The 144179-nt window shown below is 43.5% G+C and overlaps 1 protein-coding gene across 1 annotated transcript; it reads left to right on the top strand.

Moving 5' to 3' along the window:
* Positions 1–37934: 37934 nt before the first annotated feature.
* Positions 37935–141150, top strand: IZUMO2 (IZUMO family member 2). The gene is made up of 6 exons (XM_075840825.1): positions 37935–38165; positions 57166–57240; positions 106489–106575; positions 123219–123239; positions 140999–141079; positions 141137–141150. Exons 1-6 carry the CDS (start codon positions 37937–37939, stop codon positions 141148–141150), a joined length of 507 nt encoding a protein of 168 aa, XP_075696940.1. The 5' UTR covers positions 37935–37936.
* The last annotated feature ends 3029 nt before the right edge of the window (positions 141151–144179 follow it).

The following is a 144179-nucleotide window of genomic DNA, read 5'->3' as shown; positions in this document are numbered from 1 at the left end:
AGACGAGGGTACACAGAAGCTAAGGGAAATGGGGCAGTTGCCCACGTCAACACCGTGAGCAACAAGAGTAGTGAACGAGCCGAGTCAAACCGGGAGTGTACGAGGTACCAAACGCAGAGCAGGAGAGTAGTCAGTAAAGCCAGGGTCAAATTGAAGCAGAGGTCAATAGTACTAGCAGGAGCAGCAGAGCCAGGAAACCAGACAGAATCACAGGCAAAGGAGAAGCAGGAAATTAAGGTATAAATAGACAGAGGGCGGGAGCTAGCTCCGTCTGGCCAGGCTGTGATAGGTTCTCCCACTCCTCAGCCTACCAGCCTGAGTGGTAGCAGATCGAGTCACTCTATCAGACCTAGGAGCAGATGCATACTGATTAATCACGGGCGTCGACACAGAAGCTGTGTCTGGTAAATCCTTTACACCGCCTGCTCCTACCTCTTCATCCTCCTGCATGGTGTCAGCTCGTGCGGAGTTTTCACCTGTTTCATCTAGAGGCTGCCTTTCTGATGTGTCTGGCCACGAGGAACGGGGTGAGCAAATTGACTCTCCTATATGTAAAACAGACATGCAATCTATGCTGAATTCTCTTCGAAACACTTTGCTATTGGACTTTAAAACTATGCTGGGATTTGGTAGAATTAGGAGACAGGATGGCCCGTATTGAGACTAAAATGTTGGACTAATGGAGGTTAAACAGCTTAGGAACAAAGTTTGTGATCGGGAAGACAGATCCAGGTGGTACAATGTGCGTATTAGGGGCATTAGGGCTGAAGATCTGATGCGCACATGGAATCTTATGGCCGTACAACATCAATGCTCACCCCAAGCTAGATCACTGCATGTTAGTAAATTGGATGAAGACTGGGCTACGGCCTGAAGAACTGTTTTCTTTTCATTTTGAGGATGGATCGACTCTAAATGTTCTTTGTTCTAGACATGCACTCGCGTAATTGCGGGTCATTGTGCCCCATTACACTAATATATATTAGTGTTTTTCACTGTTATTTGGCTATATGGTTTGCCAGTATGTTTATGTTTGTACTCAGTTACACATATACTTTTTGATAGCAGATATGGAGCTTTTATGTATGTGACAAGTGTGCCTATTTTTCTGATCGATGGGCATTAAGATATTATCGCTTAATGTTAGGGGCTTAAATTCTCCTTTTAAGAGGAGCTTTATGTGGAAAGAAATTGTGCAATCCAAAGCTGATATAGCATGTATTCAAGAATCGTATCTGTTATCGAAGGATTGCTGTAGAGTGATACACCATCAGTAAACGTATATAGTGCATTCAACATCTAGTGTTAAACAAGCTGGGGTTTGTATCATAGTAAAAAAAAACACTGTGGCTTTGGTAGTTGACCACAAGTTTATTGATGAGAAAGGAAGATTCATAATTTTGATTTGCACTATAAATGGTCAGCAATTTACTATTGTTGCTCCATATGCTCCAAATAAGGCTCAGATTAGATTTTTGAGAAGAGTGTTTAAGAAGGTTGAAGAACAAAGAGTAGGGTACCTAATAATTTGTGGAGATTTCAATGCCCCTGTAAATAGAGATATAGACACTTCGTCGTCACCTCGGCAGGAAAGAGGCAAGATACATTTTTTACTTAGAGAAGAAAATTGACATGACGTAGCATCATGCCAATGTAGTAGACAATACCTATTTTTCCTCTAGACATGCGTCCTATTCTAGGATAGATTATTTCATAGTGAGCTCCTCTTGCTTACATATTTGCACAGAGATGTCCATAGGTACTATTACTTGGGCGGATCACACCCCGATCACTTTAGTGGTGCAGGAACAATTCCAGACTGTACCTCCAAACCTGTGGAAATTAAACAGCCCTCTCCTTAGACCGCCTGCTCTCAGGTATTTGAAGCCGCTGGTGCCTCTGGAGTCCCGCGAACCTCAAGGTGTAGGATCCTCCAGAGGTTTGCAAGTGTGGAAACCAACAAAATAGAAAAAGAGATGCCTCCAGCTCACCTTATGGACGGACCTGTGTTGAATTGTCCTCTGCGCACGGGTCCTCGTGACAGCACACGATTAACTGACTTCTTGTAGAAGAAGAGGGGGGTGGATCCAGCGCTGTGGTTATTAAAAATAAACTATTAATAAGTTTTAATTGTATCCATTAAAATTAGGATCGGTTGCAAAGTTATGATGATATCCTGGAATGCTGGGAGTGTAAAAATGAAGGTAAATATCCTACGCGTTTCGAACGCTGCCTGCGTTCTTATTCATGGCTTGAGATATATCATATATCATTCCAGAGGACGGGTGCAGCACGAGAGAAATCTTGGAGACGGGAGTGGGAGTTTCGGATTATGGAGGATTTAAATCTAAGGTCGTTGGCAGAACGTAGAGCCCGAGTAGGGTGGTAGACAGAGATGAGGGAGGAGATGTAAGGAGGTGCAGTACTGCGGAGAGCTTTGTGGGTGAGAGTAATAAGTTTGAATTTTATTCGGAAGGGGATGGGCAACCAGTGCAATGACTGGCACAGATTAGAGGCGTTGGTGTAGCGGTTGGTCATAAAGATGAGCCTGGCTGCTGCATTGAGGATAGATTGGAGAGGGGAGAGTTTGGTGAGGGGAAGACTGACTAGTAATGAGTTACAGTAGTCAAGACGAGAGTGAATCAGAGCAACAATGAGAGTTTTGGTGGTTTCCTCCGTAAGAAAATAGCGGATTCTGGAGTTGTTTTTGAGGTGAAAATGACAGGAGCGTGAAAGTGATTGTATGTGAGGAGTAAAGGAAAGATCTGAGTCAAAAATAACTCAGAGACAGCGGGCGTGCTGCTTAGGAGATATGATAGTGCCGCACACAGAGATGGAGACATCAGATTTAGGGAGGTTAGTAGATGGTGGGAACACAAAGAGCTCAGTTTTAGAAAGATTCAGTTTCAGACAGAGAGAGGACATGATGTTAGAGACAGCGGACAGACAATCACTAGTGTTCTGTATTAGAGCAGGGGTGATGTCACGGGAAGAGGTATATAATTGGGTGTCATCAGCGTAGAGATGGTACTGGAAGCCAAATCTGCTGATGGTTTGTCCAATAGGAGCTGTGTAGAGAGAAAAGAGAAGCGGACCTAGGACTGATCCCTGAGGAACCCTGATAGCAATGGGAAGAGGAGAAGAAGTGGAACCAGCAAATGACACACTCAATGAGCGGTCAGAGAGATAGGAGGAAAACCAAGAGAGAGCCGCGTCCTTGAGGCCAATAGAGTGGAGCATGTTAAGTAGGAGTTTGTGGTCTACAGTGTCAAAAGCTGCAGAGAGATCCAGAAGAATCAGGAGAGAGGATTTACCGTCCGATTTAGCCGCCAAGAGATCATTTGAGACTTTAGTAAGGGCAGTTTCTGTGGAGTGTAGAGTGCGGAAACCAGATTGTAAGGGGTGAAGAATGGAGTTAGCAGAGAGATAGCGGATAAGGCGAGAGTAGACCAAGCGTTCCAGGAGTTTGGAGATGAAGGTCAGATTAGAGACTGGTTGGTAGTTAGCAGCGCTGGATGGGTCAAGAGTTGGTTTTTTTCAGTAATGGGTTTATAATGGCATGTTTAAAAGCGGAGGGAAAGATACCAGAGGAAAGAGAGAGGTTAAATATTTTAGTCAGGTGACTAGTGACAGCTGGGGAGAGGGACTGGAGGAGGTGTGAGGGGACAGGATCACTAGGGCAGGTAGTAGGATGAGAAGAGAGAGCCTAGAGACTTCTTCTTCAGTTATTGTGTCAAATGCTGAGAGTGAAGAAGAGGGAGTGCGGGAGGGAAGGAGATCGATGTTACTAGGGGACTGGGAGATAATATCATGCCGGATGTTGTCAATTTTAACTTTAAAATAATTGGCCAGGTCTTCAGCACAGAGATCTGTGATTGGCGTCTGCACTTTAGGACTAAGGAGGGAGTGAAAAGTATCAAAGTGGAGTTTTGTATTATTAGATAAAGTGGAGATGAGAGAAGTGAAATAGACTTGTTTGGCTCGGTGAAGGGCAGAGTTGTAAGTTCTCAGCATAAATTTGTAATGGAGGAAATCTGCATCCAAATGCGATTTTCTCCACATTCGTTCGGCACATCTCAAGCACCGCTGAAGAATGCGGGATTGAGGTGTGTGCCAGGGTTATCGTCGTCTTTGTCGGGTGGTTCGGAGTGTAGGGGGGGCTGCTTCATCCAATGCATTTTTGAGAGTGTTATTGTAAAGTTTGGCAGCCAGATTGGGACAGGAGAGGGAAGAGATAGGGGACAATGAGGACTGTAGACTGTCTATGAGTTTCACAGTGTTAATAGCATGTAGATTTCTGTATGTCTGATACGTAGGGATGACCTGAGAATGCAGAGAATATTTGATAGTAAAGGAGAGAAGATTGTGGTCAGAGAGCGGGAGAGGAGAGTTAGTAAAGTCAGAAACTGAGCAGAGACGGAAGAAGACCAGGTCAAGCGAATGCCCGTCTTCATGTGTAGGAGAGTTAGTAAGTTGTGACAAACCTAGGGACGAGGTTAAAGATAGAAACTGAGAGGCAGATGGGGAGATTGGGTTATCAATGGGGATGTTGAAGTCACCCATGAGGAGAGTGGGTGCTTCAGAGGATAGAAATTGTGGAAGCCAGGCAGCAAAATGATCCAGGAATTGGCGGGGTGAGCCCAGGGGGGGCGGTAGACAACTGCCACTCGGAGGGAAAAAGGGTGAAAGAGTCTGAGGGTGTGGACTTCAAAAGAGTGAAATGTGAGTGAGCGGACCGGGGGAATGACCTGGAAAGTGCAGTGTGGGGAAAGAAGTATACCTACTCCTCCACCCTGCCTGTTCTCAGGTCTGGGGGCATGAGAGAACTGGAGACCACCATAAGATAGAGCAGCAGGGGAAGCAGTGTCAGACAGGTGTAGCCATGTTTCTGTAAGAGCCAGAAGGTTGAGAGAGTTAGAAAGGAATAAGTCATGAATAAAGGTGAGTTTGTTGCACACGGACCGAGAATTCCAGAGAGCACAGTTAAAAGAGACAGGAGAAGACATACAAGGAATGGTAAGAAGATTTGCAGGGTTTCTATGTGTGGCAGGTAAGTGGTTGAGCTTGGCAGAAGAAAAGGGAGGACCAGGGTTGGGAGAGATGTCCCCTGCAGCTAGTAGCAGGAGAAAGGAGAGAGACAGCAAATGGTTCTGTGATTTATGAGAGAGTTTTTGATGTTGGGCAGTGGGATGGGATGGGTTAAGTTGACTGAGGAAAGTGAATAGTGCATGGGAGCTGTACATGGGCGAGGCAAGGAGAGAGGGACTGATGTGGACTGATTTTTGCCAAGGCCTAAATGGGCGATAGGATTGTAAACCAAGAGCAGCTATAATGATGAGCGCGGTAGCAAACATGTTTGTTTGTAAACAGATAGAGTTTGGAATCTAATAATTAGAGCGTGTGATAGTTTGTTTGTTTTGCTAATGCTGTTTACCTGTCACTGACCCTGTCCAACTGCCATGTATAACTGCCAGGACATTTTGACAGTATGATACTTAGGCAGAGATGACTTCTGCCTTCGTGTCCCCCTGCACGTGATATCAAAGAAGGGGTCCTATGTTAACATGTAACTTGGCCTGCTAAGTTTTTTGTGATTGAAAGAGCTTTTGATTTCTGTAAATATGACCTCCTGATGCTGCAAATTCAACAAATTACCATTTTAGTTCTCTTTACAGCATTTTGAGTTTTTACTTCAAAAAAAAAAAACCTGTTATCATTAGGAGATTTGTTCAATAAAATTTGCATTATATTCCAAAAGTTGATGGCTTGAAGATTATACTGACTGTCATTTGCATCGACTATTTAGGAAGATCAGCGAAAAATAACATTTGCATAATAATTTGGAATGCGGTGTACTGAGATGTCTTCCCTATAAGTTCTCTAATACCCATATTAATAAATTAAAGGCACTAGTTGGGAAGTTCATATGGGCTAATGGATATCCCAGGGTATCACGTAAGGTATTATACTTACCTATCAAACTAGGAGGCATGGGTGTTCCTAATCTCGCATTGTACCATAGAGCATCTTTAATTGATGCATTGCGGGAGTCGTGGAATCCTGTTTCTGACCATAAATGTATTCAGATAGAAAGAACCTTTACTAAGTTTCAATCTACAAGACTTCTTTTAGAGGTGGGATGTTTACAACAGTCTGTTGTGTAAACTCCTTTGTCATCTATGCAGGCCACTTTGGGTGTCTGGAGATATTTGTTAAAACACAAATCGTATATACAGATCCCATTTAAATATATCTCTTTAAAATGTCTGGAATATCATATACCCCACTTGAATTTCCAGTTGTGGAACAGGTCAGGGATAGATACTATAGATACATTTTATTGTAATTCTATTTTTAGGTCTTTTAACCCCTTAATGACCAGGCCTGAAAAGACCTTAATGACCAGCTCAATTTTTCGGTTTTTGCCTCTCTGCGTTTCAGCAGCCATAACTTTTTTATTTTTTCATTGACGTGGCTGTATGAGGCCTTGTTTTATGCGAGAGAAATAGTATTTTTTTTTCCCCACAGCGATTCTCGGAATATTTTTTTTTGTTTATTTTTTATCCCGTTCACGTTTCACACTAAATAACCCATTAGATTAATTCTTCAGGTTATTACGGTCGTGTAGATACCTAATATGTCTAGGTTTTTTGTTTTTATTTAGTGTAGGGGCAATAAAATGTATTTAATGCAAAATAAAGACTCTTTTTGGGACTTTTTTTTTATTTATTTATTTGTTTTGTTATTTTTTTTTTTTAATCCCATCAAGGGATAACTTTATTTGTAACTTTATTTTATACTTGTAATGTATTAGCATACTTCTGTACGCTAATACATTACACTGTGTCCAGTGGCGGATTAAGTAAACCATGGGCCCTGGGCTGTTCCACAAGCTTGGGCCCCCTTCTCCACCACCGCCCTGCCACGTCATGTCTATATTAAACACCACCTTTCTGTGTGAGCATTGACAAATGAGTGCTACGATTCCCCTTGTCAAAGGGCTGTGTCCCTACATACTGACAGTCTCCAACCATCGCTGACAGTATCACACTGTGTAGGGACACATGCTCCTGACAAGGGGAATGGTAACACGCATTTGTCTATTAGTCCTGGGTACACAAAGACTTTATGTGGAATACAAGGATTTCCGATAACTGACATGTCAGGAGAGGTGACAGATCTATAAATGCAATGACTCACAGGCGATGTCTTCACTGATGGGTCGTTCTCTTTTCTTCTCCATCTGACACAGACCGTTATGGCGACTTCTCCTGATGACTGCAGAGTTTCCTGATGAGAAATCTTTTCCCCTTGATTCTGTAGCCATTTTCAGCGTCTATAGCAACATAAAAATTCAGAAATAAACACCATAAATTGTCTTATACCCCAGACCCCTAAGCAAATTAAGACCCAGGCCCATACATTAACTCAAACCAATAAATTCAGTCCCCAAGAGTGATATGTCAGAAGTTTTGATCGATGGGGGTCCCAGCATTGAGACCACCACCGATCACTAAAACAAAGCAGCGGGAGTGCCCGGGTGAGCGCTGTTCCACTTAATTTCTGATTGTCTTTCCTCGGCGCGGAGTACGGACTCATAGACTTTCTGTTGTGCCCATACACCGCATGCTCGGCTATCAGAGGAAAGATGATCAGAAACAAAGTGGCACAGCACTCACCTGAGCGCTTCTGCCACTTTGTTTCAGCGATTGGTGGGGTCTCAGTGCCCGGACCCCCACCGATTAGAACATTTGACATGTCACTATGACATGTCATTTTTTTAAAAAAGTTTAGTTAGTTACCCTTTAAGCAGTCAGACATCCCCCCCCCCCCCCAGTGCATCTGACTGAGTGCTGAGTGCCCTATGGGAGGGTCTAAGCGTCTGACACTAAGGGCGGATTTACACGAGCTGTGCGTTTTGCGCATGCAAAAAATGCGACGTTTTGCGCACGCAAAAGGCACTTAACAGCTCCGTGTGTCATCACCATATGATGCGCGGCTGCATGCCTTTCGCGCAGCCGCCATCATTATGACACTCTGTATGTTTGTAAACAGAAAAGCACGTGGTGCTTTTCTGTTTGCAATCATAGTTTTACTGCTGTTGAGCAAATCACACACGTCCCACGAAGGTGCCTCCGTGTGGCATGCGTGATTTTCACGCACCCATTGACTTCAATGGGTGCGTGATGCGCAAAAAACGCAGAAATATAGGACATGTCGTGAGTTTTACGCAGCGGACTCACGCTGCGCAAAAATCACTGACAGTCTGAACTGCCCCATATACTTGCATAGGTCTGTGCAACGCGCGTGAAAAGCCCTTATGGCTCTGGGGGGGGAGGAGTTATTCCCCTATAGAACCCTCAATAGTCAATCAAATGCTCTGACCCCCTTCCCCCTGCAGTATAATAACTACTGAGGGCTCTATGGGGGAGATTATACTGCAGGGGGGTTCTGAGCATCTGACTTACTGCAGAGGGCTTTATGGGTCGGAAATTAGTTTGCACACAAAAAATGTGAGATTAAACACCCTATATACAATTCACATTAACACCACACACTATATATTCAAACCACACACACTACACGCACACACTATATAGACTTACATTATAGACACTATAAACACAGTACACACTATATAGACCATATACACAGCACACACTATATAGACTTACATTATAGACACTATAAACACAGTACACACTATATAGACCATATACACAGCACACACTATATACACAGCACACACTATATAGACTTACATTATAGACACTATAAACACAGCACACACTATATACACAGCACACACTATATAGACTATATACACAGCACACACACTATATACACAGCACACACTATATAGACTTACATTATAGACACTATATACACAGCACACACTATATAGACTATATACACAGCACACACACTATATACACAGCACACACGATATAGACTATATACACAACACACACTATATACACAGCACACACTATATAGACTTACATTATAGACACTATAAACACAGCACACACTATATACACAGCACACACTACATAGACTATATACACAGCACACACTATATACACAGCACACACTATATAGACTATATACACAGCACACACTATATACACAGCACACACGATATAGACTAACATTATGACACACACACACACACACACACACACACACACACACACACACGCACACACACTTACCACAGTCTCTTCCTCTGCGGTGCTTTTCTCTGGCAGCCTTCAGGACCTTAATCATGTGACTGTGACGTCACCACAGGTCCTTCACCCTCTAGTTTCAGTTTTGCCGTTATCAGGCAGCTGCTGGAGATTTAAACAGGAGGGACAGTGCACAGCAGCACAGAGGAGCAGACTGTCAGGGAAACTCCAGCACCTGCCAATCACAATCTCTGACAGTCTGCTCTCTACAGCTGATGTGCTGTGCCCCTGTTCCCTGGCCGCAATTCACTCCCCCTGCACATCCCCCCTCCTCTTCATCAGCACGGGACCGATGACCGCTAGAATGCGGCCGGCTGCAGCCCTGGAGAGTTTTTTTTCACTTGTGTGCAGTTTGGGCAGCTATGGGCCCCCGGGAGCCTTGGGCCCCGGGCGGCCGCCCGAAACGCCCATATGAGGATCCGCCACTGACTGTGTCACTATGACACAGGCTGCTGATCGAGCAGCACGTAGTGTGCCCGAACAGCAGGCAAATGGAACAGACAGCCCTGGGGTCCTTTGTAGATCCCCAGTGCTGACTGCAGAGGGATTCCCCATTGTTTGATCGCATCACTGGAATCCCGGTGATGCGATCAAAGAGGGGAATTCCCTTTGATCTTGCCGCGGTCACGAATGTTTGCCGACCCCAGCTGTGTTCAGGAGGCTGCTCTAAGATCAGGAGCTGTTAGTTACAGCTCCTGCTTAGAGGACGAGCACTCTCACGAGCGCTCATCAGCCTGATCTACAGCGACGCCAAAAGACGTCAAAAGACAGTGGGCGGTCGGGAAGGAGTTAAAGACCTAAGCTGTGAAGCCACTTTACCAAAGGTGGTATTGTATCAATATTTGCAGATTTGTCGCTCTCTTCAAAAGTGTCCTCAGCCACAGGCACTATGCACATAGTCTCTGATTCAAAGGTTAATATTGGACTATAAAAAACATATGAGGAGGATGTCCACTGCATATAAAGCATTGTTAAGGTTGGGGAATGTGGATGAGAAATTGCCATATATGCACAAATGGGATCATGATTTGAATATTCTGACAACTGTGACTCAGTGGAGCAGAGCTTGCGATTGGCTGATGCGTTCTTCTCGTTGTGTAAACCACTTGGAACAAGTAAAAAAAAAAATACATTTACGTTGGTACCTCTATCCTTCTCGACTAGTTCATGTTATTCCGGGATACCCAAATCTCTGTTGGAGAAAATGTGGGCAAGTAGGAACATTGGAGCATATGTGGTGATCCTGTCCAATAGTTAATGTGTTCGGGGAGGCTACTTTCCAGATTATCTCCTTGGTGGCTGGTTATGATGTTCCTCCAGCCCCAGATATGGCCTTATTGAATATCAGGGTAGCAGAGATGTCTCCAGGCCACCGATGGCTTGCGGTGCATATTGTAACCTCAGCACGAAAATGTGTGGCTTTACAATGGAAGTCTTCTACTACCCCAACAATTACAGACCTATGCGCTAAGGTGAACACTCATAAGCATTACGAGTTTGCAATAGCTTCTTATTTATCAGAATTGATTGCACTTAAACGTTATTGGCACGCTTAGCTAAAAAGCTTACTGGCTATTCTCCTCAGAGAATATAACAGCATATGATAAAGACATGGTGCTTCATTTTGGAAAATATGATGGCTCTAGTAGGATTATTTGATTATTACTATCTGCCGCTTTAAAAGGTTATTACAGATGTATGTGATGACTGACATGTTATGTTTGTATGTATGTCAGTGTGTTTACTGACACTCTGTGTGTTAAATGTTCTGTGCTTGTTATTTTGAAAAATAATATTTTTTTTTTACTCTAACACCACGATACTGTGAATGAATAACACCACCATACAATGTCAAAATGTCTGATACGAAAACATTGAAATTGATGCTCATGTTATCCTAATGCCAAAATTACCTCCCCCACACAAGCAAGCTATAACTAAGCCCCGCTCCGCCACACATTTTATTTAGGATGTATTCACACATTGCGTTCATATTTTGCTGCAATTTTCACAAAATTAAATGCAGCAAAAACTGCAATATGGCTTCAACACGTGAATATACTCTTAGAGTCAGTTCACATGGATTTTGTTGCGGAAAATCCACAGCAAATACAGTAGCAACAAAGTGGATGAGATAAAACAAAACTCATCCAGACACTGCGTAAATACTGAGCGGAAAATACGCTCAGAAATTGACCTGCGGTGTAGAATTTTATTCTGCAGCATGTCAATTGTAATTATTTAAACACTGCTTATTTGTTGCGGGTTTTTCCCATTGAATTCAATAGGGAGGTAAAACCCCAATAAACAGCAGTTGTTGAGTTTTTTGCGGTGGGTTCGCAGCAATTCCGCCGCAAAAATGTAACAGACAAAAAAATTAAAATCTTATACTTACCCAGGAGTCTTTGTTTCTTCCTCCAGGCCAGTCTCCTAGGATGACGTTTCACCCCATGTGACCGCTGCAGCCAATCACAGGCCAATCACAGGCTGTATGGGCAGTGCTGCAGCTTTCCGAAGCGGACGGTCTGGGCGAAAAACGGCACCACAGCTTTTACGCAGAATATCCGACCCATGTGAAATAAACACAGCATAAAATCCGCCACATAATACAGTAGCAGCATAGAGGATTATATGTGAACATATCTCATCCCTACACAGAAACCGTTCATAACTTGACCTGCAGTGCGCTTTTTTATTTTTTTTAAATCTGCAGCGTGTCAATTTATGCTGTGGAATCGCTGCTCTTGTATTGTGGGTTTTACCCATTGAATTTAATGGGAGGTAAAACCCGCAACACATAGCTATGTGTTGCAGCAGAAATGCGATTATGCCACAAAAATATCAAATGAGAAAAAGAAAAAGCTTATACTTACTACCGGCCATAGTCATAGTGACGCATAATCTGTACTGAGCGCAGTCTGGCCTCCTGGGATGATGATACCATCCCATGTGATTGCTGCAGCCAATCAAAGGTTGCAGCGGTCACATGTACTACAGCATCATTCCAGGAGGCCAGGCTGCGCTCAGAACAGAATACGCATCGCTATGACTATGGCCGGGATTAAGTATAAGTTTTTTTTTAAATTACTTCTGCAGTCTTTCCACAGGAGATATACCGCCCGAAAAACTGCACTAAAATTTGGTGCGGTTTTGCAGGTGGAATACCCTGTTGTTTCCAGGGCGGATACTCCTAATGGTTATTTTACTGTGAGTGGGGGGCTGATGTTCTTCAAGTGGTTTCCACCTCTGAGCTCCAGTTGAAATTAATAGGAGGCAGAAAATACCTGGTTTGGTGCTTTTTTGCCTGCGTCTTTTGCATTAGCTTCAACAGCTTAAACCCCAACCCCCCCCCCCCCTCCGAAAAAAAGGTCAAACAACGCTGTAAATCCAAAATCTGCTTCAAAATTCCTTCAGGAATTTTGAGGCAGATTTTTTTGTCTTACAAAAAACGCTGTGTGAACAGTGTAGTGCTTGTTTTTAGCAATTTTTTGTCTTTCTCCCAAAAATTTTGGTAGGGGTACCCTGAGGAAATTGTACTTTTCTAGTGGTGCCTCAAGTCTGAAAAGTTTGGGAGACTCTGTACTAGGCTACAGTATCATGCTGGTCTACGCAAGGATCCCGACGTGGAGCAGCTCAGTTCGTCGTGCGAACAGGGCTTAGATAAAAATGTTTTGTTTGGGGGCACTGTCTACAAGGGGGAGGTGGGGAGCTGTATGGCAGCATATCTATAGTACTACGACCCTATAGCTATGGACAGGAATAGATACAGTGGCTCAGCAGACAGTGTCACACATGATAGGATTAGATACAGTGGCTCAGCAAACTGTATCACACATGATAGGATTAGATGCAGTAGACTGATTTTTTTGTAAAAGGAAGAGCTTATAAGAAGAACTTTGGACGCTTCGATATAAATCATAGTCCAGGGGGTGGTGCTAGTCTGTGGAAACTTTCTCACACAGGGGGCAAAGGGCAAAGGGAGGGGGAGGCAAGGGGGGCAAAGGAGAGAGGGAGCGTGGAGGGAGGGCAAAGGGAATGAAAAGGGAGGGCGGAGGGGAGCGCAAAGAGAGAGAGAGAGAGGGCAAAGCAGGGGAGGGCAAAGGTAGGGGAGGGGAGAGTTGGAGCACAACTCACCAGCCTATGGCTGGTGCTGCACGAATGAGCGGCAAGTGTGTGCGCGGTCAGCATAAGGTGATGCGGCCGTCGCTGCACTAATGAGTGGCGGCGCTGGCACTGGAGACAGAACATGGGTGCATTTTGCAGTGCGCCCGCAATGTTCTGTCTTCAGTGCCGGAAATCATTAGTGCTGGGCTGGTCGTTTCACATCATGCTGACCGTGCGCGCGCACTTGTCAGAACTCAGGAGCGGGGCAATGGCTGTATCATGAAACCACAGCTCCGCTCTAAAAACATTCATGTGTTACTACTATACTAAGCTGTGCGGCCACACAGCTTAGTATCGAAATACATGAATTAACGGTATTGAACCGTTTGAGGGTGCACAGTATCGAAACTGTATCGAAGTTTCGATGCATCGTGCAACCCAAGTCACTGTATGATGGTATTATTCAGTTTCTCTATTGTGATATCATTCAGACACTGAATGCTGTTATTATTTACTCACTGTATGGTGGTACTATTTAGTCATATTCCATATTCTGGTACAGCATAGTGTGCCCCTTATTTCCCAGTAGAACACATGAGTTTTGGCGAACACAGTCCACACCACCTGACACCAGTACCGGGTTGTGTGCTAGGCAGCAATGCCAAGTGTTAATTTCACTATGAGCGGCATTCACATTTATCAATCATGTCACTGATAACAATTATTTTTACATCACAATTGCAGATAAATGACAGACAAAGGTTTTATCGTTGTTCTTCTTTGTTAACACTGACCAAATATCATTATAATTGGTCAGAAATTAGCAAATTATGATGATAATTGGCTAAAGTAAATAGGCGTTTAATGGGAGCGTATTCAGGCTTAGTGCCTAGGGCAGCATGAGCTGCATATACGGCCCTTTTAGAGTTATCATTGTGTGTTATCTGTGGTATTAAATAGGACTACAGGTAACATCTACTACAGGCGTGGGGGCGCCGATGAGCTGTCGGAGGGGGCCGGCCCCCTCTTTTCAACGGTTCAGATGCTGCAGTCACGATTGACCGCAGCATTTGAGGGGTTAAACGGCCAGGAACAGCACGATCACTGTTCCGGACATTAGTCTGGGCTGCCAGCTATAAAACAGTCCGTGAGCGCCCTCCATACATCCCTATGCCGCTTATCACGTGCATGAACTTGATAATGCGTCAAGCGGTTAGTAGTGCCCCCATTCAGTAATAATGCTCCCTTTGTGCCACAAAAAAGTAATGCCCCCTTTTTGTCCCCATATAGTAACAACGCCTCCTTTAGTGCCCCCTGTCGTGGAAATCCATCGCTCAAAATATATTAGACTGAAATTTATACGAGTCCCAACAGACTCTCAAGGCCAGACTCCATTAGTCAGAATCCTAATTAGGATATTTCACAGATATATATCGAGAGAGGAGAAGAAAACAGACGCTGCTGATAATGTTCAAAATGCTCCTCTGAAGGATTTATTACCAAACTCAAACTGTTAAACTGAAATTCAGAAGGGGTGTAGGCTTGAGGTAAACCAATCAGAGACAATGTAACAATATTTGTTATTCAGTAAAAAGCATACAATAAAATACATCATTATAATTCTTCACACATTATGTTTACAGGTTTCTTATCTCTCTTTTGGACAGAATGTCCTCGTGGAGATGGGGGGAGACCTTTCTTCACGCATACTTGCCATCCTCCCATCTCACTCCCATCTCACTCCCTTCCCAACTTCGCATGGGAACCAAGGTCAAAGATAAAACATACGAAATCAACATTACTTGTATTAAAGGAACAATGACTTTCCTATTCACTACAAAAGAACCAAGATGGGAACTCCAGACAAGATGGCTGCTGCATGAAACTAAATCATTTAAACATTATCATCACTTTCACATAATACATATCTTAGTAATTCGGCATCCTGCTTGATAATTCACAATGTAATTTCATACAGAGAATATAAGCAAATAAATCATCCTTCACAAACCTCCCTTTTTCTCATATTAAATTACAGAAATTATATATTATGATTATGAAACTCAAACAATATATCAATAGGGCCACAACTAATATGATGCCATCACCAATGTCCGGTTAGGGTATGGGGTCCCACCAGTGTATTGACAAGTCATGTACATCATCGTCCTCTTCTTCTCCTGTCTTCTGCACTTGATACTGCTGATGGATTCACTCAGGTCTTTGGTCCTTACTTTGATCTTTGCTGATGTCATCAGGACTTGGTTTGGTCCTTTTCATCTGTCAGACACTGTCTCTTTTAGTTTACGTCACCGGGCTATACACAACACCTCATGCTGTGAGCCTGGTGTGAGATCCCACGTAGGCGGATTAGTGGGGTGTTATTATGACTCCACAAACCCTCCGCTAATCTGTCTTCTTTCTCCGGTAAGTTACTTGTCTGGGCGGCTGCTTGGAATTGTGACACTGCCGTCAGTTCATGACAAACGCGTTGTACTGGCTCCGGCTGCGCCTGCCGCACCTCAGTAATGGAGTTCATTGTATTAAAAATCTTTTAGTTCATGTTTAACGGCACTTGCTGGGGAACCCCAACCCTTGTCAATTGTTACTAATCTGGTGATAACATCTACGTACTATAAAAGTTGTTCTAAGTACATACAATAACAATGTCAGGCCCTTAAACTAAATCAAACAAACAAACACCTTTTATATAAGAAAAACTTCTCTGTTCCAATGGACAGGGCACCTAGAAGATGTGTAATTATTGGGTACATTTCATTTGCACTTGGTGTCACGCTTTCCAGCAGGATTTGTACCTTGATCTGAGCTGATTGCCTGGAACATCTCCAGCTCACAAAAATATACACAGATTCCACATGTTTATCTGACAAATGTCACAAACCAATTTTTCTTACTCTAATTTGTATTGCATGGGGAGGCCTCTCAAGGTCTGTTCTCTCTGTGGGAGGCGGGTATGATAAGGTTGGCACCGGTCTGCCAGGACTTTTCTGTAGGCAAATCAAACAGCTCTAACAGAATTTAGCAGCAACAGCTGTAAAGCCTGGGACATACCAATTAGATCTTACCAAATCAATCCTTGCAGTCTTGGGGCATATGTGAGGTCATACACCATCAATGCAAGAGCCATCAAGAGTGCCTTGGGTCTTACCGGTTCACGTTCCCTTATCCGTCCACATTCTGTTAGAATCTGGTTCTCACGCCTTCCGCTCCCAGTTGGACTCTTCCTGTGGAGAACAAGCTTTTTCATTGTATAAACATTAATTGATCTTAATCAAATAATTAATTTGAAGAAAATCATTAACAAATAACATCTTTACATCAAACGTTCACATTGAGCAATACCTAGAAATAATACATGCAAACTCATTTTTCTTCTTTATATATATATATATATATATACACACACACACAAACACTGCACAGAATTTTCCTTTCACAATAACAACGACAAAAAACAATTAACTAAAAATATTTTCAAATGGGAATATTCCACTTCTGTACCTTTTATCTGACGCATGACTCTAATAGTCCAATGCTAAGGCTGATCCAGAACTTTACATAAAACTTAACTTCAGTATTTAATATTCCCACAACACTTCTTAAATACAATTATTAAACAAACTAACTTTGGAATAACATCTGGAGAACTGCTGATATCTTATTGTACAAACATCAGGTCAATACTTGGGATAACATTGTTCCCCTGTCACTTGCACACGTCTGCAGTGGGGAAAATACAGGCCGGGCTTCAGGCCCCCCTGAGAACAGGTCTACACACACAAACGCTTGTCATACACTTCTACCTCGGGTAGTTATATGTTCTGCAGTCGCTGGGACTGTTAATCTGGCCGGGCTGCACTTTTCACAGGTACCTTTGCTGTTTTACCTATGTTATGCCGTGCGCACATCATGCCGGCTGCTACAAACCTAGTGGTGGCATTATTGTATCCAGGGACAAGCCAATTTACTGACACCTGGCTGCATATACCCTTGTTGTCAGTTCTGTCTTCTCTCACTCTCTCAATTGGCTTACCCGATGATCCAACAAAGTTCCTACTACCAATGGGCCCATATTTGTGGGCGATGCCAAAAGCGTACCTAGAGTCAGTGTAAATGTCGGCCGTCTTACCTTCTGCCAGGTTACAAGCCTCAGCGAGCACCTCCAAATCCGCTCCTTGAGATAAACAAGAAGGTGAGAGTGGTTTCTGGGTAATTTACCTTGTGCCTCGTATCCTGTTCTACACATACTGTATGAAGTATTTCTACATTACAAATTTACATTGGAAACCCATGTCACATATAGATAGAACATTTCAAAAGGGTGGAGTTTTATTGTTCCACATTCATCTGATGATCCAGAACACTTGTAAATCCCACCCACCAGGTCCTGTAAATACCTGATTAATACAAAAACAAACAAATTATGTTACTGAAATCTGGCATAAAATAAACAATATTCAAACAATTTTTTTTTTGTTTTGCCTTCTCCCCATCTAAATCTGTAAAGACTCATCTGTGAGTGACGTCACCTCTGCCTCCTGTGTAAATTGACTGGAGGGGGATGGTCTCTTACACAATAACTCATATTGGGTGGAGACTACAGCACAGCTTCACCGTTCTGGAAGGATCTGGAACCATCTATACAGAAAAACCTCAAAATGTAGGTTACTGTCATACACATTTAATCTGGGTTACTCCTTGAAACTCATACACATTTTGTAGATCTCCTAGAACCAAATTCATTAATTCAAAACAAAATAAAACACAAAACAAAACTACCTGATCAGTCCCTTCAACAATCCCTCCTATTTGGACTCTGCGAAAGTAACGTAGCAGGGTTCAAAACTACATATTAACATAATGAGATTAGGCACTCTATCGGGGGGGGGGGGGCATTAGTTTAACCCCTTGTAATACACAACAGCCTGGAACAAAAAAAGATTACTTTCTCCTGACAAAAATACATTTTATCTTTAAAATGACCTGCAACCATTTACCTGTAAAACATCTCACATTTTCAAAAATAACATTTAGGCAGCACCATAGCACGTGCCTCATGTGTGAAAACAAAAACAAGACAAATGTAATTAGTTATTCAATAACACAGAAAATAATATATCTGGTAATATTAATTACTGCAAACCAATAAGCTGTACATAAGAATAGGGAACAGAGGGGGCACATAAATTTTCAAGACCCCGTGTCTCACAATATCTGTATTTTAATTCATTTGAATCAACATCAAAACATTCCAACATTAAATCTTATCACATCATAACACATTAATCTGCAGTATAGCTTTTATCTTTTTACAAACAGATCCAGCCGGCTGTAATATTTTTCTCGCTTGGTGTAGTTACAGACGACTGCGCTGCGTGAAAATAAAACACGTTGCATAAAAAAAAATGAAAAAAAAAGTGGAACTGATTTTAACCCCATACAGAAAACACTAACATTTTTAGACATTACTGCTGTTAAAACTAGGAAACATACAATATAGTTCTGCTTTTATTGTGGCCATTAGTTTCAAACTTCACACATGTTACATTACACACATCACACAGATGTCTCATCACATCACACATGTTACATTGCACACATCACACAGATGTCTCATCACATCACACATGTTACATTGCACACATCACACATCACACAGATGTCTCATCACATCACACATGTTACATTGCACACATCACACATCACACAGATGTCACATCACATTACACATTACACTCCCCCCGTTCTGACCCACGTTAGTCACTGCAATGTACCCGGCTGCTCCGTTTTCTTCACTCTTCCAATGAAAATTTACACCTGTATTTAAATTGTTCTTTCTCACATCATGTTACTTGTAACTACCTGTAATCACCTGATCACATGCAAACATCCATCTTACGGCTGCCAGCCTCTTCAACAATTTTTTACAGTGTGTTATTTTGCCTTCACATACTTTATAATTAAAGCCCCAGATCCTTTTGCTCATTCTAATGTTGGCCGGGACCAGTGCCCCAAAGCATCGTTGTCCAACTTCCTCCTGACCCCATGGTCGGAGAGCAGTAGGGTGATTTCCGGTAAATCCCCCACCTCCAGGCAAACAGGCTACGCCACGTTTGCCGACAGATATCTCAGACCACTCTATCTCCTAGACTGTCTTACCAATACGATATCAAAAGTCGTTCCTCCAGACATTCTAGCAGTAGGATCCTCTGATCCCTCACTGGATTGAACATCAAGAACAGACAAAATGCTGCCAATCAACAATTACAAGAGCAAATTCTTCAACACAATCGACATTCATGAACCTCCATTGATTCAAGCAGGAGTTGGTAACACTTCACTTATGCAGAACACTTGCTGCCGGGGTGTGTCTTTCAGTTCATAGAGCCCATGATGTAGCATATATCCCAAACTCTTTCCTCTAGCACTTTGCAATAGTTTCACATACAAATTATATTTAGTAACATATATATATTATCCTCCCCTCTCAGTCGTTCACTTTGTGGGTTGTAGTTTAGGGGGTTGTTATCTATGTTGGTGATGATTTCTTTACGGGCTATGGGTCTGATCCAATATCAATGTTCTTCACTGTAATTACTACTACGACACAGGTGGCACCTGGGATAAGTGTCAGGGTCATTCATTGAATACAGGATGTTATATTACAACGGTATTCAATCAAGCGGTCTGATGTTATACTACTACAGACTTAATTACTTGGATGTTATTTTACATCAAAGTGTATATGCCGGATTATCATGTGCTAGAAATCAGTCTGTACTGATTCCCACCTTATGCCAGTCTGGCAATGCATACAACTGGTTTATGGACCCTTACTCACAATATCACTGTCTGGCAATGAGCCAGGAAAATATAAATGATTTTCTAATACAGTATTCAAAGTTTTCCCTGTTGCACTGGGTAATGGTATTGAGTGCAAATTCAATATAGACACAATTGCTTCTCCTTGCACTGGATTCTACATTATCAGGACTTAACCATTGAAGCCCCTGTGGTACTACATGATATTACTCACAACTATCTCACCTACAAACAGTCAATACCTCCCAACTATAATCCCAGACAAACGGGTAACAGATCAACTATTAATCCTCAACAATTTTACACAACTAACAAATTACGCTAGAACAAAGCAGCAAGCAGAAGTTTTGTTTTTTCCTCACAGTCTAGACTACAATCTTTGCATTTCAAATACTTCACATGTGAGTTACGACTTCTCACTGCCATGCGCTACGTCACTGCATTCCAAAGGCAGAAGTCTTGCACTTCTCACAATTTTTCCTTGTTAACTATGTAATTGCTGGCAAAAATTCTCTCATGTCTTTCATATCAACAGTTTAAGATCACGTACACACCTGCAATCCTTCATCACACAAAAAGCTTCAACATACCTTTTTGGATCCATCTTTCAACCCGTTCTGACTAAGGAGTCTCGTCCAAAGAAGTGACGTTCTGACAGCTGGATTCCAAGGCTTACGCAATACATGTGTGAATGGTGTAAGAATAAGCTCCTTACCTACCGCGGTTTTTTTGTAATTCACAGATGCAAAGCCAGACCTCTCCAGTGACAGCTTATCAGACGTGCAATCTTCCCGGGTTTTATCGGCACCATTACTGTCGTGGAAATCCATCGCTCAAAATATATTAGACTGAAATTTATACGAGTCCCAACAGACTCTCAAGGCCAGACTCCATTAGTCAGAATCCTAATTAGGATATTTCACCGATATATATCGAGAGAGGAGAAGAAAACACACAGACGCTGCTGATAATGTTCAAAATGCTCCTCTGAAGGATTTATTACCAAACTCAAACTGTTAAACTGAAATTCAGAAGGGGTGTAGTCTTGAGGTAAACCAATCAGAGACAATGTAACAATATTTGTTATTCAGTAAAAAGCATACAATAAAATACATCATTATAATTCTTCACACATTATGTTTACAGGTTTCTTATCTCTCTTTTGGACAGAATGTCCTCGTGGAGATGGGGGGAGACCTTTCTTCACGCATACTTGCCATCCTCCCATCTCACTCCCATCTCACTCCCTTCCCAACTTCGCATGGGAACCAAGGTCAAAGATAAAACATACGAAATCAACATTACTTGTATTAAAGGAACAATGACTTTCCTATTCACTACAAAAGAACCAAGATGGGAACTCCAGACAAGATGGCTGCTGCATGAAACTAAATCATTTAAACATTATCATCACTTTCACATAATACATATCTTAGTAATTCGGCATCCTGCTTGATAATTCACAATGTAATTTCATACAGAGAATATAAGCAAATAAATAATCCTTCACACCCCTTTTCATCCACATAGAGAAATGCCTCCTTTATTGCCTCCACACAGTAATAATAGTTATCTATTAGTTAGGTTTTCTTCCTCAGGGATCATCAGGTTTATTATGAGTGATCCACTAGGCTGTACGATATACATCCACATTACCGGTGGGATTTAGGTTTGGAGTTTGGCGCTAGTGTCCCAATTTAAAGCACACAATTATTCGATTAAGTTGCTGAACCAGAGATTATTTGCGGCACAGTGTCACCTGCACCCATAACAACTGACAAAATCCCCCCCACACACACAACTTTCTCCAACTGAGAATCACTGCTCTACAAAAATATACTGTAAATATGCTGTGTGAGCAAGGCTAGGTCACGACATTCTCATTCACTGACAACAAGCAGAGATATTGTAACAAAGTCAATTAGAAAGCGGTAGAAAATGATACAATGATGAAGCTCTATTTACATAGGACTGCACAAGTTCTATACGTAGGATACATATTTTGCATTCCGGTTAACATGGATGAAGTCACCTAATCCGACCGGCAATGTCACATTGCGGCTGCAGACACTACACTGCGTTCCAAATTATTATGCAAATGTTATTATTCGCTGATTCTCCTAAATAGTCGATGCAAATGACAGTCAGTATAATCTTCAAGCCATCAACCGTTGGAGTATAATGCAAATTTGATTGAACAAATCTCCTATTGATAACAGATTTTTTTTAGAAGTAAAAAAACTCAAAATGCACTGTTTCAAATTATTATGCACAACATAGATCAAAACATTTTAAAGGTTGTAAAGAGAACTAAAAAGGTCAATTGTTGAATTTGCAGCATCAGGAGGCCATATTTACAGAAATCAAACACTCTTTCAATCAAAAAAAACTTAACAGGCCAAGTTACATGTCAACATAGGACCCCTTCTTTGATATCACCTTCACAAGTCTTGCATCCATTGAATTTGTGAGTATTTGGACAGTTTCTGCTTGAATATCTTTGCAGGATGTCAGAATAGCCTCCCAGAGCTTCTGTTTTGATGTGTACTGCCTCCCACCCTCATAGATAGGTTCTCAATAGGGTTGAGGTCAGGGGAACATGGTGGCCACACCATGAGTTTCTCTCCTTTTATGCCCATAGCAGCTAATGACACAGAGGTGTTCCTTGCAGCATGAGATGGTGCATTGTCATGCATGAAGATAATTTTGCAACGGAAGGCACGGTTCTTCTTTTTGTACCACGGAAGGAAGTGGTCAGTCATAAAATCTACGTACTTTGCAGAGGTCATTTTCAGACCGTCAGGGACCCTAAAGGGGCCTACCAGCTCTCTCCCCATGATTCCAGCCCAAAACATGACTCCGCCACCTTCTTGCTAACGTCGCAGCCTTGTTGGGACATGCTGGCCATTCACCAACCATCCACTACTCCATCCATCTGGACCATCCAGGGTTGCACGGCACTCATTAGTAAACAACACTGTTTGAAAATTAGTCTTCATGTATTTCAGAGCCCACTGCAACCGTTTCTGCTTGTGAGCATTGTTTAGGGGTGGCCGAATAATAGCTTTATGCACACTTGCAAACCTCTGAAGGATCCTACACCTTGAGGTTCGCGGGACTCCAGAAGCACCAGCGGCTTCAAATATCTGTTTGCTGCTTTGCAATGGCATTTTAGCAGCTGCCTCATTATTCCTTTATCTGAATGAACCCATCTGTGCTCTGAATCAGCCACAAATCTTTTCACAGTACGATGATCACGCTTAAGTTTTCTTGAAATATCCAATGTTTTCATACCTTGTCCATGATATTGCACTATTTCACGCTTTTCGGCAGAAGAGAGATCCTTTTTCTTTCCCATATTGCTTCAAACCTGTGGCCTGCTTAATAATGTGGAACGTCCTTCTTAAGTAGTTTTCTTTTGATTGGGCACACCTGGAAAACTAATTATCACAGGTGTCTGAGATTGATTTCAATGATCCAAAGAGCCCTAAGATACAATACCACCCCTGAGTTTAATTGAAAAACTAATAATTAAATGTTTATGACACTTAAATCCAATGTGCATAATAATTTGGAACACGGTGTATGTGTAAGTTATCCGATCCAGTCATCTATCTATCTCACATCTATCTATCTATCTCACATCTATCTATCTCACATCTATCTATCTATCTATCTATCTATCTATCTATCTATCTATCTATCTATCTATCTATCTATCTATCTATCTATCTATCTATCTATCTATCTATCTATCTATCTCACATATATCTATCTATCCATCCATCCATCCATCCATCCATCTATCCATCTAATATCTATCATAACATTGCCAGTTTTACTTGAGAGCAAGAAGCAGAGGAGAGGAAAGGAATGGTAGCGATAATATTGAGGCTTTTATAGACATAATATTCTGCTTAATGTAGATAACACTTTATTATCTCTACTATTTATAACGTAAATGTAAGACCCAAGTTCATACGGAGATGTTTTTTTCCTCCAAGCATTAAAAAAAATCAAAAGTTTAAAATACTAAGGCTGAGCAGAGGACACATGTATGTTTAGAATATGCAGTTATCAGGGCCGCCATCAGGGCAGTACTAGTAGTACTCCCATCAGGGGCCTGGCCACATGGCTTAAGAAAAGTTTCCCGCCGGGCTGTTGTCACCCCCCCCCCCCGACTGTCGCCCCCCCTTGCAACCCTCGCGGGCTCCCCCTCGCGATGCCCGCGGGCCCCCCTCGCACTCTTGCGCCCCCCCTCACAGCACACGCCTCGCAACGGTCGCGGCCCCCCTGCAGACCTGTTGCTTCATGAACTGGACAGGGAAATGCAGCACGTAAGCAGAAGCCCTGTGAGGAGATCTGCCCCCCAGCCAGCTCCTTCTCTACACCGCGGACTGGACCTGCAGGCTGGTGAGTGTTTCCCCCTCTGTATCCTGCTTCCATTTCTTTCCGACCTCACTTGTAGAATATAATTAATAAGTATGTTAAAATGTTTTTTCAGTTTTTTTTGTTTTTCTAGCGTTTTTTTTACTTGATTATCGCAATCGCGTTAAAAATGGCGCAGTTTTGCTGGGATTATATATAGTATAGTCTGGATGTATAGTCTCAAAACCGCGTGATTTGTGCCGCGATTAAGAAAATTGCATAAAAAAAAGGATACAGTGTGGTCACAGTGTGATCAAATTACGTTTTTGCCATGATTTTCTCAAAAATTGTGGCAAAAAAATGGGATTTGACCGCACTGTGTAACTAGACTAAGGCCTTTTTCAGACAGCCGTGTTTGGTCCGTAATATACGGAGCGTGTATCAGCCGTATTTCCAAGGTCGACCACAATTCACGGAGCCGGATTCCTAGCATCACAGTTATTAATGCTGTTAAGAGTCCTTGCCTCCCCGCGGGAATACTGTCCCATACTGTAATGATGCTTTCAGTATGGGACCGGGGACAGTGTTCCCACGGGAAGGGAGGGACTCCTATGGTCATAGATAACTGTGATGCTAGAAACCCGGCTTCCTGAACTGTGGTCGGTCCGGGAAATATGGTCGATACACGGTCCGTATATCACAGACCGAACATGGACGTCTGAATAAGGCCGCTTACTTGTCTCCTATTTTTGGTGCGGATTGCGCACTGAAAATTCACTACACATGACAATATAAGGCTTATTCAGACGAACGTGTGTGAAATCAACCGTGAGTAACGGAAGTTTTTGACGGCCGATTTGAACCCGTGCGGGACCCGTTTTCACAGATCCCTCATAGACTTGAGTCTATTGAGGGATCCGTGAAAATGCACAAAAACAGGACATGCATGTCATATTTTTTTACAGGCCCTTCACACGGTCAGTTAAAGCAACGACCATGTGAATAACCCCCTTGAAAAACATGCAGCCGTGTGACTGCCATTAAAAAAACGTCCTTCACACGGACAATTAACACGTTAGTCTGAATAAGCCCTAACTCATGTGGATGAGTTTGTCAAAACCCCATGCATGTGCAGCAGAAAAAAACCTGCATGGAATTTAGGACGTGCTGCTGATTTATAACCCCTTAACGCAATATCACATAACTGTACGTGATAAGGGTTAGATATGTATGGGAAGTATAGAGCGAGCTCAGGGACTGAGCTCACTCCGTACACAGCGGGTGACGACTGTGTTATGCAGCCGACACCTCACTGCAACGGGCGGAATCAACGATCACTTTGATTCCGCCCGTTTAACACCTTAAATGCCGCGGTCAATCGCGACGGCGGCATTTAAAGTGTTAGACTCAGGGGGGCGCCCCCTGAAACACGCCATCGCGCCCCATCCCCCCGCGTGCGGTACGATCGGTTGTTAACAACGGTTGTTATAGCAGCCTACCAGCCTGGTGGCCTAATAAAAGCCCCCAGGTCTGCCATTCTTGTACTCCTTTGAAGCTCTGCCTCCGGCAGGGCTTCAATGGAGACTGCCAGAATCACGATATACTACAATACATTAGTATTGCAGGATATCATGCAGTGAACGATCGTTGCAGTGGATCACTGCTTCAAGTCCCCTAGGGGGACTAATAAAAAAAAGTAAAAGTAATAAACAGTTAAATAAAGGGTTTTTTATGTTCCAAAAATAAAAATAAAATAAAGTAATAAAATAATAAAGTATTCAAAGTTCAAAAACCCTCCTTTTCAAATTTTTTCCCTTTCCGGCTGTGTACTCAGGCTTTGCAAAGCTTCGGAAGTCACTTTACGTATATGGACATCGGGAACAGCGTCATAGTCCCTAGACAGAGCGCTAGTAGAAGGCTCAAGCCCTGTTCATGGACAGCGACTTCAGTAGTCTCCCCTGGGCCATTCCCCAGGCGACGTATCCCACTGTATGCCATACAGTCGGATACATTTTGGCTAAAAAGATCGAAATCCAGAGCATTAACCGGTCACTGCCTGCTCCATGGTTTCCTTCACTGTAATTGACATCAGCACCAAAATCAGTTAATGTGTATAACGTACAAACGTGAGTGCCACACTTTCTGTTGCCCACCCCCGGTAATGGAGGGGGGAGCCAGATATCTTGGCTGTATGAGGCCCAGAAATTCATAATGGCGGCCCTGGCAGTTATGATCCGGTAGAGCTGGTTGTCACACTGTCTGCTTCATTCGACTATATAGCTTTGGACTTCTCAAGTATGTCCTGGACATCCTACAAAAAATAAAAAAAATGATTTTGTGTTACTGCATTACAAAGACTTTGTGCAAATTAGAAAAGAAAAAAACACTAGTAAAGTCAGTAAACTGTCCTTGTTCTGTAAGGTTGTTAACCCCTTCGCCCTCAGCGACGTACTATTCCGTCGCGCTCAGTGACGGAATAGTACGTTGCGGGAGAAACTGCCATTTCGGCCATCCTCCCCACACATACAGCAGTTTCCGCAGCTCCTTCAGCGGGGACCGATCACTGTGTCCCCGCTGATTAAACCTTTAGAAGCCGCGTTCAAAAGCGATCGCGGCTTCTTAGGGGTTAAACTATTATCGACTGCCCGCTACACGATAGCGGGCAGTGATGGTTGCTATGGCAACCGGACGCCTAATAATGGCGTCTGGCAATGCCATCTACGGAAGCCAAGTGGGTACTGACTAAGTCAGGACCCACTATGCTTGCTGCCAGCGAGTAGCTGACAGCTCTAATACACTGCACTACGCATGCAGTGTATTAGAGTTGCGATCAAGGCCTCCTGCCCTCAATTCCACTAGTGGGACAAAGAAATAAAGTAAAAATAAAAAAACAAAAGTTTTAAAAGTAATAAAAGTAAGGCCTCATGCACACGACCGTGTTTTTGCGTCCGCAATTCAACCGCAAATCCACGGGTTAATTGCGGACCCATTCATTTCTATGTGGCTATACCCACTATCCGTGTTTTCACGGCTCTCCGCATGTCCGCACATCCGTGCCGCAGAAACTCTGGACATGTCTTATTATGGGCCGCAAATGCGGTGCGGACATGCCAATAGAAGTCAATGGGCCCGTGGAAATTGCGGATACACCGCCGTGTGTCATCCGCAGTTTGCGGATTTGCGGATCATGTGACCTTCTAAAGGGGGTTTGACCAAGCTTTTGGCATCCTGTTTAAAAGTCCTTTTTTTTTTTTTTTTTTTTCATCCGCATTTTTGCGGATTACATACGGATGAACTGCGGATTACATACGGATGAACTGCGGATGACATTCCACGGAACACGGTCCTGGAATTTGCGGACCAGAAAAACACCACGGTCGTGTGCATGAGGCCTAAAAATTCCCTTTTTTCCCTTATCAGTCCTTTATTATTAATTTAAATAAACAAATAAACTATACATAATTGGTATCCCCGCATCCGTAACGGCCTGAACTACAAAATTATTTTGTTAGTTATCCCGTGCGGTAAACGCTATAAAAGAAAATAATAATAAACCATACAAGAATCACAAGTGTTTGGTCACTTCACCTCCCAAAAAATGGAATAAAAAGAGATCAAAAAGTTACATGTACCTTAAAAATGGTACTACAGTTCGATACGCAAAAAATAAGTCCTCGCACGGCTTTCTTGATGGAAAAATAAAAAAGTTATGGCTCTCAGAATATGGCAACACAAAAAGTAAATGATTTTTTACAAAAAGTATACATGAAAAAAATATAAACATATGAAATCGTCGTAATCGTATCGACCCGCAAAATAAAGTGAATATGTCATTTATAGCGCACGGTGAACGCTGTAAAAAAAAAATAGAATAAAAAACAATAGTAGAATTGCTGTTTTTTAGTCACCACACTCCTTAAAAATAGAATAAAAACTGATCAAAATGTCGCATGCACCCCATAAAAACGACAATAAATTCCTCAAGGGGTCTAGTTTCCAAAATAGGGTCACTTTTGGGGGGTTTCCACTGTTTTGGCACCACAAGACCTCTTCAAACCGGACATGGTGCCTAATAAAAAGGAGGCTTCAAAATCCACTAGGTGCTTGTGAGGCCGGTGCTTCAGTCCATTAGCATGCTAGGGCCACATGTGGGACGAGGGTTAACACCTCTACCTGGATAATTTTTATACCAGTGTCCCACTCTTCAAGTGCCTCACTTCCAGAAGTACTGCGGCATGCGGCACTGCTAGAAGAAATCTGAGAGGCCTTCCTAAGACTCTGCTTGGGCAAGCACTGAGAAGGGGTGAGAGCAGGGCACATTCTAGCAGCAACATATTGTGTGTCAAGTACAAGGACAAAAGAGATGTCCTTGTATTGACAACAATACATGGCCACACCAGTACTAATGTACCTGTACGAGGTACCAGTACAGAGACCCCCAAACCAGACTGCATCCTGGACTACAATAGGTACATGGGAGTGGTGGACTTGTCAGATCAAGTCCTGAAGCCCTACAGCGCCATGCGGAAATCGAGGGTGTGGTATAAGAAGCTGGCCGTGCACATCATACAGATGGCATTGTACAATGTGTACATGCTATGTCGATGTGCAGGCCTTAGGTGAACTTTTCTGGAATTTCAAGAGGTGGTTATCAAGAACCTAATCTTTAGTGACCAAGAAGGGGGGCTTCTGGAAGCGAGGCCACACGCATCGTACCAGCGCAACACTTTCCAGGAGAAGTTCCCCAAACTGGCAGGAACGGAAAAAGTCAAAAGAGGTGCAAAGGCTGCTATAGGAGGGGGATAAGTAAGAACACAATATATCAATGTGACACGTGTCCCGAAAAACCAGGGCTCTGTATCAAAGTGTTTTAAAATTCATCATACATCCCTTTATTTTTGATCCACCCCAGTTTTACTTACCCTGATGCACTCCGCACAGCTTATCCCCCTCATCTTTCCCTTCTGAGCCCTGCTGTGTGCCCTGGCAGCTGTTAACAGCCACATGTAGGGTATTGCTATACCCGGGAGAACCCACATTACAGTTTATGGGGTGTATGTCTCCGGTGGCACATGCTGGGCACAATATATCGGACAGTGAATTGGCATATATGTATAGAAAATTGCAAATCTCACTCTGCACCATCTGCTGCGCATTATCTTTTACACAATACCTGTGGGGACAAAATGCTCACTACACCTCTAGATGAATGATTTAACCCCTTAAGGACACAGCCTGTTTTGGCCTTGTGGACACAGCCGATTTTTGCAAATCTGACTTGTGTCACTTTATGTGGTAATAACTCCAGAATGCTTTTGCCTATCCAAGTGATTCTGAGATTGTGTTCTCGTGACATGTTGTACTTTATGATACTGAAAAAATGTTGTCGTTAAATTCAATATTTATTTGTCAAAAACACTAAAATGTAGAGAAAATTTGCAAAAATCTGCATTTTTCTAAATTGTAATGTATCTGCTTGTAAAACAGATCGTAATACCACACAAAATGTTTACTAGTTAACATTTCCTATATGTCTACTTTATGTTTGCATCGTTTTTTGAACGTGCTTTTATTTTTCTAGGACATTACAAGGCTTAGAACTTTAGCTGCAATTTCTTGCATTTTCAAGAAAATTTCAAAAGGCCATTTTATCAGGGACCAGTTCAGGTGTGAAGTGGCTTTGAGGGCCTTATATATTAGAAACCCCCTATAAAACACCCCATTTTAAAAACTGCACCCCTCAAAGTATTCAAAACAGCATTCAGAAATTATTTTAACCCTTTAGGCATTTCACAGGAAATAAAGCAAAGTAGAGGTGACATTTACAAATTTCTATTTTTTTTTAATGAAATTTACATAGTTACATAGTTACATAGTTAGTACGGCTGAAAAAAGACACATGTCCATCAAGTTCAACCAAGGGAAGGGAAAAGGGAAGGAAAAATTTCTACACATAGGAGCTAATATTTTTTTATCTAACCCTTTTTTAAAGCCATCTACTGTCCCTGCTGTGACCAGCTCCTGCGGTAGACTATTCCATAGATTCACAGTTCTCACTGTAAAGAAGCCTTGTCGCCTCTGCAGCTTGAACCTTTTTTTCTCCAGACGGAGGGAGTGCCCCCTTGTTTTTTGAGGGGGTTTTACAAGGAACAGGATTTCACCATATTTTTTGTATGTGTCATTAATATATTTATATAAGTTAATCATGTCCCCCCTTAGTCGTCTTTTTTCAAGGCTAAATAGGTTTAATTCTTTCAATCTTTCCTCATAACTTAAATTCTCCATGCCCCTAATTAGCTTCGTTGCTCTTCTTTGTATTTTTTCCAACTCCAGGGCATCCTTTCTATGAACTGGAGCCCAGAACTGGACTGCATATTCTAGATGAGGCCTCACTAATGCTTTGTAAAGTGGTAATATTACATCCCTGTCCCGCGAGTCCATGCCTCTTTTAATACACGACAATATCCTGCTGGCCTTTGAAGCAGCTGATTGACACTGCATGCTGTTATTGAGTTTATGATTTACAAGTACACCCAGATCCTTCTCAACAAGTGAATCTGCCAGTGTAGCTCCCCCTAGGACATATGATGCATGCAGGTTGTTGGTACCCAGATGCATAACTTTACATTTATCTACATTAAACTTCATCTGCCAAGTGGACGCCCAAACACTTAGTTTGTTTAAATCTGCCTGTAATTCATGAACATCTTCCATAGTCTGAACTATATTACATAGCTTGGTGTCATCTGCAAAAATAGAAATAGTGCTATTAATCCCATCCTCTATATCATTAATAAATAAGTTGAATAATAGTGGTCCCAGCACTGAACCCTGGGGTACACCACTTATAACCGGTGACCATTCAGAGAAGGAATCATTGACCACAACTCTCTGGATACGGTCCTTGAGCCAATTCTCAATCCAATTACAAACTATATTTTCTAAACCTATAGTCCTTAATTTACCCATTAGGCGTCTATGGGGGACAGTGTCAAATGCCTTTGCAAAGTCCAAAAACACTAAATCCACAGCGGCCCCTCTGTCTAGACTTCTGCTCACCTCTTCATAAAAACAGATTAGGTTAGTTTGACAACTTCTGTCCTTAGTAAAACCGTGCTGGCTGTCACTTATAATGCTATTTATTGTCACATAATCCTGTATATAGTCCCTCAATAGCCCCTCAAACATTTTCCCCACGATGGATGTTAAGCTTACTGGTCTATAATTACCTGGGGAAGACCTAGAGCCCTTTTTGAAAATAGGCACCACATTTGCCCTGCGCCAGTCCCTTGGCACTATACCAGTCACTAGAGATTCTCTGAATATTATGAAAAGGGGGACAGAAATAACTGAACTAAGCTCTTTAAGAATTCTAGGGTGTAACCCATCTGGTCCCGGGGCCTTGTGCACATTTATTTTATTTAATATAGCTTGGACCATCTCTACATTCATCCAATTCAGTATATCAACTGATATATTAACAGCACTGGCACGGCTACATCAGCTGCTCCTTCTTCAGTTGTATATACAGAGCTAAAGAACCCATTTAGTAACTCTGCCTTCTCTTGATCCCCTGTGATCAACTCCCCATTACCATTATCTAGGGGTCCTACATGTTCAGACCTGGGCTTTTTTGCATTTATATGCTTGAAGAATTGTTTTACTATCCTTGGCCACCTGCCTTTCATTTTGTATTTTTGCTAATTTTATTACATTTTTACAGATTTTATTAAGCTCTTTATATTTTACAAAGGCTACAGCTGTACCCTCAGGTTTGTATTTTTTAAATGCCCTTTTTTTGTCATGTATTGCCCCTTTCACAGAAGGTGTAAGCCATGTGGGGTTTAATTTGAGTCGTTTATACTTGTTACCTATAGGAATACATTTTGCACTATAATAACTCAAAGTAGATTTGAAAATCTCCCATTTATCATTTGTTCCATTATTTGACATTAGTTCTTCCCAGTCTATATCCTTTACATTTACATTTTACATTTTTTCCTGTAACACAGAAGGTATTACCAGAGAAACGCAACTCAATATTTATTGCCCAGATTCTGCAGTTTTTAGAAATATCCCACATGTGGCCCTAGTGCGGTAATGGACTGAAGCACCGGCCTCAGAAGCAAAGAAGCACCTGGTGGATTTTGGGGCCTCCTTTTTTTAGGAATATATTTTAGGAACAATGTCAGGTTTCAGGAGGTCTTGTGGTGACAAAACAGTGGAAACCCCCCAAAAGTGAACCCATTTTGGAAACTACACCCCTCAAGGAATTTTTCAAGAGGTATAGTTATCATTTTTAGCCCACAGGTTTTTTGCTAAATTTATTGGAACTGGTCTGTGAAAATTAAAATCTACTTTTTTTCTGAAAAAACATACGATGTTTTAATTTTTACAAGGAATAAAGGAGAAAAAGCACCCCAACATTTGTAAAGCAATGTCTCCCGATTACGGCAATACCCCATATGTGGTAATAAACTGCTGTTTGGACCCATGGCAGGGCTCAGAAGGGAAACTGCGACATTTGGATTTTGGAGCGCAGATTTTGCTGGAATGGTTTTCGGTGCCATTTCGTGTTTGCAAAGCCCTGGAGGGACCAAAACAGTGGAAACCCCCCAAAAGTGACCCCATTTTGGAAACTACACCCCTCAAGGAATTTTTCTAGGGGTATAGTTAGCATTTTAACCCTACACGGTTTTTGCTGAATTTATGGGAATTATGCCGTGAAATTGAAAATCTAAATTTTTTTCTAATAAAATGTAGTTTTAGCTCAGATTTTTTCATTTTTACAACAGATAAAGGAGAAAAAACACCCCAATATTTGTAAAGCAAACTCTTCTGAGCACAGCAATACCCCATATGTGGTAATAAACTGCTGTTTGGACACATGGCAAAAGTTAGAAAGGACGGAGCGCCTTTTGACTTTTGGAGCTCAAGTTTTGCTGGAATGGTTTGCGGCCCCATGTCACATTTGCAAAGCCACTGAGGGGCCAAAATAGTGCAAACCCGGCAAAAGTGACCCCATTTGGGAAACTATACCCCTCGTGGAATTTATCTAGCGGTATAGTGAGCATTATGACCCCACAGTTTTTTTTGCTGAATTATTGTGATTATGCAATGAAAATGAAAATCTACATTCTTTCCACTAAAATGTTGCATTTTTTCATTTTCACAAGGAATAAAGGAGAAAAAGCGCCCCAACAATTGTAAAGCAATTTCTCCCGAGTCCGTTAATACCCCACATGTGGTCATAAACTGCTGCTTAGATACACCGCAGCGCTCAGAATGGCAGGAGTGCTACTTGGCATGTAGATTTTGGTTGATTGTTTTTTGTCGCCATGTCGCATTTGCAGAGCCCCTGAAGTACCCGTACAGTAGAAATCCCTGAGAAGTGACTCCATTTTGGAAACTTTACCCCTCAGGGTAATCATCTAGGGGTGTACTGAGCATTTTGATCCCACAGGTGTTTCATAGATTGTATTATAATGAGGCAGTGAAAATGAAAAAAAAAAATTTTTCCCAAAAATATGTAGTTTTGCACCCATTTTTTTTCCCCACAAGGGGAAATAGGAGAAAAAACAACACATAATTTGTCACCCAATTTCTCCCGAGTATGGCAATACCCCATGTCTGGCCCAAAACTGCTGTTTGGGCACATCGCAGAGCTCAAAATGGAAGGAGTGCCATGTGGCTTTTAGAGCACAGATTTTGCTGGACTGGTGTATGGGTGCCATGTCGCATTCGCAGAGCTCCCTTGGGTACCAGAGTAGAGTGTAAAACCCTGAGAAGTGACCCCATTTTTTAAACGACACCCCTCAAGGCATTTATCATTTGCCTGGACATATGACAGGGCTTAGGAGTGAAAGGCGCATGTGAGGCCTATTTTCGTGATTTTAGCAGCATTAGCCCACAATGGCAGGGCTCTGGGGTCAAATAGTAAAACAAACCCCCAAGTAGAGACCCCCATTTTGGAAACTGCACCCCTCAAGTCATTTTGACCACACAGGTTTTTTTTTCTATTAGAAATGAATGCTCAGTGGATGGTGCAAAGTGAAAATTGCAAATTTCCACAGGTATATGCCATTTTAGTGCACAATACTTTGTGCCCAGTTCATGCCACTGAAGACAAATACATCAAACTGTTAAGCGGGTTCTCCCGGGTATGGCGATGCCATATATGAGGACGTACACTGCTGCTTGGGCTTGCTGCAGGGCTCAGAAGGCGCCATTTGGCTTTTGAAGCGTGGATTTTGCTCGCTAGTTGTTCTGTTTGGGGTATTACTGGTATTTCAGTTTATTATGTGGGGGCATATGTAATCTGTGCGGAGAACATCAGGGTATAATAAGAGGGTATAATAATTGGGTAAATAAATAATTATCCACAGATGTGTGGCCGGTGTCGCACTGATAAATGGTGCCCGATCTTATCCGCTTTTGGACACTCTGTACATTTTGCATTGCCATATTCTGAGAGCCAGAACTTCTTTATTTTTTCTCTACCGGAGCCGTGTGAGGGCTTATTTGTTGCAGGACAATCTGTAGATTTCATTGGTACCATTTTGGGGTACATGCAATTTTTTTATCACTTTGTATTTCATTTTTTTGGCAAGCAAGGTGACCAAAAACCTGCAATTCTGATGTTTTTCATTATTTTATTTTTTTACGGCGTTCGCCATGCGCTATTAATGACAATTTTACTTTATTCTGCGGGTCGGTACGATAACGGTGATACCATATGTATATAGTTTTTCTTATGTTTTGCAGCGTCTACACGATAAAATCACTTTTGTTTCATAGTTACATAGTTACATAGTTTGTACGGTTGAAAAAAGACACATGTCCATCAAGGTTTCAAATAATTTATTTTTGGTGTCACCATATTCTGAGCGATAACGTTTTTATTTTTCCGTCAAAAAAGCGGTGGGAGGGCTTGTTTTTTGCAGGATGGGCTGCAGTTTTTAATGGTATAATTTTGGGGTACATGCAACTTTTAGATCCTTTTTTTTTATTCTGTTTTGCGAGGGGTAGCGACTAACAAACAGCGATTCTGGAATAGTTTATTATTTAATTTTTTTTACGGTGTTCACCCTACGGATAAAATAGCATGATATTTTTATAGTTTGGGTCGTTACAGATGCGGGGATACCACATATGTGTACTTTTTTTATGTTTTTTGGATTTTCCTATAATAAAAGACTTATTATAGGAAAAAAGGCTGTTATAGTGTTTAACATGAAATATTTTTTTTTTTACTTTTTTACAACATTTTTATTAACTTGTTTTAACTTTTTTTCTTGTCCCACTAGGGAACTTGAAGGCATGAAGCCCTGATCGCTATTCTAATACATTGCACTACCTACATAGTGCTGTGTATTAGAGCTGTCAGCTATTCACTGACAGCAAGCCTATTAAGCTTTGCCTCCCGTCGGGGCCTAATAGGCTTCCATACTAGGAAGCGATTGTTAGGCTACGGTTGCCATAGCAACCATCGGAACACCTGAGGGTGCCGATGGTTGTCATTAGCAACCATAGGGTACTATCTAATCACTTAGATGCAGCCAAAGCTGCATCTAAGGGGTTAATCGGCCGGATCAGAGCCTAGCTCCGGTCCTGGCCGTTAGGGCACGATGTCAGCTGTGACAAACAGCTGACACCCGCGCCCGTGGAAACCATCGTGGGTGCCGACAGGCTACATGTCACTTTGATGCATCGATCGCGTTGATCGATGCATCGAAGGGGTTAATCGGCCGGATCGGAGCCTAGCTCCGGTCCTGGCCGTTACAGCAGGTTGTTGCACAGCCGATACCCAGCGGTGATAGCGCTGGCTCAGCTTCTGAGCCAGCGCCATCACATACACTACGTCATGGAGCTGTGATTGGTCAGTCTTCTTCGACTGACCAATCACAGCGATCGACGGCAGGGGACCGCTGTGAATGGTCCCCTGCCGTCTTACTGTGCCGGTCAACTGTCATAAACAGTTGACGGCACAGTTCTGTCACCTTGTCCTTTGACAGGGTGACAGTTTTTAGCAAGGACGCACCGGTACGTCCCGGTGCCTTAAAGCACTTCAATGCAGGACGTACCGGTGCGTCCTGGTGCGTTAAGGGGTTAAGGGGTGTCGTTTTTAAAACGGGGTCACTTCTCTGGGGTTTTAACTTTACTGGTACCTCAGTGGCTTCTGCATACATGACTTAGCACCAGAAAATCCCCAGTATTGCCACACTCAGGACAAATTGGGCAACAAAATGGGGTATTTTAGTCCCTGTGAAAATAAGACATTTTGATCAAAAATTACATCTTATTGGAAAACATGAATTTTTTTTAATTTCACAGGCCAATTCAAATACTTGCTGTGAATAAACTGTGGTGTCAAAATGGTAACAACAACCATAAATGAATTCCCTGAGGGTGTAGTTTCCAAAATGGGGTCACTTTTGGGGGATTCCTACTGTTTTGGCACCTCAACACCTCTTTAAGCCTGGCATGCTGCCTAAAATATATTCTAATAAAAAAGAGGCACAAAAATGCACTAGGTGCTCCTTTGCTCTGGGGCTCGTGTTTTAGTCCACGAGCATACTAGAGCCACATGTGGGACATTTCTAAAAACTGCAGAATCTGTACAATAAATATTTAGTAGTTTCTCTGGTAAAACCTTCTGTGTTACAGAAATTTTTTTTTAATAAAATTGAAATTCAGCAAGAAAAATTACATTTGCAAATTTCACCTCCACTTTGCTTTAATTCCTGTGAAATGCCTAAAGGGTTAAAAAAAACTTTCTAAATGCTGTTTTGAATACTTTGAGGGGTCTAGTTTTTAAAATGGGGTGTTTTATGGGGGTTTCTAATACATAGGCCCCTCAAACCCTCAAATTGCTGTTTATGTTCTAAGCCTTGTAACGTCCAAGAAAAATAAAAGAATGTTCAAAAAACGATGCCAATCTAAAGTAGACATATGGGAAATGTGAACTAGTATCTATTTTTGGTGGTATAACCATCTGTTTTACAGATTGCTATTTTTTCTAAATTTTCTCAAAAGTTTGCAATTTTTCACAAATAAACACTGAATATATCGACCAAATTTTACCACTAACATAAAGCCCAATGTCTCACGAGAAAACAATCTCAGAATCACTTGGATAGGTATAAACATTCCGAAGTTATTGCCACATAAAGTGAAATATGTCAGATTTCAAAAATGGTCTCTGAGCCTTAAGGCCAAAACAAGGTTGCGTCCTTAAGGGGTTAAAAACCTATTTATCCACTATATAGTCTCCAGGCTGTGGTCAAGTGACAATTCTAGTGGAACATCATGATGTCATAAAGGGTGATGTGTTGTTTCATTAGTGTCGTGAAATAAATATATTGCAAACAAACAACCTTAGTGTATCTACAATGGCTGTGTGCTTTAAGCTTTTTATTTTAGCCAGTTTCATCCCAATGGCTTCCAGCTGCCTTCAATGTAATTCAAACCTACTGGAAATATTTGGAAAGATAAGAACAGAAGCTATACCTATTCAAATAAGAGTCAGCAAACTTCGCAACCATTGTTACAGAATTCTGAAGGGTATAGCCAGCAATTTCTTTAAAGACTATGCTGTAAATCACTTCACAGGCATAATGGGTATGTATCATTGCATTGTTATTTTATTGCTTTCTGCATTAGATACAATGCAACTGGACTATACAAAGCTACAGTTCTAATTGTAGTAATTTAGATGCTTTAAAGATTCTGTATAGTACTGACTGATCCTTTAATATATCATATGTAAATGAGCTAAATGTTATGTTTGAAATAAGCTTCACATTAATATGTTGAGTACTCTACCTGCCTATTTCCCATATCCCCAAAAAAGGTTTCACAACCATTGAGTCCATCAGCACATTTGCTCCATTCTCCCCAGTGTAAATGAGACGTTACATAGTTGATACGGTTGAAATAAAGACACAGGTCCCTCAAGTCCAACCTATAATCCTTCCGTGTTGATCCAGAGGAAGGCAAAGACTCCCATGAGGTTGATGCCAATTGACTTATTAGGGGAAAAAATTCTTCCCTGACTCCAAATATGGCAATCACAATAAATCCCTGGATCAACGTCCCATCTCCAGAATCCAGTACTCATAACCTGTAATCAGGGGCGTAACTAGGAAAGACTGGGCCCCATAGCAAACTTTTGACTGGGGCCCACCTCCCCTTGTAGATAGTGCCTTTTTTACAGCCCCCCCTGTAGATAACGCCATACAGCCCCCACTGTAGAGAACGCCATACATCCCCCTGTAGATAACGCCATACATCCCCCTGTAGATAACGCCATACAGCCCCCCTGTAGATAACGCCATACAGTCCCCCCTGTAGATAACGCCATACAGCCCCCCTGTAGGTAATGCTATACAGCCCCCCCTGTAGGTAACGCCATACAGCCCCCCCTGTAGGTAACGCCATACAGCCCCCCCTGTAGGTAACGCCATACAGCCCCCCCTGTAGGTAACGCTATACAGCCCCCCCTGTAGGTAACGCCATACAGCCCCCCCTGTAGGTAACGCCATACAGCCCCCCTGTTGGTAATGCCATACAGCCCCCCCCTGTAGGTAACGCCATGCAGCCCCCGCCTGTAGGTAACGCCATACAGCCCCCCCTGTAGGTAACGCCATACAGCCCCCACCCCCAAAAAAAAAAATCCGACCTATAGTGGTGTGTCCTACAAAAGACATGTATCCCCTATCCACAGGATAGGGGATACATGTGTGATCGCTGGCAGCGATAGAGAGAACGGGGGACCGAAAGTCCCCCAATGTTCTCCATGACTAACCTCCGGAGTCTGCGCAGCTCAATAAAAATGAAAGGAGCGCTGGTCACACATACGCACAAGCGCGACCGGCGCTGCATTCATTTCTACGGAGCTGCCGACACAGACGGAAAAATAAAAAAGTTATGGCTTTCCGAATATGGCAACACAAAAAGTAAATGATTTTTTTACCAAAAGTATTTTATTGTGCAAACGCCATAAGAAATGAAAAAACTATAAACATATGAAATCGCCGTAATCGTATCGACCCGCAAAATAAAGTGAATATGTCATTTATAGCCCATGGTGAACGCTGTAAAAAAAAAACAAAAAAAAAACATAGTAGAATTGCTGTTTTTTAGTCACCAAAAATAGAATAAAAACTGATCAAAAAGTCGCATGCACCCCAAGAAAACTGCAATGAATTCCTCAAGGGGTCTAGTTTCTAAAATAGGGTCACTTTTGGGGTGTTTCCACTGTTTTGGCACCACAAGACCTCTTCAAACCGGACATGGTACCCAATAAAAAGGAGGCCTCATAATCCCCTAAGGTGGTCCTTTGTTTCTGAGGCCGGTGCTTCAGTCCATTACCGCACTAGGGCCACATGTGGGGTATTTATCAAAACTGCAGAATCTGGGCAATAAGTATGGAGTTGCGTTTCTCTGGTAAAACCTTCTGTTTTATAGGAAAAAAAATGGAATAAAAAGCTTTTTCTGACAAAAAAAAGAAATATGTCAATTTCACCTCTACTTCGCTCTAAATTCCTGTGAAACACCTAAAGGGTTAATAAACTTTCTAAATGCTGTTGTGAATACTTTGAGGGGTCTAGTTTCTAAAATGGGGTGTTTAATGGGGGTGTCTAATATATAGGCCCCTCAAAGCAACTTCAGAACTGAACTGGAACCTAAAAAAAATAAATTAGGCAATACTTGGCTTCTTACATTATACTGATAATAAGCAGTGCTCACCCCGAGATGACCCCAGTTTTGTCCGTTTGTATAAACAGAGACCCCTATTAGACCGTTTCAGTGCCCGGTTTTCCCAAGCATACACCCCCGAGAAGTGTATTTCTATTGATGAGTCCTTGGTAGATTTTAAAGGGAGGCTTCAATGCCGTCAGTACCTGCCGGGAAAGAGGGCAAGGTATGGCGTGAAGATGTATGAGCTGTGCGAGAGTACATCAGGGTATACCTACAAATTTAGGATATATGAAGGGAAGGTTACCATTATTCAGCCCCCATAATGTCGCACCCCCCCTCCCTTACTGGGAGTTAATGCAAAAATTTGGTGGGATTTTGTGCACCCACTACTGGACCAGGGTTACCACCTCTACCTGGATAATTTTTATACCAGCGTCCCACTCTTCAAGTGCCTCGGTTCCAGAAGTACTGTGGCATGCGGCGCTAGAAACAAATCTGAGAGGCCTCCCTAAGACTCTGCTTGGGCAAACACTCAGAAGGGGTGAGAGCAGGGCACAATCTAGAAGCAACATATTGTGTGTCAAGTACAAGACAAGAGAGATGTCACACCAGTATCCATGTACCTGTACGAGGTACCAGTACAGAGACCCCCAAACCAGACTGCATCCTGGACTACAATAGGTACATGGGAGGGGTGGACTTGTCAGATCAAGTCCTGAAGCCCTACAGTGCCATGCGGTATGGTATAAGAAGCTGGCCATGCACATCATTATCAAGAACCTAATCTTTAGGGACCAATAAGGGGGCACCCAGTACTTCTGGAATCGAGGCCACACGCATCGTACCAGGGCAACACTTTCCAGAAGAAGTTCCCCAAACTGGCAAGAAAGGAAAAAGTCAAAAGAGGTGCAAAGCCTGCTATAAGAGGGGGATAAGGGAGGACACAATATATCAATGTGACACGTGTCCCGAAAAACCAGGGCTCTGTATGAAAGTGTTTTAAAATGTATCCCTTCGATTTTTAATCTACCCTGATGCACTCCGCACAGCTTATCCCTCTCACCTTTCCCTTCTGAGCGCTGCTGTGTGCCCAGGCAGGTGATAATAGCAACTTGTAGGGTATTGCCATACCCAGGAGAACCCACATTACAATTTATGGGGTGTATATCTCCGGTGGCGCATGCTGGGCACAATATATCGGACACTGACATGGCATATATATATATATATATATATATATATATATATATATATATATATATATATAAAATTGCCACTGGTTTATGTCTTTAGGGATATATACTGTAATGTGACGATATCACTGTATGTTATTCAAAATGCAACCTGCTTCTGTTTGATACACAGTGCAGACTGCAGTAATGTCATTGCTTAGTACAAGTGTGAATGCACTAACATTGCCACTATTAGCTCTATGACCTGCTGGAGATCTGAGGTATATATATATAGATTAACTTTGTTACAAACGGATGTGGAGCTGGTTTCCAATAGTTTATTGCTATTAATGATTTTTCGATTTTTCGTTACTTGGATCTTGTTATTTTTATATATATTTTTATATTTTTATATATTTTTATTTATAATATTTTTATTGATATTTTATAATTTTATTTATCCAAATAGTGCTACCATAATCCGGTTAGATACCTTGGGGTTTCCCCGTTGGTATATTAAATTAGCCCACTAGATGCCGATAGAGAGCTCTCTGTTTATTGCATCTATGTATTATTCTAAGGCTAAGTAGCTATGCTGTGTAAACCCAGTAGATGCCGATAGAGAGCTTTCTGTTAGCTGCATCTATATATTATTATTCTACGGCTAAATGGCTGTGCTGTGTAAGCCCAGTAGATGCCGTTAGAGAGCTCTCTGTTTGCTGCATCTATGTATTATTCTAAGGCTAAATAGCTGTGCTGTATAAGGATGCAAGCCAGTCTGTGCTCGTCGTTTCAGCTGCTGGCTGCTAAGCCCTTATAAGGGCTGGTGACAAATACCAGTCGGTCATAGAGCTTGCCCTACGCGTTTCCTTGCTGTCAGTGTTATCTGCCGCAATTCATCAGGGGCCTGCAGATGGTAAGGGTATGTGCACACACACTAATTACGTCCGTAATTGACGGACGTATTTCGACCGCAAGTACCGGACCGAACACAGTGCAGGGAGCCGGGCTCCTAGCATCATACTTATGTACGATGCTAGGAGTCCCTGCCTCTCCGTGGAACTGCTGTCCCGTACTGAAAACATGATTACAGTACGGGACAGTTGTCCGGCAGCGAGGCAGGGACTCCTAGCATCGTACATAAGTATGATACTAGGAGCCCGGCTCCCTGCACTGTGTTCGCTCCGGGACTTGCGGCCGAAATACGTCCATCCATTACGGACGTAATTAGTGTGTGTGCACATACCCTAAGTGTTGTTGTTCATTTATTCATTATTAGCGTGCAATGCAATGAGTAGAATGGCATTCAATTATGCCTGACGTCAGGTCAGTTTGCTAGCCGCAGTTGGCGGCAGAATACTCCACAATTTAAAGAGGCTCTGTCACCAGATTTTCAAACCCCTATCTCCTATTGCAGCTGATCGGTGCTGCAATGTAGATAATAGTAACATTTTTCTTTTTCAAAAACGAGCATTTTTGGCCAAGTTATGAGCATTTTTATATTTAATTAAATGAGCCTTTCTTATGTACAACTGGGCGTGTTTAACCCCTTAATGACCGGGCATGTTTGTACCTTAATGACCAAGCCAGATTTGTCAAATCTGGTATGTCTGACTTTAACAGAGAATAACTCTGTGAAAGTTTTGAATATCCAAGTAATTCTGACATTGTTTTTTCGTCACATGTTGTACTTTATTTTAGTGGTAAAAGTAGACTGATACGATTTACGGAAATTAATTAAAAAATAGAAAAATGGAAGAAATTTTGTAAAAATTACCATTTTCCCCTATTTTTAACTGCAATATGTCACATATGTGCACACATACTGTACAATTTTTTTAATTAAATATATATTTCCATCTCTTTACTCTATTTTGGCAGCACTTTTGAAAAAATAAAATAAATTTTCAGCAATTTAGAGGACTTACAAATTGAATAATAATTTTATAAATTTTGAAGTACATTTTGTTTTCCTGCACCAAGCCAGGTTTTCAGAGGCTCATAGGTCTCAGAATGATGGAAACACCCACAAATGACCCCATTTAGAAAACTAGACCCCTTAAGCTATTTACCTAAGCGATAGTAAGTATTTTTACCCCACAGTTTTTTGCTAAATTTAATACATAGCAGGTGAAAAAAAAAATATATATTTTTTTCATAAAAGTATCAGTTTGAAGACCAATTTCTTTGTAAAGCGACCATGAGAATGAAGAAACACACCACAAAATCTATCACCCTGTTTCTCCTGTTTTCAAAAATACCCACATTGTGGCCCTAATGCGCTGCCTGGACACACGGCAGGACCCAAAAGGAAGGGAGCAACCGGAGGCTTTCAGGACTCATATTTTGCTTGAAAATGTTTAGACCCCACTGTACATTTGGAGAGGCTTTGAGCTGCCAGAACGATAGAAACTCCCCATAAACGACCCCATTTAGAAAACTAGACCCCATAACGTAATTATTTAGTGGTATAGTAAGTATTTTGACCCCACAGTTCTTTGCTAAATTTAATGCATATCAGGTGGAAAAAAAAAAATTTCACTTTTTTCATAAAAGTATTAGTTTGAAGACCGATTTCTTTGTAAAGCGAACATGAAAATGAAGAAACACACCACAAAATCTATCACCCTCTTTCTCCTGTTTTCAAAAATACCCACATTGTGGCCCTAATGCGCTGCCTGGACACACGGCAGGGCCCCAAAGGAAGGGAGCACCCGGAGGCTTTCAGGACTCATATTTTGCTTGAAAATGTTTTAGGCCCCACTGTACATTTGGAGAGGCTTTGAGCTGCCAGAACGATAGAAACTCCCCATAAACGACCCCATTTAGAAAACTAGACCCCTTAAGGTATTTATCTAGGGGTATAGTTAGCATTTTGACCACACAGGTTTTTCGCTAAATATATTGGAATTAGTCTGTAAAAATTAAAATGTACTTTTTTCTGAAACAACATAGAAATTTTTATTATTTACAAGGAATAACGAAGAAAATGCACCCCAACATTTGTAAAGCAATGTCTCCCGATTACTACAATACCCCATATGTGGTAATAAACTGCTGTTTGGACCCACAGCAGGGCTCAGAAGGGAAGGAGCGCCATTTGGATTTATGATTTTGCTGGAATGGTTTTCGGTGCCATGTCGCATTTGCAATGCACTGGAGGGACCAAAACAGTGGAAAGCCACCAAAAGTGACCCCATTTTGGAAAAACCTTCAAGGAATTTTTCTAGGGGTATAGTGAGCATTTACACCCCACGGGTCTTTTGCAGAGTTTATTGGAATTAGGGCGCGAAAATTGATATCAAATTTATTCTTACAGGCTTCTGTAACAGAGCGATCGCTGTACCTGTCCGTTAGTCCCGGGTATCAGCTGTAATACACAGCTGACACCCGCAGCGTATGGAGCAGGCTCAACACGTGAGCCGGCTCCATACATCAACCGCCGCACCATGATGGGCAATTAAGTCATAGTGCTCAAAGGGGTTAATGCACAGCGGATGGTTCAAAGTGAAAATTGCAATTTTCCACTGATACGCCATTTTAGTGCATAATATGTTGTGCCCAGTTTGTGCCACAGAAGACAAATACCTCATAAAACGTTAAGCGGGTTCTCTCGGGTATGGCGACGCCATATGTGTGGGCGCAAACTGCTGCTTGGGCACGCTGCAGGACTCAGAAGGGAGAGAGCGCCATTTTGCTTTTGGAGCGCAGATTTTGCTTGGTAGGTTTCTGTTTTGGGTTTCGCTGGTATTTCAGTTTATAATTTGGGGGTATATGTTATCTGTGCGGAGAACATCAGGGCATAATAAGAGGTTATAATAATGGGGTAAATAAATAATTATCCACAGATGTGTGGCCAGTGTCGCACTGATAAATGGTGCCCGATCTTATCCACTTTTGGACACTCTGCACATTTTGCATCGCCATATTCTGAGAGACAGAACTTTTTTATTTTTTCACCACCGGAGCCGTGCGAGGGCTTATTTGTTGCGGGACAATCTGTCGTTTTCATTGGTACCATTTTGGGGTACATGTGATATTTTTTGATCACTTTTTATTCAATTTTTTTGCAATCCTGAGCAAAAAAACAGGAATTCTGACACCGTTTTTTAGGTTTTCTTTTTGCGGCGCTCACCGTACGCTATAAATTAAATTTTTACTTTATTCTGCGGGTCGGTACGATTACGGCGATACCAGATGTATATAGGTTTGGTCCTTTTTTTTAGCGTTTGCGTTAGCGCTTAGCGTTTAGCGTTTGACTTATTTATAAAAAAAAAAAATTCTGTGTCACCATATTCTGAGAGCCATAATTTTTACATTTCTTAGTCAAAAAAGCTGTGTAAGGGCTTGTTTTTTGCGGGACGGATAGAAGTTTTTATTGGTACTATTTTTGGGTACATGCGACTTTTTGATCACTTTATTCTTTATTTAGGGAGCGGTGGTGACCAAAAAAATTGCGATTCTGTCGTCGTTTTTCATTTATTTTTTTTGCGGTGTTCACCGTGCGGAAAAAATAACATTATAGTTTTATAGTTGGGGTTGTTACGAACGCGGTGATACCAAATATGTGTACTTTTTTAACGTGTTAATTTTTTTTCTATAATAAAAGTCTTATAGGAAAAAAAAGCATTTAGTGTTTATAGAACTTATAACTTTTAGTTTTACACTTTTTTTAAAACATTTTTATTACTTTTTTTTTACTTTTTTCACTTGTCCCACTAGGGGACACTTAGTCTTGCAGCTTTGATCGCTGCTAGAGTACATTACACTACACACGTAGTGTAATGTACTCTAACTGTCATTGTGACGTGACTGTCACACTGACAGGAAGCAGAGGAGGAACGGCCGGAGGGTGTTCCTCCGAGGCTTCCGTACATGGCAACCCGGAGGTCATTATCTGACCTCCGATTGCCGTGACAAGCATCGGTAGCCCCCACGATCACTTCGTGGGGGCTGCCGATGTGCTTCAAACCACTTAAATGCGGCGACGGCAATCCGTCGCCGCACTTATGGGGTTAACTGCCGAAAGCAGCGGCGATGGTCCGCTGTCCGGCGAGACTGATGTCTCAGCTGTCTAGGACAGCTGTCAGCGCGCGTCTGTCACTCTGTGTTTACACAGAGTGACAGTTTGAAATGCGGACGAAAATGAACGTCATGGTGCGGGAACTAGCAGCCGACCATGACGTTCATTTTCGTCCTTGGTCGTGAAAGGGTTAAAGTTATGTCCAACTGGGCGTGTATTGTGTTCGTTACATCTGGGTGTGTTTACTTGTTTTACTAGCTGGGCGTTGTGAATGGAAGTGTATGATGCTGACGAATCAGCATCATCCACTTCTCTTCGTTACCACCCAGCTTCTGGCAGTGCACAGACACACAGCGTGTCCTCGTGAGATCACGCTGTGACGTCACTCACTTCCTCCCACAGGAACTTCATCATGTCGGACGAGCGAGGACACGCTGTGTGTCTGTGAACTGCCAGAAGCTGGGTGGTAACGAAGAGAAGTGGATGATGCTGATTCGTCAGCATCATACACTTCCATTCACAACGCCCAGCTAGTAAAACAAGTAAACACACCCAGATGTAACGAACACAATACACGCCCAGTTGGACATAACTTTAAACACGCCCAGTTGTACATAAGAAAGGCTCATTTAATTAAATATAAAAATGCTCATAACTTGGCCAAAAATGCTCGTTTTTGAAAAAGTAAAACATTACTCTTATCTACATTGCAGCGCCGATCAGCTGCAATAGGAGATAGGGGTTTGAAAATCTGGTGACAGAGCCTCTTTAAAGGAACAGTGTCATCGCAAATAATTTTTTTATATGTTAAAGATGTTAGTGCTTTAATAAAAACGTTTATATTCATTTGTGTGTTTGTGTTTTACTGTTTCTTATTTTTACACTTTTTCTTCCCTATGGGGGCTGCCATTTTTTGTTCCATTTCTGTGTGTGTCGATTAACGACACACACAGACATGGAATACAGCAGCCACAGTCCCATAGGGACTGCGAACGGCTCCCGTCCCATTGACTGCCGTGTACGGCGTCTGTGTGGGAACTGCGCATGCGCCGCTCCCACACAGTCCTATTCGAAATTGGCGCCGTCCGGCGCCATTTTCCTGTGGACCGGAAGTCGCAGCCGGACAGTAATATTACTACTTCCGGTCGCGGCTTCCGGACTTGTGCACATGGAACAGCGGCAGCAAACGGAGCGGACGGGCCGGAGGGAGCCGCGGCGGCAGGAGCAGGTAAGAGATTTCAATGTATGTTAGTGTTTGTGTGTGTTTACTACTGTATGTAAACCTACTACACTGTGGGTTACCTCAAAAAATGGCGACACACAGTGTAGGAGGTTAAACCTTTCAAACCCCTCGTTTATCCCGGCACTAGTCGGGATAAAGGAGGGGTGGATGCTGAGAGCTCACTAGAGCGAGGGCTTTTAACCCAATGTTGCAATGCTGCAATTTGGGAACAGCCCCATCTAGTGGCCAAAAATGGGTAGTATTATAAATTAGAAATAATTTATAATATTTCCTGGCTCGTGCCAAAAAAAAAAAAAAAATTTGAACAATGTTTAATCACCCACACACTAAATGTTTAAATTTTAAAAAAAAAACATGTTTTTCTGGCAACACATTCCCTTTAAGGTGGAGAGTCCACCCCCATTGTAATGTGACAGTCTATCGTGCCGGTCGGCACGTTCAGCAAATCACTCCCCCTATCAGGGGCTCATCCGTATCAAGCCAATCACAGCGGTCGGGAGACCTGCCGCCCCAGTGTAGCATGAATGGGGATCATTGGCTAGACGGGATGCACTACATGTAGTGCACAGGTCCCTGCCATGCTCCCTGACGTAAGAGCCATGGGAGGTTCCTGGAATGACTCACTCTACGTATCTGATTTCAAAGTGCCGAACTGTCACTCAAGGCTTTTCTGCACATACATGGTAAGGTGCAAAGTATTAAATATGTAATTCAAATGACATTGATTGTGTGAGCAGGTTTAAGTGCTATTATTATCCTAAGCTTCTGGCTACACTTGACGTTTTTATTTGTGTAATGGACACTCCGACTTTGTATACGGAAGGGTATATGTACCTGGATATAAGTTAACCTTTGCTTTGGGGCTTGGACGGGAATGCAAATGCATTATTATGCGTGGTATGTGTACTTATCCATTCTATTGTTGTAGATATTGCATATTTTATATGGTATATAGACTCTGTATACGGGAGGGTATATATAGGTAGGTATGAATTAACCTTTACTTTGAAAATTGGACGCAGGTACAAATGCATTATTATGCAAGGTTCGTTGTTTATTTATTTATTCATGCATTCTATTGCTGTAAATATGATAAATAGACACTGAAGGGGGGGTTTAATTCGATGTTCTTATATGAAGCTGGTGAATGACATGTAGTCATTATTGCCTTGTGGGCTGAGGGTCTGTAGCCTATAGATCCATTGGCATTCTTTCTGTAGGAGGAGTTTGTCCAAATTTCCTCCACGACTGGATGATTTGATGACCTCTATTATTTGAAAGGAGATCTCCACTACTCTGTTTCCATGTCTTTCTCTCATATGCCTCGCGAGGCATGTGTCCTCTTCACGTATAATGTTTCCTATATGGTCCAGCACCCTTCTTCTAAACTCCCGGATGGTTTTTCCCACATAATTAAGTGGGCACGTGCATGTAGCCATATAGACTACACCTTTTGATTTGCAGTTTCTGAATTCCCTATTGTAGAAGACTTGCCCCGTAGACGCACTCCGGAAATTATTGCTTTTGGTAACGTGCTGGCAGGCACTGCATGATCCACATCTAAACGTCCCAATTGGAGGGTCTGGCAACCAGTCAGTTTGTGGGGAATCTTCCGTAAAGTGACTATGGACGAGGCGGTCCTGGAGGTTTCTTCCTCGTCTAAAAGTAATGAGTGGGTAGGGTGCCACTGCCTGATTGAGGTCACTGACCGCTCTCAGGATTTCACAGTATTTCTTAAAAATTCTTCTAATCTCCAGATGCCGAACATCGTAGGTGCCTATCACCCTAACTTTATTCTCGTTGTTCTCTTCCTTATTGATGGTCTGTGGGACCAATAAATTCATTCTGTTGTGTGACAACGCATGTTGGTAAGCCTGTCTCAAGGTTTTGCCTGGGTATCCCCTCGTCTGGAATCTCTTCCGTAGGTGCCTAGATTTGCTCATAAAATCACCAAATTCTGAGCAATTTCTCCTTAGTCTAAGGTATTGTCCCTTAGGGATACCTTGTTTTAAAGGAATGGGATGGTGGCTATCCCAAGCTAAGAGGCTGTTGGTTGCTGTGCTCTTTCGGTAGAGTGTGGTGGTGATTTTGCCTAATCCAGTTTTGAAGATGGTAATATCTAGAAAGTTGATCGATGCTTCATGTATCTCTGAAGTAAAAAAAACAGCCCTAGTCCATTTATGTTCAGGATATTAACCAATTTATTGAAATTCTCCACTGTGTCATTCCAAATGATGAAGATATCATCTATAAATCTCGCCCACATCAAAATGGGCGAGGTAGATGAAGCGAGATTCTCCGCAAACACCACCTGATCCTCCCACCAACCCAGATACAGGTTGGCGTAGCTTGGTGCACAGGGACTGCCCATCACAGTCCCTCTTAGTTGGTGAAACTATTTGCCCCCAAACAGGAATATATTTTTGGTCAGAATGAAGTTGAGCATGTTTAAAATGAGCTCATTGTGGGCCTTGAATTGAATACCTCGAGTTTCCAGAAAGCAGCGTATAGCCTCACATCCCTCTTCATGAGGGATGGAGCTGTACAGGGCCTCTACATCTAGACTTGCCAACATAGCTCCTGGGGGAATTTCCAAGCCTTCTAATCTTTTTAGTATATCTGTTGTATCTCTCAGATACGAAGGTAGGGTATGGACAAAGTCCCGGAGTACACTGTCTACATACGTACTTACATTCTGCAAGAGGCCATTTATACCCGATACTATTGGTCGGCCTTTGAGGGGATTGGTACCTTTGTGTATCTTGGGTACACTGTAGAAAGTCGGAATTTGTGGGTTGTTTGGACGCATAAATTCAAGCTCCTGTTAACTGATCAATTTCTCTCTACAGGGCTTTTGCAGCATGTTGAGTAATTCCTCAGCATGACTGTCTATTGGATTATTGGTCAAGGTACAGTAGTTATTTTGTACAGATAGTATGCGTTGGTACATTTTTTTATATACCTCTACCTCCATAACTACAAGGTTACCCCCTTTGTCTGCGGGTTTGATTATAATTGATTTATCCCCCTCTAAATTACGTAGTGCAGTGATCTCTTCTGTGGTCAGATTACTGTGATACTGTTGTCTTTCCATATTTCTGCCCAGTTGTTCTATTTCATTGTTCCATGTTCACAAATAAATCGATATTGTTTGTTTCATTCGTTGGTGCTGCTTTAGTGCTTTTATTTTTGAGATTAGTAAAGGGTCCCTGTCCTTCCGGTTTTTCATTCTCTTGAATAAGATCCATAAGGTTTAAAAAATCAGGGTAGTCGGTTTCCTCAATACCCAGTTCCCTACATTTCTGCTGGTCATGATGTTTGTAAAACTTAACCCATTTTAATTTTCGGGCAAAGAGGTTAAGATCTTTTACCCATTCAAAGGTGTTAAAGCGGGTGGTGGGGACATAGGATAGCCCTTTTTTTAATAAATCGATATCCTGTGTTGTTAGGATTTTTTGAGAGATGTTAATAATTTGCATTGTGTCCATCTTGTTCTCATGCAATTCTAAATCCATGTGTTGTGGGTTCTCATCTACTACACTTATTGGTCCCTCTCCTGTTGTATGGGTCTGGTTCGTAATGTCTATTTGGTGGCCGGATAATTGACCCCTAAAAAATATCTATTTCCTTGATGAGCCCTCCTAGAGCGTCTACCTCTTCCTCTCTGTGAAGTCCCAAATCCCGGACCCTTTCTGGAATTGCTGTAGCTAGTGCCCGTATTCTGCTTGAGTCCCCCTTCCGAATCAGACTGTTCAAAATCTGAGGATGATCTCTCTAAATAAACATCTATTCCTGGAGTTATGCCCTCGAAATTGTATGCCCGATGTTCCTTGAAGGCTTGTAGGTCTCGCGTAAACTGCAGGTGTTTCCTCTCCTTTATGGCTGTTTGGAGCTTTTCAATCGTCTGCTGCAATTGTGCCTCCTGTTGCTCAAAAGTGCCATCATTCTTATATGTTTTGATTTTGTCAATCTGATCCTTTAGGGCTAGATTTTTATTTTACTGTTCTAGTAGTATTCGCATGAATCGTACCGAGCTAGCAGTAGCTTCCGTAATCCATTTTTCTAAAAGTTCCGATGTCCTAGCTCTTCTAGCTGGCGTAATGTTAATTCTTAACCCTTTAGGGACTATATTCTGCTGTATATAGTTCTCTAAACTCCTAACCTCCCACCACGACCTGATGTTTTCTTTGTACGTATTGGCCAAAGTGTTGAATGCCGATTTCAATGTTGGTGTACTGGTTAAATTGAGTTTGTCCGGGAACACCTCCTTCGCGTCAGTAAGCCATTGCTGTGTATTAATGTCCTTAGATAGGAAACCTGCCATAATTTATCAATGCACACCTGCAAATCTCACTCTGTACTAATGGTACCTCAGGGGCTTCTGCATACATGACTTAGCACCAGAAAAGCTCAAGTAGGCCAAATAGTGGTCCTTACCTTCTGAGTCCTCCCATGGGCCCAAACGGCAGTTTAACACCACAAATGGGATAATGCCGTACTCAGGACAAATTGGGCAACAAAATGTGGTATTTTTTTCCCTGTGAAAATAAGAAATTTTGATAAAAAATTAGATCTTATTGGAAAAAATTTAATTTTTTTAAATTTTACAGCCCAATTCAAATACGTGCTGTGAAAAAACTGTGTGGTCAAAATGGTAATAACAACCATAAATAAATTTCTCGAGGGGTGTAGTTTCCAAAATGGGGTCACTTCTGGTGGGTTGCCGTTGCTTTGTTAGCTCTGGGGCTCTGCATATGCGACATGGCACCCGAAAGCCAATCCAGCAAAATCTGGACTCCAACAAACACATAGCACTCCTTTGATTCTGAGCCCTCCCATGGGCCTAAACGGCAGTTTATCACCACAAATGGGGTATTACCGCACTCAGGACAAATTGGGCAACAAAATGGGGTATTTTATTTCTTGTGAAAATAAGAAATTTTATTAAAAAAATGACATCTTATTGGAAAATATGTAATTTTTTAAATTTCACAGCCCAATTCAAATACGTGCTGTGAAAAAACTGTGGTGTCAAAATGGTAACAACAACCATACATGAATTCCTTGAGGGGTGTAGTTTCCAAAATGGGGTCACTTTTGGGGGATTCCTACTGTTTTGGCACCTCAACACCTCTTCAAACCTGGCATGCTGCCTAAAATATATTCTAATAAAAAAAGAGGCCCCAAAATGCACTAGGTGCTTCTTTAAATCTGGGGCTTGTGTTTTAGTCCACGAGCACACTAGAGCTACATGTGGGACATTTCTAAAAACTGCAAAATCTGGACAATACATATTTAGTAGTGTTTCTCTGGTAAAACCTTCTGTGTTGCAGAAAAAAAATGGAATAAAATTGAAATTTTGCAAGAAAAATGAAATTTTCAAATTTCACCTCCACTTTGCTTTAATTCCTGTGAAATGCCTAAAGGGTTAAAAAAAACCTTTCTAAATGCTGTTTTGAATACTTTGAGGGGTCTAGTTTTTAAAATGGGGTGTTTTATGGGGGTTTCTTATACATAGGCCCCTCAAAGCCACTTCAGAACTGAACAGGTACCTTAAAAAAAGGCTTTTGAAATTTTTAAAAAACTATGAGAAACTGATGTTTATGTTCTATGTCTTGTAACGTCCAAGAAAAATAAAAAAATGTTCAACAAAACGATGCCAATCTAAAGTAGACATATGGGAAATGTGAACTAGTAACTATTTTGGTGGGTATAACAATCTGTTTTACAAGCAGATGCATTTAAATTCCGAAAAATTTTATTTTTTCAAAATTTTCTCTAAGTTTTTCAATTTTTCACAAATATACACTGAATATATCTAACAAATTTTACCACTACCATAAAGCCCAATGTGTCACGAGAAAACAATCTCAGAATTGCTTGGATAGGTTTAAGCATTCCGAAGTTATTACCACATAAAGTGAAATATGTCAGATTTCAATAAAGCGCTCTGAGCCTTAAAGAGGCTCTGTCACCAGATTTTGCAACCCCTATCTCCTATTGCAGCAGATCGGCGCTGCAATGTAGATAAGAGTAACTTTTTTTTTTTTTTTTTTAAACGAGCATTTTTGGCCAAGTTATGACCATTTTTATATTTATGTAAATGAGGCTTTCTAAAGTACAACTGGGCGTGTTTAAAGTTAAAGTACAACTGGGCGTGTATTGTGTTCGTTACATCTGGGCGTTTTTACTTCTTTTACTAGCTGGGCGTTGTGAATAGAAGTATCATCCACTTCTCTTCACAACGCCCAGCTTCTGGCAGTGCAGACACACAGCGTGTTCTCGAGAGATCACGCTGTGACGTCACTCACTACCTGTTGTCACTCAACTACAGTTGATTCTGCAGCAGCATCAGCGTTTGCAGGTAAGTAGCTACATCGACTTACCTGCAAACGCTGATGCTGCTGCAGAATCAACTGTAGCCTCTGGTGCCGATGTGTCCTCGCTCGTCCGACACGATGCAGGACCTGGGGCAGGAAGTGACGTCACAGCGCGATCTCTCGAGAACACGCTGTGTCTGTGCACTGCCAGAAGCTGGGCGTTGTGAAGAGAAGTGGATGATACTTCTATTCACAACGCCCAGCTAGTAAAAGAAGTAAAAACGCCCAGATGTACATACACAATACACGCCCAGTTGTACTTTAACTTTAAACACGCCCAGTTGTACTTTAGAAAGCCTCATTTACATAAATATAAAAATGGTCATAACTTGGCCAAAAATGCTCGTTTTTAAAAAAAAACAAAACGTTACTCTTATCTACATTTCCTTGCCGATCTGCTGCAATAGGAGATAGGGGTTGCAAAATCTGGTGACAGAGCCTCTTTAAGGCCAAAACAAGGCTGCGTCGCATAAAGGGTTATGTGACTTGTTAGGACAGGTGGAAAGCTATTTACCTAACCAATCCTTTATAAGGACCTTCCATAATACGTAACTCTCGCTCAGGCTACACGGCGACTTTGGCCGCCATTCACAGGTCGCACGGCCTAAGATCGCTTTGTCACCTTGCTTGCATTGCAGGTAATAAAAGTCAACGTTGTTGCTTTTCAACCTACAAGTTGCTGCTAAATCACAGTCGCAAGGAATCCAAACCTGCTGGACTTCTTGAGGCTGGAGTGTCGCGGTCATATCTACCTGCTGGTCGCAAAGGGATCATATTCACTAACATTACTGTGATGTAAGCAGCGCAACATGGAGATCTTTGGATGCACAACCTGTCACAACCAAAGTCGCCGTGCAGCCCTAGCTAGCCTAAAGAGAAAAAAATGCCAAATTCACATTGCAAAAAATAAAACCTTAATTGGTGGGAAATATTGTGCAGCTTGGACTACAAGAAAGAATAATAACATGCAGATTGCACAGTTTGGACAACAGGAAAGTGGTATAACATCAGTAAATTCAGTATTTCTTCAGTGTCCTGCGCAACAGCACAGTAACAAAAGGGATATAACAAGATCCATCAATCAGCAAAGCTGCTTTCTTTTGAAGCTCCAATTGTGTTTCTGATTTTCTCAAAGGTTATTCAAAACTTTTAACCGCTTCTCACCCACCCAACTTAAATTAAAATGCGAATGGATCGCTCTCTGTACTATTAGCCTGCCTATTTACATTGCTTGATAATGGCAGTGTACCTTGTGGGGAAAAAAGCAGTAAAAAATTATATTTTTGAAAAAAAAAGAAATCTTTATTTGTCCTGCAAAAAACATTTATTTTTGGGGAGTAGAGAAAGAAATAAAAAATAAATGGTTCCTTTAAAATACAACATTCCAAAGTTTTGTTCTGGGCATCACAGACCAAACACTGTGGAAATGAAAGGATTAACCAGAGGTTTTCTGGTACAGTCACAGCCACAGTCAAAGCTGAAATTGCAGAATTTTCTCAAAGTCACTCTGGAGATAATTTCCTGTCTGTACACCATTTCACAAATGCTCAGCAAACGGGACCAGTTTGTAGCAGGCCCTCTGGACTGAATCGGTAAAATCCTCCATAGTTAATAGATTGAAGAACTCTATGTACTGTCACCACTTGTTGTTGTATTGCGATACCGGGTCCATCAGGTTGATAAGGGAGTCCCCAGAATGTACTTTCACTATGGAAAATGTGTGACATTTATACAGACCTAGACTTATATAAGTAAATACAATTTCTGAATAATCTTGTATGTAGCTTAACTGGATCACATAACCATCCCATAAGATGAATGGACACTGGTGTTTGGAAGGAATGCAGGAGGTGACCCTATGGGTGGAGTGCAGTTTATATTATGAAATAACAGAGGAAACCAGGCACCTTTATGGAACAAAAGAGATATTGACAATCACTAAGGTTCCTTGGTCTTCATCAGGACACTGGTTATTAATGCTACAGAGGAAAAATATATGCAAGGCTAAAGTTTCAACCTATTAAAATGCTGCTTAGAGCATCGAGCCGCTCATGGTGAAAAAGTGAACATAATAACTCAGTCTTCCTAACATTCCTGGTCTCCATATGGTCTATAACTGTGCCTCCCCATCAGCTCAGTTGTAGTGTTCTTATGTGCCATCTGGCCCAATGCATTGCTTCTACCGCTAAAATCATCTGGCCAGCATGCTTATATCCTGACTAATTTAAATTGGACCTATTCTTAACAGATGCTTGGCTCATTGTGAGCATCAAAAGCCCTTCCTCTGAGAGCTTTACCAACTCTGTATCCAGGATAACCACAGAAAACCAGCATTCTCTGCATGGCTCCAGGTTTGGTTTGTATACAATACAATCCAGGACAGGAGCTGTAAAATCTCCTTCGTTTATATTTTAACTGTTTGGACCACCAATCTTCCAAGAATGGAATAATTATGATTCTCCTTAATCTGAGAGTCACTGCCACTGCAGAAATTATCTTATTGAATAAGTGAGGCAGTGATGACAGCAAGAGCAGCAGGATAAAGTGCATCGGTCATTTCTCAAATTCTTCCCTGAGAGCAGTGTAGCGTGGAAGAGGCTAGATGGGGGGACATATAGTTTTGTATTATTTGATAGGGTATTTTCTTGTAAAAAGCCATATAAATGCTGCAAGAACTCATAGAGTGAGCCTCTATGCCTATATTTCACCCTCTAATATTTTGCCCTTCTACAACCAACTGTCTGTTTCAGTGATAATCTAGGTGTGTCACAATAATAAAGGGGAAAAGTTATGTATTCAACCATTTTGTCTTAATAATTATAATGAATGTAAAATCTTGGTCTTCACTTGACATTAAATATTCCTTTTCTGCTGATCACTGTCAAAAAGCCAAATTTAAATGAGTGCCACTTACAGCTACGTAATAAAATATGAACAATTCAATAGAGCAAATATTTTTTATAGGCGCTAACAGTAAAGTTGTGATGCCTAGATGTCTACATATATTTGACCATGTTGTGAATAAACATGTAATGATATAAAAAATATATACTGATCTGGTTCTTGACCTCGACCTGAATTTATGCTTTACTACCTGCAGAAATTCATCATTACAACACTTTGGTTAATTACATTGAGAAGGAAGCACAAAGATTTCTTCATTCAAAGGAAATAGGTATGCGTATTGTTTGCTAATCCCAATATTGATAGCTCTTTTCATTTTGAATGATTATTATATCATGCCTCACAATTGGCTACTTATTTCAAGAATTCATCCAAAAAATCTCATAAACCTACACTTCGAATTTCTTTATTAACCTAATCCTAACCGCAATAACACTTTTGAATATAGAATATAAGCACTTATAATTAGATCATTTGTATGTGACTTGCTTTTTTAATGTTTACATCTACTGTAGTACTGTTCCTTCCGCTAACATTAGTTGGATTTATATGAACTGGAATTTTGCTATACTTAATATAGGATAACGTTATGAAATGTGTTCCTTACCATATGTAATGTTAACAAGTTACCAGGGTACGTTTATTCTAGCTGGCGAAAAGCTTAGAAAATGAGGTCCAGGACATCCTCAAGAGGCTCAATGTATTCTATAAATGTTAATGTCAAGATTTCTGTAAAACTACTTTAATTTACAGGTGTTATCTGCTTTAGACCAATACTTCTCAAACTGTGATGTGGGACTCGCTGTTGAGGCAACTCCAGTTGTTGGTGAGGCATAGCTTGGGTTAAAGTTGTACAGTTTTGATCAAAAACTGCACAGGCCTTTGTTCAACTACAGCAAATTCTGATTTAGTAATATATTTGACTCATTTTGTGGTTATTTTAATGTTATACCCGGTTCAGGAGACAAAGTAAAGATTAATTAGGGAACATTTTAATTCTATTTAAACTACGACCACTGGTATTGAGGCCCAGGCATCACCATGTATTATTGGTTGATGAGGTCACAGAAGAAATAGGTTGAGAATACATGCTTTCTCTTGCTGAGCAATTTTGGGGAACTTCCTACATGCATCTAAATCTATGGATCCTGTGCATGTTGTAGTATGACACTTATGAAGACTTGTAATCTTGATGTATTGAAGTGTTGTAGTGATGGTTTCACTGGTTACTAAGGTTGCAAAGTTGTTAGTTCTACCCAATGGTAATACAGATTTATAGAGAACCCATCACGTCTAACATGCAGTCCAAACAGTGGGCCTCATGTAATCAAGCAGGATGGAGCCGAGCAGTTTGATAAATAATTTTGTGTGAAAAGGTACAAGATAACCTGTTATTTATTTATTTAACCTCTAAAGGACACTGCCAATTTTGGCCTTGAGGACCGTACAATATTTTTATATTTCCCTCTTTGCATCTCCGCACTCATAACGTTTTAATTTTTTGCCCAACATAGCTGTGTGAGACTTTGCTTTTTGTGGGATGAGGTATAATTTATGTAGGTACCATTTTTGGTACATTTACATTATCTTTTAATTTATATACATTTTTATTTTGCCAAAAATTTTGAAAAGAAAAAAAAGCAGTTCCGCTGCAGTTTTTTTTTATTACACCATACACCAATTATCATAAATAACATTATACATTTATTGTACAGGTTGTTACGAACGTGGCAATACCTTATATGCATATATTTTTTCATATTTTGGGACTTATGTTTTGAAAAGTTTATTGTAAAATGTGTATTTCTGTGTATTTTTTTTACAATTATTTTTATTTTTATTTAACATTACTTTTCTTTTCATAAATGTAACTTTTTTTTTTTATCCCATAGAGGGTTTTTTCATTTTGATTTTTGAACTTTAATTTATTGGCATATATCTATATGCCAGTACATTAGCCTGTACATTAGCCTGTATACAGGCAGTTGTTAGGACATACCTCAGTATGCCCTAACAGCAGGGAATATGGTCAGACAGCCCTGGGGTCCTTCAATACCCATACCAGGTATAGCCATTGATTGCATCACAGGGATTTCCTGTGACGCGATCAAAGGGGAAACCCCTTCCCACTATAGCTTTGAATGCCGCAATCAGCTTTGATCTCGGCATTCAAGGGGTTAGCGGTGGAGAGAAGAGGTTTATCTTCTCTCTGCCGTTAGAGCAGGACTGCGGATGTGTGTAACAGCTGTTACAGCCGTTGCCCCGCCCATCGTGGCTCGTGGACACTGGCTGTCACACAGTACAAGAATACTCGTCCTGATGCGCCAAGTACCCTCTGCTCAGGACAAGTATTCTCTTCCTGTGTTGGCAACCAGTTAAATTCCGGTGGACTTTGGGTTTAAAGGGGTTTTCCCATAATTAAAATGTATCACCTATCCACAGGTTAGTTAATAAATATGTGATCAGTGGGGGTCCGACCATTGGGAGCCTCGTCGATCACAACAACAGGCTTAGCGCTCCATTAATTTATATGGGGGTGGCCGAGCATGCGCAGTACCGCTCCATTCTTTTAGGGCTTCCAGCAATGGCAAAGTAAGCCCGTTCTCGTGATTGGTAGGGGTCCCAGTGGTTGGACCCCCACTGATCGCATATTTCCCACCTATCCTGTAAGTTAGGAGATAAATTACAGGGAAGACCCCTTTAATAGTCCAGTGGGCTACTTAGTGTATTGACAATTACAAAGGGAATCAATGGTTGAGACTGGCCACTGTGATCAGGAATTTAAATCATGTTATCCTGAATCTTTTTGTCCTTTGAAATAAATAAGTGACCATCTTACTTCTTCCCTTTTCCCTTCAACTGCTCCCTCCCCCCCCCCCCCCCCAGTCCAGGCACTAGCATACCCTTGTAGGAACCTTAAATGTCTTGATATTCGCACACTCTATCATGCATTATTTCTACAATACCATCACAATAACTTCAGCTCTCAACTCAGTTGCCTATCTCACACACAACTAAACTCGACAAATTAATAAACAGCCCTAGCAATCTGACAAAAAAAATCCCTGACTGGTATATAAATGGGGTTCACTGAGAAAGTGTCACTCACTATTACTAACTCCTTTTACTAGGGTGGCTAGGGTTATACCAAGCTCCCCTACCTTTTTCCTTGTATTAACGCTATCTGTTTTGCCACTAAGTGTGCGTGTGTACGCAGTAATTCATGACACATTTGTATAGTAAATTAAATAAATATTTATTAATACAAATCACACTTAGATATTAAGCACAAAATACACAACACAATAATTAAATTCACGGTATAGTATCTGTAATGATGGGGGTAGGGAAACAGACAAGTGAGCCCTAATCTACCCGCCACTCAGTCCCTGCCTACATGCAACGACCTGCCCTAGGCGACAGGGTACAACTGGGCGACGGTCCCTACGCTCAATAAGTGCACGACAGACAAACAGACAAGGGTACAAAGAAGCTAAGGGAAATGGGGCAGTTGCCCACGGCAACACCATGAGCAACAAGAGTGGTGAACGAGCCGAGTCAAACCAGGAGTGTACGAGGTACCAAACGCAGAGCAGGAGTGTAGTGAGCAAGCCGAGTCAAACCAGGAGTGTACGAGGTACCAAACGCAGAGCAGGAGAGTAGTTAGTAAGCCAGGGTCAGTATGAAGCAGGGACAAATAGTTCAAGAAGCTGCAGCAGGGCCAGGAAACCAAACGAGAAGAATCACAAGCAAGGAGGAACAGGAAAGGCAGGTATAAATAGACAGAGGGCGGGGGTTAGCTCCGTCTGGCCAGGCTGTGATAGGCTCTCCCACTCCTAAGCCTGCCATCCTGAGTGGTGGAAGATAGAGTCAGTCTCACAGACATAGAAGCAGGTGCAGACTGATTACCTATGGGCGTTGACACAGAAGCTGTGCCTGGCAGATCCTTTACAGTACCCCCCCCTTTTATGAGGGGCCACCGTACCCTTTCTAGGTGGACCTGGTTTATTGGGGAAACGAAGGTGGAACCTCCTGACCAATACCCCAGCGTGAACATCCCGGGCGGGTATCCAAGTCCTCTCCTCAGGCCCGTATCCTCTCCAATGGACCAGGTACTGGAGGGAGCCTTGGACCATCTTGCTGTCCACAATCTTGGCCACCTCAAATTCTACCCCCTCAGGGGTGAGAACGGGGACAGGAGGTTTCCTCGAGGGAGCCAAGGACGGGGAGCAGCGTTTAAGGAGGGAGGCATGAAACACGTCGTGTACTCGAAAAGATGGGGGCAACTCCAGTCGGAAGGAGACAGGATTGAGGACTTCAATGACCTTGTACGGCCCTATAAACCGGGGAGCAAACTTCTTAAGGCGCAAGTTCTTTGACGATAGCCACACCAGATCCCCGACCATAAACAAGGGGTTAGCAGAACGTCTTCTATCTGCCTGAGTTTTTTGTATGCTCTGGGAGGCCACTAGGTTCTTCTGAACCTGGGCCCAGACTGTGCACAGTTCCCGATGAACGACCTCTACCTCGGGATTGTTGGAACTACCAGGTGAAACGGAGGAGAGCCGTGGATTAAACCCAAAATTACAGAAAAAGGGGGAGACCCCTGACGAGTTACTGACCCGGTTATTAAGGGAAAATTCGGCGAGGGGAATAAAGGAGACCCAATCATATTGACAGTCAGAGATAAAACACCTTAAATATTGTTCTAGAGACTGATTAGTCCTCTCAGTTTGGCCATTAGTTTCAGGATGGAAGGCAGAGGAGAAGGATAGATCAATCTCCAACTTTTTACAGAAGGCTCTCCAAAACAATGAAACAAATTGTACCCCTCTGTCAGAAACAATATTGACAGGGACCCCATGGAGACGCAGGATGTGTTTGACAAACAAGGTAGCTAACGTCTTAGCATTGGGTAGTTTCTTGAGGGGCTCAAAGTGGCACATCTTACTGAAGTGGTCTACTACAACCCACACCACCGACTTGCCTTGAGATGGAGGCAAATCGGTGATAAAATCCATGGAGTTATGGGTCCAAGGTCTCTGGGGAATGGGCAAAGAACGTAGTAAGCCCGCTGGTCGGGACCTGGGAGTCTTGGACCTAGCACAAACTTCACAAGCGGCGACGTAGGCCTTAACGTCTTTAGGCAACCCAGGCCACCAATAGTTTCTGCCAATGAGGTGCTTGGTACCCAGGATGCCTGGATGACCAGATAGTGCGGAGTCATGATTTTCCCTAAGTACCCTTAGCCGGAATTGCAGGGGAACAAACAGCTTGTTCTCAGGAAGGTTCCCGGGAGCTGAACCTTGATCAGCCGCAATTTCAGAGACTAAATAAGAATCAATAGAGGAAATGATTATACCTGGAGGCAAAATACAAGCAGGATCTTCCTCCGAAGGAGGGCTGGCCATGAAGCTACGCGACAGTGCATCAGCCTTAATATTTTTAGACCCAGCCCTATAGGTAACCAAAAAGTTGAATCTGGTAAAAAAATAACGCCCATCGAGCTTGTCTCGGGTTTAACCTCCGGGCAGATTCTAGGAAAACCAGATTCTTGTGGTCGGTAAGGACCGTTACCTGGTGCCTAGCCCCCTCCAGGAAGTGGCGCCACTCTTCAAATGCCCATTTAATGGCTAAGAGTTCGCGGTAGCCAATATCATAGTTACTCTCAGTGGGCGAAAACTTCCTGGAGAAGTAGGCACAGGGACGGAGATGGGTGAGGGACCTGGTACCCTGGGACAAGACAGCCCCCACTCCCACCTCGGACGCGTCAACCTCCACAATAAATGGCTCCATTTGGTTGGGCTGAACCAGCACCGGGGCCGAAATAAAGCACTTTTTAAGGATCTCAAATGCCTGGACAGCCTCAGGAGGCCAGTGGAGGAGATCAGCAGCTTTGCGAGTGAGATCCGTAAGAGGCTTAGCGATGACCGAGAAGTTAGCGATAAATCTCCTGTAATAATTAGCGAACCCCAGGAAGCACTGTAACGCCTTCAGGGAGGCAGGTTGGACCCATTCCGCCACTGCCTGAATCCTTGGCGGAATTCATGAGGAGTGAGGATTTGACCCAAAAATGGTATTTCCTGCACCCCAAACACACATTTTTCGGTCTTCGTAAACAGTTTGTTTTCCCGAAGGACCTGGAGCACCTTCCTGACATGCTCAATGTGGGAGGACCAGTCCTTGGAAAACACAAGTATGTCGTCAAGGTACACTACAAGAAATATCCCCAGGTAATCTCTTAAAATCTCATTTATGAAATTCTGGAAGACCGCGGTAGCATTACACAACCCAAAGGCCATGACGAGGTATTCGAAATGACCTTCTGGCATGTTAAACACAGTCTTCCACTCATCCCCCTCTTTGATGCGGATAAGGTTATACGACCCCCGTAGATCAAACTTAGAGAACCATTGGGCCCCTTGAACCTGATTAAAGAGATCAGAAATCAAAGGAAGGGGATACTGGTTCCTTACAGTGACCTTATTCAAGTTACGGTAGTCAATGCATGGCCTAAGACCACCATCCTTCTTCCCTACGAAGAAGAAGCCATCACCTACCGGAGAAGTAGAGGGGCGAATGTAACCCTTGGCCAGGCATTCCTGGATATACTCTCTCATGGCTTCACGCTCGGGACAAGAGAGATTAAATATCCTACCCTTAGGGAGCTTAGCTCCTGGTACCAAATCGATAGCGCAATCGTATTCTCTATGAGGAGGTAACACTTCGGAGGCCTCCTTAGAGAAAACATCAGCGAAGTCCTGAACAAACTCAGGTAGCGTGTTCACTTCCTCAGGGGGAGAAATAGAATTAACAGAAAAACATGACGTCAAGCATTCATTACCCCATTTGGTAAGATCCCCAGTATTCCAGTCAAACGTGGGATTATGCAACTGCAACCAGGGAAGACCTAAAACCAAATCGGACGATAATCCCTGCATCAACAGTACAGAGCACTGCTCCAAATGCATGGAGCCAACAAGGAGTTTAAAAACGGGTATGCTGTGTAAAATAACCATTAGCAAGAGGAGTGAAGTCGATACCCACTACCGGGACAGGTTTAGGCAAATCAATCAAAGGCATAGCTAGAGACATAGCAAATTCCACAGACATGATATTAGCAGAAGACCCTGAATCCACGAAGGCACTGCCGGTAGCAGACCTACCACCAAAAGAGACCTGAAAGGGAAGCAAGATTTTATTACGTTTCAGATTTACGGGAAATACCTGTGCACCCAATTGACCTCCACGATGATCACTTAGGCGCAGAAGTTTTCTGGCTGCTTATTCCTACGCCTAGGACAGTTGTTCACTTGATGCTTGCCATCCCCACAATAGAAGCAGAGACCATTCTTCCTGCGGAACTCTCTACGCTGTTGGGGGGACACGGAGGCCCCGAGTTGCATAGGTACCTCCGAGTCTTCCGTGGAAGAACGAAGCAACGGAACCTCGGGAGGCATCATGGGGGGGGGGAGTCAGAGGAGAAAGCACAAAAACGTTCAAGTTGTCATTCCCTGAGACATCGGTCCAGACGTACCTCTAAAGTCATAACCTGATCTAGAGAGTCAGAAGAGGGATAGCTAACTAACAGGTCTTTCAGGGCGTTCGACAGACCCAATCTAAACTGGCACCTCAAGGCAGGGTCATTCCACCGAGAAGCTACACACCACTTCCTAAAGTCAGAACAGTACTCCTCAACGGGTCTCTTACCCTGACGTAAGGTCACCAGCTGACTCTCGGCAAAGGCAGTCTTGTCAGTCTCATTATAGATGAGCCCGAGAGCAGAAAAAAAAGGTCAAAAGAGGAAAGTTCAAGGGCGTCAGGAGCCAAAGAGAAGGCCCATAGAAGCAGGTGCAGACTGATTACCTATGGACGTTGACACAGAAGCTGTGCCTAGCAGATCCTTTACAGTATCAGTATACCTCAATACACATAATAACTTAATATGTATTGAATACACTGACACTACATGTGGCACAGTATTATTAGTAAGGTATACTATACTAACACCCGCCCACGTACCTAAACATAAATATATATCCGCGATATAGTATCAGCATTCCTCATTACATATATTAACTTAACCCCTTCCCGACATTTGACGTATCCATACGCCAAAGAAGGGTAGGGGAAGTATGGAGCGGGCTTACGGAGTGAACCCGCTCCATTCGATGCCGGTGTACGCTGTTTGTTACAGCCGACACTTCAGAGTAACGAGCGGCATCGCGCTAGAGCGCGATCCCGCTCATTTAACTCGTCAAATGCCGCGGTCTAAGAGACCGCAGCTTTTAAATCGTTAGGGGGGGGCAACACCCTCTAACAGCTCATCGCGCCCCCCGCAACGCAATTGTGGGGGGGGCGATGGTTGCTACATCTGCCTGGGGGCCTAATGAAAGCCCCTAGGTCCACCATCTTTGTACACCTATCAAGCCGTGCCTCTGGCAGGGCTTAATAGTTGCCTGTCAGAATCACGATATACTGCAATACATTAGTATTGCAGTATATCGTGCAAGCGATCTAACGATCGCTTGTTGAAGTCCCCTAGGGGGACTAATAAAAAAAGTAAAAATGAGTTAAATAAAGTTGTTTTTTTTGTGTAAATAAAAAAATATATATATTAAAAGTAAAAAAAAAAAAAGCTTTTCCCATTTTCCCCCTAGAGCATAGTAAAAAAAATAAAAATAAACATAATTGGTATCGCCGCGTCCGTAAAAGTCTGAACTATTACAATATATCATTATTAAACCTGCACGGAGAACGCCGTAAAAAAAAGAAATTGTAAATGACAGAATCTCTATTTTTTGGTCACTTAATCTCCCACAAAAAAATGAAATAAAAAGTGATCAAACCGTCGCATTTAAACCAAAATGGTATTATTAAAAACCACAGCTTATCCCACAAAAAATAAGCCCTCATACCACTTAAACGACAGAAAAATAAAAAAGTTGTGGCTCTCGGAATTTGGCCACACAAAATAAATTTTCTTTTTTATACTTAGGTTTTTACTTGTAAAAGTAGTAAAATATAAAAAAAACTATATATATTTGGTATCGCTGTAGTCGTATTGACCCAGAGAATAAGGTTAACATGTTGTTTTAATTGTACAGTGAATTCCGTAAAAACGGCGAGCAAAAAAACATGGAGGAATCGCTGTTTTTTTTCATTTTCTACCCCACAAATATTTTTTTTCCCGTGTCCTAGTACATTATATGCAAAATAAATGGTGCCACGAAAAACTACAACTCGTCCCGCAAAAATCAAGCCCTCATAGTACTATATCGATGGAAAAATAAAGACGTTATGGGCTTTTGGAAGGTGGGGAGAAATAACGAAAATTAAAATCTGAAAAAGGGCTGCGGCGGGAAGGGGTTAATATGTACTAAATACACTAATACTACACGTGGCACAGTACGAGTACAATACGTTACAATACCATACAAAACACCCACGTACTTATACATAAATATACAATACAATGCACTCATGCTTCTATGTCCCACCCCCACCTGCCTCTAACTGTCCCTGTTATTAGAAAAAAATGGGAGGATTCCTCCAGCTCACCTTATCACGGGTATGGTGTAATTGGCGCACGGGTCCTCGTGTCGGTACACGGTTTAGCAAAGACAAAGAGATAGAGAAAGGATCCAGCACTGAAACTTGTGCATCTGTTAAAAACGGAAACTTCTCCCAAGTTTTAATTTCACAAAAAGCTAAAACAGTGAAAAATAAGTGTACAGGTGAATCCAGAATACAATAGAGGGTTAGTAGTATGTGCGGTGCCTACGCGTTTCAGACGCTGTCTGCGTCCTTAGTCATGGCTTATTAGTTGGTTAAATACCAGGACAAAGTAAAGCACATGGAGAGGGGAGGATACTTGGTGGCACATGGGGTCCTTCCTTGTAGGGGTGCTGGGAGACAGGAGGTCTGTTGGTCTGTGGTGGGGCAGGAACAAGAGAGGGAGAGAGATCCTTCTGTTCTGTGAGCAAGGAAGCAAGAGAGAGCTCAGCAGGCCTGTTTATCTTTTTAAACCCTCTCCGTGCACCTCTGTAGGACATCACATACTCATGTACATGCAGGGGGGGGGGGGGCAGGCCGTGGAAACTATCTGTGTCGTAAGATACAATACCGGTTGAGTCCATTGTTTATGGCTTCTCTCCTGGAGTGCAAGAGGCAAGGGAAACAAAGGAAATATTTTGCCCCCCCCCAGATTGTAAACAAGACAACGCATCTGGAGTCGACAGTCTGATCTCATTAACTGGCGAATATTCCGATGGGCATATGTGTGAATACACACCTATGTCTGGAGGAACATATATATATATATATATATATATATATATATAGATATATACATATACATACACACACACACACACACACACATGTACATAGATATAAATATATAGAACACTTCCCATTACAACCACTATAAAGAAATAAACTGTTATTAAAAAAAAAAAATTGTAATGCCGGGGTAGGGAGACAGACTGGTGAGCCCTAATCTACCCGCCACTCAGTCCCTGCCTACTTGCAACGGCCCGTCCTAGGCGACGGCGTACAACTGGGCGATGGTCCCTACGCTCAATAAGTGCATAACAGACAAACAGACAAGGGTACACAGAAGCTAGGGAAATGGGGCAGTTGCCCATGGCAGCACCGTGAGCAAGGAGAGTAGTCAACGAGCCGAGTCAAACCAGGAGTGTACGAGGTACCAAACGCAGAGCAGGAGAGTAGTCAGTAAGCCAGGGTCAAAATGAAACAGAGGACAAATAGTTCAAGCAGCAGCAGCAGAGCCATGAAACAGGCAGAATCACAGGCACTGGAGGAGCAGGAAGTGAAGGTATAAATAGACAGAGGGCGGGAGCTAGCTCCGTCTGGCCAGGCTGTGATAGGCTCTCCCACTCCTAAGCCTCCCAGCCTGACTGGTAGAAGATGGAGTCACTCTCTCAGACTTAGGAGCAGGTGCAGACTGATTACCCACGGGCGTCGACACAGAAGCTGTGTCTGGCAGATCCTTTACAATAATTGGTTTGTTTTGCCATTTTCTGATAGCCATAACTGTTTCATTTTTCTGTCAAATTAGCAGTGTGATGACTTATTATTTGCGGGGAGAGCTGTAGTTTTTATTGATACCATTTCAGGGTACCAAGAATCCTGACACTTCTGAATCTTTTCTGTGAGATTCCAGCAAGGCAAGCGTAATCTCGTTTGAAATGACAGGTTACATCGTAATCTCGCGAGATTACGTTTGCCTTGCTGTAAATCTCACAGAGACGTTACAGACATGTCAGGATTCTGAATAAACATCACGTCCAGGCTGGTAGTGATGTATATTCATTATCAGGACACTGCAGTAATGTTAGTGTTTGTGTATGTAGCTGCACACAACGATATAACTATATCGCTAGTGCAGTGTAAATGAATGGAGATAAGTGTATGACGCTGATTGGTCAGCGTCATATACTCCTCTGTACAACGCCCACTTGGTCTAAAGAAAAAACTTGCCCACTTGGGCATTAAGAAACTCATTAGTATAAAGCTAAAAATCGCTCATAAAGTGGTTTAAAATAGATCGTTTTTCTAAATAAAAAGCATTACTGTCACCTACATTACAGCGCCGATCTTCTTATATAGAAGATAGGGCAATTATAATGTGGTGGACAGAGCCTCTTTAAGTTTGGTTATAGGGTGCCAAAGTTGTGTTGTCAGAGCAGGTTCTATGAACACACTTTCCGCACTTAAAGAGGCTCTGTCACCAGATTTTGCAACCCCTATCTGCTATAGCAGCAGATAGGCGCTGCAATGTAGATTACAGTAACGTTTTTATTTTTAAAAAACGAGCATTTTTGGCCAAGTTATGACCATTTTTGTAGTTATGCAAATGAGGCTTGCAAAAGTCCAAGTGGGTGTGTTTAAAAGTAAAAGTCCAAGTGGGCGTGTATTAGGTGCGTACATCGGGGCGTTTTTAATACTTTCACTAGCTGGGCGCTCTGAAGAGAAGTAACATCCTCTTCTCTTCAGAACGCCCAGCTTCTGACAGCAGCATCAGCGTTTGCAGGTAAGATATACTTACCTGCAAACGCTGATGCTGCAGCAGAATCAACTGTAGCCTCTGGTGCCGATGTGGCCGTCACGATGCAGGACCTGTGAGTCAGAAGCTGGGCGTTCTGAAGAGAAGAGGATGTTACTTCTCTTCAGAGCGCCCAGCTAGTAAATGTATTAAAAACGCCCCGATGTACGCACATAATACACGCCCAGTTGGACTTTTACTTTAAACACGCCCACTTGGACTTTTGCAAGCCTCATTTGCATAACTACAAAAATGGTCATAACTTGGCCAAAAATGCTCGTTTTTTAAAAATAAAAACGTTACTTTAATCTACATTGCAGCGCCTATCTGCTGCAATAGCAGATAGGGGTTGCAAAATCTGGTGACAGAGCCTCTTTAAGCTCGGGAAAGAGTCTTGTAATCTGTTTATGTTTATACATCTGGATAAATGAATAGCTTCGTAGTATAGCTGCATATTGGGAAGGCCCAGCCCTCCGGCAGAGTACGTGGGAATTAAAAGTCTATGAGGCTGCCTCGGTCGTTTAGATGCCATGATGTAATTGGAGAAGCTTTGTCTGATGGCATCAAAAAATTAATTTGGAAGGCGGATAGGTGCAGTTTGTGGGATGTATAATATTTGAGGGAGGATGTATGACTTAACTTAATTTTTACATTCCATCCATGACACAAATGGGATATTAAGTGAATTAAGGTGAGTTCTAAATGTAGTGGCTAGGGGAGTACTTCAGTGTACTTCAGTGTGCAAAGCATGCATGTGTCTTTAGGTAGTAGTATCCCTATGTATTTAATGTGGGTAGAGGGCGATCAAAATGGGGCTAGTTCTTTAAGTTCTTTAAGTTCAACAACTTCCTGGTCGTTAGCAGTGATGTTAAGTACTTCCGGTTTGCTATAATTGATTTTATAGTTGGAGACCCAACCAACGTTGAATATATATAAAATGGCCCGGCCCGGATTGGTGAAAGACACTAATAGATTGTCAGCAAAAGTGGCCGTAGAGTGTGTGAGTCCACCTAGTTTGAACCCCTGAATAGAGTCAGTTTGGAAAATCTTCTGAATTCATGTTTCCATAGTGAATATGAATAAGGCCCGAGAGAGGGGGCATCACTGTTTCGTCCAGTTTGTTATATTAAAGAAAGGGGAAAGTGTGTTATTTAGCCACAACCTTGCTCTGGGAGACGAGTATAAAGAAAGGATTGCATAAATGAATGGGGGAATCCAAATTTAAGAAGAGTTGCGTGCATATAAGACTACTGGACCCGAACAAACGCCTTTTGTGCATCGGTGCTTAATAACAATAACGGGGTATTTTTTAATTTAGCGTAATGTATAATATTGATGAGCCTGGTGGTGTTATGTTTACCTTCCCTAGAGGGAACAAACCCCACTTGTTTAGGAGTTTCGCCCACCATTTAATATCTGAATTAAGGATGGATATTGGACGGTAGCTATCACATTGTGTTTTATCTTTACGCTCTTTAGGTATAAGTGTGATGTGTGTTTCCAGTGCCTGAGGTAGGAAATGAGCGCCTTTAACCCCTTAATGACCGCCGATACGTGTTTTTACGGCGGTCATTAGTGGGCTTTATTCTAGAGCGCCGCTATTCTACGTCGCTGCTGTAGAATAAAGTAAACAGAGCAGGGAGCCGTGAAATCTCCCTGCTCTCAGCTGCCAGAGGCAGCTGAGGGCTGGGGGCGTCCCTGCTCTGCCGGGTGAGATCGATATTAGTATCGATCTCACCCGTTTAACCCTTCAGATGCGGTGCACAATAGCGAGCACCGCATCTGAATGGTTTTGGAGAGAGGGAGGGAGCTCCCTCTCATCCCACCGACACCCGGAGATAAAATCGCCGAGTGTCTGTGTCTTCTATGGCAGCCGGGGGTCTAATAAAGACCCCCAGGTCTGCCTGGAGCGAATGCATGCTAGATCATGCCGCAGGCATGACCTAGCAGATGCCTGTCCGTTTTAAACGGACAGGCAGTAATACACTGCAATACAAAAGTATTGCAGTGTATTATAATAGCGATCGGAGGATAGTGAAGTCCCCTAGTGGGACTAGTAAAAAAGTAAAAAAAGTTTAATAAAGTTAATTTAAAAAAAAAGTGAAAAAAAAAAAATTAAAAACCCAGCTTTTCCCCTTACAAAATGCTTTACTATTAAAAAAAACTACAATAAAGCAAAAAAGTTACACATATTTGGTATCGCCACGTCCGTAATGACCCCGACTATAAAGCTGTTACATTATTTAACCCGCACTGTGAACGTCGTAAAAAATAAAATAAAAAACAATGGAAAAATTGCTGTTTTCTGTTAATCCTGACTTTAAAAAAATGTGATAAAAAGTGATCAAAAAGTCGCATCTACTCTCAAATGGTACCAATAAAAACTACAAGTCGTCCCACAAAAAACAAGACCTTATACAGCTATGCCGAAGCAAAAATAAAAAAGTTACAGCTCTTTGAATGTGACAATGTAAAAATGTAAAAAATGGCTTGGACATTAGGGCCCAGAATGCAAGCAGGGGGAAGGGGTTAAGGAGATAGTTACAAACAACCAGAAACTTTGGTAAAAAGGAATTGGTTAAATTTTTTTATAATAACTTATAGGGAAGCCGTCAGGACCTGGACTTTTGCCGTTGGGGATGGTTTTAAGTACCTGTATTACTTCCTTTTGAGTGAAGGGTTCGAGGAGGGATTGCTTTTCTACAGTGGTTAGCGATGAAAGTGAAATGGAATCTAGAAAGTTAATGGTAAGCTGTTCCGCATCTGGATGATCTGTCAGGCCATACGGAGCCGAGTAAAAGCTCAGAAATCCCATTAATATCAGAGGTCAAGGAACCAGAGCTTTTTCTAACGTTGTGAATGAAAGAGAGGTCTTTACGTCTCCTGAGTAGTGCAGACATAACTTTAGAGCCTCTGTCCCCGTGAGCGTAAAATTTAAAAGTACTCCTCTGGTATGACCTGGTGGATGTTATATTAAGAAGGTTCTTCAGTTTATTCCTAAGCTCAGTAAGGGATTGTGGTGCAGAGGCAGCTGTAACGTCCGTGGTCGCTGACAACCTGACAATACGCTTACACCATGGACCCCACTGGTCCATCCAAGACCAAGATAGCGTCACAAGAGATGCAGGTCTATATGCTGGACCTCCGGTCTCGACGGGGCCAACTTCTCCAGGCCGTGAACATTTTTGCACGTCGGCAGGAGGCACAAGCTGCCGTTCCTCCTACTACACCTCCTGTCAGTGTTGATCCTCAGACTACACCTCCTGGCAGTGTTGATCCACGTTTTTCTTTGCCACTTCCTGACCGCTATGTGGAGACGCAGGTACCTGTCGTGGATTTTTGAACCAGTGCCATATCCACTTCAGCCTGTATGCAAGGGCATTTTCGTCTGATAGCGCAAGGGTCGCTTTCATCTTCTCTCTCCTCACTGGCAAGGCTCTTGACTGGTAGAAGATGGAGTCACTCTCTCAGACTTAGGAGCAGGTGCAGACTGATTACCCACGGGCGTCGACACAGAAGCTGTGTCTGGCAGATCCTTTACAATAATTGGTTTGTTTTGCCATTTTCTGATAGCCATAACTGTTTCATTTTTCTGTCAAATTAGCAGTGTGATGACTTATTATTTGCGGGGAGAGCTGTAGTTTTTATTTATACCATTTCAGGGTACCAAGAATCCTGACACTTCTGAATCTTTTCTGTGAGATTCCAGCAAGGCAAGCGTAATCTCGTTTGAAATGACAGGTTACATCGTAATCTCGCGAGATTACGTTTGCCTTGCTGTAAATCTCACAGAGACGTTACAGACATGTCAGGATTCTGAATAAACATCACGTCCAGGCTGGTAGTGATGTATATTCATTATCAGGACACTGCAGTAATGTTAGTGTTTGTGTATGTAGCTGCACACAACGATATAACTATATCGCTAGTGCAGTGTAAATGAATGGAGATAAGTGTATGACGCTGATTGGTCAGCGTCATATACTCCTCTGTACAACGCCCACTTGGTCTAAAGAAAAAACTTGCCCACTTGGGCATTAAGAAACTCATTAGTATAAAGCTAAAAATCGCTCATAAAGTGGTTTAAAATAGATCGTTTTTCTAAATAAAAAGCATTACTGTCACCTATATTACAGCGCCGATCTTCTTATATAGAAGATAGGGCAATTATAATGTGGTGGACAGAGCCTCTTTAAGTTTGGTTATAGGGTGCCAAAGTTGTGTTGTCAGAGCAGGTTCTATGAACACACTTTCCGCACTTAAGCTCGGGAAAGAGTCTTGTAATCTGTTTATGTTTATACATCTGAATAAATGAATAGCTTCGTAGTATAGCTGCATATTGGGAAGGCCCATCCCTCCGGCAGAGTACGTGGGAATTAAAAGTCTATGAGGCTGCCTCGGTCGTTTAGATGCCATGATGTAATTGGAGAAGCTTTGTCTGATGGCATAAAAAAAATTATTTGGAAGGCGGATAGGTGCAGTTTGTGGGATGTATAATATTTGAGGGAGGATGTATGACTTAACGTAATTTTTACATTCCATCCATGACACAAATGGGATATTAAGTGAATTAAGGTGAGTTCTAAATGTAGTGGCTAGGGGAGTACTTCAGTGAACTTCAGTGTGCAAAGCATGCATGTGTCTTTAGGTAGTAGTATCCCTATGTATTTAATGTGGGTAGAGGGCGATCAAAATGGGGCTAGTTCTTTAAGTTCTTTAAGTTCAACAACTTCCTGGTCGTTAGCAGTGATGTTAAGTACTTCCGGTTTGCTATAATTGATTTTATAGTTGGAGACCCAACCAAGGTTGAATATATATAAAATGGCCCGGCCCGGATTGGTGAAAGACACTAATAGATTGTCAGCAAAAGTGGCCGTAGAGTGTGTGAGTCCACCTAGTTTGAACCCCTGAATAGAGTCAGTTTGGAAAATCTTCTGAATTCATGTTTCCATAGTGAATATGAATAAGGCCCGAGAGAGGGGGCATCACTGTTTCGTCCAGTTTGTTATATTAAAGAAAGGGGAAAGTGTGTTATTTAGCCACAACCTTGCTCTGGGAGACGAGTATAAAGAAAGGATTGCATAAATGAATGGGGGAATCCAAATTTAAGAAGAGTTGCGTGCATATAAGACTACTGGACCCGAACAAACGCCTTTTGTGCATCGGTGCTTAATAACAATAACGGGGTATTTTTTAATTTAGCGTAATGATTGATGAGCCTGGTGGTGTTATGTTTACCTTCCCTAGAGGGAACAAACCCCACTTGTTTAGGAGTTTCGCCCACCATTTAATATCTGAATTAAGGATGGATATTGGACGGTAGCTATCACATTGTGTTTTATCTTTACGCTCTTTAGGTATAAGTGTGATGTGTGTTTCCAGTGCCTGAGGTAGGAAATGAGCGCCTTTAAGGAGATAGTTACAAACAACCAGAAACTTTGGTAAAAAGGAATTGGTTACATTTTTTTATAATAACTTATAGGGAAGCCGTCAGGACCTGGACTTTTGCCGTTGGGGATGGTTTTAAGTACCTGTATTACTTCCTTTTGAGTGAAGGGTTCGAGGAGGGATTGCTTTTCTACAGTGGTTAGCGATGAAAGTGGAATGGAATCTAGAAAGTTAATGGTAAGCTGTTCCGCATCTGGATGATCTGTCAGGCCATACGGAGCCGAGTAAAATCTCAGAAATCCCATTAATATCAGAGGTCAAGGAACCAGAGCTTTTTCTAACGTTGTGAATGAAAGAGAGGTCTTTACGTCTCCTGAGTAGTGCAGACATAACTTTAGAGCCTCTGTCCCCGTGAGCGTAAAATTTTGAAAGTACTCCTCTGGTATGACCTGGTGGATGTTATATTAAGAAGGTTCTTGAGTTTATTCCTAAGCTCAGTAAGGGATTGTGGTGCAGAGGCAGCTGTAACGTCGTGGTCGCTGACAACCTGACAATACGCTTACACCATGGACCCCACTGGTCCATCCAAGACCAAGATGGCGTCACAAGAGATGCAGGTGTATATGCTGGACCTCCAGTCTCGACAGGGCAAACTTCTCCAGGCTGTGAACATTTTTGCACGTCGGCAGGAGGCACAAGCTGCCGTTCCTCCTACTACACCTCCTGTCAGTGTTGATCCTCAGACTACACCTCCTGGCAGTGTTGATCCACGTTTTTCTTTGCCACTTCCTGACCGCTATGTGGAGACGCAGGTACCTGTCGTGGATTTTCGAACCAGTGCCATATCCACTTCAGCCTGTATGCAAGGGCATTTTCGTCTGATGGCGCAAGGGTCGCTTTCATCTTCTCTCTCCTCACTGGCAAGGCTCTTGCATGGGTGAATCCTATCTGGGAGAGACAAGGACCAGAGACCCGTGACTTCCAGGGCTTCCTCCGGATTTTTCACATGGTGTTTGAGGAGCCTGGACGAGACTCATTTGCATCGGCTTCCTTGCTAATCCTACGCCAAGGAGACACCCCCATGGGTGAGTATGCCATCCACTTCCGCACACTGGCGGGAGAACTGTTGTGGAACAATGAGGCTCTGGTGACTACATTCTGGCAGGGACTGTCTCCTAAGATTAAGGACGAACTTGCCGCTCGAGAACTACCGTCTACCCTGGGTGACCTCGTCCTTCTGTCCGCCCGGATTGATATGAGGATCCGTGAATGGCTTCAAGAAGCTCGTCAGAAGGGAGGCCTTCCTAGTCCGGTCCCATCGTTGCAGCAACCTCTGCTGTCCTCAGGTGCCGATCCTCTTAAGGAGTCTGTGAGGGTGGACCAGTGTAAGCTATCCACCCAGGAGAAACAACGCAGATGCACTTCAGGACTCTTTCTATATTGCGGCCTTGGAGGCCATCTTGTGTGTCTGTGTCCCCAAAAGTCCCAAAGCCTAGGGTTGCTAGGAGAGACAACCTTGGGTAAAAAAAGACTTCCGTATAAATTGTCCATACTAGTGACCATAGTGTCCGGCGAGAAAACGCATCGAGTCTCTGCGTATCTGGACTCTAGATCCGCTGCTTATTTCATTTGTAGAGACCTGGTGGATCTTCATTTACCCACTACCCCTCTGGAGAGGCCGTTGACGGTTGCATCGGTAAATGGATTACCTCTGCCAGACCCAGTTAGGGCATGACCACACGTGGCGGATTTCCTCCGCAACTGTCCGCATCAATGCCACACAGAATCTGCGTTGCAGATTCTGCTGCGGATCTGCACAAAATGTGCAGAAAATTGATGCGGACTGGCCGCTGCGGACTGCAGGAAAAGTGCTTCCCTTCTCCCTATTCAGTGCAGGATAGAGAGAAGGGACAGCACTTTCCCTAGTGAAAGTCAAAGAAATTCATACTTACCGCCCGTTGTCTTGGTGACGCGTCCCTCTTTCGGCATCCAGCCCGACCTCCCTGGATGACGCTCCAGTCCATGTGACCGCTGCAGCCTGTGCTTGGCCTGTGATTGGCTGCAGCCGTCACTTACACTGAAACGTCATCCTGGGAGGCCGGACTGGAGACAGACGCAGGGAGTTCTCGGTAAGTATGAACTTATATTTTTTTTTACACATACATGTATATTGAGATCGGTAGTCACTGTCCCGGGTGCAGAAACAGTTACTGCCGATCGCGTAACTCTTTCAGCACCCTGGACAGTGACTATTTACAGACGTCTCCTAGCAACGCTCCCGTCATTACGGGAGCCCCATTGACTTCCTCAGTCTGGCTGTAGACCTAGAAATACATAGGTCCAGCCAGAATGAAGAAATGTCATGGTAGTAAAAACAATACGCTCCGCAGCACACATAAGATCTGCGGACTTCATTGCGGAATTTTGACTCTCCATTGAAGTCAATGGAGAAATTCCGCCATGAGTCCGCAACCAGTCCGCCACTGCTCCGCAACAGACAGAGCATGCTGCGGACACCAAATTCCGCTCCGCAGCCTATGCTCCGCAGCGGAATTTTACGCCTAGTCTAAACGAACACTGCTAAATTAAAGTGTAAGTCAATGGACAAATGGCACCGCTGCGGATTAACGCTGCGGAATGTCCGCAGCGGAATTTCAGTGAAATTCCGCCACGTGTGAACCCGCCCTTATAGCTGTGACCAAGCCACTGAGGCTCCAAGTGGGAGCTCTCCACTCCGAGCTGTTATCGTTCTTTGTCTTGTCCAAGGCCATTAACCCCATGCTGCTGGGCCTGCCTTGGCTCCGATTACATGCCCCAGTCCTGGACTGGAACTCTGGAGAGGTTCTCCAGAGGGGCCCCAATTGTCACAACCGTTGCCTGGGACAGATTCATTCAGCTCAGCCTCCTCTGCCTCAGGCATTGGCAGGATTGCCTTGCCATTATTCTGCATTTTCAGACGTCTTCAGCAAGAGGGAGGCGGAGACACTGCCCCCACACCGGGCGTATGACTGTCCTATCGAGCTGATTCCTGGTGCATCCCTTCCCTGTGGTAGGGTATATCCTCTCTCCTTGCCAGAGACTCTGTCCATGTCTGTCTATCTTAAGGAGCACTTGGAGCAGGGGTTCATATGGAAATCTTCCTCCCCAGCAGGAGCCGGGTTCTTCTTCGTCAAGAAAAAGGATGGTTCTCTGCGTCCCTGTTTCAACTACCGGGGTCTCAAGCACATCACGGTGAAAAATAAGTATCCGTTGCCATTGATCTCATAACTTGATCGTATACGTGGTGCCAAGATTTTTTCCAAACTAGACCTGCATGGGGCTAACAACCTAATCCGGATTCGCTGGGGTGACGAATGAAAGACTGCATTTAACACCCGTGATGGACACTATGAATATCTAGTAATGCCATTCATCCTGTGTAATGCTCCCGCGGTATTCCATGCGATCGTTAATGACATCTTCTGTGACCTCCTCTATGTTTGTGTAGTAGTCTATCTTGATGCCATTTTGATTTTTTTTCTCAAAATCCTATGACCCATCAGAGACATGTCTGTCATGTTTTGCTGTGGTTAAGGGAGAATCGTCTGTACGCTAAGTTGGAGAAGTGCGTGTTTTTTTGAGAGATGCTCTACCCTTCCTGGGCTACATCGTCTTGAATCAAGGTCTTGAGATGGATCCTGAAAAAGTAAAGTTCGGCCTGGAATGGCCACGCCATACAGCGCTTTCTGGGATTCGCCAATTTTTACAGACAGTTCCTCCCAAACTTCTCCTCACTGACATCTCCTATCTCTAACCTCAAAACCAGAAAAAGATGGAAGCACCAGCGAAACGCGCGTCGGGTTAAGCAGAGGTCCCCTCTCCCGGTTCTGGTCTCCTATTTTCATCTCCTGCTACGTAGGTGTAGGTATACTATATTGCCTTGCATGTTATGTATACTTAGGACTGCACTTTATATATACTTTTTTATATTGCACTTATGTGTCCATCTGTGCAGGGCGTACCACGCCTAGCACCTGCTCAGTAATATATATGTATGCACTTTAGCCATTTATAGGAGGTATTGGACCATTTGTACATCTGGGGGGCCACTCTGCTTTCATGTTCGGATTCCGTTTCTGTTCGAGGGTCTATGGTATTTTATTATGTATAACTGTTATATGTTGTTTTTTTCTGTGTGTCTAATTTACTTTAATAAAGATTGTTTGTATTTTTTCAATTACCTGGTCGTGACTTGTTCTTTTTTCTGGTTTTGTTAAAATTAGTCACTAGGACCACTAGTACCAATTGGGGTATTGTTCGGTTTGTTACCTCTAACCTCACCAAAAAGGGCATGAACGCCAAGGTGTGGACTCCTGAGGCAGAGTCCGCATTCAATAGCCTGAATGGTGCCTTCATGTCAGCCTCTATCCTCCATCATCCAGATGTTTCTCTATAGTTTTCGTTGAAGGTGGACGCCTCCTCTGTCGGTGCTAGTGTATTCCTGTTCCAGAGAGGTTCCAAATGCAAGTCAATGGTATGTGGATATTTCTGTAAGCTCTTCTCTTCCGCAGAACGCAACACCTCCTTTGGGGATTGGGAGTTACTGGCCATTAAATTGGCTCTGGAGGTGTGGAGACATCTACTAGAGGGCGCAGCTCATCCCATTCTAATATTTACGGACCACAAGAATCTCACCTATCTCCAGAAGGCCCAGCGGCTGAATCCTCGTCAGGCCAGGTGGTCGCTGGTTCCAGTTTGAGCTCCATTATCGCCCGGCTGACAAAAATGTGAGGGCCGATGCCTTGTCCAGGTCTTTCGAGACGGAAGACAGCATGTAAATTCCACAGAACATTATTGATCCGTCTTGCATTGTCTCTGTCAACCCCCTGCAAGTTGGGGACATTACTCCAGGGAGGACTTTTGTGTGCCTGGCTGACAGAGGGAGAATCCTCCGCTGGGAACACTCCTCTAGACTGGCAGGTCACGCGGGGACCGGTAAGACCCAAGATCTGATAGCCCGTAATTTCTGGTGGCCCACGCTGCCCAAGGACATTATGGACTTTGTTTCTTCCTGCTCAGTGTGTGCAGCTAACAAGGTCGCTCACTCCAGACCTATTGGCCTGCTCTAGCCATTGCCTGTACCCGATGCTCCCTGGCAGCATATAGCTATGGACTTTATCACTGACCTGCCTCTCTCTGCTGGATGCAGTACTGTCTGGGTTGTGGTGGATCGATTTTCGAAGATGGCCCACTTCGTTCCTTTGACCGGTTTTTCTTCTACTCCTCAACTGGCCAAGCTTTTCATCCAACACATCTTCCGCCTGCACGGCTTGCTGCAGCATATTGTGTCTGATCGGGGGTTCACCTCAGTTCACCTCGAAGTTCTGGAGATCCCTCTGCAAACTCCTAGGTGTAAAGTTGGACTTTTCCTCTGCCGACCATCCTCAGTTCAATGGTTAGGTCGAGAGGATCAATCAGACCTTTCGAGAACTTCCTACGCCACTTCATCTCCAAGCAGCATGATGACTGGGTGCAGTTGCTCCCGTGGGCTGAATACTCATACAATAATCACACCACCGAGTCCACAAGGAATACACTGTTCTTTATTGTCTATGGCCAACTCCCACAAATTCCTCTCCCGGTGCCTGGTAAGTCCGAGGTACCAGCAGCTGACACTGCTTTTAGGGACTTTCTGCAGATCTGGCAACAGACTCGATCCTCCATCCTGCTGGCGGTCGAACGCATGAAACGGAAGGCGGACACAAGGAGAAGAGAACCTCATCAGTTTCTCCCTGGCACGAAGGTCTGGCTGTCCTCCAGGAATATTCGGCTGAGGGTGCCATCATACAAATTTGCTCCCAGGTTCCTCTGACCCTTTGAGATTCTACAGCAGATCAACCCTGTCGCCTACAAGCTTTGGCTGCCTCCTGCCCTCGAAGATCACCAACTCCTTCCATGTCTCCCTCCTGAAGCCGGTGGTTCTGAACCGCTTTACCAAGACTAATAGCCCTGCGGTTGCCTCCAGCGGTCCTTCAGACACTTTCGAGGTTAAAAAGATCCTGGACATTAAAAAAGTAAGAGGAAGAACCTTTTATTTAGTAGATTGAAGGGGTTTGGTCCAGAAGAGAGGTCCTGGGAAAATTTTACTTTCCGCAACCATTTATACAGGCCATCTTTTCGTTATATGCCCAACCGTCAGCCAGAATCAGAGTAAATGGATTGTTGTCTGACCCCTTCTCTATAAAAAAATGGCACTCGCCAGGGCTGCCCGCTCTCCCCAGATCTTTTCATACTAACGTTGGAACCTCTATTGTTGACTATTAGACAAAATGATGAAGTAAGAGGATTAAAAGTAGGAGATGTAGAACATAAAATCGCGGCTTTCGCTGATGACCTCCTTTTGCTAATTTCTAACCCACTATCAGCAATGCCACATATAGTTGCTCTATTTGACAAATTTGGTTTTATCTCAAATTTTAAAATTAACCTTAGTAAATCAGAAGCGCTTAACATTGATGTCCCGTCGCAGACTATCTCACAACTGCAAAGTTGCACTCCTTTCAAGTGGCCTCGCAAAGCCATAAAATTTTTGGGGATAATGATCCCAGCTGACCTTGGGGAATTGTTCTCCATTAATTACAAACCCCTCTTTATCAAAATTCGTTCACAAATAGGGTCTCTGAAGTTGCCATTCCTCTCGTGGTTTGGTAGGAAAAACCTATTGACTACGTATATACTTCCACAGATCATGTACCTGCTGACTGCCTTGCCCATTGTGGTCCCGAGAAGCTACTTTCGAAACTTTAAATCCCTGTTTACATCCTTCTTATGCTGGGTGAGCTGGAAAGGAGTCTCCGAGGGCGCTGCTGCACTTAAAAAGGACCGAAAGGACACGAACTTCGGAGTGATGATAATAAATAGAATTTATTGGTAATATGACTACGCGTTTCAATGCCGTATTGGCATCTTCATCAGGTCATGAAGGAAAACACACAAATCACTGTTTAAATAGAAATGTAAAAGTTGAAAAAACCCGCCAATGTGAACAAGGTCAGGGCGTTCCAATGACGTCAGAGTTCAAAGGTTAAAAAAATGGATAATAACATCGATAATAAAGATTATAACATATAGTATAAACAGTTGCAATAATAAAAAGGAAAGGTAAAAGATATAAAAGGAGATAAAAGCGATATGAGAACATTGGAAGTAATAGCAAGGAGTGTATCCAAAAGGATGCTGAAACACGATAAATGGCTGCCCGGGAATAACCGGATAATCACAGATGCTAGTGCAAATAATACATATATATATATAATACTACATCCTTCTTATGGCATCCTAAATGCCCCAGACTAGCCTATTTCGCTTCCTGACTTGGAACTGTATTTCTTTGCTAATCATCTCTCTCGATGGACGCAGTTAGCGGATGGGGGTAATAACACGTTGTCTGTAGTTATGGAAAGAACACTTATGGGGTCAGACACGTTTCAATTGCTCTGGGTGCGAGATGATCTGATATCTAAAAGGGGGGATTTGAGTCCTATCACTAAGGGGACGATCCGGGTGTGTCACACTGCAGGAGCTCTGAACATGACGGGGAAACTCTTCTCCCCACTGGCGCCGCTGAGTGTTCTACCGTCCTTCCTGGGTAGAAAGTCTGATAGAACGGCAGACTTTTGGAGGAGGCTGAGCTCCGTCAAGATATCGGTTCTCTTGGACCCGTTGGGTCCTCCAAGCCTTGCACAGCTATTTGAGGAACAGGGGTTGAGGCGTCCGAATGCATTGCAAGTGGCGGATTATGTAGCTACCACAGATATGTTTAAGGCTGTCTCCAGGACGCCTCAGGCTGATCCGACATGATTAGAAAATTACATCCTATTACCAACTACCCCTGCAAAGATTCTGTCCAAATTATATAGAGGTCTTCTAATGGGAAAGTCTGAACAGAAACCCCATTATTTGGGGGCTTGGGAGAGGGAATTGGGAAAATCCTTTCCAAACTTGAAATGGAATATGTATTGAAACATACTCATGGTTTCTCCAGATGTGTGTGTATACAGGAGAATTCTTATAAACTTGTTATGAGATGGTACCGGACGCCTGAATTCCTTGCCTCTATAGGTCTAGTGAATGTTAATACCTGCTGGAGATGTCACGAGGGGCCAGGTTCTTACCTACATATATGGTGGCGCTGCCCTAGAATACTCAGTTTCTGGAAGGGGATTGAGAGTGCTATCAACACTGTTTGCTCTACGCAGATTAAGTTAACGGCAGAGTTAGTGTTCTTGTGACTGCCTCAGCCTGGCTTTACACCCTCCATATACAACTTGCCGACACAGATGATCTCGGCAGCTAAATTGCTCATTCCCACATTTTGGAGACAAACTAACCCACCTACAGTAGAACTATGGTCAGATAAAATGCAGCATATCTGCCGTATGGAGGAGTTGGCAGCTTGGGTAACTCAATCAAGGGACCGTTTTCTAAAAGTGTGGAGCCCATGGCTGTCCCAGTGCAGAGGCAAAACGGGTTCTACGTAATGTTTAGATAACTCTCCACATTTCTTTACATCTCATGTCCATCCCTTCCGTAGTCCTTTGCTGGGCCGCTATGCTGAACCATGGGGTAGCATGAAGTGAGTTTTCCTTTATACAGAATTGATTAAAGGTGTTGTAGTACCGGAATTGTTATTCATTGGTTATTGAATTGTATGTGCTGTCCCTCACAGTTATTAGATTATTAATTTTCGCAAAGTGCAAGATTTATCAGATTTCATGAGGGTAGTCTTGTTTGTCTAGATTCTATTGCCTTCGCGTCACCGGCTGGTGATTTATTATGTTTATGTCTATACCCACATTCTAACTGCTGTAAAGTATGCAATCTTTGTTTATCTGCTTTTGGTCATGCACAATAATAACTGTTTGTTATGTATTATTTACTGTTTAATAAAAAGAGATTTTTAAAAAAACAAAACATAGTACTGTATATCTGTTTGGAGCGTATAGGTTCGCTAAGGTGAAAGGATAACCCGCCAGTGTGCTTTTGAGAAAGAGGAATCTGCCATCAGGGTCAGAACGGGTGAGTATATGAACAAGTGGTACGTTTTTGGGGTAAGCGATACTCAGTCCTTTTGATGATGATGAGAGGTGTGTGCTATGGTACCAGGTGGAGTACTGACGGTGTGAAAGGGAGGGGATTCTAAGTGCTTTAAAGTGTGTATCTTGTAACATTAAGGATGTTAGATCCTGCTTTATTTAGAAGAGAGAATATCTGACACCATTTTCTAGGTTTGTTGAAACCCTTAACATTGAGTGAAATAATGCATGGGTCACTATCATTTAATGCCATAGTGCATCATTACATTGGAGAGAATTCCAAAAGTGGTAGAGACCTCCCTAGGTATGAAATGGAAAAGGCAAAAGACGTGGCTCAGAAAGTATGTGGCAACAAAGGTAGCAGCTCCAGGACATGTGGAAAACATAATATTCCCGAGGGAATAGTGAGAACTATGAAACTGGAACAATGAGAGTTAGAGGGTGGTATCATGTATACCTATACAATAAAAAATAGGTGCACTGGGACAACAAATCAAACCTTAATAACGCGTTTCCTTTGACCCGACAGAAATCAGCACATTTGCCCATATAAAGATAGATAGTATTTACAACTCAACCCTGATAAATGTGAGTGTTCAAGGTAGCAGGGTTGAATATTGGTAGCCAATGTCTGTCAGGGAGCAGGAACAGCACAGCCTGTATATGGGCATTTTACGGGACCACAGTAGTTAATGATAACGAAATAGAAAGCTCTCTCCGAAAGAGCTATCTCGGACAATTACAAACCCCAGGATTAAAAACCCTGGTTACCTAGGGAGGCTGTTCGAGGAATGTTAAGTAAAATACAGCAGAACAAAAAGGGAGGGCAGATGTATCTTGTATATATTTAAGCTCAGGGCCCAAAAGGTTCAACTACTCGAGGTACTTTTCTAATAAGTGGCAGGTGAGTTGCAACTGCGAGCAAACTATAGAAAAACAGTGTAGCAACTTATCAGCAAACATAAACAGTTTACAATCCCTTGTGGCTAAAGGGTTAGATGACTTTCACTTCTTAGACCTAAAAACAAAGAGATATACTCATCGACATATCAAGTAGAGTTCATGGGGATCTTCCGAGGAGTGAATTTCTCCGACCGTTTGCGGGTTTTGTTGGCTTTGCCAGAAATGACAATCTCCCACGGGGTGTCGGAAATGTCGGTATGGAAGCGACATCAAGGACAGCTGACCAGTCAGCGATCCAAAGGTCAGGTTCGTCAAGTACCGCCAGTACTTCAGTTAGGTCTTCATATTTCTGAATTGTCAGTCTTTGACCTTCAACAACGAAGGATATCCCGAAGGGAAAGAGCCATCTATAGATAATGTTCTTTCCTCTGAGCACATCAGTAAGGGGCTTAAGCATACGTCTCTTGGAGAGGGTGACGTTAGCTAGATCTTGATAAAGTGAGACCCCTATATAAGGGGTTCAACGTCGCGGGATCTTCTCAGGATGTTATATCTAGTTTTAGAATGGAGTAATCTGCAAATAACATCCCTGGGTGGCTTAGGCCTAGCTCTCAGCGTCCTGTGAAAATGTTCTATCATAATTTCAGTAGAATATGAATCTCCAAGTATCTTGATTAAGAGTTGTTTAATTGAGGAGGAAAGGGCTTCCGTCAGAATAGATTCAGGGACCCCTTTTAGGCGCAAGTTGTTACATCTCTCCTGTTTCTCTTGATCTTCTAGCCAATCAAAAATTTTATTGAAGTAGTTTTGGCAGGTTGAAAAGGAGGAAGAAGGTTCTGTGTATGCAACAAGCTGAGTTTGAGTAGCTTACAATTGCTCCACCCTTTGGCGTATCTGTCTGACCTCTTGCTTAATGTCATGCAGTTCCTTTACCACAGGTTCTAAGGCCCTAGTCAAAGTTCTGCTGATAAAGGAGCGAGAGACAAGTAAGTTGTAAAGGATCTGCCAGGCACAACTTCTGAGTATACGCCCATAGGTAATCAGTCTGCACCTGAGTCTATGTCTCTGAGACTGACTCCAGCTTCCACCACTCAGGATGGCAGGCTTAGGAGTGGGAGAGTCTATCGCAGCCTGGCCAGACGGAGCTAGCTCCCGCCCACTGTCTATTTATACCTGCCTTTCCTGTTGCTCCTTTGCTTGTGAATCTTCTCGTGTGGTTTCCTGGCCCAGCTACAGCTTCTGACTATTTGATCCTGCTCCATACTGACCCTGGCTTTCTGACCACTCTCCTGCTCTGCGTTTGGTACCTCGTGCGCTCCTGGTTTGACTCGGCTCGTTCACCACTCTTGTTGCTCACGGTGTTGCCGTGGGCAACTGCCCCATTTCCCTTTGCTTTGTGTTCCCTTGTTTGTTTGTCTCTTGCACTTACTGAGCGTAGGGACCGCCGCCCAGTTGTACCCCGTCGCCTAGGGCGGGTCGTTGCAAGTAGGCAGGGACAGAGTGGCGGGTAGATTAGGGCTCACTTGTCCGTTTCCCTACCCCCATCATTACATAATCACAAGCCCATATACCTAGTCTACCCTGGTCCCTGACACTACTATGGACCCCCTTGAGACCCTGGCCCAGCAAATGCAGGTCCCTGCCCTGGCTCAGAGGGTCAACCAGCCTGATGCTACCATGGTAGTGCCCCTCACCTCACCTCTTGAACCCCACCTCAAGTTGCTTGACCGGTTCTCAGGGGACCGGAGGACTTTTCTCTCCTTTCGGGAGAGTTGTAGGCTCTACTTTCGTTTAAAGCCTCACTCCTCAGGTTCTGAGAGCCAGCGGGTGGGTATTATTATGTCCCGGCTCCAGGAAGGGCCCCAAGAGTGGGCCTTCTCCTTGGCTCCTGACGCCCCCGAACTTTGATCGTTTCTTTTCTGCTCTCGGACTCATTTATGACGAGACTGACAGGACTGCCTTTGCTGAGAGTCTGCTGGTGACCTTACGTCAGGGTAAGAGACCTCTTGAGGAGTATTGTTCTGACTTTAGGAAGTGGTGCGTAGCTTCTCGGTGGAATGACCCTGCCTGAAGGTGCCAGTTTAGGTTGGGTCTGTTGAACGCCCTGAAAGACCTGCTATTTAGCTATCCCTCTTCTGACTCCCTTGACCAGGTTATGGCTTTAGCGGTACGACTTGACCGACGACAACTTGAACGTTTTTGTGTTTTCCCCTCTGACTCCCCCATGATGCCTCCCGAGGTCCCGTTGCTTCGCTCTTCCACGGAAGACTCGGAGGTACCTATGTAACTCGGGGCCTCCGTGTCCCCCCGACAACGTAGAGAGTTCTGCAGGAAGAATGGTCTCTGCTTGTATTGTGAGGATGACAAGCATCAAGTGAACACCTGCCCTAGGCGTAAGAATAAGCAGCCGGAAAACTTCCGCGCCTAAGTGATCATCGGGGAGGTCACTTGGGCGCACAGGTATTTCCCGTGAATATGAAATGTAATAAAATCTTGCTTCCCTTTCAGGTCTCTTTTGGGGGTAGGTCTGCTACCGGCAGTGCCTTCGTGGATTCAGTGTCTTCTACTAATATCATGTCTGTGGAATTTGCCATGTCTCTAGCTATGCCTTTAATTGATTTGCCTAAAACTGTCCCGGTAGTGGGTATCGACTCCACTCATCTTGCTAATGGTTATTTTACACAGCATACCCCTGTTTTTGAACTCCTTGTTGGCTCCATGCATTTGGAGCAGTGCTCTGTACTGTTGATGCAGGGATTATCGTCCGATTTGGTTTTAGGCCTTCCCTGGTTGCAGTTGCATAATCCCACGTTTGACTGGAATACTGGGGAGCTTACCAAATGGGGTAATGAATGCTTGACATCATGTTTTTCTGTTAATTCTATTTCTCCCCCTGAGGAGGTGAACACGCTACCTGAGTTTGTTCAGGACTTCGCTGATGTTTTCTCTAAGGAGGCCTCCGAAGTGTTACCTCCTCATAGAGAATACGATTGCGCTATCGAATTGGTACCAGGAGCTAAGCTCCCTAAGGGTAGGATATTTAATCTTTCTTGTCCCGAACGTGAAGCCATGAGATAGTATATCCAGGGATGCCTGGCCAAGGGTTACATTCGCCCCTCTACTTCTCCGGTAGGTGCTGGCTTCTTCTTCGTAGGGAAGAAGGATGGTGGTCTTAGGCCATGCATTGACTACCGTAACTTGAATAAGGTCACTGTAAGGAACCAGTATCCCCTTCCTTTGATTCCTGATCTCTTTAATCAGGTTCAGGGGGCCCAATGGTTCTCTAAGTTTGATCTACGGGGGGCGTATAACCTTATCCGCATCAAAGAGGGGGATGAGTGGAAGACTGCGTTTAACACGCCCGAAGGTCATTTCGAATACCTCGTCATGCCCTTTGGGTTGTGTAATGCTCCCGCGGTCTTCCAGAATTTCATAAATGAGATTTTAAGAGATTACCTGGGGGTATTTCTTGTAGTGTACCTTGATGACATACTGGTGTTTTCCAAGGACTGGTCCTCCCACATTGAGCATGTCAGGAAGGTGCTCCAGGTCCTTCGGGAAAACAAACTGTTTGCGAAGACCGAAAAATGTGTGTTTGGGGTACAGGAGATACCATTTTTGGGTCAAATCCTCACTCCTCATGAATTTGCCTCCATCTCAAGGCAAGTCGGTGGTGTGGGTGGTAGTAGACCGCATCAGGAAGATGTGCCACTTTGTGCCCCTCAAGAAACTACCTAATGCCAAGACGTTAGCTACCTTGTTTGTCAAACACATCCTGCGTCTCCATGGGGTCCCTGTCAATATTGTTTCGGACAGAGGGGTACAATTTGTTTCATTGTTTTGGAGAGCCTTCTGTAAAAAGTTGGAGATTGATCTGTCCTTCTCCTCTGCCTTCCATCCTGAAACTAATGGTCAAACTGAGAGGACTAATCAATCTCTAGAACAATATTTAAGGTGTTTTATCTCTGACTGTCAATATGATTGGGTCTCATTCATTCCCCTCGCCGAATTTTCCCTTAATAACCGGGTCAGTAACTCGTCAGGGGTTTCCCCCTTTTTCTGTAATTTTGGGTTTAATCCACGGTTCTCCTCCGTCTCACCTGGTAGTTCCAACAATCCCGAGGTAGAGGTCATTCATCGGGAACTGTGCACTGTCTGGGCCCAGGTTCAGAAGAACCTAGAGGCGTCCCAGAGCGTACAAAAAACTCAGGCTGATAGAAGACGTTCTGCTAACCCCTTGTTTATGGTTGGGGATCTGGTGTGGTTATCGTCTAGGAACTTGCGCCTTAAGGTCCCGTCCAAGAAATTTGCTCCCCGGTTTATTGGGCCGTATAAGGTCATTGAAGTCCTCAATCCTGTCTCCTTCCGACTGGAGTTGCCCCCATCTTTTCGAATACACGACGTGTTTCATGCCTCCCTCCTTAAACGCTGCTCCCCGTCCTTGGTTCCCTCGAGGAAACCTCTTGTTCCCGTTCTCACCCCTGAGGAGGTGGAATTCGAGGTGGCCAAGATTGTGGACAGCAAGATGGTCCAAGGCTCCCTCCAGTACCTGGTCCATTGGAGAGGATACGGGCCTGAGGAGAGGACTTGGGTACCCGCCCGGGATGTTCACGCTGGGGTATTGGTCAGGAGGTTCCACCTTCGTTTCCCAAATAAACCAGGTCCACTTAGAAAGGGTCTGGTGGCCCCTCATAAAGGGGGGGTACTGTAAAGGATCTGCCAGGCACAACTTCTGTGTATACGCCCATAGGTAATCAGTCTGCACCTGAGTCTATGTCTCTGAGACTGACTCCAGCTTCCACCACTCAGGATGGCAGGCTTAGGAGTGGGAGAGCCTATCGCAGCCTGGCCAGACGGAGCTAGCTCCCGCCCTCTGTCTATTTATGCCTGCCTTTCCTGTTCCTCCTTTGCTTGTGACTCTTCTCGTGTGGTTTCCTGGCCCAGCTACAGCTTCTGACTATTTGATCCTGCTCCATACTGACCCTGGCTTTCTGACCACTCTCCTGCTCTGCGTTTGGTACCCCGTGCACTCCTGGTTTGACTCGGCTCGTTCACCACTCTTGTTGCTCACGGTGTTGCCGTGGGCAACTGCCCCATTTCCCTTTGCTGTGTTCCCTTGTCTGTTTGTCTCTTGCACTTACTGAGCGTAGGGACCGCCGCCCAGTTGTACCCCGTCGCCTAGGGCGGGTCGTTGCAAGTAGGCAGGGACAGAGTGGCGGGTACATTAGGGCTCACTTGTCCGTTTCCCTACCCCCGTCATTACATAAGTCTCTTATAGTTGATGGTTCTTCTATGTCGCTGTCTTCCTCCTTCAAAGTAGTTTGTGATCGTTTTGGAGAAGAAAATTTATTGGAAGAGTGGATCGGTGCTTGGTCTTTGGTTTCAGGTTGGGGTTTCCTGACGAATTTATCAAGGCTAGTGAATTTTGTAACCCCAGAGGAGTCTCTCATTTTGTGTGGAGCAATTTGAACCATATCAAAGGGGAGAGAAAAGACATGGACCGCACATCCACTGTATACAATGATAAATTGCGGCTAGGCAAAATATATAAATATGAACGAGAGGTTCTTTGTAACATTTTGATCAAATTGTATGCAAGCCTACTTGCCACTTCACGGCGACCTCTGAAAGTGGGTCCCTACTCTAACGGTTGCAGCACCGCATGGCGGCTACCGCCACCGCAGCGCCGCTCCTGCAGAGGGAGCAACCCAGGGGCCCAAAAGCACCCATGCCTTCAGACCGTGCCAAGCCTCCTTGGCTCTGGGCCACGTCCCCCCACAAGTGCAGCACTACAGCAACAGACACCACCACACAGCACCACAACATGTGAACAGATGGAATGAGCTCACCTTGCCATGCGCCCCCAGTGGCCGACTGAGAGTACAAGCAGGAGCAGGAACACTTATGAGGTCATTCCTAAATTAAAATCAGCTGGGCCAAAAGTGTGGAGTGCTGGTACCAAGTAAAACAAAACAACAGAGGGGATAGACTCTGTATCATATCAAAGGTGAGAGAAAAGACATGGACCGCACATCCACTGTATACAATGATCAATTGCGGCTAGGCAAAATATATAAATATGAACGAGAGGTTCTTTGTAACATTTTGATCAAATTGTATGCAAGCCCACTTGCCACTTCACGGCGACCTCTGAAAGTGGGTCCCTACTCTAACGGTTGCAGCACCGCATGGCGGCTACCGCCACCGCAGCGCCGCTCCTGCAGAGGGAGCAACCCAGGGGCCCAAAAGCACCCATGCCTTCAGACCGTGCCAAGCCTCCTTGGCTCTGGGCCACGTCCCCCCACAAGTGCAGCACTACAGCAACAGACACCACCACACAGCACCACAACATGTGAACAGATGGAATGAGCTCACCTTGCCATGCGCCCCCAGTGGCCGACTGAGAGTACAAGCAGGAGCAGGAACACGTATGAGGTCATTCCTAAATTAAAATCAGCTGGGCCAAAAGTGTGGAGTGCTGGTACCAAGTAAAACAAAACAACAGAGGGGATAGACTCTGTATCATATCAAAGGTGAGAGAAAAGACATGGACCGCACATCCACTGTATACAATGATCAATTGCGGCTAGGCAAAATATATAAATATGAACGAGAGGTTCTTTGTAACATTTTGATCAAATTGTATGCAAGCCCACTTGCCACTTCACGGCGACCTCTGAAAGTGGGTCCCTACTCTAACGGTTGCAGCACCGCATGGCGGCTACCGCCACCGCAGCGCCGCTCCTGCAGAGGGAGCAACCCAGGGGCCCAAAAGCACCCATGCCTTCAGACCGTGCCAAGCCTCCTTGGCTCTGGGCCACGTCCCCCCACAAGTGCAGCACTACAGCAACAGACACCACCACACAGCACCACAACATGTGAACAGATGGAATGAGCTCACCTTGCCATGCGCCCCCAGTGGCCGACTGAGAGTACAAGCAGGAGCAGGAACACGTATGAGGTCATTCCTAAATTAAAATCAGCTGGGCCAAAAGTGTGGAGTGCTGGTACCAAGTAAAACAAAACAACAGAGGGGATAGACTCTGTATCATATCAAAGGTGAGAGAAAAGACATGGACCGCACATCCACTGTATACAATGATCAATTGCGGCTAGGCAAAATATATAAATATGAACGAGAGGTTCTTTGTAACATTTTGATCAAATTGTATGCAAGCCCACTTGCCACTTCACGGCGACCTCTGAAAGTGGGTCCCTACTCTAACGGTTGCAGCACCGCATGGCGGCTACCGCCACCGCAGCGCCGCTCCTGCAGAGGGAGCAACCCAGGGGCCCAAAAGCACCCATGCCTTCAGACCATGCCAAGCCTCCTTGGCTCTGGGCCACGTCCCCCCACCAGTGCAGCACTACAGCAACAGACACCACCACACAGCACCACAACATGTGAACAGATGGAATGAGCTCACCTTGCCATGCGCCCCCAGTGGCCGACTGAGAGTACAAGCAGGAGCAGGAACACGTATGAGGTCATTCCTAAATTAAAATCAGCTGGGCCAAAAGTGTGGAGTGCAATTTGAACCATAGTTTACTTCAGGAATGCTGTCTTAACTGCTCATTTGATCATTTGAGAGATGTCTGTAAGTAATAAGGCTGTGGAGCCCTAACGGTGGTTAGATGTCCCAGTGCATCCAGGGTAGCCTAGGGGGTGGAAATTGTAACGTAGATTAAGGATTATTCATCTCTTGGGATGAGGGGGAGAAGTGAGACAGGGGAGGGCCTCTTTGGTACAGGTGTTAGCAGGTAGTCAAGACAGAGTCCAGTATGCAAAAAAAGTCCTTCAGAGGTTATTGTGAGAGACGTTGGTGTCGTACCTCTGATTACATTTAACTCCAAGGGTATGTGCACACGCTAACTGCATTTACGTCTGAAATTACGGAGCTGTTTTCAGGAGAAAACAGCTCTATCATTTCAGACGTAATTGCTCGTACTCGCATTTTGCGAGGCATCTTTGACGGCCGTAATTGTGAGCTGTTCTTCATTGGGATCAATGAAAAACGGCTCAAATTACGTCCAAAGTGTCCTGCACTTCTATGACGAGGCTGTTATTTTATGTGTCGTCGTTTGTTAGCTGTCAAACGACGACGCGTAAATTACAGGTCGTCGGCACAGTACGTCGGCAAACCCATTCAAATGAATGGGCAGATGTTTGCTGACTTAATGGAGCCGTATTTTCAGGCGTAAATCGAGGCATAATACGCCTCGTTTACGCCTGAAAATAGGTAGTGTGAACCCAGCCCAACTGTTTCGTCTGGTTAACACTTACCTTGCCTGGGACTATAGTGCGGGTAGTAGAAGGGGATGTGAACGGTACTTAGAGATAGGGACCACAAAATGGCAGTCAAACTGTAATTGAAGGTGATCCCCGGAAGATGGCCGGTAACAAAAGCTTAATGAGGGGCAGGGGTGGAATGCTTAAACTTGGGTCCCCTGAACGAGTGCCACAGAGGCCATCTGTCTCGATGCTGTGTGAGCTGGGAAAGTAGAGTCACAGCTCCTTATGATCCCAGGAGGTGCTCCAAGTGTCGTCTGTGGACCTGTGTCCGGGTAGTGCTTTGTCCGGGATCTGTGTAGGCCGCAATGTCAGGCTTCAAAAAGGAGATGGTCTCTGGAGGTCTGGGGTGACAAGGCAGAATCTTAAACCACCTCCTCAGTGATGAGCAGAGGAGGCACGTCCTATCAGGTCTCAGAGGCAAGTATGAGCTGGTTTCCGGTGGTGCGGGGCTCTCAGGATGACTCCAGCTTTGTTTCCCCGTCAGTCTGCTTCGGCTAAAATAGCCCGGTGCCTCGGTCAGCGTGGTAGGCCTCGACCCAGTCTCCAAATCAGGCCAGCTTGATCTCGAAGAGATAGCCGCGTGATTAAGTAAATTAGGACAAAGAACACACACACGGGTATGTATATGGCAAAAAGTCTATAGGTACTCAAGATATGATAAAACATGTACATTTATTGAAAATAAGTACTCCACAAAAACATGATAAAATCACTTAAAAAAGCAAATGGCTGCTATAACTGGTCTGAGTGAGGGATGCCGCCCTGATAAGCAGCCTAATACAATCAATCCCAGAAAAAAAACCTACCTAAATATCCCTCAAATAATGATAACAATGGTAAGGACACAGGTAAAGAGAATGTTACATCAAACCGTATAAATGAACATATCCTAAAGCATCATGGAGTGTCCATAAAGAGGAATAATGAAGGTATAAAGCGCCCCACGCGTATCGCCACAATGTGGCTTTCTCAGGGGTACTGCTATAGTGAAAAGCAGAGTGCTACATAGGTAGTATTTTGATTATAATTATGAAAAGATATGTGCAAAGGGGCACACACTTACCCACTGGCGTAGCTATAGGGGTCGCAGCGGTCGCAATTGCGACCGGGCCCCGAAGCCAGGGGGGCCCGCGGCCCCCGCACCACATCAATAAAAAGTTACTATAGTAACTCGGGCCGCGGGCCCCTGTTACTATAGTAACATACTTTACTTACCTTCCTGGTTCCGGATCGCAGCGGAGGTCCTGACGTCAAGCGCTGTGCGCAGCGCATGACGTCACAGCGCTATGCCGCCGCGCACAACATCGAGACTACAGAACTCCCGCCGCGGCCGAAGAGGAAGGTAAGGTTAGCCCTGACTGGCGGGGTCTGACTCCCGGGACCCGCCAATCAGCTGTTTTGAAGGGGCCGCAGCACTCGTACGAGAGCTGCTCCCCTTCATTCCTGTCACTTCATTCCGGTCACACTGTGAATCGGTGTCGGCGATTCACAGTGTGAGCGAGTAGTGAAATGAAGGGGAAGCAGCTCTCGTACGAGTGCTGCGGCCCCTTCAAAACAGCTGATTTGCGGGTCCCGGGCGACACATCAGCTATTGATGGCCTATCCTGTGGATAGGCCATCAATGTTTAGGGACTGCACAACCCCTAAGCCTACGATGTATCAGGCTTAGGGGGCCCATGAGACAGGATCACAGATTGTGTGATCCTGTCTGCTGGGCCCTGTATCTAAGCCAATCACATGGTAGACTTAGATACATGGCCCATGCGTGATCCTGTCTGCTGGGCCCTGTATCTAAGCCTACCACACTGTAGGTTTAGATACAGGGCCCCAGCACACAGTAATTTTATACTGTATAAGATTACTGTCTGCTGGACCCTGTATCTAAGCCTACCTTGTGGTAGGCTTAGATACAGGGTCCCACAGACAGTATCACACATGGGCCCTGTATCTAAGCCTTAGGGTATGTGCACAGACACTAATTACGTCCGTAATTGACGGACGTATTTCGGCCGCAAGTACCGGACCGACCACAGTGCAGGGAGCCGGGCTCCTAGCATTATAGTTATGTACGACGCTAGGAGTCCCTGGCTCGCTGCAGGACAACTGTCCCATACTGTAAACATGTTTTCAGTACGGGACAGTTGTCCGGCAGCGAGGCAGGGACTCCTAGCGTCGTACATAAGTACGACGCTAGGAGCCCGGCTCCCTGCACTGTGTTTGGTCCAGTACTTGCGGCCGAAATACGTCCGTCAATTACGGACGTAATTAGTGTGTGTGCACATACCCTAACACATGTGTTACTAATCATTTTTTGTGTGTTTTCTTACAGGTTCGGTCATTGGACTACGGCGGATTCCAGGACTACTTCGATGACAGCTTTTTTTTTTATTAATAAAATGGTTAATGAGGGCTGTGTGGGTTTTTTTTTTATTTCAATAAAATATTTTTTCTGTCTTTGTGTTTTTTTTTTAAACTATATTACTACCGCCTTAGTAATGGCCGCCGGCTGATTGACAGCATCCATTGCTAAGGCGGGGCTTAGTGTTAGCGGATGCAGAGGCTAACACTAACCCCCTTTATTACCCCGGTACCCACCACCACCAGGGGTGCTGGGAAGAGCCGGGTACGATCCAGTACCTGACCATCTGTAGTGATGGTCGGCCACTGGGGTGGCCGCAGGCTGGTATTATCAGGAGGGGAAAGGCCAAAAACAGTGGCCCTTCCCATCCTGGTAATGCTGCCTGCTGCTGCTATATTGTATCTGGCTGGTTATGAAAATGGGGGGGACCCCACGTCATTTAAAAAAATAAAAATTAAAAAAATAATTGGAAAGAACGATGTCGGGTCCCCCCCAATTTTCATAACCAGCCAGATACAACACAGCAGCAGCAGGCAGCATTACAAGGGTGGGAAGGGCCACTGTTTTTGGCCTTCCCCAGCCTAATACCAGCCTGCGGCCACCCCGGTGCCTGCTTGTCACTACAGATGGTCGGGTACTGGTTTGTACCCGGCTCTTCCCAGTACCCCTGGTGGCGGTGGGTACCGGGGTAATAATGGGGGTTAGTGTAGCCTCTGCACCGGCTAACATTAAGCCTCGCCTTAGTAATGGAGGTTGTCAATCAGCCAGCGGCCATTACTAAGGCGGTGATAATAAAGTTTAAAAAGATACAAGCACATAGAAAAAATATTTTATTGAAATAAAAAAACACAACCCTCATTAACCATTTTATTGAGAATAAAAAAAACGCCGTCATTGAAGTCCTCGTATCCGAAGTCCAACAACCGAACCTGTAAAAAAAACACAAACACAAAAATAATCAGTAACACATAAAGAAGCAAAATTATTATTCTTACCATTCCTGGGTCCAGCGCTGGAGCCGCAATGTCAGCGAGCTGGGCCCTGTATCTAATCCTATCATGTGTGATACAGTCTGCTGAGCTGTGTATCTAATCCAATCATGTATGATACTGTCTGCTGGGCCCTATATCTAATCCGATCATGTGTGATACTGTCTGCTGAGCCACTGTATCTAATCCTATCATGTGTGGTACTGTCTGCTGGGCCACTGTATCTAATCCTATCATGTGTGATACTGTCTGCTGAACTGTGTATCTAATCCTATCATGTGTGATACTGCCTTCTGAGCCACTGTATCTAATCCTATCATGTGTGATACTGTCTGCTCAGCCACTGTATCTAATCCTATCCATAGTTTATAGGGTCGTAGTGCTATAGATATGCTATGCTGTCTCATATACACACTTTTTTTTTGGGCGGACACATATGTATTGGGGCTATTTCCCGGACATTTTAAGCCCTGAGGGTATGTTCACACGGCAGCGTCCGTTACGGCTGAAATTACTGTGCTGTTTTCAGGAGAAAACAGCACCGTAATTTCAGCCGTAATGGCATGTGAAGGCGTCTTTTGCTGCGTCCATTACGGAAGTAACTGAAGCTGGTTTTCCATGGAGTCCATGGAAAACGGCTCCATTTACGTCTGAAGAAGTGACAGGCACTTTTTTACGCGCCGCCTTTTGACGCGTAAAAAAAAATGACCGTCGGCACAGAACATCGTAAGACCCATTCAAATGAATGGGCAGATGTTTGCCGACGCTTTTGAGCCGCATTTTCGGACGTAATTCAATGCTAAAACGCCCGAATTACGTCCGTAAATAGTGTGTGTGAACCCAGCCTTAGTGACGCCCCCGGCTGCTAGTGCTGCATTGTTGGGTCACTTAGGAGACCCAGCGATGCAGCTGAAAGCGGACCGTCGGCCATGAGAAGTTTGCGGGGGGGGGGGGGGGCCCAGTAAGAATTTTTGCATCGGGGCCCATGAGCCTCTAGCTACGCCCCTGCACTTACCTCTCCCTCTTCGCCATGAGCGACAGGCAGGTGCATGAGATTGGGTCCATCAGAGCGCAATGCGCATGCGTCAGACACCTGTGCCATGTTGCATGACCTGGGACTCCGCGCACGCCCAGTACAGCACAAGAACAACCCCCCGCCCGTGCAAAACGCGCACGCGCCAGGGCCGCCCCACATCGCGGCCCTCCACGCATGCCCAATGCGATGGCCGGGGGCAGGACCAAGCACCACACCTCCCGTACCCAGTGAACATGCGCCTGGGTCGACACCAGGAGAAACACGGCGCGGCTCCCTGCTCATGCGCAGTACGACCGGCGCGGAGACATCAAGTCCAATAACAGAGGAACGATACAGCTCCAGGGAAAGTGAATGTGTGTAGTGGTGTATGCGATAACCACAACGTGTGCCCCGCTTATAATAATAATAATAAGTGGTACATAAGAAGTGTGTGATAAAGTATGACATAACCATGTTATTACGTACAAAAAACAAGGATGTAAATTTGCTTTGGATACTAGGTTGTTATTAAAAAATTAAACAATACAATACAGTGAAAGTGTGAAAAAATTATTGCAGCTAGCAATTTTAGCGTGAGTGCATGTGCACCGTGACCCGTATATGGGCGAAGCGTATCGCATGGGAAAGAGGGAGAGAAAAGCATGAGAACATAGCCTATGAACAGAAGGCATGTAAGAGGTATATATAAAAACATACAAATATATATAATAGTATACACATATGCAAGCACAAGATATGTTAACGAGGGAGAGACAGCAATAAGTTTTACATATAAAAGCTGTTCTGCTGCTTCTAATTGCACATAACTCAAGTTCAGAAGTATACCGAAGGTTTTCTTTATGTGTGTGACGATATGTGAGACCTAGATTGGAATAAAGAATTATTATTTTAGCTTGGAGTCGTCCACATACAGTTAAACGAAGGTACGAACCCTGGATTTGGAATGCAAGGGGATACAAAACAGAATTTTATAAACATATTTATTTTATTGAGTGGATAAATAAAAATGTGATAAAATAGAGTATGTGACAGCTAAGTAATAAATAAGTGTGGGTGAGTGTGATGAAGGGAGAAATATGGGACAAACTAATATTAGTGTAGAATAATTTGTGGTGTATATATATATGCAAATTGAAATGGCAATATCAAATATAACATAAAAATACTAATGTGTAGTAAAACTAAAAAAAGTGAATGTGAAGTGTGAATCACACAAAAAAAAAGAAAAAGAAAAAAGTGCAAACCAATAATATTTAACTTTTTATAAACTCCTGTATATAATAACTCTTCATTCAAACGCCTAGGAGTCATGCATTTCAAACTATAAATCCATCTGGATTCGTGTTGTAAGAGTTTCGGAGCTGGATAACTACCCTGGATATTTGACTGTATCTGTTCTAGACCAACAACTTTTAGACTAGAGGTCTTACCTTTGTGACTATGTAGAAAATGTGAGGCTACCGAGGTTAAGATTTTGTTCTGTTTAAGATTTCGAACTGCACGTATTGGCCACGCCCCTCCCCCTTCTTTTTGATCTTTCGGAGCGAAGGTCATCAAAAATCATCAATTTGATTGTTTTTAATTTTCATTTTTACCTGTTCATCGAGCAGGTTAAATAACGTTATATTGTAATAATTGGGGGTTTTACAGACTTTTCTGCAGACTTTTTCTTTTCGAATTTTCAATCAGCTGATTCAAAAGCCAGCAGGATATTGTCGTGTATTAAAAGAGGCATGGACTCGCGGGACAGGGATGTAATATTGCCACTTTACAAAGCATTAGTGAGGCCTCATCTAGAATATGCAGTTCAGTTCTGGGCTCCAGTTCATAGAAAGGATGCCCTGGAGTTGGAAAAAATACAAAGAAGAGCAACAAAGCTAATTAGGGGCATGGAGAATCTAAGTTATGAGGAAAGATTAAAAGACAAACCTATTTAGCCTTGAAAAAATACTTCTAAGGGGGGACATGATTAATTTATATAAATATATTAATGGCACATGCAAAAAATATGGTGAAGTCCTGTTCCATGTAAAACCCCCTAAAAAAACAAGGGGGCACTCCCTCCGTCTAGAGGAAAAAAGGTTCAACCTGCAGAGGCAACAAGCCTTCTTTACTGTAAGACCTGTGAATCTATGGAATAGCCTACCGCAGGAGCTGGTCACAGCAGGGACAGTAGATGGCTTTAAAAAAGGGTTAGATAATTTCCTAGAACAAAAAAGTATTAGCTCCTATGTGTAGAAATTTTTCCCTTCCCTTTTCCCATCCCTTGGTTGAACTTGATGGACATGTGTCTTTTTTCAGCCGTACTAACTATGTAACTGTAATGACAAGGTAGGGAGACAGACAGGTGAGCCCTAATCTACCTGCCACTCAGTCCCTGCCTACTTGCAACGACCCGTCCTAAGCGACGGGGTACAACTGGGCGACGGTCCCTACGCTCAGTAAGTGCAAGACAGACAAAACAGACAGGGGTACACAGAGGCTAGGGAAACGGGGCAGCTGCCCACGGAGACACCGTGAGCAACAAGAGTGGTGAACGAGCCGAGTCAAACCAGGAGTGAGCGAGGTACAAAACGCTGAGCAGGAGAGTGGTCACAAAGCCAAGGTCAATAACAAGCAGATGATGAGTAGTACAAGCAGCAGCAGCAAGCCAGGAAACAAGCATAGAAGAATCACAGGCAAAGGAGGAACAGGAAAGGCAGGTATAAATAGACAGTGGGCGGGAACTAGCTCCATCTGGCCAGGCTGTGATAGGCTCTCCCACTCCTAAGCCTGCCATCCTGAGTGGTGGAAGATGGAGTCAGTCTCACAGACATAGGAGCAGGTGCAGACTGATTGCCCACGGGCGTCGACACAGAACCTGTGTCTGGCAAATCCTTTACAGTAACTATGTATATGTAACTATGTAACTATGAATTAACCTTTATTTTTTTTTTTATCACTTTAAATAAAAAATGGGAAAAGGGGGCTTTTCTTTTAACTTTTAGTATTTTTATTTGATACATAAAAAAAACGTTAACAGTTTTTAGAATTCCCCCTATGGGACTTGAACCAGCGATCGTTGGCTCACTTACATGATATACTGCAATACTAATGTATTGCAGTATATTGTGATTCTTACAGTCTCCTATGAAGTATAAAGATGGCAGATCTGATGACCATAGGCAACACGCGATCGCATCCCTACTCTAGTGCCTTAGACGCCGTGGTCGCTATTGACCGAGGCATCTAAGGGGTTAAACAGGTGGAGTCAAAGTGATCTTTGATTCCTTTCATTGCAGTGTGATGTCGACTGTATTATATCCCATATTTCTCATCTCAGCTGAGATTTTTGCCTCATATTTTAAACGCGAGATTGATACTGTAAGAAACGTCTCCAACCTACAGTACACGCAACCTCTCTACACATCAGCTCAGTGCTCTTCCTCTATAACCTGCTTCTTCACTTTTACTGATGAAAAGTTTTTCTCCAAATGACAACTCACCAACTGAGCGTTTGACCCAATCCCATCCCAATTCATCCCCAACCTTACTACTGTTCTGCCCTTACCAGTGGCGGATTAAGTAGACCACAGGCCCTGGGCTGTTCCACAAACTTGGCCCCCCCCTTCCCCACCACCATTTTGCCGTGTCTATAGTGAACACCACCTTTTTGTGCGAACATTGACAAATGGGTGTTACGATTCCCCTTGTCAAAGGGCTGTGGTCCCTACATACTGATACCTTCCAACCATCGCTGACAGTGTTCAGGGACACATCCTCTTGACAATGGGAATGGTAACATACATTTGTCTATTAGTCCTGGGTACACAAAGATATGTAGAATACAAGGATTTCCTACAATAGACATGTCAGGAGAGGGGACCGATCCCCTATAGATCTAGTGACTAACAAGTGACGTCTTCTCTGATGGGAGTCATTTTCTTTTCTTCTCCATCTGACACAGACCATTATGGCGACTTCTCCTGATGAGACATCTTTGCCCATCACTTCTGCATCCATTTCCAGCCTCTATAGAAACACACAAATTTAGACACCAAGGCCCAGAACCATACATTAAAAGGGTTCTCCGGGCACAGACCGTTTTTTATACAGATGACCTATCGATGTGCCGGACAACCCCTTTTACTCAGACTAATAAATTTGGACAAAAACCTATTGGTACGTACAGGAGAAGCGATCTTGCTAGTGTGCATGAGAAAGTAAGTAACCAATGTTTAACCAAATCAAACGCAAGATCTTGAAAAAACCAAGTAAATCTTGGTGCATTGACCCTAAAAATCTATTATATAGCCTATAAAGAGTAGGGTGCAATTAACACAACACATGTCTGATACAAAAATATAAACTTTATTAGACATAATCACAAGAATTAAAAGATGAGTCATACAAAGCATGACATGGAGACGTTCAACAAATGCAGAGGAACTGTAAACATGATGGGTGAAATAACAGACAAAGATAATGTGTATTTGTCAAACTGATGCAAACAGGCTAGCTAAATAAATAAATAAATAATCAATGAGAGCTATAGTGCAAACAATGGCATGGACAGTGCAATACTGTATGCAAGGAGAGCTAGGTAAATGGTGATGTAATGCAGTTTAAAGTGTCACAAACACCAGCACCTCATTGCTGGAGGACACGCTATAATTTGTATGTCAAATAGAGATGCATATAGTACTGTTCTCAATAAAGTTCGCCTGAGCATAATGGAGACAATAACATACCCATGATGATACCTCTGCAGAGAGACCGTCAAACCCGACGCGCGTTTCGGCGGGATGCCTTCGTCCGGGGGTGGCGTCTCTCCAGCTGGGGTCATCCTTTTAAAAGAAAGTTCTGTCCAATCATGTACGCCGTAGAGGGTTATGTAACCGCATATTTAGAATGACGGCGTCATACGTCAGGTCAGAGGGTGGGCGCAATTGTACTTCCGGCTGCGCGTCATCGAAATGGGAGTGGTTTGGCGGCGTCTGACGCCGGAAAAACACGCCCACCTCGATATAGCCGCACCAATCGGAAGACAGCAATGCTCCCTCGCCCGACGTAAGCGCACAGAAGGGAAACCCCGAAGTGAGGTAAATAGTGAGCGTATACAAGAGGTACAGGACTGGACAGATTCATAGCATGGAGACATTTGCGATCTAGTTTCATTAAATTGTTATTCCCAAAACAAGATATCGGCACTCCCATAAGTCATAAGTGGACATTCTATATGGTATATGTGATGCATAAATAACATGGAACATATATATACATAAACATGGACCCTAGGGTAATATATTGCACAATAAAGACAAGGTAGAAGATCACAACAGTGCATATAGTATAAAATAAAATGATAATAAACATATAAATATATAATATATAAATAAAAAATAAAAAATAAATAATAAAAAATAAAAAATAAGAGATAATGATTAATAATTAATAATTAGTAATAAATAATAAATAAATACAAAATAATATACAGGTTACATATATATATATATATATGCACACATATATACACACATATATACACATATATATGCACACCTGTGCATATACATACAAGTAAATAAATAAAAAATAATAAAGAATAAATAATAACAGAGTGTAGAAGAATATAATATATATACATACAATGAGCCGTGCACTAAACATTACACAGTCTAAAAGGATGTATAAATGCATTGTGATAAGAGGAAAATAAAAAGGGGGGGGGATGTGTGTGTGTATAGGTATTAAGTGTATATTATTGCACATAAATTATATGTGTAGAAAGTGCCAGTGTGCAAAAAAATTTAAAATAAAATTTTTTTTTTATTTTACATTTTTATTATTTTGTATTTATTTATTATTTCTTACTAATTATTAATTATTAATCATTATCTCTTATTTTTTATTTTTTATTATTTATTTTTTATTTTTTATTTATATATTATATATTTATATGTTTATTATCATTTTATTTTATACTATATGCACTGTTGTGATCTTCTACCTTGTCTTTATTGTGCAATATATTACCCTAGGGTCCATGTTTATGTATATATATGTTCCATGTTATTTATGCATCACATATACCATATAGAATGTCCACTTATGACTTATGGGAGTGCCGATATCTTGTTTTGGGAATAACAATTTAATGAAACTAGATCGCAAATGTCTCCATGCTATGAATCTGTCCAGTCCTGTACCTCTTGTATACGCTCACTATTTACCTCACTTCGGGGTTTCCCTTCTGTGCGCTTACGTCGGGCGAGGGAGCATTGCTGTCTTCCGATTGGTGCGGCTATATCGAGGTGGGCGTGTTTTTCCGGCGTCAGACGCCGCCAAACCACTCCCATTTCGATGACGCGCAGCCGGAAGTACAATTGCGGCCACCCTCTGACCTGACGTATGACGCCGTCATTCTAAATATGCGGTTACATAACCCTCTACGGCGTACATGATTGGACAGAGCTTTCTTTTAAAAGGATGACCCCAGCTGGAGAGACGCCACCCCCGGACGAAGGCATCCCGCCGAAACGCGCGTCGGGTTTGACGGTCTCTCTGCAGAGGTATCATCATGGGTATGTTATTGTCTCCATTATGCTCAGGCGAACTTTATTGAGAACAGTACTATATGCATCTCTATTTGACATACAAATTATAGCGTGTCCTCCAGCAATGAGGTGCTGGTGTTTGTGACACTTTAAACTGCATTACATCACCATTTACCTAGCTCTCCTTGCGTACAGTATTGCACTGTCCATGCCATTGTTTGCACTATAGCTCTCATTGATTATTTATTTATTTATTTAGCTAGCCTGTTTGCATCAGTTTGACAAATACACATTATCTTTGTCTGTTATTTCACCCATCATGTTTACAGTTCCTCTGCATTTGTTGAACGTCTCCATGTCATGCTTTGTATGACTCATCTTTTAATTCTTGTGATTATGTCTAATAAAGTTTATATTTTTGTATCAGACATGTGTTGTGTTAATTGCACCCTACTCTTTATAGGCTATATAATAAATTTGGACCCCAGACTAGATCATAGAATACATACAGACCCCAGACCAGACTCCCCTAAACAAATACAGACCCCAGAACAAGCACCCTAACTAAATAAAGACCTCAGACAGGATCCCTAAATACAGACCCAACCCTTTACACTAATAATGACCCCAAACCTCACTACCCTTAATACAGATCCCAGACCAAACCCCCTAAACTAATACAGACCTCCTAAACTAATACAGACCCACAAATAAAGAACCATAAACTAATACAGACCCAAAGATCCCTAAATACAGACCCCCTAAATACAGACTCCAGACCTCAAACTAATACAGCCCCCCTAGATACAGACCCCAGACCTGATCTCCTACACTAATAATGACCCCGAGACCTGACTCCCTTAAGTAATACAGACCCCAGACCAGACCCCCTAATCTAATACAGACCCCAGACCATACCCCTAAATACAGACCCCTAAATAAAGACCCCTAAATAAAGACCCATAAACTAATACAGACCCTAGACCAGGCCCCCTAAATACAGACCCCATAAACTAATACAGACCCTAGACCCCTACATACAAACCCCCTAAATACAGACCCCAGACCTGACTCCCTTAAGTAATAAAGACCCCAGACCAGACCCCCTAATCTAATACAGACCCCAGACCAGACCCCTAAATACAGACCCCTAAATAAAGACCTCTAAACTAATACAGACCCTAGAACAGGCCCCCTAAATAGACCCCATAAACTAATACAGACCCCAGACGTCAAACGAATACAGACCCCCTATATACAGACCCCAGACACCTTAAACCAACACAGACCCCTACATATACAGACCCTAAACCCCTTAAACTGATACAGACCTCCGACCCTCTAAATCAGGACACCAGATCCCTTAACCCCTTCCTGACATTTGACGTATCCATACGCCAAAGTCTGGTAGGCGAAGTATGGAATGGGCTCACGGAGTGAACCCGCTCCATACGATGCTGGTGCCGCTTGTTACAGCCGACACTTCAGAGTAACGAGCAGCATTGCGCTCGAGCGCGATCCCGCTCGTTTAACTCATTAAATGCTGCGGTCAATAGCGACCACAGCATTTAAATCGTTAGAAAGAGGGGGCAACCCCCTCTAACAGCTCATCGCGCCCCTCGCAACGCAATCACGGGGGGGGCGATGGTTGCTATGATTGCCTGGGGGCCTAATGAAGGCCCCCAGGTCCGCCATCTTTGTGCACCTATTAATCCCTGCCTCCGGGCTTAGTATTTCAGTATATCGTGCAAGCGATCTAACGATCGCTGGTTGAAGTCCCCTAGAGGGACTAATAAAAAAAGTAAAAATGAGTTAAATAAAGTTGGTTTTTTTTAATGTAAAAAAAATAAAACATTTAAAAGTTAAAGAAAAAACCCTTTTCCCATTTTCCCCCTAGTGCATAGTAAAAAAAATAAACATAATTGGTATAGCTGCGTCCGTAAAAATATGAACTATTACTATATATCATTATTTAACCCGCACGGTGAACGCCGTAAAAAAATAAAATTGTAAACGCCAGAATCTCTATTTTTTTGGTCACCTCATCTCCCACAAAAAATGAAATAAAAAGGTGATCAAAACGTTGCATGTACACCAAAATTGTATTATTAAAAACTACAGCTTATCCCGCAAAAAATAAAGAAGTTATGGCTTTTGGAATGTGATGAGGGAAAAACGAAAATAAAAATCTGAAAAAGGGCTGCGGTGGGATGGGGTTAAACTAATACAGACCCCAAACTTCCTAAATACAGACCAGACCCCCTGAATACAGTACCCAAACCAGACCCCCTAAATACAGTCCCCACACCAGACCCCTAAATACAGACCCCTTAAACAAATCCATCCCCTTATACTTACATAGCAGCTCATCTCAGTCTTCTCTGTGGAGTCTTGCTGCTTCTCATGGACCTGCGGTCATGTGACCAGTATGTCTCTAAACAGTAGTAAGAACTTCAGAGATGAGGTCATGTGACCTTATGTCTAAAGGTCCTTTTGCAGGACATAGACAATGCAGTTTCCTCACGGTTTTTGCCGCGACAAAACGAATTGTACTTTGGGCGGACATGGTCCCCTCGGGAGCCTCGGGCCCCGCCAAAAACACCCTATGATGATCCACCATTGGCCCTTACCCATCTCTTCAACCTATCACTAACTGACACATGAAATACTATAATGGTACACGTGGGAAAGTTTAGTTTTGGCCTGAGTGTCCCTTTAAGAAATAAGCATTCATCCTTGCTTAACATAACATGCAGAAATAATTAATGAAATAATGTAATGTAGTATATTAAATATTTAAACAATAAGATTTAAGTGTTTATGTTTACTTAATGTAAACGAATCATTCCTGGGCCTTTTCTCTTTTTTTAGATGAAGAATTTCTGGATGCTTTGGTGAATTTTCGAAACGAAACGACAATGAAATTCAAATATGGTCTTAAGATTTACCGTGATAAAGGTATCATACATACTTCTAGAAATAACATGAGCACAGGTAGTGATATGAAAGGAAATATCTACCTCTGTAGACACATAGTGGTGGGAATTATTAGGGGAAATGTATGGGCCATACTTTGGCCCTCTTTTTGCTGCTTAGCCCTTTCACGACCAATGACGAAAATGAATGTCATAGTCGGCTGCTAGTTCCAGCACCATGACATTCATTTTCGTCAGTATTTCAAACTGACAGCTGTCACAGCTGTCACATCAGTCTCGCCGGACAGCGGACCATCGCCGCTTCTTTCGGCAATTAACCCTTTAAGTGCAGCGACGGATTGCCGTCGCCGCATTTAAGTGGTTTGAAACACATCGGCAGCCCCCACGAAGTGATCGTGGGGGCTACCGATGCTTGTCATGGCAATCGGAGGTCAGACAATGACCTCCGGGTTGCCATGTACGGAAGCCTTGGAGGAACAGCCTCCGGCCGGTCCTCCTCGACTTCCTTTCAGAGTGACAGTTACGTCACAATGACAGAGTACATTACACTACGTTTGTAGCGTAATGTACTCTAGCAGCTATCAAAGCTGCAAGTCTAAATGTCCCCTAGTGGGACAAGTAAAAAAAACTATAAAAAAGTAATAAAAATGTTTTTAAAAAAGTGTAAAAATAAAAGTTAGAAGTTATATAAACACAAAATGCTTTTTTTCCCTATAATAAGACTTTTATTATAGAAAAAAATGAACACGTTAAAAAAGTACACATATTTGGCATCACCGCGTTCGTAACGACCCCAAATATAAAGCTGTAATGTTATTTTTCCCGCACGATGAACACCCCCAAAAAAATCAATAAAAACGACGACAGAATCGCAATTTTTTTGGTCACCACCCAAAAATAGTACAAATAAAAACTTAAATTCGTCCCGCAAAAAACAAGCCATTACACAGCTTTTTTGACTAAAAAATAAAAAAAATTATGACTCTCAGAATATGGTGACACAGAAAATATTTTTTTTTATAAATAAGTGATTTTATTGTGCAAACGCAAAAAAAAAGGACCAAACCTATATACATATGGTATTGCCGTAATCGTACCAACCCGTAGAATAAAGTAAAAATGTCATTTATAGCGTACGGTGAGCGCCGCAAAAAGAAAACCTAAAAAACGGTGTCAGAATTCCTGTTTTTTGGTCAGGATTGCAAAGAAATTGAATAAAAAATGATCAAAAAAAAAATCGCATGTACCCCAAAATGGTACCAATGAAAACGACAGATTGTCCCGCAACAAATAAGCCCTCACACGGCTTCGGTGGTGAAAAAAGAAAAAAGTTCTGTCTCTCAGAATATGGCGATGCAAAATGTGCAGAGTGTTCCAAAAGCGGATAAGATCGGGCGCCATTTATCAGTGTGACACAGGCCACACATCTATGAATTATTATTTATTTACCCCATTATTATACCCTCTTATTATGCCCTGATGTACTCCGCACAAATTACACATACCCACATATTATAAACTGAAATACTAGTAAAACCCCAAACAAAACTACTACCAAGCAAAATCTGCGCTCCAAAAGCAAAATGGCACTCCCTTCCTTCTGAGCCCTGCAGTGTGCCCAAGCAGCAGTTTGCGCCCACACATATGGCATCGCCATACCCGAGAGAACCCGCTTAACGTTTTATGAGGTATTTGTCTTCTGTGGCACAAACTGGGCACAACATATTATGCACTAAAATGGCATATCAGTGCTGTTAGCTGTGCACTAACCCCTTTGCGCACTATGACTTAATTGCCCGTCATGGTGCGGCGGTGTATGTATGGACCGGCTCACATGCTGTGCACGCTCCATACGCTGTGTATTACAGCTGACACCCGGGACTAACGGACAGGTACAGCGATCGCTCTGTTACAGAAAGCCTGTAAGAATAACAATATACTGCAATACATTAGTATTGCAGTGTATTGTACCAGTGATCCAATGATCGCTGGATCAAGTCCCCTAAGGGGATTGATTAATAAAATGTGTTGAAGAATTATAGTTATTAGTAGTGAGAATTTTTTTTTTTTTAAGTTTAAAAAAAAACCCACCTTTTCCCATTTTTCTTCTAAAGTAATGTAAAAAAAATGAACAAAATTGGTATTGCTACGTCCGTAAAAGTCAGAACTATTACAATATACCATTATTTAATTTGCACAGTGAACACCTTAAAAAAAATTTAATAATTGAAACCGCCAAAATCGCTGTTTTTTTTTTTGTCACCGTAGCCCTAAAAAATAAAATGTAATACAACTTTTTAATCACTTTTTATGTACCAAAAAATGGTATCAATAAAAACTGCAGCTCCTCCCGCAAGAAATAAGCCCTCACACCACTCTATTGATGGAAAAAATAAAAAAGTTATGACTCTTGGAAAGCGGGTGTAAAGGATCTGCCAGGCACTATGTTTGTGGATACTCCCAGGATTAATCAATCGACACCTGAGGCCGGACCTCTTAGACTGACTCCGGCTCCCACCAATCAGGGTGGCAGGCTCAGGAGTGGGAGAGCCTATCGCGGCCTGGTCAGTCGGAGTTAGCTCCGCCCCCTGTCCATTTATACCTGCCGTTTTCTCTTCCTCATTGCTTGTGATTCTTCCTGGTTTCCTGGCCCTGCTACAGCCTTGCTCCAGCCTGCTTCTGCCTTGCTTCAGCCTTGCTACAGCTTCCGCTTATCCTGCTTCGCTCTGCCCCCGGCTTGCTTCCTGCTCCATGCTCTGCGTTCGTATACTTCGTGACATCCTGATCCTGACTGGCTCGTTCACCACTCTGGTTTCCTCACGGTGTTCCGTGGGCTACTGCCCCTTCCCTTGCTTGTTCCCTGTTTGTATTCCCTTGCACTTAGTCAGCGTAGGGACCGCCGCCCAGTTGTACCCCGTCGCCTAGGGCGGGTCGTTGCAAGTAGGCAGGGACAGGGCGGTGGGTAGATTAGGGCTCACTTGTTCCCTTCCCCTCCTTCCTGCCATAACATAATCACAAGCCTATACCTAGTCTACCCTTTCTTCTACGCTATCATGGACCCCCTTGAGACCCTGACCCAGCAGATGCAGGGCCTCTCCCTACAGGTCCAGGCCCTGGCTCAGAGGGTCAACCAGCCTGACGCTGCCATAGTAGTACCCCTCGCCTCACCTCTAGAACCTGACCTCAAGTTACCTTACCGGTTCTCAGGGGACCGTAAGACTTTTCTCTCCTTTCGGGAGAGTTGCAGACTTTACTTCCGTCTAAAACCTCACTCCTCAGGTTCCGAGAACCAGCGGGTGGGAATCATTATATCCCGACTCCAGGAAGTGCCCTAAGAGTGGGCCTTCTCCTTGGCTCCTGACGCCCCTGAACTTTCCTCCGTTGATCGTTTTTTCTCTGCCCTCGGACTCATTTACGACGAGACTGACAGGACTGCCTTAGCCGAGAGTCAGCTGGTGACCTTACGTCAGGGTAGGAGACCTGTTGAGGAATACTTTTCTGACTTTAGAAAGTGGTGCGTAGCTTCTCGGTGGAATGACCCTGCCCTAAGGTGCCAGTTTAGGTTAGGCTTATCTAACGCCCTGAAGGATCTGCTTGTTAGCTACCCCTCTTCTGGCTCCCTAGACCAGGTTATGGCCTTAGCAGTACGACTTGACCGACGTCTCAGGGAACGACAGCTTGAACGTTGCAGTGTTTTCCCCTCTGACTTCCCTGCGATTCCCCCCGAGGTCCCGTCTCCTCGCTCTGCCACGGAAGACTCGGAGGTACCTATGCAACTCGGGTCCTCCGTGTCCCCTCGACAACGTAGAGAGTTCCGCAGGAAGAATGGTCTCTGTTTCTATTGTGGGGATGACAAGCATCAACTGAACACCTGTCCCAGGCGCAAGAATAAGCAGCCGGAAAACTTCCGCGCCTAAGTGATCATCGGGGAGGTCACTTGGGCGCACAGTTATTTCCTGTTAATATGAAACGCAATAAAATTTTGCTTCCCTTTCAGGTCTCGTTTGCTGGTCGGTCTGCCACCGGCAGTGCCTTCGTGGATTCAGGCTCATCTGCTAATATCATGTCTGTGGAATTTGCTATGTCTCTAAAAATGCCTTTTATTGATTTGCCTTATCCTGTCCCGATAGTGGGTATCGACTCCACTCCTCTTGCTAATGGTTATTTTACTCAGCATACTCCTGTTTTTGAACTCCTTGTTGGCTCCATGCATTTGGAGCAGTGCTCTGTACTGTTGATGCAGGGATTATCGTCCGATCTGGTATTAGGTCTTCCCTGGTTGCAGTTGCATAATCCCACGTTTGATTGGAATACTGGGGATCTCACCAAATGGGGTAGTGAATGCCTGACGTCATGTCTTTCGGTTAACTCTATCTCTCCCGTGAGGAGGTAAACACGCTACCTGAGTTTGTTCAGGACTTCGCTGATGTTTTCTCTAAGGAGGCCTCCGAGGTGTTGCCCCCTCATAGAGATTACGATTGCGCCATCGATTTGGTACCAGGTGCTAAGCTTCCTAAGGGTAGGATATTTAATCTTTCATGTCCTGAACGTGAAGCCATGAGGGAATATATCCAAGAATGCCTGGCCAAGGGTTGCATTCGCCCCTGGACTTCTCCTGTAGGTGCTGGCTTCTTCTTCGTGGGGAAGAAGGATGGTGGTCTTAGGCCGTGCATTGACTATTGTAACTTGAATAAGGTCACAGTAAGGAACCAGTATCCCCTTCCTTTGATTCCGGATCTTTTTAATCAGGTTCAGGGGGCCCAATGGTTCTCTAAGTTTGATCTACGGGGGGCGTATAACCTTATCCGCATCAAAGAGGGGGATGAGTGGAAGACTGCGTTCAACACGCCCGAAGGTCATTTTGAATACCTGATCATGCCCTTTGGTTTGTGTAATGCCCCTGCTGTCTTCCAGAATTTTTTTAATGAAATTCTGAGAGATTACCTGGGAAATTTTCTTGTAGTGTACCTTGATGACATACTGGTGTTTTCCAAGGACTGGTCCTCCCACGTGGAGCATGTCAGGAAGGTGCTCGAGGTCCTCCGGGAAAATAATCTGTTTGCGAAAACCGAAAAATGTGTTTGGGGTACAGGAGATACCATTTTTGGGTCAAATCCTCACTCCTCATGAATTCCGCATGGACCCTGCCAAGGTTCAGGCTGTGGCGGAATGGGTCCAACCTGCCTCCCTGAAGGCGCTACAGTGTTTTTTGGGGTTCGCTAACTATTACAGGAGATTTATTGCCAACTTCTCGGTCGTCGCTAAGCCTCTTACGGACCTCACTCGCAAGGGTGCTGATGTCCTCCACTGGCCTCCTGAGGCCGTCCAGGCTTTTGAGACCCTCAAGAAGTGCTTTATCTCGGCCCCCGTGCTGGTTCAGCCCAACTAAAGGGAGCCATTTATCGTGGAGGTTGACGCGTCCGAGGTGGGAGTGGGGGCCGTCTTGTCCCAGGGTACCAGGTCCCTCACCCATCTCCGCCCCTGTGCTTACTTCTCTAGGAAGTTTTCGCCCACGGAGAGTAACTATGATATTGGCAACCGCGAACTTTTAGCCATTAAATGGGCTTTTGAAGAGTGGAGTCACTTCCTGGAGGGGGCCAGACACCAGGTAACGGTCCTTACTGACCACAAGAATCTGGTTTTCCTAGAATCTGCCCGGAGGCTTAATCCGAGACAAGGTCGATGGGCGCTATTTTTTACCAGATTTAACTTCTTGGTTACCTATAGGGCTGGGTCCAAAAATATTAAGGCTGATGCACTGTCACGTAGTTTCATGGCCAATCCTCATTCGGAGAAGGATCCTGCTTGTATTTTACCCCCTGGTATAATCGTTTCTGCCACTGATTCTGATTTAGTTTCTGACATTGCGGCTGATCAAGGTTCAGCTCCCGGGAACCTCCCTGGGGACAAGCTGTTTGTCCCCCTGCAATACCGGCTAAGGGTACTTAGGGAAAACCATGACTCCGCGCTATCTGGTCATCCTGGCATCTTGGGTACCAAACACCTCATTACCAGAAACTATTGGTGGCCTGGGTTGCCTAAAGACGTTAGGGCTTACGTCGCCGCTTGTGAGGTTTGTGCTAGGTCCAAGACCCCTAGGTCCCGACCTGCGGGCTTACTACGTTCTTTGCCCATTCCCCAGAGACCTTGGACCCATATCTCCATGGATTTTATCACGGATTTGCCTCCGTCTCAAGGCAAGTCGGTGGTGTGGGTGGTAGTAGACCGCTTCAGCAAGATGTGCCACTTTGTGCCCCTTAAGAAACGACCTAACGCCAAGACTTTAGCTTCTTTGTTTGTTAAACACATTCTGCGTCTCCATGGGGTCCCAGTCAATATCGTTTCTGACAGAGGGGTACAATTTGTTTCTTTATTTTGGAGAGCCTTTTGTAAAAAGTTGGAGATTGATCTGTCCTTCTCCTCCGCCTTCCATCCCGAAACTAATGGCCAAACGGAGAGGACTAATCAATCCCTGGAACAATATTTAAGGTGTTTCATCTCTGACTGTCAATTTGATTGGGTCTCATTCATTCCCCTCGCCGAATTTTCCCTGAATAACCGGGTCAGTAACTCGTCAGGGGTCTCCCCGTTTTTCTGTAATTTCGGGTTTAATCCACGGTTCTCCTCCGTTTCTCCTGGTAGTTCCAATAATCCCGAGGTAGAGGACGTTCATCGGGAACTGTGCACATTCTGGGCCCAGGTTCAGAAGAACCTAGAGGCGTCCCAGAGCGTACAAAAGATTCAGGCTGATAGAAGACGTTCTGCTAACCCCCAGTTTGTCGTCGGGGATCTGGTGTGGTTGTCGTCTAGGAACTTGCGCCTTAAGGTCCCGTCCAGGAAGTTTGCTCCCCGATTTATTGGGCCTTATAAGGTCATTGAAGTCCTCAACCCTGTATCCTTCCGTCTGGAGCTGCCCCCATCCTTTCGCATACACGACGTCTTTCATGCCTCCCTCCTTAAACGCTGCTCCCCATCCTGGTCCCCCTCGAGGAAATCTCCTGTTCCCGTTCTGACCCCTGAGGGGGTGGAATTCGAGGTGGCCAAGATTGTGGACAGTAGGATGATCCAGGGCTCCCTCCAGTACCTGGTCCATTGGAGATGATACGGCCGGAGGAGAGGACTTGGGTACCTGCTCGAGATGTTCACGCTGGGGTATTGGTCAGGAGGTTCCACCTTCTCTTCCCCACTAAACCAGGTCCTCTTTAGTAAGGGTCCGGTGGCCCCTCATAAAAGTGGAGGTACTGTAAAGGATCTGCCAGGCACTACGTCTGTGGATACTCCCAGGATTAATCAATCGACACCTGAGGCCGGACCTCTTAGACTGACTCCGGCTCCCACCAATCAGGGTGGCAGGCTCAGGAGTGGGAGAGCCTATCGCGGCCTGGTCAGTCGGAGTTAGCTCCGCCCCCTGTCCATTTATACCTGCCGTTTTCTCTTCCTCATTGCTCGTGATTCTTCCTGGTTTCCTGGCCCTGCTACAGCCTTGCTCCAGCCTGCTTCTGCCTTGCTTCAGCCTTGCTACAGCTTCCGCTTATCCTGCTTCGCTCTGCCCCCGGCTTGCTTCCTGCTCCGTGCTCTGCGTTCGTATACTTCGTGACATCCTGATCCTGACTGGCTCGTTCACCACTCTGGTTTCCTCACGGTATTCCGTGGGCTACTGCCCCTTCCCTTGCTTGTTCCCTGTTTGTATTCCCTTGCACTTAGTCAGCGTAGGGACCCCCGCCCAGTTGTACCCCGTCGCCTAGGGCGGGTCGTTGCAAGTAGGCAGGGACAGGGCGGTGGGTAGATTAGGGCTCACTTGTTCCCTTCCCCTCCTTCCTGCCATAACATAATCACAAGCCTATACCTAGTCTACCCTTTCTTCTACGCTATCATGGACCCCCTTGAGACCCTGACCCAGCAGATGCAGGGCCTCTCCCTACAGGTCCAGGCCCTGGCTCAGAGGGTCAACCAGCCTGACGCTGCCATAGTAGTACCCCTCGCCTCACCTCTAGAACCTGACCTCAAGTTACCTGACCGGTTCTCAGGGGACCATAAGACTTTTCTCTCCTTTCGGGAGAGTTGCAGACTTTACTTCCGTCTAAAACCTCACTCCTCATGTTCCGAGAACCAGCGGGTGGGAATCATTATATCCCGACTCCAGGAAGTGCCCCAAGAGTGGGCCTTCTCCTTGGCTCCTGACGCCCCTGAACTTTCCTCCGTTGATCGTTTTTTCTCTGCCCTCGGACTCATTTACGACGAGACTGACAGGACTGCCTTAGCCGAGAGTCAGCTGGTGACCTTACGTCAGGGTAGGAGACCTGTTGAGGAATACTGTTCTGACTTTAGAAAGTGGTGCGTAGCTTCTCGGTGGAATGACCCTGCCCTAAGGTGCCAGTTTAGGTTAGGCTTATCTAACGCCCTGAAGGATCTGCTTGTTAGCTACCCCTCTTCTGACTCCCTAGACCAGGTTATGGCCTTAGCAGTACGACTTGACCGACGTCTCAGCGAACGACAGCTTGAACGTTGCAGTGTTTTCCCCTCTGACTTCCCTGCGATTCCCCCCGAGGTCCCGTCTCCTCGCTCTTCCACGGAAGACTCGGAGGTACCTATGCAACTCGGGGCCTCCGTGTCCCCTCGACAACGTAGAGAGTTCCGCAGGAAGAATGGTCTCTGTTTCTATTGTGGGGATGACAAGCATCAACTGAACACCTGTCCCAGGCGCAAGAATAAGCAGCCGGAAAACTTCTGCGCCTAAGTGATCATCGGGGAGGTCACTTGGGCGCACAGTTATTTCCTGTTAATATGAAACGCAATAAAATTTTGCTTCCCTTTCAGGTCTCGTTTGCTGGTCGGTCTGCCACCGGCAGTGCCTTCGTGGATTCAGGCTCATCTGCTAATATCATGTCTGTGGAATTTGCTATGTCTCTAAAAATGCCTTTTATTGATTTGCCTTATCCTGTCCCGATAGTGGGTATCGACTCCACTCCTCTTGCTAATGGTTATTTTACTCAGCATACTCCTGTTTTTGAACTCCTTGTTGGCTCCATGCATTTGGAACAGTGCTCTGTACTGTTGATGCAGGGATTATCGTCCGATCTGGTATTAGGTCTTCCCTGGTTGCAGTTGCATAATCCCACGTTTGATTGGAATACTGGGGATCTCACCAAATGGGGTAGTGAATGCCTGACGTCATGTCTTTCGGTTAACTCTATCTCTCCCCGTGAGGAGGTAAACACGCTACCTGAGTTTGTTCAGGACTTCGCTGATGTTTTCTCTAAGGAGGCCTCCGAGGTGTTGCCCCCTCATAGAGATTACGATTGCGCCATCGATTTGGTACCAGGTGCTAAGCTTCCTAAGGGTAGGATATTTAATCTTTCATGTCCTGAACGTGAAGCCATGAGGGAATATATCCAAGAATGCCTGGCCAAGGGTTTCATTCGCCCCTGGACTTCTCCTGTAGGTGCTGGCTTCTTCTTCATGGGGAAGAAGGATGGTGGTCTTAGGCCGTGCATTGACTATCGTAACTTGAATAAGGTCACAGTAAGGAACCAGTATCCCCTTCCTTTGATTCCGGATCTTTTTAATCAGGTTCAGGGGGCCCAATGGTTCTCTAAGTTTGATCTACGGGGGGCGTATAACCTTATCTGCATCAAAGAGGGGGATGAGTGGAAGACTGCGTTCAACACGCCCGAAGGTCATTTTGAATACCTGGTCATGCCCTTTGGTTTGTGTAATGCCCCTGCTGTCTTCCAGAATTTTATTAATGAAATTCTGAGAGATTACCTGGGAAATTTTCTTGTAGTGTACCTTGATGACATACTGGTGTTTTCCAAGGACTGGTCCTCCCACGTGGAGCATGTCAGGAAGGTGCTCGAGGTCCTCCGGGAAAATAATCTGTTTGCGAAAACCGAAAAATGTGTGTTTGGGGTACAGGAGATACCATTTTTGGGTCAAATCCTCACTCCTCATGAATTCCGCATGGACCCTGCCAAGGTTCAGGCTGTGGCGGAATGGGTCCAACCTGCCTCCCTGAAGGCGCTACAGTGTTTTTTGGGGTTCGCTAACTATTACAGGAGATTTATTGCCAACTTCTCGGTCGTCGCTAAGCCTCTTACGGACCTCACTCGCAAGGGTGCTGATGTCCTCCACTGGCCTCCTGAGGCCGTCCAGGCTTTTGAGACCCTCAAGAAGTGCTTTATCTCGGCCCCCGTGCTGGTTCAGCCCAACCAAAGGGAGCCATTTATCGTGGAGGTTGACGCGTCCGAGGTGGGAGTGGGGGCCGTCTTGTCCCAGGGTACCAGGTCCCTCACCCATCTCCGCCCCTGTGCTTACTTCTCTAGGAAGTTTTCGCCCACGGAGAGTAACTATGATATTGGCAACCGCGAACTTTTAGCCATTAAATGGGCTTTTGAAGAGTGGCGTCACTTCCTGGAGGGGGCCAGACACCAGGTAACGGTCCTTACTGACCACAAGAATCTGGTTTTCCTAGAATCTGCCCGGAGGCTTAATCCGAGACAAGGTCGATGGGCGCTATTTTTTACCAGATTTAACTTCTTGATTACCTATAGGGCTGGGTCCAAAAATATTAAGGCTGATGCACTGTCATGTAGTTTCATGGCCAATCCTCATTCGGAGAAGGATCCTGCTTGTATTTTACCCCCTGGTATAATCGTTTCTGCCACTGATTCTGATTTAGTCTCTGACATTGCGGCTGATCAAGGTTCAGCTCCCGGGAACCTCCCTGGGGACAAGCTGTTTGTCCCCCTGCAATACCGGCTAAGGGTACTTAGGGAAAACCATGACTCCGCACTATCTGGTCATCCTGGCATCTTGGGTACCAAACACCTCATTACCAGAAACTATTGGTGGCCTGGGTTGCCTAAAGACGTTAGGGCTTACGTCGCCGCTTGTGAGGTTTGTGCTAGGTCCAAGACCCCTAGGTCCCGACCTGCGGGCTTACTACGTTCTTTGCCCATTCCCCAGAGACCTTGGACCCATATCTCCATGGATTTTATCACCGATTTGCCTCCGTCTCAAGGCAAGTCGGTGGTGTGGGTGGTAGTAGACCGCTTCAGCAAGATGTGCCACTTTGTGCCCCTTAAGAAACGACCTAACGCCAAGACGTTAGCTTCTTTGTTTGTTAAACACATTCTGCGTCTCCATGGGGTCCCAGTCAATATCGTTTCTGACAGAGGGGTACAATTTGTTTCTTTATTTTGGAGAGCCTTTTGTAAAAAGTTGGAGATTGATCTGTCCTTCTCCTCCGCCTTCCATCCCGAAACTAATGGCCAAACGGAGAGGACTAATCAATCCCTGGAACAATATTTAAGGTGTTTCATCTCTGACTGTCAATTTGATTGGGTCTCATTCATTCCCCTCGCCGAATTTTCCCTGAATAACCGGGTCAGTAACTCGTCAGGGGTCTCCCCGTTTTTCTGTAATTTCGGGTTTAATCCACGGTTCTCCTCCGTTTCTCCTGGTAGTTCCAATAATCCCGAGGTAGAGGACGTTCATCGGGAACTGTGCACAGTCTGGGCCCAGGTTCAGAAGAACCTAGAGGCGTCCCAGAGCGTACAAAAGATTCAGGCTGATAGAAGACGTTCTGCTAACCCCCGGTTTGTCGTCGGGGATCTGGTGTGGTTGTCGTCTAGGAACTTGCGCCTTAAGGTCCCGTCCAGGAAGTTTGCTCCCCCATTTATTGGGCCTTATAAGGTCATTGAAGTCCTCAACCCTGTATCCTTCCGTCTGGAGCTGCCCCCATCCTTTCGCATACACGACGTCTTTCATGCCTCCCTCCTTAAACGCTGCTCCCCGTCCTGGTCCCCCTCGAGGAAATCTCCTGTTCCCGTTCTCACCCCTGAGGGGGTGGAATTCGAGGTGGCCAAGATTGTGGACAGTAGGATGATCCAGGGCTCCCTCAAGTACCTGGTCCATTGGAGAGGATACGGGCCGGAGGAGAGGACTTGGGTACCTGCTCGAGATATTCACGCTGGGGTATTGGTCAGGAGGTTCCACCTTCTCTTCCCCACTAAACCAGGTCCTCTTAGTAAGGGTCCGGTGGCCCCTCATAAAAGGGGGGGTACTGTAAAGGATCTGCCAGGCACTACGTCTGTGGATACTCCCAGGATTAATCAATCGACACCTGAGGCCGGACCTCTTAGACTGACTCCGGCTCCCACCAATCAGGGTGGCAGGCTCAGGAGTGGGAGAGCCTATCGCGGCCTGGTCAGTCGGAGTTAGCTCCGCCCCCTGTCCATTTATACCTGCCGTTTTCTCTTCCTCATTGCTTGTGATTCTTCCTGGTTTCCTGGCCCTGCTACAGCCTTGCTCCAGCCTGCTTCTGCCTTGCTTCAGCCTTGCTACAGCTTCCGCTTATCCTGCTTCGCTCTGCCCCCGGCTTGCTTCCTGCTCCGTGCTCTGCGTTCGTATACTTCGTGACATCCTGATCCTGACTGGCTCGTTCACCACTCTGGTTTCCTCACGGTGTTCCGTGGGCTACTGCCCCTTCCCTTGCTTGTTCCCTGTTTGTATTCCCTTGCACTTAGTCAGCGTAGGGACCGCCGCCCAGTTGTACCCCGTTGCCTAGGGCGGGTCGTTGCAAGTAGGCAGGGACAGGGCGGTGGGTAGATTAGGGCTCACTTGTTCCCTTCCCCTCCTTCCTGCCATAACAGCGGGGAGTGAAAATCTTAAATAAGAAAGCAAAAAATGGATCAGTCCTGAAAGGGTTAATTCATTTCTAGTGAAAAAACGTATTACCACATGTGGGGTATTTCCGTACTCGGGAGAAATTGCTTTATAAAGAATGGTTGTTTTTTTTCCTCCTTTATACCTTGTGAAAATGAGAAAACATTTTAGTGGAAAAAAAAATTCGATTAATTTTCGCGCCCTAATTTTAATAAACTCTGCAAAAGACCCTTGGGGTCTAAATGCTCACTATACCCCTAGAAACATTTCTTGAAGGTTTTTCAAAAATGGGGTCACTTTTGGTGGGTTTCCACTGTTTTGGTCCCTCCAGTGCATTGCAAATGCGACATGGCACCGAAAACCATTCCAGCAAAATCAGAAATCCAAATGGCGCTCCTTCCCTTCTGAGCCCTGCTGTGGGTCCAAATAGCAGTTTATTACCACATATGGGGTATTGTCGTAATCGGGAGACATTGCTTTACAAATGTTGGGGTGCATTTTCTTCGTTATTCCTTGTAAATATTAAAAATTTCTATGTTGTTTCAGAAAAAAAAGTAGATTTTAATTTTTTTAATTTTTAGCGAAAAACCTGTTATTTTTTTTCACCTGTTATGCATTAAATTTAGCAAAAAACTGTGGGGTCAAAATACTTACTATACACAAAAATAATTACGATATGGGGTCTAGTTTTCTAAATGGGGTTGTTTATGGGGAGTTTCTATTGTTCTGGCAGCTCAAAGCCTCTCCAAATGTACAATGGGGCCTAAAACATTTTCAAGCAAAATATGAGTCCAGAAAGCCTCCGGGAGCTCCCTTACTTTTGGGCCCTGCCGTGTGTCCAGGCAGCGCATTAGGGCCACAATGCACAATGTGGGTATTTTTGAAAACAGGAGAAACAGGGTGATAGATTTTGTGGTGTGTTTCTTCATTCTCATGTTCGCTTTACAAAGAAATCGGTCTTCAAACTGATACTTTTATGAAAAAAGTGAACTAATTTTTTTTTCCACCTGTTATGCATTAAATTTAGCAAAAAACTGTGGGGTCAAAATACTTACTATACCCCTAAATAAATACCTTATGGGGTCTAGTTTTCTAAATGGGGTCGTTTATGGGAAGTTTCTATTGTTCTGGCAGCTCAAAGCCTCTCCAAATGTACAGTGGGGCCTAAAACATTTTCAAGCAAAATATGAGTCCTGAAAGCCTCCGGCTGCTCCCTTCCTTTTGGGCCCTGTCGTGTGTCCAGGCAGCGCATTAGGGTCACAATGTGGGTATTTTTGAAAACAGGAGAAACAGGGTGATAGATTTTGTGGTGTGTTTCTTCATTCTCATGGTCGCTTTACAAAGAAATTGGTCTTTAAACTGATACTTTTATGAAAAAAAGTAAAACATTTTTTTCACCTGCTATGTATTACATTTATCAAAATACTGTGGGGTCAAAATACTTACTATACCCCTAGATAAATACCTTAAGGGGTCTAGTTTTCTAAATGGGGTCATTTGTGGGGGTTTCCATCACTCTGAGACCTATGAGCCTCTGAAATCCTGGCTTGGTGTAGGAAAACAAAATGTACTTCAAAATTTATAAAATTATTATTCAATTTGTAAGTCCTCTAAATTGCTGAAAATGTATTTTATTTTTTCAAACGTGCTGCCAAAATAGAGTAAAGAGATGAAAATATAGATTTAATTTAAAAAAATTGTACAGTATGTGTGTACATATGTGACATATTGCAGTCAAAAATAGGGGAAAATGGTAATTTTTACAAAATTTCTTCCATTTTTCTATTTTTTTATTAATTTCCGCTAATTGTATCAGTCTACTTTTACCACTAAAATAAAGTACAACATGTGACGAAAAAACAATGTCAGAATTACTTGGATATTCAAAACTTTCACAGAGTTATTCTGTGATAAAGTCAGACATACCAGATTTGTCAAATCTGGCTTGGTCATTAAAGAGGCTCTGTCACCAGATTTTGCAAACCCTATCTCCTATTGCAGCAGATCGGCGCTGCAATGGAGATAAGAGTAACGTTTTGTTTTTTTTTAAAACGAGCATTTTTGGCCAAGTTATGACCATTTTTCTATTTATGTAAATGAGGCTTTCTAAAGTACAACTGGGCGTGTTTAAAGTAAAAGTACAACTGGGCGTGTATTGTGTTCGTTACATCTGGGCGTTTTTACTTCTTTTACTAGCTGGGCGTTGTGTATAGAAGTATCATCCACTTCTCTTCACAACGCCCAGCTTCTGGCAGTGCAAAGACACAGTGTGTTCTCGAGAGATCACGCAGTGACGTCACCCACTACCTGCCCCAGGTCCTGCATCGTGTCGGACGAGCGAGGACACATCGGCACCAGAGGCTACAGTTGATTCTGCAGCAGCATCGGCGTTTGCAGGTAAGTCGATGTAGCTACTTACCTGCAAACGCTGATGCTGCTGCAGAATCAACTGTAGCCTCTGGTGCCGATGTGTCCTCGCTCGTCCGACACGATGCAGGACCTGGGGCAGGAAGTGAGTGACGTGACAGCGTGATCTCTCGAGAACACGCTGTGTGTCTGCACTGCCAGAAGCTGGGCGTTGTGAAGAGAAGTGGATGATACTTCTATACACAACGCCCAGCTAGTAAAAGAAGTAAAAACGCCCAGATGTAACGAACACAATACACGCCCAGTTGTACTTTAACTTTAAACACGCCCAGTTGTACTTTAGAAAGCCTCATTTACATAAATAGAAAAATGGTCATAACTTGGCCAAAAATGCTCGTTTAAAAAAAAAACAAAACTGTTACTCTTATCTCCATTGCAGCGCCGATCTGCTGCAATAGGAGATAGGGGTTGCAAAATCTGGTGACAGAGCCTCTTTAAGGTACAAACAGGCCCGGTCATTAAGGGGTTAAATAAAATATGAATACACTAAATATTGCTATTTTTTTCACTTTAAAGGGGAATTATGGTTTCAGCACATAAATACTATTCTTTTGAATATAAAAAGTTATTTCATTTTACAATATACTTTCTATTTCAATTCATTATGGATTTCAAAATCTCTGCTTGCTGTCATTCAATAGGAACATTATTTGCCATAAATTTAAATCTGCCATGGTCAAGTGATGGATACACAGATGCATGGCTTGTTACAGGACAGTTATCAGAACTGTCCCCTAACGAGCCCTGCCCCTGTGTGTCCATCATATGATAAGGACAGATTTTTATGCTCTGGATGTAAAGAGTGAAGGTTTTAAATTACTTTAAGGCAGAAATTTATGAGAAGTTTATTTGGAAATTCTCTAAAGGCCCTTTTACACTGGGCGATTATCATGCAGACGAGCGTTCATATAACGCTCGTTGCCGATAATTGTCCTGTGTAAAAAGGGCAGGGATCAGCAGATGAACGAGCGAATGCTCGATCATCTGGTGGTCGTATCGTTTTAAAAAAGTAAAATATTATAGTTGTTGGCAGTACATCTCCCTGTGTAAACATGATAATAAAGCATGGGGACGAGCGATTGGAATAACGACCGCTCGTCCCCATCCATAGCTCCATATGACAGGAGCAAGCGAGCGCCGATCAACGATGTCTCATTGATCGGCGCTCGCTGCACCGGCCGAATATCGGCAGGTCTAAAAGGCCCTTAACTTCTTATTACACAAATAAAACATTTATTTGCTGAAACTGTAAATCAATTTAAATAGTTTTCGCCCTTTTAAATACCAAGATTAATACATCACAAAACTGCATTGCAGGCAGAAGCAATCTAAGCATTGTGCATTTGTGTTTGTCCCTTTTTGTTTGTGATTGTTTGCTACAGTTTATAGTTTGGTTATGGGACATAGGCTACAGACTGTAGCATTTTGGCTAATGGGAGTACTTTAGAAAATCATAGTTAATATAATTCCCATAATGTAAAGTTGAGATATAGTGAAATCAGTGATGCACATAGAAATAATATAGCATGATGCACTGCGGTAATTTACCATTATTTTTCTCTTCCTTTGCAGCTTGTTCACCCACAGAATGTGGTGAGTGTTTTAGCTTTACCTTTGAATTTATAAATGACTTAAAAAGAAGAATATGGAATGTACTACTGTATATTGCATTTGCTTTATAAGCTGTGTGGGTTCACACGACCTATTTTCAGACATAAACTAGGCGTTTTTTGCCTCGATTTACGTCTAAAAATACGTCTGTCAAAATACGCTGTCAAAAGACGACGCGTAAAATGACTGCCTCGTCAAAGAAGTGCAGGCCACTACTTGGGACGTAATTTGAGCCGTTTTTCATTGAATTCAATGAAGAACAGCTCAAAATTACGCCCGTAATTGACGCCTCGCAAAACGCGAGTACGAGCAATTACGTCTGAAATGCCGGAGCTGTTTTCTCTTGAAAACAGCTCCGTAATTTCAGACGTAATGGTCGTTATCATGTGCACATACCCTAATGGATAGTGACATATATTTCAGAAAGTCAAGTCACTTTACAATCTCTAGGCAGAAACAGAAAAGTATTGGATAGAAAATTGCCCTCCCAAATCCTCCTACTCTTCCTCACTACAGACCTTTGTACCCCACCTGAGATAAGATGGGGAGTTGGTCAGCAAATAGCTCGAAGGTAAAGTCAGTAATAGGCATATAAACTAGCCCTTCTCAATGAATTAGAATATCATCAAAAAGTTAACTTATTTCTGTAATTCAATTAAAAAAGTGAAACTCACATATTATATAGACTCATTAAACACAGTGCAATCTATTTCCAGCATGTTTTTTATTTTAATGTTTATGATTATGGCTTAGGGTATGTTCAGACGGGCTATTTTCAGCCGTTTTTCGGGGCCGTAAACGCCCCGAAAAATGGCTTAAAACGCAGGGACTGAACTTCTAAAAATATCTGCCCATTGATTTCAATGGGAAAAACGGCGTTCCATTCCCACGGAGCATTGTTTACACGGCCGTTTTTAAAAATGGGCGCGTAAAAAAACGCCTCGTAAAAAGAAGTGCATGTCACTTCTTGAGCTGTTTTTGGAGCCGTTTTTCATTGACTTAATAGGAAAACAGGTCCAAAAACAACAGCAAAACACCAAGCAAAAAATGCCAGGGCTCAAAATCAGGGGCTGTTTTCCCTTGAAAATAGCTCTATATATTCAGCTGTTTTTTGTTAAGCGTGTGAACAAAGCCTAACGGTTAATGAAAACTCAAAATTTAGTGTCTCAGAAAATTGTAATATTATATAAGCCCAATATCAAAAATTATTTTTAACACCGAAATGTTGGCCGACTGAAAAGTTTGTACAGTATATGCCCTCAACACTTGTTCGGGACTCCTTTTGCATGAATTACTGCATCAATGCATCGTGGCATGGAGGTGATCAGCCTGTGGCACTGCTGAGGTGTTTTGGAAGCCCAGGTTGCTTTGATAGCGGCCTTCAGCTCGTCTGCATTGTTGTGTCTGGTGTCTCTCATCTTCCTTTTGACAATACCCCATAGATTCTCTATGGGGTCTAGGTCAGGCAAGTTTGCTGACTAATCAAGCACAGTGATACTGTGGTTATTAAACCAGGTATTGGCACTTTTGGCAGTGTGGGCAGGTGCCAAAACCTGCTGGAAAATGAAACCTGCATCTCCATAAAGCTTGTCAGCAGAGGGAAGCATGAAGCACTCTAAAATTTCCTGGTAGACGGCTGTGCTGACTCTGGACTTGATATAACACAGTGGACCAACACTGTTGCTCCACTGGTCCAAATTCCTGTTTTCAGATGAAAGTAAATTTTGCATTTCATTTAGAAATCAAGGTCCCAGAGTCTGGAGGAAGAGTGGAGAGGCATCAATCCAAGTTACTTGTGGTCCGGTGTGAAGTTTCCACAGTCAGTGATGGTTTGGGGAGCCATGTCATCTGCTGGTGTTGATCCACTGTGTTATATCAAGTCCAGAGTCAATGAAGCCATCTACCAGGAAATTTCTCTCTGCTCACAAGCTTTATGGAGATGTTGATTTCATTTTCCAGCAGGACTCGGCACCTGCCCACACTGCCAAAAGTACCAATACCTGGTTTAATAACCACAGTATCACTGTGCTTGATTGGCCAACAAACTCGCCTGACCTAAACTCCATAGAGAATATGGTGTCAAGAGGAAGATGAGAGATACTAGACCCGACATTGAAGACGTGCTGAAGGCCGCCATCAAAGCAACCTGGGTGTAATGACAGGGATAGGGAAACAGACAAGTGAGCCCTAATCTACCCGCCACTCAGTCCCTGCCTACTTGCAACGACCCGCCCTTGGCGACGGGGTACAACTGGGCGACGGTCCCTACACTCAGTAAGTGCACGACAGACAACCAGACAAGGAAACACAGAACAAAGGGAAACGGGGCAGTTGCCTACGGCGACACCGTGAGCAACAAGAGTAGTAAACGAGCCGAGTCAAACCAGGAGAGTACGAGGTGCCAAACGCAGAGCAGGAGAGTAGTGAACAAGCCGAGTCAAACCAGGAGTGTACGAGGTACCAAACTCAGAGCAGAAGTGTAGTCAGTAAGCCAGGGTCAATACGAAGCAGGGACAAGTAGTTCAAGAAGCTGCAGCAGGGCCAGGAAACCAACAGAGAAGAATCACAAGCAAGGAGGAACAGGAAAGGCAGGTATAAATAGACAGAGGGCGGGAGCTAGCTCCGTCTGGCCAGGCTGTGATAGGCTCTCCCACTCCTAAGCCTGCCATCCTGAGTGGTGGAAGATGGAGTCAGTCTCACAGACATAGAAGCAGGAGCAGACTGATACCTATGGGCGTGGATACAGAAGCTGTGCCTGGCAGATCCTTAACAGTACCCCCCTTTTATGAGGGGCCACCGGACCCTTTCTAGATGGACCTTGTTTATTGGGGAAACGAAGTGGAACCTCCTGACCAATACCCCAGCGTGAACATCCCGGGCGGGTACCCAAGTCCTCTCCTCAGGCCCGTATCCTCTCCAATGGACCAGGTACTGGAGGGAGCCTTGGACCATCTTGCTGTCCACAATCTTGGCCACCTCGAATTCTACCCCCTCAGGGGTGCAGACGACCCATCGTACCCTTTAAAGTTTCCAGCAAGTACCATGCAGTTAGCGTGAAGGGAGACACCGCCTGTTGAAGTTCTGAGTCAGATAAATGCCTCACCAGAAATGCTCTCCACTTCATAATTTTTTTTTTAGTGCGTTTGGTTTTCATACGCTCAGCGTCTAATGGTTCTATGTGCAAACATTGTTTCAGCTGGTTCATTACACTTTGCATAGTTGGTATTGTCGATACCAACCAGTGTTGTAACAGTAATCTCTTAACTACCAAACAGATCAGGTGAAACAATTGAGGCAGGTGTCTCCCCTCCGCTCTGCCACCATCTGTCTCCTCCTCCCAATAGTGGAAAAGGAAAAGGACAGGAGACATTGGCAAAGTCAATCCCCACAATGTATCCATCATGTCACGGATCCGAGACCACAAGGGCTGAACTGCGGAACATTGCCACAAACCGTGGAAAAGGTCTGTTCCGGGAACATGACATTTGGGGCAGGCAAACAGGCGACCAGGAATAGCAGGACTCGGTGGTAGATTAAAACCAAAAATCGCCCTATGCATTATCCGAAATTGAGTGTCCTTCCACACCTCTCTCATCACATGTTTCTGGACTGAACCCCATCCCATCAGGATTTTATCCCTAAGGTCATTATCACCCAGTTGTTCTTCCCATTTTGTAAAGAAGTGGTCCGGTGGAGTAACAATCAAGCTATACCTAATTTTACAATATATATTGGAGACAGACATCATTCCAGTATGTTGAAAAGGAGCTTTATCCATGTAACCACTTCTCTACCAACAGCCCTAAGCGCATTCCCAAAGAAATGTTGAACCTGAGCATATTGAATACATTGAAAAGGTCGTAGCCCAAATTTATCTATCAACTCTTGACCAGTAAGCCATCTCAGATCCGTGTCATGGAGCAGATGTTCCACTTTAAAAATCCCCTTCTCCCTCCATTCTGCAAAAAGACTACTGTCCCTACCTTGAGCAAATTCCGGATGATTCCATAGGGGAAGATATTTGGAGATTCGAAAAGATAAACCATACCTCCATCTCATCGCCCTCCAAGTCATGAAAGTATCCCTACAGAGCACAGATTGCTTTATGGACCTAGGCATGGCTGAGAGGGACGAGTGTAGAAGCGTGCAGAGGTCCCATGGAGCACAAAAATGCGATTCAAGAGCATGATCAGAATGATAACTAGTGTGTGCAACCCAATCTCTTACATGTCGTGCTAAACAAGCTAAATTGTATCCCCGTACATTAGGCAAGTTAATACCACCCCGCTCCTTAGTGGCCATAAGCTTGTCTAGACGTATGCTAGGCCTCCTCCCTTTCCATAGGAAATGAGCAAAAGCCGAATGCAACCTTGAGACATCTATATGTTTCAAAAGAAGTGGTAGGGTTTGTAGCGGGTACAATAATTTATAAAAGCACATCATCTTGAGAAGGTGGTTTCTCCCCAACAAAGAGAGTGGTAGACCATGCCACCTCCTCAAGTCATGCAGAATCTTCGTAAATAAAGGGAGATAATTCAAACGGTAAAGGGATTCAGTAGTGCGCCCAATGTGAATACCCAGGTACTTGATAGATCGTTTAGCTACAGGAATATTATACAAATGGGCGGGCAACCACCCCCCACCCCCCCGTGAATCCTTGGTTCAGCCCGGATTAGCCATGAATAAGAGGATATCATCCGCAAAAAGGGCCAGTCTCAGTGTCGCAACCCCGACCAAAATACCCTTAAAGATCCGGTCAGTATCCAGAGACCGGTCCAAAGGCTCTAAAGCCAGGTCAAATAATAAAGGGGACAACGGACAGCCCTGTCTCGTCCACTTTAGCAAAAGAAAGGACGGGGAGATAAATCCAGGCGTGTGTACACTAGCCGTAGGTTGCTTGTAAAGAGCTCCTAGAAACCTCCTAAAAGCACCTTGAAAACCCATAGCATCCAACACCTGGCCCAACCAACCCAATCTCAAATTGTCAAACGCTTTTTCTGCGTCCAGGGTGATCAGGGCAGGTGTCTCTCCCTCTAGGCCATCCCCAACCCTATCCATTGCTAAAACAACTCTACAGAGATTAGTCACAGCCGAACGGCCTTTCACAAAACCCACCTGCGACGGGCCGATCAGCGAGGGCAAGATCAGAGCCAAACGATTGGCCATGAGCTTGGCCAGAATCTTGAGGTCCTGATCAATCAGCGAAATCGGCCGATAAGAAGAGGGACAATCCAAATCTCGACCCTCTTTTGGTATCAGCTTGATGTAGGCTAAATTGGTTTGAAACGCCAGATCCCGCCCTGACCTCACATTGTGGAACAGGCTAGTTAAAACTGGTGCCACTTGCGTCCCAAGGACTTTATAAAATTCGCCTGGGTATCCATCTGGGTCAGGGGATTTACCCGAGGGCAGGGCCATAATTACACTCCGCACCTCCTCCGCAGTTATCGGCGCATTGAGGGCAGTAAGTTGTTCTTCAGAAACTTGAGGTAAAGAGACATTTTGCAAAAAGGCCTCGCCCTCAGGCACCTCCCCCGGATCATCCCGATACAAAGAAGCATAATAGTCTCCCAGTAAGGTATTGACGGACTTTGGGTCTTCCGTAATGTGTCCTCCAGGGGATTTCAGGCGTTGTATACAGTGGAAAGGTCTCTTTCCCCTAGCCAAATTTGCTAACAATATACCAGGTTTATCACCAAATCGTCTATAAACTACCTCCTGCTGGGTCCTAATAAAGTCCTCCCGACGCTCAGCCCATATATCGAAATCTTCCCTAGCTGATATCCATCATGTTTTAGAGAGTGGAGTCTGAGTTACGAGGAAGTCGGTATAGGCCTGTCACAGAGCGGCACTCGTCTTCTCGTATTGCAGCCGCACTACTTTTTTGAGTTTACTGACATGAGCTATAATGCGCACCCTCAAAACTGCCTTTGCCGTGTTCCAAAATAGCTGAGGATCGGACACATGTTCCCCATTTGTTGCCCCGTACTCAAGCCACCAACCTCTCAGAAGTGTCAGAAAACTTTCATCATTGGTCAAAAAGGATGAAAAGCGCCACAGATAAGCGTCTCCTTTAGGGTATGTATCAAGCATGTCTATTAAGACGGGTGCGTGATCCGAAATAACTAAGTCTGCAATAGAGACCTCCTTGACTAATTGATTAACAATAATTTTGTATTGTATCAAATTTGAAAGTAATGCGGCCCGTCAACTTCCCATTTTTTCTATATGCGGCCCACTTACCCGGCCTAGTTTGAGACCCCTGCCCTAGGTGAATACCTTGAGGGGTGTAGTTTCCAAAATGTGGTCACATCTGGGGGGTTTCCACTGTTTTGGTCTCACAGGGGTTTTGCAAATGCTACAAAACAGCTGTGAAATAAAAAATTAAAATGCCCAAATAATGTCAAATAATCGCATTTCTGTTACTGAAAGTAAAACATTTAAAGGCAAGTTAAAGTGTATGTTCACAAATGCCAGAAGTCTAGCAAGCAAAATGGGGGAGCTGTAGGCCTTGGTACTGTATAAAATATAGATATAGTTGGTGTTGCTGAAACATGGCTGGACTCTTCACATGACTGGGCTGTAAATCTACAGGGTTTTAAATTGTTTCGGAAAGATAGGGCGAATAGGAAAGGTGGTAGTGTATATCTGTATGTGAGAAGTGATATGAAGGTGAGTGTGAAAGAGACATTAGAGGGTGAAGATTGTGAGGAGGTTGAAACCATGTGGGTGGAATTACAAAGGGAGGTAAACACTGAAAAAATTACTTTTGGTGTAATTTATAGACCCCCCAATATAACTGAGGAGATGGAAGTTCAGCTATATAAACAGATGAAGCAGGTGCACAGGCGGGCATAGTAGTGATAATGGGAGATTTTAATTACCGGGATATTAATTGGTGTCATGGTTCGGCTTCAACTGCAAAGGGGAGACATTTCCTCAACCTGTTGCAGGAAAATTTTATGGTCCAGTTTGTGTAAGACCCGACTAGAACTGAAGCTCTGTTGGATCTGGTCATTTCTAATAATGCAGAGCTTGTTGGGAACGTCAATGTTCGTGGATACCTCGGTGACAGTGATCATAATAGTTATATTTTACGTATACTGTAAAAAACAAACACAGGCTGGGAGGGCAAAAACACTTAATTTTAAGAAGGCCAATTTCCCCAGGATTAGGGCTGTAATTCAGGATATACATGTGGGACCCCTAGATAGTGGTAATGGGGAGTTGGTCACAGGGGATCAAGAGAAGGCAGAGTTACTAAATGGGTTCTTCAGCTCTGTATATACAACAGAAGAAAGAGCAGCTGGTGCCAGTGCTGTTAATATATCAGTTGATATACTGAATTGGATGAATGTAGAGATGGTGCAAGCTAAATAAAATAAAATAAATGTACACAAGGCCCCGGGACCAGATGGGTTACACCCTAGAGTTCTTAAGGAGCTTAGTTCAGTTATATCTGTCCCCCTCTTCATAATATTTAGAGATTCTCTAGTGACTGGTATAGTGCCAAGGGACTGGCGCAGGGCAAATGTAGTGCCTATTTTCAAAAAGGGCTCTAGGTCTTCTCCGGGTAATTATAGACCAGTAAGCTTAACATCCATTGTGGGGAAAATGTTTGAGGGGCTATTGAGGGACTATATACAGAATTATGTGACAATAAATAGTATTATAAGTGACAACCAGCACGGTTTTACTAAGGACAGAAGATGTCAAACCAACCTGATTTGTTTTAATGAATAGGTGAGCAGAAGCCTACACGAGGGGCCGCTGTGGATATAGTGTATTTGGACTTTGCAAAGGCATTTGACACTGTCCTTCATAGACGTCTAATGGGTAAATTATGGACTATAGGTTTAGAAAGTATAGTTTGTAGTTGGATTGAGAATTGGCTCAAGGACCATATCCAGAGAGTTGTGGTAAATGATTGCTACTCTGAATGGTCCCCGGTTATAAGTGGTGTACCCCAGGGTTCAGTGCTGGGACCATTATTACTCAACTTATTTATTAACCGGTTAAGGACTAGGCTGTTTTACAGCTAAATGACCAGAGCAAATTTCACAATTTTGCTATGCGCTTCTTTAGATGACTATAACTCTGCAGGTGAATAAAGTTCATCTTTGAATTTTACACTCTTTTTAAAGGACAGATAGGGCTTTCTTTTAGTGGCATTTGTCAGTATATATCATTTTTATTTTTTTCTCTAAAGTGGGCAAAATTGGAAAATAATGCAAGAATTTAGCAATTGCGTCAGTTTATGCTAGCATTTTTCACACACAGTATGGACCACGGACAAAATTAATCTCCTTTCACATTCTTCCACTTCTCCCGTGCATGGGGATTCCAAATATGTGTGCCTTATTCACTGTGCGGGCATGTGCCAGGTCTTGGCATAAAAGGAGACTTTTTGGCCTTTTCGGTCCAGGAATTTTGCATTTGATTTTATAGCAGCATACTGTTTTCTGGGGGGTGTAATGCTGCTGAAGCATTAGAAACACCCCATAAATGACTTCATTCACACAAGTAGACCCCACAATGTTTCCTTCAAGGGGTTTATCATATTTTTAGACAGTCCAGTTTTCTTCTGAAAGTTTCTTGAATAAGATGGAACAAAATAAAATTAGCTTTTTTTTAGCAAATGTGTCGGTTTATGCCAGCATTTTTCACACATTGAATGGACCACGGACAAAATTCATCACATTTCACATTCTTCCACTTCTCCCGTGCATGGGAATACCAAATATGTGTGCCTTATTCACTGTGCGGGCATGTGCCAGGGCTTGGCATAAAAGGAGGCTTTTTGGCCTTTTCGGTCCAGGAATTTTGCATTTGATTTTATAGCCGCATACTGTTTTCTTGGGGGCGTAATGCTGCTGAAACATTGTAAACACCCCATAAATGACTTCATTCACACAAGTAGACACCACAAGGTTTCCTTCAAGGGGTTTATCATATTTTTAGCAAGTCCAGTTTTCTTCTGAAAGTTTCTTGAATAAGATGGAATAAAATAAAATCAGCGCTTTTTTAGCAAATGCGTCAGTTTAGGCTAGCATTTTTCATACACAGTATAGACCACGGATAAAATTCATCTCCTTTCACATTCTTCCACTTCTCCCATGAATGGGGATACCAAATATGTGTGCCTTATTCACTGTGCGGGCATGTGCCAGGGCTTGGCATAAAAGGAGGCTTTTTGGTCCAGGAATTCTGCATTTGATTTTATAGCCGCATACTGTTTTCTTGGGGGCGTAATGCTGCTGAAACATTGTAAACACCCCATAAATGACTTCATTCACACAAGTAGACACCACAAGGTTTCCTTCAAGGGGTTTATCATATTTTTAGCAAGTCCAGTTTTCTTCTGAAAGTTTCTTGAATAAGATGGAATAAAATAAAATCAGCGCTTTTTTAGCAAATGCGTCAGTTTAGGCTAGCATTTTTCATACACAGTATAGACCACGGATAAAATTCATCTCCTTTCACATTCTTCCACTTCTCCCATGAATGGGGATACCAAATATGTGTGCCTTATTCACTGTGCGGGCATGTGCCAGGGCTTGGCATAAAAGGAGGCTTTTTGGTCCAGGAATTCTGCATTTGATTTTATAGCAGCATACTGTTTTCTGGGGGGTGTAATGCTGCTGAAACATTAGAAACACCCCATAAATGACTTCATTCACACAAGTAGACCCCACAAGGTTTCCTTCAAGGGGTTTATCATATTTTTAGACAGTCCAGTTTTCTTCTGAAAGTTTCTTGAATAAGATGGAACAAAATAAAATTAGCTTTTTTTTTAGCAAATGCGTCCGTTTATGCCAGCATTTTTCACACATAGAATGGACCACGGACAAAATTCATCCCATTTCACATTCTTCCACTTCTCCCGTGCATGGGAATACCAAATATGTGTGCCTTATTCACTGTGCGGGCATGTGCCAGGGCTTGGCATAAAAGGAGGCTTTTTGGTCCAGGAATTCTGCATTTGACTTTATAGCAGCATACTGTTTTCTGGGGGGCCTAATGCTGCTGAAACATTAGAATCACCCCATAAATTACTTCATTCACACAAGTAGACCCCACAATGTTTCCTTCAAGGGGTTTATCATATTTTTAGACAGTCCAGTTTTCTTCTGAAAGTTTCTTGAATAAGATGGAACAAAATAAAATTAGCTTTTTTTTAGCAAATGTGTCGGTTTATGCCAGCATTTTTCACACATTGAATGGACCACGGACAAAATTCCCGTGCATGGGAATACCAAATATGTGTGCCTTATTCACTGTGCGGGCATGTGCCAGGGCTTGGCATAAAAGGAGGCTTTTTGGCCTTTTCGGTCCAGGAATTTTGCATTTGATTTTATAGCCGCATACTGTTAGACCCCACAAAATTCATCCCATTTCACATTCTTCCACTTCTCCCGTGCATGGGAATACCAAATATGTGTGCCTTATTCACTGTGCGGGCATGTGCCAGGGCTTGGCATAAAAGGAGGCTTTTTGGTCCAGGAATTCTGCATTTGACTTTATAGCAGCATACTGTATTCTGGGGGGCCTAATGCTGCTGAAACATTAGAATCACCCCATAAATTACTTCATTCACAGAATTAGACCCCACAAGGTTTCCTTCAAGGGGTTTATCATATTTTTAGACAGTCCAGTTTTCTTCTGAAAGTTTCTTGAATAAGATGGAACAAAATAAAATTAGCTTTTTTTTAACAAATACGTCAATTTATGCTAGCTCTTTCACACACAGAATGGACCACGGACAAAATTCATCCCATTTCACATTCTTCCACTTCTCCCGTGCATGGGGATACCAAATATGTGTGCTTTATTCACGGGCATGTGCCAGGGCTTGGCATAAAAGGAGGCTTTTTGGCCTTTTCGGTCCAGGAATTCTGCACTTGATTTTATAGCAGCATACTGTTTTCTGAGGGGCCTAATGCTGCTGAAAGATTAGAATCACCCCATAAATGACTTCATTCACGCAAGTATACCCCACAAGGTTTTCTTCAAGGGTTTTATCATATTTTTAGACAGTCCAGTTTTCTTCTGAAAGTGTCTTAAATAAGATGGATCAAAATAAAATTAGCTTTTTTTTAGCAAATGCGTCAGTTTATACCAGCATTTTTCACACACAGTATAGACCACGGACAAAATTAATCTCCTTTCACATTCTGCCACTTCTCCTGTGCATGGTGATACCAAATATGTGGACCTTATTATCACATAGAGATGTAGGAGGGCGGACGATAGAAGAAGCTTATTTCACAAATCGCTTTTTTTCAAAGCAAAGTTTCTATAACACTTACACTTCCAAAATATCTGCTCTTGAAGCAGAAATCCCAAAATATTCATCTAGGGATATAATTTTTGGGGGTTTTCTAAAATAAGAAATTGCAGGTTTATGCAAATGGAGCTCTCCAGCAGATGAACTTTAGAAAAAATGCAAACATGACATCCACCCCCCACCCATTCCCTCCCTCACCCTTGGAGTAAAATCAGGGGAAAAATAAAAAAGTAATGTAGGGCAAATATATTTTCAACTAATTAACTAAAATCTAATAATGCAGAACAGTGTGGTATTTTTTAAAACATGGCTCAATGCACAGGCCTGGTTGCGAGGAACATGATGGACAGAAATATCGGGAATCTTTGCGGTGCCCGTCTTTTCGGCAGACGCGGCACTATTTCTGGGGGTTGCTTCTGGTTGGTGTTGGGGGAATCCGACTGATGAAGTGTCTTTCAGTCAGTCGCGTGACATCCTCAGACTGGGGGCATTCTCGGGTGTCCTGAACATCAAAAATGAGGCCTTCAATAATTTTCTCCTGGAAATCCAGGTATGTGTCTCTGCCTCTGTTTTTTTTGTAGAGCACAAATGAATTGTGGATTGCCACCTGTAACAAATAAATGGCCACTTTTTTGTACCAGGTTTTTGTTTTTCGCTTTACTAAATAGGGCTGTAAAACCTGGTCGCTTAAATCCACCCCCCCCCCATGTACTTGTTATATTCGGACATGCTCACTGGTTTGTGCTTGTCCGATGTTGCCCCCCTTTCCCTCACTGCCACTGTTCCTGCTGTATGAATCGTGCTTAGCACATACACATCTTTGCGATCCCTGAACTTGACCGCCAGCAATTCCTCAGATGAATAAGCACAGGAGTCTCCCTTTACTATGCACTTCCCCACTAATTGTTGTGGAAAACCAATTCGGTTTTTGCGCATGGTACCACATGCCCCAGTCCTTGCAGCATGCAAATGCCTAAACAGGGGCACACTAGAATAAAAATTGTTGCAGTACAGGTGGTACCCCTTGTGAAGCAGAGGCTGCATTGTCTCCCACACAATTTTGCTGCTGGTGGAAAGATCAGGGGGGCATCCAGGAACATTTATTGAGCGGTCCCGCCCTTCATAAATCCTGAAGGCGGTGGTATATCCTGACCCGCTTTCGCACAGTTTATAAAGCTTAACGCCATATCTTGCCCTTTTGGAAGGTAGATATTGGCGAAAGCTAAGTCTGCCATGGAAGTGGAGGAGGGATTCGTCCACACTTACATTCTGCTCAGGGGTGTAGAGTTGCAGAAATAAATTATTCAGGGAATTTATTAGCGGTCTTATTTTGAAGAACCGATCCCGGTTTGCATCGGTACTTGGGGGGGCCTGTGCGTTGTCGTTGAAGTGGAGGAACCTCATTATTGTCTCATAACGAGACCTGGGCATTACTGCAGAATATACTGGGGTGGCTTGGGCGGGTCTTGTTGACCAGTAAGTCCTAATGGAGGGCTTTTTGACAATACCCATATTTAGGGTGAGCCCCAAAAAAAAATTTAATTGGTGGGCGTCCAATCTCTGGCATGGGTGGATGAAGGTTTCTGCCTTATATATTGAGTGGCATATAAATTTGTTTCGTGGACAATCTGATTTAGGATGTCGTCCGTTATAAATAAATGGAAGTAATCCATTTGGACAAAATTTGTATTGTGCACGGTTATGCCAGGAGTAGCAGTAAATCCGTGGATTCTAGGCCCAAAAGATGGGGCAGGTGCCCATACAAGAGCCTGGACTGGAGGGACCAGGCTGTCCTGTCTACTAGGCCCTGCACTTTCATGTTCTGCAGTTTCAACTGCATCAGGGACAACGTCCCCTGAAGATGAACCTGAAGTGACGCTGTCATCGTCACTGCCCAAAACAGGTTCCATCTCTGACGCCATCTCTGATGCGGTCTCCGACTCAGACCACAGCATGGCGTATGCCTCCTCGGCGCTAAACAACTTCCTCGCCATAGCATCACTAACACTAACACTAACTAAACAAATTGTTATTTTTTTTATTTTTTTATAAAACACACAAACTAACTGGTATATATATTACACTACCGCTAACAAAAAAATAAACCGCTATTGCTATATATATTATATATATGTGGATATATATATAATTATATACTCCCTACCTGCCTATTCTAATAGAATAAAAGAAAGAAAGGTAGATAGATAGATAGAAAAAAAGATAGATGGATAGATAGATTGTATAGATAGAGAGAAATCTATCTATACAGAGAATGTATTGGTGTGTAACACTTTTTTTTCACAGTATTCTTCTGGCAGCAATTCTCTCGAGTCTCTTCTTCTCCTCCTCAAACTGAAACAATGTGTGAGGAGAAGAAAAGAGGCCGGAGATTTGCTGCCAGAAAAGTCAAAATAAAACAAATGTGGTCGCTGTGATAGGTTTCCACAGCGACCACATGTTCAGTGACCATCAGATTGGTCCATGATACTCTGCCCAGTGCCCAGAGCTATTGGTAACAGCGTGGGCACAGGGCTGTGTGCACGCGATTGCGTGCACACTGTTTTATACGCAGAAATGCATGTGACCGCTGTGATTGGTTGTCACAGCGATCACATGTTCAGGGGCCAAAAGATTGGCCCCTGACATTCTGCCCAGTGCCCATGGCTGTTAGCAAAAGTCAGGACATAGAGCTGTGTGCACGCGATCGCGCATGCACAGTCTCTGAAGTGCCGCCGTAATTAGTCTATACGGCGGACTTCAGAGACCCTGACCGCTGGCCGTATAAATACAGCCAGCGGTCGGGAACCTGTTAATGATATAGAGAATGGGATTAATAGCACTATTTCTATTTTTGCAGATGACACCAAGCTATGTAGTAATGTTCAGTCTATGGAAGATGTCGTGAATTGCAAGTGGATTTAACCAAACTAAGTGTTTGGGCATCCAGTTGGCAAATGAAGTTTAATGTAGATAAATGTAAAGTTATGCATCTGGTTACCAACATGCATCATATGTCCTAGGGGGAGCTACACTGGGGGATTCACTTGTTGAGAAGGATATTGGTGTACTTGTAAATCATAAACTAAATAACAGCATGCAATGTCAGCTGCTTCAAGGGCCAGCAAGATATTGTCGTGTATTAAAAGATGCATGGGCTCGCGGGACAGGCATGTAATATTGCCGCTTTACAAAGCATTAGTGAGGCCTCATCTAGAATATGCAGTTCAGTTCTGGGCTCCAGTTCATAGAAAGGATGCCCTGGAGTTAGAAAAAATGCAAAGAAGAGCAACGAAACTAATAAGGGGCATGGAGAATCTAAGTTATGAGGAAAGATTAAAAGAACTAAACCTATTTAGCCTTGAAAAAAGACGACTAAGGGGGGACATGATTAACTTATATAAATATATTAATGGCACATACAAAAAATATGGTGAAATCCTGTTCCATGTAAAACCCCCTCAAAAAACAAGGGGGCCCTCCCTCCGTCTGGAATAAAAAAGGTTCAACCTGCAGAGGCGACAAACCTTCTTTACTGTGAGCCATTAATTTATGGAATGGTCTACAGCAGGAGCTGGTCACAGCAGGTACAGTAGATGGCTTTAAAGAAAGGCTTAGATAATTTCCTAGAACAAAAAAATATTAGCTCCTATGTGTAGAAATGTTTTACTTCCCCTTTCCCATCCCTTGGTTGAAAAACTTGATGGACATGTGTCTTTTTTCAACCATACTAACTATGTATCTATGTATCTATGTAACTACGTAGCGACCAGAAACCAATCCAGCAAAATCTGTACTCCAAAAGCCAAATGGCTCTCCTTCCCATCTGAGCCTCTGCCGTGTGCCCAAAAATCAGTTTATGACCACATATGGGGTGTTGCCGTACTTTGGAGAAATTTTTTTACTAATGTTGTGGTCCTTTTTCTCCTTTATTTTTAGAGAAAATTTTGCGCTAACGCTACGTCTTATTGGAAATTTTTTATTTATTTTTTCCCTGCCTAATTCAAATAAAATCTATGAAACACCTGTGGGGTCAAAATGCTCACTACAACCCTAGATTAATTCCTCAAGGGGTGTTGTATCCCAAATGGAGCCCCTTTTTGGTAGTTTTTACTGTACCTGTACCTTAGGGGCTTTGCAAAAGTGACATGGTGTCAAGAAACCAATCCAGCAAAATCTGTGCTCCAAAAGCCAAATGGCGCACCTTCTCTTCTGATCCTTGCCGTGTGCCCAAACAGCAGTTTATGACCACATATGGCGTATTTCCAGACTCCAGAGACGTTGCTTTACAAATGTCCCCTCAGGGGCTCTGCAAATGTAACATGGCCTCCGCAAACCATTCCTGCTAAATTTGAGCTCCAAAAGTCAAATGGCGCTTTTTCCCTTCTAAGCCTTGCCGTGTGTCCAAACAGCCGTTTATGACCACATGGCGGGTATTATTTTACTCGGGAGAAATTGCTTCCCAAACGTTGTGGTGTTTTTTTTCCTTTAGTCCTTGTGGAAATGAGAAAAAATTAGCTAAACCTACATTTTCTTTGAAAGAATGTAGATTTTCATTTTCACGGCCTAGTTCCAATAATTTATGCAAAAAAACGGTGGGGTCAAGATGCTCACTATATCCCTAGATAATTTCCTCAAGGGATGTAGTTTCCAAAATGGGGTTACTTTTGGGGGATTGTGAGAAATTGCTGCTAAAGTTCCAAGCCTTGTAACATCCTAGAAAAATAAAAGGATGTTCAAGAAAACTATGCCAATCTAAAATAGACATATGGGGGATGTTAATTAGCAACAAGTTTGAGTGATATAACTGCCTAACTTACAAGCAGGAGGTCAATTGTGTTAAGTTTTTTTCTTGGCCTGATGAAGACGCCCGTTCAGCGTTGAAACGCGTAGCCGCTACAATAAAACCTTTATTATCATTACTCTTATGGTCTCTCTTTGATGGTAGCAGACGGTGGCTCCTTTTTTCAATACAATTGATCTCCTATTTTAGCGGTTCTCCCATTCAGGAGACCGGATTTTGAACCCAGCTGCAGCTCCATCACAATTATACTGTGTCACCTTCTACCAGATTTGTGCCTGCCCTTGCAGAACTCCAAAAGGTGAGCAGTTATCATTTTGTCTGTGTCCTTCTTGTTTCCTATGGTTTTGTGATCTCCACCATGTGGTGCCGTGTTTTTTGCTCTCTTTCCTAGATCATAACTTACAAGCAGATACATAAAAATTTAGAAAAATGATAATTTTTGCAATTTTGGTGTTTTTTACAATGAAATACTAAATGTACCGAGCAAATTTTTTTACAGTAACATAAAGTCCAATGTGTCACAAGAAAACAATCCCAGAATCACTTGGATAGGTAAAAGCATTCCGAAGTCATTACCACATAAAGTGAAACATGCCAGATTTGAAAAATGAGGCTCTGTCAGGAAGGTCAAAAGTAACCTAAATGGGAAGAGGTTAAACTCTCTTTGAGATATATATATATATATATATATACACACACACACACACACACTAGTAGATATATTATTTATTATATATAATATATGCCTGTTACTGACTTTACCTTCTAACACCTTCTTATAAAGAAGTGAGCGACTATATGAACTCATGTTTAGTTTGGCCTACCAGAGTACCAAAAAATCCCCTAATGGCCCTGGCACAAGAATGGGCCCAATGGGCCTAGCATATTTAGAGCCAATTACCTGACACTAGGGTCTTTATTTGTATAGGTTGATTCACAAATAACCTATTGGATCTTATTGATGACATGTCCTTGTGCAATGATAACAAAAAAGATTACAGTGCAATGATAACAAAAAAGATTACAATGCAATTCAGAGTAGACGTGCACATGTTCTTTATATAGATAGTGTGGACTCTCAGAATGATTTCCTCCGGTGGACCCTAAGTACTCCAGTCCAACACTTTGAGAACTTATGTCAGTATCATATTACTAATTTGAAACATCCCTTTGGTTTAGTGGGGAGCACTTGCTGTGAGTACTGTGGAAGTGGGCGCAGTGACTTTTTAAAAAGGACAACCCCTTTAGCTTCAACTTGAATCCTCTATAAGTAAGGCTTCATGCATACGACAGTGGCCGTAATTACGACCCGTAATTACTGGCACGGTCGGCCGCGGACAGCCGGCGTTTTTTAAGAGCCGTGCTCCCAGTATAGAGTATAGGAGCACGGTCCATAAAATGAAAAAATAGGACATGTCCTATGTTTTTCTGTAGGCTTCCACTGCACAGACACCCTCCCGCAGACATACGGGAAGGTGTCCGTCGGCAATAGAAATTAATGGGCCCGTAATAACGGAACGTAATTACGGGCGATTTTACGGTCATGTGCATGGGGCCTAACAGGTGGAAAGGAATGAAAGTGGAAAAACACTATATGAATGTCATATGTATATATTCCACTTTATCATTGTTATATGTTTAATTCCTCCACAGGTTGGCTAAAGATGGATGTTATCAGCTGTAGCACATGTAAAACTGTGAAGCCATCCTGCTTGAGTCGCCGGGAATGCATGGGTATAAATTTTAGCAAGATTTTGTTGCTTGTTTTATATTATTTGTTTTGTGCAACAGCAAATGCTTTGTAATATATAGATTTAATTGTATTTATATAACCAAAAATATATAGTAGTGATCACCCAGCAAATGTAAGTAATTTATATATCAAACCAATATAGTTTTGTTAGGAGCGTTGATCAAAGGGAATCAATTTATTAATGTTTGCCTGCATCGAATCGAAATGTTCAGACCAAGAAACGTAAAAGAGATGCAAAACACAATGGTGTTGTATCAAATATAAAATACATTTTATTGAAACTACTAAAAATAGAGCATAGAAAAAGGTCCACAGACACACTAACAGAAGGACGACCATCAAATAAACTCCTGCTAAAAAGTAATTAACAATGTGTGCATGAGTTAGAGAATAAAGTATGGCGTACATAAACATCCATCAAACTACTCCAGCACTTTATGGGTCAGTATGGTTACTCTCTCCTCAGTATTTTCCCTCTTTACAGACCATTGCTGAACATATATTTATACACTATTTTTGCACTGTTCTCTGTCTGTAGTTGGTTTGTTTATGTACGCCATACCTTATTATATGACTCATGCACACATTGTTAATTACTTTTTAGCAGGGGTTTATTTGATGGTCGTCCTTCTGTTAGTATGTCTGTGGACCTTTTTATATGTTCTATTTTTAGTCGTTTCAATAACATTTATTTTATATTTGACCATTGCGTTTTGCATCTTTTTTTCGTTTTTTTGGTCTGATTAATTGGATTTATATTTATGAGCATATTACACAGCAATGTTGCATCAATCACAAATAAAGAAATACAATAGGTTTAAAAAGCATAAATAGGAAGATGTGGACAGAGACATCAAGCGCTATGTCTAGTAGTGGAATCCCCGGCCACAGGGGGGTTCTGCACCTTCAGGGAGCTACGGTGGCGCTATGTATAGGAAGGCGGGGTGCCATCTATAGAGGTGGGGGTGCTATCGAGAAGTTGGCTGCAAAAAATCTCCTCCTCTTCACATGCCCTTCGCGCTGTGAGGAAGAGGAGAAAAAGCACACCCACAGTGATTCAGAGGAGTGTCGTGGCATCCCGGTTGGCAACCACTGCTCTACACTGAAACACTGCATGTGTGATTCATCCCTTCCCCCTGTGTGCTTTCCTCCCTATGTAAATTTTGATATGGAGTTTGTATGTTCTCCCTGTGTTTGCGTGGGTTTCCTCCCACGCCCAAAAACATACCAATAGGGAATTTAGATTGTGAGCCCCAATGGGGACAGTAAGTAAAGGCCTCTGTACAGCGCTACGGAATATGTTAGCCACCTTGTAGGTAGTGCCACACAGCCCACGGCCACAGTCGTTCAGAGGAGTGTCATGGCACACTGGAGGGTTCTCATGGCACAACAGGGTGCCGCGGCCCCCGGTTGGGAACCTCTGCTCTACACTGAAACACGGCCTATGTGATTCATCCCCTCCCCCTGTGTGCTTTCCTCCCTATGTAAATTCTGATATTGACAGCCTGTGTGACCTGCCCTCCATGAAGCCTCTTCCACTCATCACTCTCTGATCTGCTGCATAGAACCTCCACTCCCTCCCTGTTAATATCTCTAACACTGAGAGAAGGGAGTGGGAAAAGTAATAAATGTCCGTGTAAGGCCGGATTCACACGAGCGTGTGCGTTTTGCGCGCACAAAACACGGCGTTTTGCGCGCGCAAAAGGCACTTAACAGCTCCGTGTGTCATCACCATATGATGCGCCGCTGCGTGATTTTCGTGCAGCCGCCATCATTATGACACTCTTGTTTGTATGTTTGTGGTGCTTTTCTGTTTTTATTCATACTTTTTACTGCTGTTGCGCAAATCACGCGCGTCCCACGGAAGTGCTTCCGTGTGGTGCCCGTGATTTTCACGCACCCATTGACTTCAATGGGTGCGTGATGCGCGAACAACGCACAAATATAGGACATGTCGTGTGTTTCACGCAGCGGATATACTCTGCGTGAAAATCACGGACTGTCTGCACGGCCCCATCGACTAACATAGGTTCGTGCGACGCGCGTGAGTTTCACGTTCGTGTAAATAAGCCCTAAAGGTCAGATTACACGTTGCGTAAATACTGCAGATTTTCCAAAATGAAATTTGTTGCGAAAAATCCGCAGCAAATACAGTAACAAATACAGTAGCAAAAACAAATCTCATACAAAAGTTGCATAAATACTGAGCGGAAAAAATGCTGAGCTTTATTCCGCAGCATGTCAATTTTAAACACTGCTTATTTGATGCGGGTTTAGTTGTAGTAGTGTGTAGGTGTTGCGTTTTTTGTGGCGGATTTACAGCGATTCCTCTGCAAAAAACACAACTCTGTAAAGAATAAATATATTATACTTAGGAGTCTGTGTTTCTTTCCCCAGGCCGGCCTTCTGGGATGATGCTTCATCCCAAGTGACCAATCACAGGCGGTCACATGGATGAAGCGTTATCCCAGGAGGCCGACGATATTGCAGAGTAAAAATGGGATTTTTCAATAGATATGCCAATATGTGGTGCCCAGCTTGTGCCACCATAACAAGCGCTCTAATTATTATGCTGTGTTTCCCAGATTTAGAATCACCCTACATGGGGCACTAATCTTTTGCCTGGACATTTGACAGGGCTCAGGAGTGAGAGAATACCCTGCGAAATTGTGGCCTAAGAATTGCAGAGGCTCAGATGGGAAATAATAAAAGAAACCCTCCAGAAGTGACCCCATTTTAGAAACTACACCCCTCAAGGCATTTATTAAGGGGTGTAGTGAGCATTTTCACCCCACAGGTCTTTTCCATAAATGAATGCGCTGCGTATGGTGCAAAGTAAAAATGTTAATTTTTCCCCAGAATTGCCAATTCAGTGGCAAGTATGTCGTGCCCAGCTTATGCCACTGGAGACACACATCCCAAAAATTGTTAAAAGGGTTCACCAGGCTATGGCGGTGCCATATATGTGGAAGTAAACTGCTGTTTGGGCACACTATAGGGCTCAGATGGGTGGGAGCGCCATTTGGCTTTTGAAGCGAAGATTTTGCTTGGTAGTAGTTTTGTTTGAGTATTACTGGTGTT

This window comes from Rhinoderma darwinii, chromosome 10 (assembly GCF_050947455.1).
Source record: "Rhinoderma darwinii isolate aRhiDar2 chromosome 10, aRhiDar2.hap1, whole genome shotgun sequence".
Lineage (NCBI taxonomy): Eukaryota > Metazoa > Chordata > Amphibia > Anura > Rhinodermatidae > Rhinoderma > Rhinoderma darwinii.
Note: the sequence above shows the minus strand (reverse complement) of the source record. Positions and strands in the feature narration are given on the sequence as shown.

Bases quoted from the DNA above. Each gene is read 5' to 3' on its own strand.
- IZUMO2 (XM_075840825.1), top strand. From the start codon at position 37,937: ATGGCTGTGTGCTTTAAGCTTTTTATTTTAGCCAGTTTCATCCCAATG. The intron at 38,166-57,165 runs GTATGTATCATT...TACTACCTGCAG, and splicing joins TCACTTCACAGGCATAATGG to AAATTCATCATTACAACACT. The intron at 123,240-140,998 runs GTGAGTGTTTTA...ATTCCTCCACAG, and splicing joins TTGTTCACCCACAGAATGTG to GTTGGCTAAAGATGGATGTT.